General features: G+C 52.4%; 4 protein-coding genes across 13 annotated transcripts; 1 reads left to right on the forward strand and 3 right to left on the reverse strand.

The window, feature by feature from the left end:
• The first annotated feature begins 1,173 nt into the window (after positions 1-1,173).
• On the forward strand, positions 1,174-32,019 carry SLC38A8 (solute carrier family 38 member 8). 5 transcript variants are annotated; one of them, XM_037040306.1, is made up of 12 exons: positions 1,371-1,405; positions 1,589-1,630; positions 2,035-2,219; positions 5,523-5,721; positions 13,492-13,633; positions 14,512-14,613; positions 18,306-18,363; positions 20,920-21,034; positions 22,532-22,679; positions 23,104-23,312; positions 24,604-24,655; positions 26,035-26,219. In XM_037040306.1, exons 3-12 carry the CDS (start codon positions 2,037-2,039, stop codon positions 26,126-26,128), a joined length of 1,302 nt encoding a protein of 433 aa, XP_036896201.1. In that variant the 5' UTR covers positions 1,371-1,405; positions 1,589-1,630; positions 2,035-2,036; the 3' UTR covers positions 26,129-26,219. The 5 variants fall into 5 exon arrangements, with proteins under 5 accessions (XP_036896200.1, XP_036896198.1, XP_036896197.1 ...); XM_037040305.1 differs by lacking the exons at positions 1,589-1,630; positions 26,035-26,219 and adding an exon at positions 29,954-32,019 and having other exon boundaries at positions 1,174-1,447; XM_037040303.1 differs by lacking the exon at positions 1,589-1,630 and having other exon boundaries at positions 1,174-1,458.
• A 278-nt stretch (positions 32,020-32,297) lies between these two features.
• On the reverse strand, positions 32,298-61,371 carry NECAB2 (N-terminal EF-hand calcium binding protein 2). 2 transcript variants are annotated; one of them, XM_037040310.1, is made up of 13 exons: positions 61,126-61,371; positions 58,550-58,574; positions 53,705-53,813; positions 51,599-51,624; positions 51,403-51,500; positions 43,361-43,497; positions 40,856-40,974; positions 40,585-40,664; positions 37,472-37,525; positions 36,743-36,855; positions 34,016-34,093; positions 33,271-33,362; positions 32,298-32,566 (listed from the first exon to the last, which is right to left on the reverse strand). In XM_037040310.1, the coding sequence occupies exons 1-13, from the start codon at positions 61,348-61,350 to the stop codon at positions 32,538-32,540; spliced, it is 1,185 nt and encodes a 394-aa protein (XP_036896205.1). In that variant the 5' UTR covers positions 61,351-61,371; the 3' UTR covers positions 32,298-32,537. The 2 variants fall into 2 exon arrangements, with proteins under 2 accessions (XP_036896205.1, XP_036896204.1); XM_037040309.1 differs by lacking the exon at positions 32,298-32,566 and having other exon boundaries at positions 32,796-33,362.
• A 1,297-nt stretch (positions 61,372-62,668) lies between these two features.
• Positions 62,669-74,718, reverse strand: OSGIN1 (oxidative stress induced growth inhibitor 1). Of its 5 annotated transcripts, none has more exons than XM_037040296.1 (6): positions 74,701-74,718; positions 68,737-68,841; positions 67,340-67,476; positions 66,334-66,525; positions 66,010-66,101; positions 62,669-63,943 (listed from the first exon to the last, which is right to left on the reverse strand). In XM_037040296.1, exons 2-6 carry the CDS (start codon positions 68,801-68,803, stop codon positions 62,995-62,997), a joined length of 1,437 nt encoding a protein of 478 aa, XP_036896191.1. In that variant the 5' UTR covers positions 68,804-68,841; positions 74,701-74,718; the 3' UTR covers positions 62,669-62,994. The 5 variants fall into 5 exon arrangements, with proteins under 5 accessions (XP_036896191.1, XP_036896195.1, XP_036896193.1 ...); XM_037040300.1 differs by lacking the exon at positions 74,701-74,718 and adding an exon at positions 72,312-72,449; XM_037040298.1 differs by lacking the exon at positions 74,701-74,718 and adding an exon at positions 71,119-71,248.
• A 32,476-nt stretch (positions 74,719-107,194) lies between these two features.
• On the reverse strand, positions 107,195-121,582 carry MLYCD (malonyl-CoA decarboxylase). The gene is made up of 5 exons (XM_037040301.1): positions 120,990-121,582; positions 114,386-114,498; positions 113,228-113,384; positions 110,481-110,630; positions 107,195-108,426 (listed from the first exon to the last, which is right to left on the reverse strand). Exons 1-5 carry the CDS (start codon positions 121,527-121,529, stop codon positions 107,893-107,895), a joined length of 1,494 nt encoding a protein of 497 aa, XP_036896196.1. The 5' UTR covers positions 121,530-121,582; the 3' UTR covers positions 107,195-107,892.
• Between the last annotated feature and the right edge of the window lie 18,679 nt (positions 121,583-140,261).

The following is a 140,261-nucleotide window of genomic DNA, read 5'->3' on the forward strand; positions in this document are numbered from 1 at the left end:
TGCATGCTGGGAGGCCGGCCACGCTGCAGGTCAAACATTTACAGACCACAGGCAAAGATATGAAAAGGGCCAGCAGCAAGGAGGTGACACAGCCAGGAGGTTGAGAAACCACAGGGAGGAGAAGGGCGGGGCTGAGCCAGTGGCGGATGGATTAGGGCTGATCGGGCGAGACTCCGGGCATTGAATATGTTTTACACAAGGCAGCAGCTCTCAAAGCGGGGTCTCAGCCCAGCAGCATCGACACCCTCTGGGAGCTGGTTAGAAAAGGACGTTCTCAGACCCCACCTCAGACACACTGATTCAGAAATCCGAGGATGGAGCCCGAGATCTGTGTTCAAACATATTCTCAAGGGCCCTTGAGCCCTAGCTGGTGTGGCTCAGTGGATTGAGCACGGGCCTGCAAACGATAAGGTTGCTGGTTCGATTCCTGGTCCAGGCAAAAGCCTGGATTGCAGGCCAGGTCTCCAGTTGGGGGCGTGCGAGAGGCCACTGATGGATGTTTCTCTCTCTCCCTCCCTTCCCCCTCTCTAAAAATAAATAAATAAAAAAATTTAAAATGTGGGGAGCACTTTGAGCCTGGGTGCCAGGGATAAACACAGTCGCATCTGAGTTCAAGATCTGGCCTCCAGGGGCCTACATTTCCCAGAACATGACCATTTTTTTTTAATGCTGCCGTCTCAGTTGACAACGGGTGTGGTCGGATTGGTGGCCTCTATCAAAGTGTGGTCCGGGAGCAGCAGAACATTCCTCCCTGGAGCTTGTGGGAAATGTGGAGTCTCAACTTGGAGTCCCAAGGTGGAATGGATGGGAACGTGTGTTTTAACAAGAACCCCAGGTGCTTCCGCGCACGTTCAACTGGGGAGCGTCTAAATGAAGCAACTGCTGTCTTTGCTCGCCTCAGTCTGCAGCTCCCCGCAGCCCCCTTCGAGGTGGCACACAGGCCTGACAGACGCTGAGCTCCAAGCCCTTTTCCCTCAGACTGGGGGTCTCAGGAGAGCATGGAGGGAGGAGGTGTGGAGAAACACACCCCCTCTGCGCATGGGAGCAGGTGTGCTCCCTTGATCTCGCCCAGTGGAGCTCTCTCTCTCACCCCTGCCAGTCTGGGAACACCCCGCCCCCAGGGAGGGGCCTGTACTAGGGTGTGGGAGGGGAGGGAGTCTTCAGATTCCCTTTCTCAGGCCAGAAGTCTCAGAAGCTGCAAGTTCTTGGGACAGATGGCCCTGATTTCATGTCCCTGTCTCTCTAAGTTTTGGAACATGACCCAAGCACATGCTCTTTAGGGCTTTCTCAGTCCATGACTCATTAGCCATCCTAGCAGTGCTAGAATCTTCCATCTTCCACCCCGTCAGGTCCAAGAAATGCAGCTGAACCACCTGGCGTGAGCCTGAGTCCCTGTCCATCTGTGGTGGCCAAGGACGGTCTCTCACCTTGGAGTTTGCCTTTGGTGGTAAGAACTAGGTCTGTCAGGGGCGGGAGAGGGTGATGGCAGTGATGGGCAGGAAGGAGTTGGGGCTTTGGAGGAGAAGGGAGGGGAAGGGTCCGGTGGCCTTGGGTTGAGTGGGAGAGCAGGGGGACANGTCCATCTGTGGTGGCCAAGGACGGTCTCTCACCTTGGAGTTTGCCTTTGGTGGTAAGAACTAGGTCTGTCAGGGGCGGGAGAGGGTGATGGCAGTGATGGGCAGGAAGGAGTTGGGGCTTTGGAGGAGAAGGGAGGGGAGGGGTCCAGTGGCCTTGGGTTGAGTGGGAGAGAAGGGGGACAATGACAGGAAGAAAGCTAGAGGGGAAGGGGTGGGGGCGGTGTTTCTTGAGGTGAAAGGCGGTGAGGCCCAGAAGGGGTGGGCCCAGGAGTGCACAGGGTGAAGGGGGAGTGGAGGCACCGGAAGAGGCCGAGGGCAGCTTGGGGACGATGTGACAGATGCGGTAGCTCTGACAACTGCGGAGAGAGACCTGTCACAGCCAGAGAATGGTGCCGTCTGGGAACTGGGAAGAAAGTGCGAACACTGTCCCCTCTCTCCACCCCTCTGCTGCTTCTAGACATGGAGGGACTGACGCCTGCAAGCAGAGACCTTTTGGCAAAGCCAGCAACTGCCAGCCCCCGGCTGTCCTCACTGGGTGCTGTCTTTATCCTCCTGAAATCAGCACTGGGGGCTGGCCTGCTCAACTTCCCCTGGGCCTTCCACAAGGCCGGTGGATTGACCCCCGCCTTCCTGGTGGAGCTGGTAAGCCTCTGGGAAGCGTTTTTGGGGGTCTCCTGGGGCAGGATCCAGGCGGGATCCTTGGGTGTGGGTCTGCAGAGCTGCCTGTTTTAGAAACTAGACGTGTGGGGCTGGTTTTCTGCCTCCTGAGCTCACGAGGGGAGAAGATAACTATGGACCTGGGCAGAGAGTGTCCTCTATCTTCCCGGGTCTGCTGCCAGCCAGGGCTGGGAGGGTCTTGGCACAACACCTGAGTCCAATGAACCTGGCGTTTCAGCTGGGAAGGTGCCGAGAACGCAGCGTCTGAGCAGTTGCCCAGCCAAGTGGCTACTGGTCTCGGCTCTGTGGCTAGAGCTCTGGTGCACGTGCAGATGGGGCCAGGACCCAGACTGGCTCTGACAGGCCCGCACAGAGCTGGGCCAGGCCCTCTGCCATGTCGGGGGTCCTCAGCCGCTTCTGCAGGCTGCATTGCAGCCTGAATTCCCTTTCCAGAAAGTCCAGGGGCTGAGTGCCTTTAGCAGAGAACTGCTGATTGGCACAGCTTTATTTTATTTGCAAAGGTTCCTTCTGGCTGATAGGAACCCCTGTGTTTTGTGGTAAGCTCTTTGACACGCACCCCAAATCTGTTTTTATGGCAGTCAGCTGCTAATGGTCCTATTCTGTTTTAAGGCATACGGCTAGATACAAAAAGTCAAATAAGGTATTTCAGACGGTGGGGAGTGTTAGGAGGGTCATATGACAGGTGGAACGACGTGAACCGGGTGGTCAGAGAAGGCCAGTCTGAGGAGGTGCCGTGGGGCTGGGCCCCAGTGCAAATGGAAGAGCCTGTCCAGGTGTGTGAGAGGGGCAACAAAGCTGTGTTGGGATGTGTGCAGCAGGAAGGCTGCCCTATCATAGCAGTGAGGAAAGAGCTTCAGCTCCAGCCACAAGGACTACTGTAAAGCCACAGGGCTGCAGGGGAGGCGGCCAGTCCCAGCGGGGCAGGCAAAGCTGTGGGCCCCCTCACTCCTCACACTGCGTGCAGTGCAGCATCTCCTGGGCACCTTGCTGAAATGCAGATGCTGACTCTGCATTTCGGATGAGCCCAGGGGGCGAGACTGCTGCCTGCTGGTAGGGCTTGCGCATTGTGCGGTGTTGGCTAAAGAAATGCAAAACGGAAACCCTGGACAAGGGTACTGGGCGCACTGCCTTCCCACTTCTCCCCTCCTCTTAGCCAGCGAGACTTCTGCCCTGTCCCCTTTACAAGGTGCCAGCTCGGATTGGGGGTGCATTTAAAACCCCACCATCAGGAGGCCAGTGGTGCGAGGTGGTAGGTCTCTCGTGACCCCTGTAGCACTGAAGGATTACTGAAATTCATTGACCCTTGACCCTTTCTCAGAAGCTGGAGAGGCGGATCCTGGGCTTGGGGGGATGAGGGCTCTTCTTGTCCTGTGGTTCAGAGGCTCAGGGTCTCTCTGTCCCCACCTCCCTTCCCTCTGTCTGCAGATAGTGTCAGGCACTCCTCTGGGGACTAAATGGTGAGCAAAACACGACACAACCCCAGGCGTCACAGAGCTTGGAGACCCCTGTTCTACCGAGGACCACACGCCGGGTGGCTTAAAACCACAGAAATGTGTCCTCTCATGGTCCTGGGCACCAGGAGTCTGAAGTCAAGGTGCCAGCAGGGCTCAGCTCCCTCTGGGGGCTCCAGAGAGGGTCCTCCTGTCTCTTTCAGCTCCCGGTGGCCCAGGCCAACCCTTGGCTGGTGGCCAGACCCCTCCAACCCCTGTCCCACCATCACACAGCCTTCTTTATGGTCTTCTGTCTCTTATGAGGTACTTGTCATGGGTTTCAGGGTCACCCAGAAGGTCCAGGGCGACCTCATCTCGAGCTCCTTAATGACACCTGCGAAGACCCCTTTCCATTTCATTACATCTACAGAGACTGCCCAGTAAGTCCCTCCCAGGGGCTCTGGTGGTGAGACTGCAGGCCTGTCCTCTGGGGCACCTCCATGCAGCCCAGTGCAGGCGCAAGGCTCTGGCAGAGCCTCAGCTCAGGGGCAGCGGGTGTGAGAGGCCCTTGGGGTGAAGTATCAGGAGGCCTTCTGGAAGAAGTGACCTTGAGGAGGAGGGGAAAGATGAGCAAGCATTCCCTAGGTGAGGGGAGGTTGTGGAGGCTGGCAGGCGTTCCGGGAGGAGGAGCCAGGTGGACCAGGGTCGGGTGGCCGGAGGGAGCTTTGTGTCCCTTCTGACTCTGAAGGTTTAGGTTCCTTTCACACAGTTCAATTAGATGCTTCTCCTCAGCAGCTGTAGCTGTGGCTCCTGGGCTAGTACAGAACAGATCTGCTTGTCCAGGGGCATGAACTGTGTCTGGGGACAGCCATCCGAGCTTCCCCCAGGCCTCTGGGCTGAGCACATCCCCTCTCTCGCATTACTCTCTTCCCCAGCACCGAGGGAGGGGTGTTGAGGCCGGGAGACCAAGTTCAGTTTGTAGGCCAGTAGCCGTTGATGCTGGAGAGACTCAAAGCCATTGAACTCTGTGCAGCAAGTGGGGCTCCCACACATGGAGGGGGCATCCAGTGATCCAGTGACACTGACACTTTGGAAAGCAGTTGGCGATATCTTAGAGTTGGAAATACGTCTGCCCTATGACCCAGCATTTCTCCCAAGATTGTGTCCAAGAGGACAAAGGATCCTCAAAGTGACTGGTTCTGGAGGGCTCAGCGCTGTAATTACAGTGGCCAGAAACTAAAAACGACCCAGATGGCTGTCAGCAGCAGACGGACAGAGCAGCTGTGACTGTGTCCGCACAGCAGAGGGGCACGCTGCAGCAGTGGGAGCGGCATCCGATGCGTCTAGTGTGGCTGCATCTCACAGACATGGCGGAGTCGAGGAAGCCAGACACAAAAATATGGACAAATAGAAAGACACCAGATCAGTGGTTTCTTCTGGGGACAGGATGGAGGCAGAAGGTGACCGGAAGGGACAGGGGGCTCTTTAGAGGTATGGTAGAACGCTCTGTATCTCGATAGAGGTACACTTGTTGTGTCCCTTGGGGTGACACACTTTCACACAGGTAACCTGTGCGACTTGAGCATGGTCACGTAGACTCCGGGTTTCTGATGCTGAGAGTCTGCCCGATTGGGCAGAACGGTGTGTATGGATCTCAGGTAAAAACCTGACAGTCTACCTGCTCTGCTCTGGGCAGGGGCAGGCCCCCTAGGCCGTAGGCAGCCGTGACTTCTGCAGATGCAAGGCCCTGTGGAGGGAGTCATAGTGAGGTCCCCAGGGGCAGCTGGCTGCAGTGGTGGCTTGAGGGAGCACCCTGGCCCACAGCTCTGCTCTATAGGTGTCCTTGGCCTTCCTGATCAGCGGGCTGGTCATCCTGGGCTATGCCGCCTCCGTCAGTGGCCAGACCACCTACCAGGGCGTGGTTGGAGGGCTGTGTGGACCAGCCATCGGGAAGCTGTGTGAGGCCTGTTTCATCGTCAACCTGCTCATGATCTCCGTGGCCTTCCTCAAGGTGATTGGGGACCAGCTGGAAAAACGTAAGTGCCTGTGCTGCAGGTGGGGTGGCCTCGGGTTCCATGCTCTTTATGCCCCTGGAGCTCCTGGTTGACAAAGAGGACATGGACACTGAGCTGGACCCTGGGGGCACAGCAGAGACCAAGACCACCCCTTGAGCTCCTAACGTCCTGGACAAGGGAGACTGGGAATTAGTGATTATCAGCGCAGGGAGAGTCATGGTTGGCAGGGGGGTAGCTGTGGTTGGGGTGTCCAGTGGGTCAATTGCAAAGAAGCCCCTATGAGAGATAACCAATGATACCTTCAATTTGGGGATGTCAGAGACCCTAAACCCCGTGCACTTGTTGGCCTCTAGTTTACCACGAACAATTTCCCTCTAAGTGTGGTTTCGGTGCATCCCACCAATTTTGATATGTTCTCTCTTCATTTTCGTCCCGTTCAAATGTTTGCTAAATTTTGCTGTGATTTCTTCTTTGCCTCACAGGGTGTGTAGGGTTGTGTGGTTTGATTTCTAATTATTTGGGAGTTCTTTTAGATCCCTTTTGGGGTTCTACCTTAACCCCAGCACTCTGTGGTTTCAGTGTGTGGGCATTTGGAGCTTGTCCCTGGGCCCCGCAGGTTTGGTCTGGTGGGCGTTTCTGGAAGTGCGTCCTGCTGCTACTCCAGGCGGGCCGCCGCTTTGCGCAGCTCGTCCACAGCCTCGCTGATTTCATGGTCTAGTTATGCTATCAGTCTGAGAGGGGAGTGATAATATCTCCAACTGCGATTCCAGATTTATGTATTTCTCTCTTTAATTCTGTCCATTTTTTCCCTCGCGGTTTTGAAGCTCTGTCATTAGGCACACACCGATGAATTACCCTTTCATTATTATGAGATCTCCCTTTCTGTCTTTGGTAATACTTTGTCATTACATCAACCTTCTCTGCTATAAATATAGGCATTCCAGCTGTCTGAAGATTAGTGTTTATGCAGTACTTCTCTTCCTATTCATTCACGGTGAACCTGTGACCTAGGTTTTAAAATAGATTTCTTGGAGATAGCATATGGCTGGTTCTTGCTTTTTCATCTTTCTGATGATCTCGGACAGACTTTAAAAAAAAAGAATTTATTCACTGTTAGAGAGAGAGGAAGGGAGGGAGAACAAGAGGGCGAAAAACATCAATATGAAAAAGAAACAGATTGGTTGCTCTCGTATGGGCCCCAATCAGGAACTGAACCCACAGCCCAGGCAAGTGCCCTGACCGGGAGTCTAACCCATGACCCTTCCCTTTGCAGGACAATGCCCAACCCACTGAGCCACAGCCTTCAGGGCTCACACAGTCTTTTAGTTGGAATGTGGTTGTTCTTTAGTTTAATCTTTATTGTATATGTTGCATTACCATTTAGTCCCCTTATACTCCTTCGTCCCCACAATCACCAGACTGTTGTCCATGTCCATGAGTCCTTTTTCCTTTTTGCTCGATCCCTCCATCCCTACCTCCCCCCGCCTCCTTAGCTGTCATCTACTCTCCCTCTATGAGTCTGTCCCCATTTTCCTTGTTACTTCAGTTTGTCCATTAGATTCCATATATGAGTGAAATCGTATGGTATTTGTCTTTCTCTGACTGGCTTATTTCACTTAGCATGATGTTCTTCAGGTCCATCCATACTGTCACAAAGTGTAAAATTTTCTTCTTTTTTACAGCCAAGTAGTATTCCATCGTGTAAATGTCCCATAGTTGTTTTAATCCACTCATCTACTGATGGACACTTGGGCGGCTTCCATATCTTAGAGATTGTAAATAACACTGCAATGAACATAGGGGTGCTTATGTTTTTTCAAATTGGTGTTTTGGGTTCCTTCAGATACATTCTCAGAAGTGGGATCACTAGGTCACAAGGCAGATCCATTTTTAATTTTTTGCAGTATCTCCATACTGTTTTCCACAGAGGCTGCACCGGTCTGCATCCCCACCAACAGTGCACTAGGGCTCTCGTTTCTCCACATCCTCGCCAGCACTTGTTGTTTGTTGATTTATTGATGGCAGCCATTTTGACAGGTGTGAGGTGGTATCTCATTGTGGTTTTAATTTGCATTTCTCTGATGATTAGTGACATTGAACATCTTTTCATGTCTATTGGCCATCTGCATGTCCTCGTTGGAGAAATGTTTATTCAGGTCTTCACCCATTTTTTAAAATTGGGTTGTTTGCATTTTTAGTGTTGAGTTTTGTAAGTTCTTTATAAATTTTGGATATTAACCCCTATCAGATATATTGGCAAATATGGTCTCCCATTCTGTGGGTTGTCTTTTTATTTTGTTGATGATTTCCTTTGCTGTGCAAAATTTTTTTAGTTTGATGTTGTCCCATTGTTTATTTTTTTCTTTTGTTTCCCTTGCCTGGGAGATATATCCAATAAAATATTCCTACAAGCAATGTCCAAGATTTTGCTGCCTATGTTTTCTTATGATTTTTATGGTTTTGGATCTAATTAAGTCTTTGATCCATTTTGAATTCATCCTTGTGTGTGGTCTAGTTTCATTTTTCTGCATGTATCTGTTCAGTTTTCCCAACACCATTTATTGAGTTAACTATTTTTAGCTCATTGTATGCACTTGCTTCCTTTGTTGAATGTTAATTGACTATAAAGCTGTAGGTTTATTTCTGGGCTCTCTATTCTGTTTTATTGATCTATGTGTCTGTTCTTATGACTGTACCATGCTGTTTTGATTACTATGGTCTTAGAGTATAGTTTCATATTAGGCAGTGTGATTCCTCCAACTTTGTTCTTCTTTCTCATTGTTGCTAATGTTGGGCATTTCGTGGTTCCATATAAATTTTGAGGTATTCTAGTTATGTGAAGTATGCCATTGGAATCTTGATAGGAAGTGCATTGAATCTATAGATTGCTTTGGGAGTAGTATGGGCATTTTAGTGAGGTTAATTCTTCCTATCCATGAACATAGTATGTACTTCCACTTATTTATATCTTCTTCAATTTCTTTCTTGTGTCTTTTTTTTTTAAAGATTTTATTTATTTATCTTTAGAGGGGAAGGGAAGGAGAGAGGGAGAGAAACATCAATGTATGGTTGCCTTTTGTGCATCCCCTGCTGGGAGTTGGCCTGCAGGGAACTGGCCTGCAACCCAGGCATGTGCCCTGACTGAGAATCGAACCGCGATCGTCTGAGTCGCAGGCCCATGCTCAATCCACTGAGCTACACCAGCCAGGGCTCTTTCTTGTGTCTTATAATTCTCTGAGTACAGGTCTTTGACATTCTTGCTTAGATTTATTACTCGATGTTTTATTCTTTTTTGTATCAATTGTGAATGAGATTGTTTTCTTAATTACTCTTTCTGTTAGTTCATTATTGGCCTATAAATTTGCAACTGATTTCTGGGTCATTACTTTGCTGAATTCATTTATAAGTTCCAATAGTTTCTTGGTGGAATCTTTGGGGTTCTCTATGTACAGTATTATGTCATCTGCAAATAATGACAGTTTTACCTCTTCCTTTCCAATTTTGATTGTAAATAACACTGCAGTGAACATAGGGGTACTTACATTCATTTGAATAAGTATTTTGGGTTCCTTCAAATATATTCCTAGAAGTGGGATTCCCAGAAGTTGGATCAAAAGGAAGTTTTTCTCTTTCTTCTTGTCTGATTGCTGTGGCTAGGACTTCCAGCACTATGTTAAAGAAGAGACACGAAAGCGAACATCCCTGTCTAGTCCCCAATCTTATGGAGAATGCTTATAGTTTTTGCCCATTGAGTACGATGCTGCCAATGGGTTCGTCATATATGGTCTTTATTATGTTTAGGTGTATTGTCTCTAATCCTGCTTTGGTGAGAGTTTTTATCATAAATGGGTGCTGGATTTTATCAAGTGGGGTTTTTTTGCATCTATTGATATGGTCATGTGGTTTTTATCCTTCATTTTGTTTATATGTGAATCACATTTATTGATTTGCGAATGTTGTACCAACCTTACATTCCTGGAATAAATCTCACTTGATCATGGTGTATGATCTTTTTGCTGCATTGCTCTATTTGGTTTGCTAACATTTTGTTGAGGATTTTAGCATCTATGTTCATCAAGGATATTGGCCTGTAATTTTCCTTTTTTGTAGTGTCTTTATCTGGCGTTGCAATTAGGATAATGCTAGCCTTGTAAAATGAGTTTGGGAGCCTTCCCTCCTCTTGAAATTTATGAAATAGTGTGAGGAGGGGAGGTATTAGTTCTTGGAATGTTTGGTAAAATTCACCTGTGAAGTCATCCAGTCCAGGGCTTTTGTTTGTTGGGAGTTTTTTGATTACTGCTTCAATTTCACTAGGTGTAATTGGTCTATTCAGATTCTTTGATTCTTCCTGAATTACTTTGGAAGATTGTATGTACCAGTCTAGGCTGCTGTGGTGGGGGGGGGGGGTCCATGATTCTAGGAATTTATCCATTTCATTCAGGTTGTCCAGTTTGTTGGCTTATAGTTGTTCACAATACTTTCTTACAATCCTTTGTGTATCATCTTCAGTGTCTGCTGTTATTTCTCCTCTTTCATTTCTCATTTTATTTGGGTCCTTTCTCTTTTTTTCTTGATGAGTCTGGTCAATTTGTTTGTTAAAGGTTTGTCAATCTTGTCTATCTCTTCAGAGAAGTAGCTCTTGGATTCATTGATCTTTTGTATCATTTTTTAGACTCTATTGCATTTATTTCTGCTCTGATCTTTATTATTTTCTTCTATTCAATTTGGGTTTCGTTGGCTGTTATTTTTCAAGGTTTTTTAAGTGTGAAATTAGATTGTTTATTTGAGCTTCTTCTTCTTTTTTTTTTTTTTTTGAGACAGGCCTATAATGCTATGAATTTCTCTATTAGGATCACTTTCCCAATGTCCCACAGATTTTGGATTGTTTTGTCCTCATTTTCATTTGTTTCAAGGTAACTTTTGGTTTCTTCCTTGATCTTATTGTTGACCCATTCCTTTTTTAATAACCTGTCATTTAGCTTCCATGTCTCTGTGTTTTTTGTATTCTTCTTGTGATTGATTTCTAGATTCATAGCATTGTGGTCAGAGAAGATGCTTGATATGATTTCAGTCTTCTTAAATTTATTGAGACTTGTTTTGTGTCCCAACATGTGGTCTATCCGGGACAACATTCCATGTGCTCTTGAAAAGTATGTATATTCTGCTGCTCTGGGGTGACATGTTCTAACGATATCAATTAAATCTATTTGATCCAGTGTGTCATTTAAGGCCACTCTCTCCTTGTTGATTTTCTGTCTGAAAGATCTATCCATTGAAGTCAATGAGGTATTAAAATCTACAATTCTGACTGTGTTTCTATCGATCTCTCCCTTTACATACATCAAGATTTGCCTCACATACTTAGGTGTTCCTATGTTGGGTGTGTGAATGTTTACTAGGGTTGTATCTTCTTATTGGATCATTCCCTTTATCATTATAAAGTGTCCTTCTTTGTCTCTTACTATAACCTTGGTTTGAAAGTCTATTTTGTCAGATATAAGTACTGCTACCCAGCTTTTTTTTTGTCTTTCCATTTGCATGAAATATCTTTTCCATCCCTTTACTTTTAGTCTGTATGTATATTTTGATCTGAGATGGGTCTCTTGGAGGCAGCATATATGTGGATCTTGTTTTCTTATCCACTCAGCTACCCTGTGTCTCTTGATTGGAGCATTTAGGACTTACATTTTAAGCCATTTACAATTAAGGTGATTATCAATAGATGCATATTTAGTACCATTTCATTCTTGGACTATTTTCCTCTTTTTTTTCTTTCTCTTTTTCTATTTCTTGAAGCAGGCCCTTTAACTTTTGTTGCAGTACTAGTTTGGTGTTAAACAAACTCCTTTAGCTTTTCCTGTCTGTGAAGCTCCTGATTTCTCCTTCAATTTTAAATGACGGCCTTGCTGGGTAAAGTAGCCTTGGTTGTAAGTCTTTGCATTTCACCACCTTGAATATTTCATGCCACTCCCTTTTGGCCTGAAATGTTTTTGTGGAGAAATCAGATGACAGTCTAATTGATGCTCCCTTGCATGTAACTACCTGCTTTTCTCATGTGGTCTTTAGGATTCTCTCCTTGTCTTTAAGACTTGTCGTTTTAATCATGATGTATCGCAGTGTAGGCTTCTTTGAGTCCAGCTTGTCTGGGACTCTCTGAGTTTCCTGCACTTACTTTTGCATCTCTTTCCTTCACAAGATTAGGGAAGTTTTCACTCATTATTTCTTCAAATGGATTCTCGGTCCCTTGCTCGCTCTCATTTCCTCCTGGTATTCCCATGATGTGGCTATTGTTATGATTCATATTGTCCAAAATGTTTCTTCAAGTCTCCTCATTTTTAAAAATTAATTTTTCTTTTTGCTCCTCTGCCTGGGTGTTTTTTCTGCTTTGTCTTCCAAATCACTGATTTGATCCTCTGCTTTATCTAACCTACTGTTTATTCCTTCCAGTGTATTATTTATTTCAGATATTGCATTCTTTCTGACTGGCCCTTTTTTAGGGTTTCTATGTCTTTTTTCATGCTGTCGAGTATCCTTGTAATCATTACTCTAAACTCTATCTGATAAATTGCTCACCTCCACTTCATCTAGTTGCTCCTCTGGAGAATTCTCTTGTTCTTTCATTTGGGGTCTGTTTCTTTTTTCAATTTAATCTTGATTGTATTTTTTCCGATTACCATTTAGTCCCATTATACCTGGCTTCCCGCAGCAGTCACCACACTGTTGTCCATGTACATGGGGTCTATTTCTTTGTCTTCCCATTTAAGCTGCTTCTTTGTATTTTCTGCCTTAGCTGTTACATTGATGAGTTGTTAAACCAATCAAGCTTTAAGTGGCCCTGCATACACACCACAGGATGGGACAGAGTAATTCCTGTGGGCAGGACCATTGCTTCTCTCAAGTTCAGGGTGAAGAACACTCTGCCTGAGAGACATGGCTTCTGCAGTATAGGGAATGACCCAGCACAGGGATCCTGGTGGCTGTTCCTTCAGTTCTCTCCCTAGAGCCACCAACCCCAACTCCTCAAGAGTCTCTATTCCACTCCGCCCTCCCTCTGCCAGAGCCCAGGGTAGGTGGCTGCAAGTGGAATTTGGGGTGTTGGCCCTTTTAGAGGGTCTCCGCATCTCCAGCTGTAACTCCCTAGCAGGCAGACACCCTGCTGCTTTTCATAGCTGGATGTTATCTGGGTTCCCTTCTGGCTCTGGTGCTGTAGGCTGGGGAGACCAGCCTGGGGTTTAGACCTCGCACTTCTCAGGGAGAACCCCCTGGCTGCTGAAGTATCCCTCCAGAGCTTCAGCTGCCTCCCATGGGAGCCCAGCCAGCCCTCTCCCACCTTCTCTGCACTCCCTACCCCGACCAGCCACATTGTGGTGGAGTGGTTTCTTCTGTCTGTCCTTGGAAATAAGACTTCTATCCAGCTAGTAGTATTCAGTTGGTTATTCAGGATAATTTCTCCACAATTTAGGATTCTCCAGATTGGTCGAGGGAGGAGGTTAGTGTAGCCTCTACTTACTCCTCAACCATCTTAATTTTTCTGGAATGTAGCAGAGATCATCAACAAATGATCATTGGTGATCATTTGTTGAATGAATTCCTGCAGCCAGATTCCTTCCCTTGTGGTGGCATGTGACAGGGTCCCCATCACACTTGTCCCTTTAGACTCACAGGGCTGGCTTAGTGCCTGTGGTGAATCCTACCAGGGACCCTTATGGCTGGGAGCCCACGGCCAGGGCTCTGACCGCTGGGTGAGAGCCGTGCAGGGCTCACTGCAGCCCCTTCCCGCCTTCCCGCCAGTGTGTGACTTCCTCTTGCCCGGTGCTCCGCCGGCCCTGCCTCCCTGGTACGTGGACCAGCGCTTCACCTTGACCCTGCTCTCCATGCTGGTCATCCTGCCCCTGTCTGCCCCGAAGGAGATTGGGTTCCAGAAATTCACAAGGTACGTGGCTGCAGACGCTCCCTGGCCGAGCAGTGGCTTTGACTGGGTCCCCACCATGGGCAGTGTTTGTCACAGGGGTTTCTGTCCGCCTCAGACAGGGCAGCTGTTAACATTGGCCTTCCCATTCGGACAAGGAGAAAAAAATTACAAATTACACGGGTAACATCTGTGCGTGAGAGAAAACATATATAAGCGACAAAGAAAACTGCCATGATGGAATAACCTGCTGCGACATTTCATTTAATTAATACAGACTTTGTACGCACACACATGTGCGCACACGGCACAGACAGAGACATGGCACACACATCCTTTTCTTCCTTTTGTGGTCCGTGTGGCTTTATGTATGTCTTTGAAAGAGTTAAGTCTGGTGAAAGTACCCGTACAGACTTGCAGCCTGTGTTTCCCTGTTGAGTTCAGAGCAACAACGGACTTTTTACCTCGGAAACAGAGGAATGCGGGCAGAGACTTGGAGCCCGTCAGGTGCCCCGACCCTCGTCACTCTCCTTTGTCAAACCCAGCTGAGGCAGGGGTCCTCCTCCACTGCAGCCTGCGTCCTCACTTAGATGCCAAATCCAAGTGTCTGTGTGGCTGTCGCTGGAGAGATGGGGGTCCTAGGGGCCATCACAGCCTCGCGGGTGCCGGCCCGCCTGACCTCAGGGCGTGAGAGCTGTCCTGCTGGAAGTGCCTGCCGCTGGCCCCGGGATACAGATGAAGAAATCAAGGCTCAGAACAAGGAGACCTTTACAGACACCGTGCTGGTGTGGGCAGAGCTGGCATTCAGACCACACTCTGAGTGGCTCCCTGGCCCTCCCTGGTGGGGCTGGTGGCCCCTGGTGGCCCCTGGTGTTTATGGTCATGCATTGTCTGTGTGTCAGCTTCCTAGGCACCCTGGCCGCCTGCTACCTGGCCCTGGTCATCGTGGCGCAGTACTACCTTGGGGCCCAGGCCCTGGTGCGGGAGCCCCGCCCTGCCCTGAGGTGAGTTGAAGGAATGGCCTTTGGGGACCGCCCGGAGTGCTGCGGGGGATCCCTGAAAGCATGGGCACTTCTCCCCCCTCGCTCGCACAGAGCCCTGGTTCCTCTCTGTGAATCCCTTGGCGTCTCTGACGCCCTAGGGCCCAGCAAAGGCTTCAGAATGGACACAGGTGTTGTTTGTAAGGACCAGAGACTGGCCAAGGGACTCAAAACACTAAGTGGGGACTCAAAAACAGGCTATGGGGACACTTCTGCAAAAGTGTCCCCACAGCCTGGAGGCAGTAGAACTGGTCAGCAAGACGCTGGTGCTGGGGCAGAGGGCACGGGGATGTAAGAGGCCAGTGTGGCCCGACCAGCCTGAGCAAGGCCGGGGGAGGGGGCAGGGGTGTCCTGTGAGGATGCGGAGCCTCAGCAAGGACATTGGTTTTGCTGGGAAGCCACTGCAGGGTTTGGAGCACATCGGGGGCTTGAAATCAGATCTGGTGACAGGACAGCTCCGTAGATGATGACCTACGATGTCACCCAGGGCCCTGTGCTCAGAAAGGCCTCGCACTTGGTCTAATGCCCTTCGGTCACCATCCCAACATTCTTTTCCTTTTTAATCCTCATCCAAGGGGATGTTTTTATCAACTTGAGAGAGAGAGAGAGAGAGATGGATCAGTTGCCTCCTGTATGCACCCTGACCAGGGGATGAACCCACAGCTTAGGCATGTGCCCTTAATAGGAATTGAACCCGCAACCTCTTGGTGTATGGATGACGCTCCATCCCACTGAGAAACCTGGCCAGAGAAACCTGACCATCCCATTGCTGTTGAACAGGGGTCCGGCGTGTTTGTTTTGCACTGGGACCTCCAAATGATGTGTGTCCTTCAGGTGGACAGACTGGAAGTGACAGAGAGGGAGGGAGGAGCCCAGGGTGACTCTGAGCCCTGGGCCTGGCACTGGGAAGGTTTGGCGGTGCTGTTTCTGAGGCTGGACAAGACAGAGGGGCAGGTGGGGAGGGGCAACCTTGGAGTTGGCTTTGAAACTTCTAAATGAAGGTGTCGGGCAGCCAGCTTGTCAGAACGGTGTGTCTGTCTGCAATTCAGAGAGAGAGGCCTGGCCTGGAGGGAGAAAGGTGGTTGGTGTCAAGCCCAGAGATGATGTTTAAGGCCGGGTGCCTGGTGAGAACTGTACTCGGGACCCACAGGCTCTGTCCAGCCCTGGGAGGCCAGGGGAGGATGAGGAGCGGGAGGACAGAGAGGGATGGGGAGTTGAGAGAGGGGTGGGGAGTCAGGAGAGGTGCTAGCCTCCTGGAGCTGCTGTGACAACTGTCCACAAACCTGGTGGCTTCACACAACAGGAACGTGTCCTCTCAGCTCCAGAATCCAGGAGTCGAAAATCGAGGTGTGAGCAGGGCCAAGCTGCCTCCACAGGTTCTAGGGGAGGACTCTCCCTGCCTCTTTGGGCTCCTGGTAGTTGCCAGTGGCCCTTGGCTGAAGGGTGGTTGCCTCACGCAGCCTCTGCTGCCCTCACCCCACAGCCCCCACTGGGCATCTGTTTTCTCTTCCTACTGGACGTCAGTTCTTACATTAACACCCAACCTTCTCCTGCATGACATCTTGATTTAACTTATTGCATCTTCAGAGGCCATGTTCCCAGATGAGGCTTCCTTCTGAGGCTCCCAGTGAGTGTGAATTTGGGGAACATCATTCAACCAAAATAGAGGATGATGGAAGGTGGGTCTCAGATGTCAGTGAACAAAATTTCCAGAAGGTTGGCATGATTGTTGCTCCTGGGTCACAAGGGACTGAGTCCTGGGCATCGATGTGGCCGTGGAAGCCACTGGTGGTCTTACCTGGTCAGGGCAGGAGAGGGGGTGAAGGCTCAGGTGGATTGGGCTCATGAGAGAAGGAAGGAGGCAGGAAGCAGTTCTTCTGAGAAGAGGAGGAGAGGAATGGGCAGGCACCGAGTGGGACGGAGCTCCAGCCCTTGTTGGTGCCGATGGGCAACCCCTTAGAGAAGGAAAAGCTGGGGAGGAGAGGGCAAACTCACTGCTGACCCACAGCCCAGAGTCAGGGGCCCAGAGCTGGCAGGGGTGGGGGAGGTGAGTCCTGTCCTCTGGGAACTCGGCCTGAGGCTGAGGCTCAGATTTTTTTTCCCCACAGAGGCAGGAGGGGACAGCACACACAGGCCCAGAGGTCCCAGGCAGACAGAGGGTGCATCACAGCTGTGGGCTCTCTGCTCCTGGTCTGAGCAGGAAGCTGGGTGTCAGGTGGCCATGCTGCTGAGGAGGGNGCCGATGGGCAACCCCTTAGAGAAGGAAAAGCTGGGGAGGAGAGGGCAAACTCACTGCTGACCCACAGCCCAGAGTCAGGGGCCCAGAGCTGGCAGGGGTGGGGGAGGTGAGTCCTGTCCTCTGGGAACTCGGCCTGAGGCTGGGGCTCAGATTTTTTTTCCCCACAGAGGCAGGAGGGGACAGCACACACAGGCCCAGAGGTCCCAGGCAGACAGAGGGTGCATCGCAGCTGTGGGCTCTCTGCTCCTGGTCTGAGCAGGAAGCTGGGTGTCAGGTGGCCATGCTGCTGAGGAGGGTCGGGAGGCCCCGCTGCATGGGCAGGTGCCAGGCACGGCGTCCAGGGCGAAGTCAGCCAGACCCAGCACAGAACGGGAGACACCTTGGTGTCAGGGTCCCGTGGCTGCGGTAACAAGTCACCACCGACCTGGGGGGCTTAAAATGACACAGATTTCCCGTCTCAGTTCCGGAGGTCGGAAGTCCGCCGAGAGTCTCCCTGGGCTAGAGGCAAGGTGTTGGCAGGGCTGCGCACCTTTTGGAAACTCCACTGTCCTGGCCTTTTCCAGTGTCTAGGCGACACCCCCATGCCTGGCTGGTGGCCCTGCCTCCATCTTTAAAGCCAGCAACACCCCTTCTCTCTGCTGTCCCAGTAGTCACTGCTTCCTCTGACCACAGCCAGGACGGGCTCTCTGACTTCACGCATTTGTGTGACACTCTGGGCCTAGGTGACACAGGATTACCTCCCACTGCAAAGTCCTCACCTTAACCACACCTGCAGCGTTCCTTTTGTGCCGTCAGGTCAAATATGCACACGTCCCTGGGGAAGGGCATGGACCCCTTGGGGGCCGCTGTTCTAGCACAACCGGGAAGCCCGGACTCTGTAGCAGGAGTTGCTTATGGCCCACCCCACCGTATGTCCCCAAAGGTGCTAGACACTGGCACCTAAGGACGCTGGCACCTAGAGCCACTAGTCAAAGGAAGCTGGAGGGCCACCATCCTGAAAATCCCACACCGCGCACACCCCAGGCCTTTTTGGCAGCTTGGACAGAGGCCCAAGCGGCCTGCACTGCTGGGTGTTTGTCTGGTGGACACTGGCTACCTGCATGCCCAGCCCCAAACCTCCCTGGGGACAGGCAGCCTCAGAGGGATGCCAGGAGCACCTGCTCGCCCTGCCCTGTCCAAGTTCTGCCCAGGAAGAGAAGGTCAAGTTGCCAAAGTGTCAGCACAGACACATTTGGAAAGTTCAGCCATGAGCACACATTCTTTTCTATCCCCTCAACCCTGGTAGTGGATGCAATGGTTAAAAGCATATTTTAGTCATGCGTAGTCATACCTTCCTGGCATTAAAACTCATCTCCGCGTCGAAGGTTGTCTTGAGTTGAACTTTTTGTAATCACCACCTGTTCTCCTCTGTTTGCAGTCCTTCCTCCTGGGCCTCCGTGTTCAGTGTCTTCCCCACCATCTGCTTTGGATTTCAGGTAACCTTGGTGTCTGTGCCAAGTGGCCTTCGCAGGCTCTGGTGGCTGCTTGCTCCCATGGGAGAGGGTGGCCTCCCTGTCAGGAGAGCGTCAGGCGAGCGGTGTGAAGACTTGTCCTAGGCTGAGACAGGCTGTCTTCAGAGACTGGGCACGTGGGTGCAGATCTGGGCTCAGTGTGTGTGAATTGCTGTTGAACTTGAGAACCCGACCAGCAGCCGACAGCCGCAGCAGATGTGTTGGGTCCAGGATAGAATGGGGGATGGGGGTCCAGCAACTGTCCCTTCCTCCACAGCATCCTCACATGCCTGGATGCCTGGGCCTGCAGGACGCCAGGCGGATTCCGCTCCAGGGGCTTTGGGAGGAGAGAGCCTGCTGCGGGAGCCCGGGAGCCCGGAGAGCTGGGAGGTGTGCAGGTGGCTGTGTGGCAGGTCCAGGGCGGGATATACAGAAGTTTCCATAGGAAGTTGTGGAGTGAGAATGAGTTCAGTGAGTGCAGCCCAGCTGAGGGGCTTCTGATGTAGCCTTGCAGGATGGGTGGGAGGTGGCCAGGTGAAGGGAGGACCGCCCAGTTGGAGAGGGCAGCGTGGGTGACTCAGGGAGGGGAGAGTGTGCCTGGTGGGGCCGCAGAGCTGTAGAGGGCTCTGCTCGGTGGGTGCCCCATGGGCTGCCGGAGGTGAGGTCAAGAGCTCGTGCGAGCTCTGCTCCCTGCCTTCCTCCGGTCTCTCTGTCTCTGTCAGCCAGCGGCAGCTAACTCCATGCTTTCACTGTCTACTTTAGGAGGCATTTGTCCTTCTCCCAAATACCTCCCCACCACACCAGTAACAGAACCGCCCCGAAGCACAGTCAGGTTCCCAGGGGCAAGTGGTTGAGGAGTGACAATATCTCAGCTCCCTAACCTGAGTTTTTTATCTTTCCTCATCCAGCAACTAGCTCGAGTTTCTGCTCCTCATTTTCTTGGAGAAACATCTTTGAAAAAACTCCTGAAACATTTTCATTTCTCTTCCTTATAAATGAGTTGATGCTATCGCTGCTGGGGCTTAGCAAGCCGTTTACAGGAATTCCTCATGTTCTTTCCTACACACCCAATGTTTTGAAAGATCTGAGGCAGTGATTTTTCTGACAACAGTTGGGATGTGGCTTTAACCATCCCTCTCTCCAGTGCTGAGTACCATATGGTGCGGCAGGCTCGCATGGGGAGGGGGGACTGCTTTTCAGATGCTTAGCAGGGGGTGCCCCCCACCTTTGCCTTGGCTCCCCAACTCAATTCTCCTGGCAGCTGAGGCCGGGGCTGAGGTTTCCAGGGACAGGTGTGCAGTGATTGGAATCTGGGAAAAGACGTGAATCGCAGGTGCAGGTGGGGGTGGGGCTGAGGCCAGAGACTGGGCTGCAGGGATGCGGTGTAGAGAGGAGGCATCTGGGCTGGAGGAGAGGAGATGCAGAGGATGAATAGGGGGTAGACTGAGGAGTGGGGCAAGGCTGGAGGGGCTGTGTGGGGCCGGGGGATTGCTCTGTCATCTGGAGCTCTGACCTGGTTCAAATGCCACACCCACTTTTCACCATGGCCCCCCGCCCCCAGCCTGCACAGAGTGGGTCAGAGGAGTCCGGGGTGGGGGCAGAGGCGGGAGTTGGGCTCTGCTCCCAGCCACCCTGGCTGCACTTGAGACTCCTCGGTGTTGGTGTTTTAAAAACAGTCTCATTGAGATACAGCTCACGCCTCATGCACCTCACCCCTCTGAGGTGTGAAGTCCAGTGGTGTCCGTGCGGTGACAGAGCTGGGCAGCCCTCACCGTGGTCAGCTTCAGAACTCCCACCGCCCCACAGGAAACCTGCACCTGTTCATTACCAGTCCCTCCTGCCCTGCCCTGCCCACCACTTGGCAACCACGAACCTCCGCTCTGTCTCTGGATCTGCCTGTTCTGAGCAGTCCACTTACATGGACTCCTACGATTCGTGGTCCTCTATGATGGCTCCTTTTACTCGGCATCGTGTTCTTGAGGTTCATCCATATTGTAGCATGCATTGGCTGAGTCATGTGTGCGGGGACAGACCATCGTTAGCTTGCCGTTCCTCAGCTGGTGGACATCCACATTGCCTCCACTTCTTAGCCAATGTGTGCACCTCTGCCCTGCACCCATCTCCGAGAGAGTAGTGAGCCTGTGCACAGCCAGACCCTGTCCCCCAGGCTGTTCGAGCAGGGCAGCCCTGCCCTTAGGGAATGGGCTAAATTTTCCCTACAGACCCACACGCGATGCAAAGGGCGACCCTGGTCTGGCTGGTCTGGCTTGAGATTCAAACTTAGGTACATGGCAAAGTTCTTTTGTGTCTGGCTTTCTTTGCAAAACATGAGAGCTGTGAGGTTCTTGTTGAGGCATATAGTGCATTCACCCTTTTTCATTGCTATGTAATCCTCCACCCTGTGAATATCTGGCGATTTACTTAATGCCTTTTACTTAACATATTCGGGTGGCTTCCTGTATTTTTGGACACTGATCCTTTTTAGATTGTTCTCGGGGATCCTAACACCCAGCCGGCGCCACTGGCCCCTCTGTCTTGCAGTGTCATGAAGCGGCTGTCTCCATCTACTGCAGCATGGGCAGCCAGAGCCTGTCCCACTGGGCCCTGGTCTCCGTGCTGTCCCTGCTGGCCTGCTGCCTTGTCTACTCGCTGACAGGTAAGGCCCTGCCTGGAGTGCCAGGAGCTGGGTAGAGACTGGCAGGAGAAATGGGAATAATAATGAGTATTTATAGAGAGCTTATAGTGTGCTAGGTACCGCCCTGCAGAGGGTGAGTGCCTTCACTCACATAATCCTTAACACCCCGCAGGAAAGTCCCCATTTCATAGATGAGGAGACTGAGGCTCTGAGGGCTTCCGTGGGTTGGCCAAGATCTCTAGACTAGACGGGGCAAAACTGTGGCCCTCCCCCTGGCCTGGCTCTCTCCAAAGCCCCTGCTCTGTGCCCCGCCTGCTGTTGTCTGATGGGATGACAACAATAGTGGTCATCATTAGTGCTACATCTGAGTAGCAATTTACAAAGTGCTCTCATGAACTCGGGTTTGGGTGTTCACAAACGTGTGCTGTGGGCAAAAGCGTCTTCAGAGGTGATGGAAGTGTGGCTCAGAGAGGGGCTGTGATGTGTCCAAGGTCACACGCATGCCCCCAGCACAGCCCAGGTCCCAGGCTCAGGCTGACTCCTGGGCACCTTCCTCCAGCCCAGGGGGTCACTCTCTCATCTGCCTGTTGGACCCTCTGACTCGAGAGGCCCTTGGACTACAGAGAATGTGTCAGGTGACTTGGTCATCATGGTTTCAAGAAACGTGCTGGGTGACCACTCTCCAGCAGGGAAGGTCCTTGTCAGTCAGTGGCCCCTGGGTTGGAAGGCCACGACCTGGTCACTGAGAGTCATGTCGAAATGGCTCAGGTCCAGGATCAGCAGGATTAGGGGACCAAAATGAGCCATAGCTCTTAGCTAGAGATGGGTGTCTCAAGACAGGGCAGGTGACGAGAATGTGAGAGGCAGCACTGGGTGCAGGCCAGGGGCCTGGTGCGCTGGACGCGGTACTGTGGTAACTAGCTGTCTGTGTATTCTGCCAATTGCTGCCGCCCTGGGTCTTGGTTTTCCCCATCAGGAAAATGGGTGCACTGCCAGCTGCTTTCTGTTTTTAGTCCACACCAAGGATACCTTTATTGCTTTTAGAGAGAAACACCAATGTGAGAAAGAAACATTGACTCGTTTCTTCTCGTATGTACCCTGACCAGGGATCGAGCCTGCCATATATTAATGTATGGGGCAGCACTCTAACCAAATGAGCCGCCGACCAGGGCCTGCCGTTGTCTTTAGCTGTCGGAGTGGGGTGGGCCGGGTGTGGAAGACATCAATAGAGTTCTCAGAACGCTGGGTGCACAGGCCCCTGTGAGCCGTCTGAAAGATGGATTAGCAATAGCTTTGCCCAGCGTGGGTTTTGAATCAGAAGAACAGAGTGTCACATAGGCTGAGGACAGAAAAGCCTTGGGAAATGGCAGAACAGGGAACCCTTCCAGAACATTCTGTCCTCTCCTAGGGAAAGCCTCAGAGGTAGTAGGAGCTGGGTGGTGTGGGTGTGTCTGAGTTGGGAGCGGGAACAGCATGTTCTAATCAGCTCTCCGGAATTCCGCTCTTCCCACCTGCCAGGTGTTTATGGCTTTCTGACCTTTGGGACAGAAGTTTCCGCTGACATCTTGATGTCCTACCCAGGGGACGACGGACTCATCATCGTTGCCCGAGTCCTCTTTGCCGTCTCTATAGTGACCGTCTACCCCATTGTGCTCTTCCTGGGGAGGTGAGGCTGGCTGAGCGGGGCTGCCATTTGGCCCAGGGCACTGACATTCATCACGGTGCAGTGCATGCCAGGCACCGCGAACTGCTGTGTGGTGGGATGTCCATCACCTCAGTCTCACCGAGGAGTGGGCGGGGGCAGATGGTTAGGTAACTGGCCCAGCACCACCAGGTAGCAGTGCCAGGAGCCTGGTCTCCGGCCTGCCGCGACCGACCTCCCACCATCTGGCCCCTCGACGCCGGCTTCCTGACGGGGACTGACCCACCTGAGGGCTAGTGGTGCTTGGGGAAGAAGCCCCCTGTGTGGGAGGGCAGCCCTGCCAGGTGGGCAGGGCGATTGGGAGGGGACTGTTGGGTGCCCAGTGACAGGTTGTGGCAAGGGCCGGAGCCACAGGAGCCCGTTCGTGCTGTGCTGGCGTGGCCTCCAGGTCGGTGATGCAGGATTTCTGGAGGAGGAGCTGTTGCCAGGCGTGTGGGCTGAGGACCCTGGCCGACCCCTCAGGGCTGGGGGTCCGGATGCTGCTGACGGTCCTGTGGGTCACCGTGACGCTCGCCATGGCCCTGTTCCTGCCAGACCTCAGTGAGATCATCGGCATCATTGGTGGCATCAGTTCCTTCTTCATCTTCATCTTCCCGGGTGAGGCACCCGCTCCCTGGTCCTGTAACCTGCTTGTCCTCCTCTGCTCCTCCCAGCAGGGAGCCCCTGTGCTGGGGGTCAGGGGGCTCGAGGGTGGGAGCCCCGAGGAGGCAGGGTGGCTCCCAGCCCTGGTTACTGGCCAGGCATGGGCCAGGGACCTTGTGGACCTTCCCTCATTAAACATCTCCACACCCGCAATGGGCGAAGCTGAGGACATCCCTGTTACTGCCCCGCCTGCAGCCAGCGGGACACGGTGGGGAGCAGGAGGGAAGAGGGCGAGCGTGTAGCCGGCCTGAGTAAACCTCACAGCGTGGCCCACCTTCCTCGGCTGCCACTCTGCAGGACTTTGCTTTATTTTTTAAAGATGTTTTAATTGCATGGAATGTAAAAATACATCCAATTACTTGAAGTTCATATGGCTCAAAGGTAGCCCATGAAATCTTCCTTCCCCCTGTCCCTGACCTGAAAGGCAAACACCGTTTCCGACCGTTTCTTAGGAACCCTTCCCAGTGTGAGTGAATGTCAGCCTGTCCGGAGGGTTACTGGGGCTGGGAAACCGAGCAGGCCAAAGGCCTCCCAGCCATGCTTTCGGCACCTTGGAAGATCCTTCTGTCCACAAGGAGGAGCCCTGGAGGGGCTGCTGGTGCTTAGGGGGACACCCCAGCTCCTCTGTCCTGGCTCTGGGAAGTGCTTTCAAATGACAGTGCTGATTCTTATCCCCCCGCCTCAGGGCTGCTGCATTGGCCACACTCACTGGGCATCTGACACACATCAGGTTGGGCCCAGTGCCAACGTCCTGGGTGAAGTATCAGCTCCAGCTGTTTAGGTGGAAGACCGGCTGGGGCAGGTTTGGGGTGGGGGCATGCCATGGGGCTTTAGGCAGAGCCGTCTGGCTTCAAATCCCAGAAGAATTATTTTAAAAAACAGAAAAAAAGGAAAAAAGGAAAAGGTCACGATGGCAGCTGCCAGTTCCTGAACTCATGCCAGGTGTCTGGCCCTGAACACCTCATCACAGTGACCTGGGTGTGCAGGTGTGCTGTCACTGTCACCTGTGAGACTGAGGCTCAGAGAGGCCAGGGCTCCAGGGAGAGGTTGAGCTGGGACCCCACATCAGTCGGGCCCTTGGCTGCCGCACCGTGCCACCGTGCCACAAGCAAGGCCAGGGGGCCACTGAGGCGAGGCCTTGCAGGCCTTGTGGGACCCTGGAGACTGCTGAGCGTAGGCTGCGCTCTCAAGGGCTGCACCAGGTTCCACAGTGAAGAGCCACAGGCTGACCGCATCCCCTTTGCAGGTCTGTGCCTCATCTGTGCCGTCAGCACCGAGCCGGTAGAACCACGGGCGAGGTAGGTGTCTCCGAGTCAGGGTGGCAACTTGGGCCTTCAAAGGGGCTCCGACTGAGGAGCTGGTGAATGCTGTGGGGGCCAGAGAGAGCCTGTCGTCCTGCAGATGAGAGGCCTGCTGGCCACAGGCTGGGGCCACATGCACACAGTGAGAGGGAGTCTGAGCCAAGACTGGAACCCAGGCCAGCGGCACCATGGCCTGGTATCTTTCAGTCTGTGCACAGCCCTCTCTTAGGCTCTGAGCGTTGTGGCCTGTGGTTAGAGCGCCATGTGGATTTGAGTGTCTTCCTGATGGAGACCCTATTTCCAAGTAAGGTCATATTCACAGGTCCCAGGTAGATGTGAATTTGGAGGACCACCATTCAGCCCAGCACAGATGCTCCTAAATTATAGCATCCGGGGACTTGGGTCCCTCCCGCAGGTCGGGGCTTGTCTCCCACTTCCCAAGCCTGGCTTTCCCAACACAGCAGGCTCGGCTTGGTCCCCTTCTGGGCTGAGAAGGGGTTTTCTGGAGGCCTCTAAACCTGCCTTGGATTTACAGGGGCCAATTGTCTGGTGGTTCATCCCTGGAGCACTCTTTGAAGTCCTGCTGCTTTTGTTCTGTGATCCCAGCTTACAAGTTTTAGTGATGGGCTTTTAAGACATTTCTAATTCTAGAACTGCTGTGGGGCCTCCTGACCCACCTGCACTCTCAGGAGCACTGTAGCCCTGGGCCATGTTCACCTCACTCTCCCACTTCGGGTGGGTGGGTGCTGACGGTGAGCTGCCGCTCTGGGCCACTGCTAGACTAGAGATTGCCTTTCCATAACAACGGGTCCTTTCGGCCTTCGTGAATGGGGCCGGAAATACCTCTGCCGGCCCTGCCCTGATGTGGGCATCTTATTATCATTCTCGTCTCACTGTCTGCCTGCACCGTCTCTTCTGGTTACATTATGAAACTCCAGAGACGACCCTGGTGGCCATCAGTTCCGGCCACCTCTGTCTCCTGCATGCTCATCCCCTTGCCACTGTGCCGCTCGTATGTGACTTGGGGCTTCCTTCTTCTCCCTTGTTTTCCGGGGCTTCATCCTGCCCACCCCAGAAGGACCAGGGCTCTAAAAGGGAGTTTGGAATTAGTGTCTCCCTCCTCCCTCTTCTTTTGCTTTGATGAAATAGTGGATGGGAATAGGTTATGAAACAGCAGAGGTTTTCAGATCACCTCCGGCACTGTCTTTCCTGTTGTTTCAGAAACCCATCCCCACAGGTCAGGGAGGATGCCCTGAATTTTCTTCCAAATCGGTAACTCCACTGGGCTTCAAATAACACGTTCTCTGCAAGTGCTTGGCTTGTCTGTGGGAAACTCCAGGAAAGTGTGTGTTGACGTGCATTTGTTGACTTGGCAGGTGCTGCTTGGAGGTCTGGGGAGTGGTGTCCGTGCTGGTCGGCACCTTCATCTTCGGGCAGAGCACGGTGGCAGCTGTCCTGGAGCTCTTGTGAGGGGCGGCCGCGCCTGCGCAGCAGGGGCTGCCGTGGGCCGCCCAGCTGTGAAACCAGTGTAATTCCATCATAAAGATGCTGGAGAAACCAACACCTTCGCCTTCCTAGGCTGCTCATTGGGGCTTCTGCTGGTGCAAAGGGTTTCTGGTGCAATGGCAAGGAGAATGCTAACAAATGACCACAGACCGGTGGCTCGAGACAGCAGAATTTAGTCTCTCAGAGTCCTGGGGCTAGGTGTCAGCTGGCCACGCTGCCTCTGAAGGCTCTGGGGGAGGACCCATCCTGCTTCTTCTAGCTGTTGGGGTTGCTGGCACTGCTCGGTGTGCCTTGGCTTGTAGGCACGTCTCTCTGGTCTCTGCTTTCATCTCTGCATGGCCTTCCTCCCTCTGCGTCTGTGACCACTGCCCCCTCTTCTTATAAGGACACCGTGGTTGGATTCCGGCCCAGCCTAATTCTCTACGACTTCACCTTACGTTACTTAATCAGGGTATGCAAAGATCCTGTTTCCAAATAAGGTCACACTCAGGTTCTAGGGGGTAGGACTTAATATTTCTGGGGTACACAATACAACTATAGGGGCTGAGGCCCAGAGAGCCCTGCTTTGGGGCGCCAGGACCAGAGACGTGGGGTGAGGGTAGTGTGCAGTGGAGGCCTTTGGGTAGGGACTTCAGGTAGTGTCCACGGGGGGTGGAGGGGGATGCAGGCTGGTCCTTGGCCAGGGCACAGGGAACACAGAAATCCTGCCCGTGACTGTGAGGTGCCCAAGGAGATGGATGCCCAGATCTGGCCACACAAACTAGCCCCTGGCCCATGCTCCAGTGGGGGCACCCTGCAGACAGCCCCCTTTCCCTCCACTGGCTGGAGGCAAAGAGCCTGGAAGCCAAGTGGACCGTTTTTGCTGCGGACCCCCAAACAGTGTTGCAGCGAGGGGTCACACTTGCAGTGCAGGTGAGGGCACCAAGGTCCACCCCAGGGCCGGGCAGGGGAAGAGATGGGGGTGGGGAGAAGTGGTGTGGAGGTGGGCAGGGTCCAGCTGCTTCCCCGTGTTGCTGTGCTTGTCAGCACGGACCCTGCGTGGGCCTAGGGACGTCCTGGGTGTCACTGGATTCAGGCCACTCTTGCTACCTTGGGACGGCTGGCGTTCCAGGATGCCTCCCTGCAGGTAGGTTCTATGTGTTATGTTGTGTGACATGCATGTGACTGTGAGGATGGTGGTGATAGGACTGTTTTCTGTCCTCAGCTTGTCCACGTGCATTACTATTTTTTTTAGCTATAATTCACATACCAAAGAAATCACCCCTTTAAAGTATATAGGTCAGTGGGTGTTAGTTGATGCACAGAGTTGTGGAGCCATCCCCAGTACCTAATTTCAGTATCTCACCCCCAAGCAGCCCTGCACCCATTTGCAGTCACACCCCACCCCCTCCCCCAGCCCCCGCCAACCACAGAGCTGCTTCTGTCTCCACGGGCTTGCCTCTTCCAGAGGTCTCCTTACACGGACATGTACACCACATGGCCTTTTCGTTTGGCTTCTTTGCCTTAGCATGTTTTAAAACTTGTCCATTTTATAGGCAAGGCAACCGAGGCTTGGGAAAATCAAGGCCGCCTGTCCTGAGAGGTACAGAGTTAGAGACGGGACTGTTAAATTTCCTCGTCTGTTTCCTTCCCACTTCATACTCCACTCCTCCAGTGGCCAAGGGGATGGGAACTGCTGTGCCTGAGTCCCAGGGCAAGGATGGACCCCTGCCCTCCTCTACCCTGGCTGCTGGTGGAGGTGGGACACTGGTTGCAGGCATAGACGCTGACCTGGTGAGGGGGACATGGGACCCTGTGCCCTGGCCCACCCTGTGTTCAGTGTCCACGGTGTCCTCCCAGACGAGGATATGCATTGGGGCAGAATTGCTTTACCGGAGCACTTATCACCCCAGTGCGGGCAGTGAGAATGGACAGTCGTTTACTAGTTGTACCCTGGGTGCTTCCTGAAGGTGCCCTGGCGCTGGCCGGGAAGGCCGGGACTGTGCAAGGGCCGTTCGCAGGGAGCCTGAGATGAGAGCAAAGCATGATGGGGAGGGTCGTGCCGGAGGGGCAGGCAGTGTGCGAACTGGCTGTGGAGTTAGACCCCTGGCGTGAAATGCTGGCCCTGCCATTTGCTATCTGAAGATTTGAGAAGTTTGCAGGCTTATTGCGTATGATACAATGTGGGCTCCGTGTGAGAATTAAAGGTGGTAATGTATCTACAGCAACTAGCAGGGGAGCCAAACAATAGATTTATTTCTAGAAAACCTAGGTTGACATTAGCAAGTAAACACTGAGCTTCCTGGCAGCCAAGGAAAGCAGGGTCATATTCGGACACTAATCCTCACCCCAAATCAGCACACCAGGAAGGAAGTGGGATGCATGAAATGCTAATAAGAGGTGAGGTGGTGCTCTTTAAGGGGTGACAGATATCACCACTGGGGACAACAGTTTCCATCCCAGGTGACAGGTACAGATGTGATCCTCACAGGACCGAGCCTCAAATCAACCATCATAATGTAAACCATAATGCAGCCAAAGCAATGCCGGCTGGGGTGTCGCCGCAGACGTCCGATCTACTAAAAAGAGGTCGGCGCTCTGCCCTGGACTGCCCTGCCCCAGTACTAACTTGACCCTCAGGTTTTCTACAGCCATGAAATGAATGAAGGTCTGAAGTGCATCCTTGGACTTCAAGCACCGGCTCTGGGTCTGGAAGGTTGGAGCCGGCTCTGCCTGCCACTTACCAGCTGTGTGACCTTAGCCAGGCCTGTTCCCCTCTGAACAGCCCTCTGTCTTCAGGATGCCACGGCTTTCCTCAGCCTGGGCACCCTTCCTCAGTCGCCCTCTTCCTCCTTCTTCTGGGACCTTGGCTCAGGTCCTCTCCATTCTCCCGTAACGCCACGCTGAGGACAGCCCCTCCCTCCCAGGGTAGCCAAGACGATGAGCTGAGATGTACCTTCAAAGCCCGTGGTGCAGAGCCTGGCCTGGAACCAGTTCCTGGTCAGTGGCCACACCGGTGCTTGAATGGAGGGACCTCAACCTCTCATTTAATGAACGTGAACGTGGCCGAGTGACATTAGTCTTCAGTGACTTGTGCTGCTCTGAGCAGCATGGGCTACAGGGGGTTCCATGTTTGCTGAAGAAGCCCCTTTCCACTGGCTCAGGGACCCCAGGTAACTGTGCAGGGACACCAGCCGAGGAGGCTGCCGGCCCCGAGCGCCTAGAGAGTTGCCCGTCTCCTGAGGAAGGTCTGGGCTTTACCTGGACACGGCAGAGGTGTGGACCAGCCACCGCATGCAGGTGAGCTGACTGAGACTTTTGTTGTTGTTAATTGAGATTAAATTCACGTAACATCAGTGTACCATTCGGTGGCATTTAGCACATTCACAGTGTTGTGTGACCCCCACCTCCATCTGGTTCCAAAACATTCTCATTGTCCCCAAGAAACGGCACACCCATCAGCAGTCACTCCCTCCTTCCTCTTCCACCAGCCCCTGGTGACCAAGAATCTTTGTTTCTGTCAATTGAACTATTCTGGACACTTTGTATGAATGGGATCATACACATGTGGTCCATGGTGTCTGTCTTCCTTCACTTAGAACAATGTTTCCAAGGCTCACTCATGCCGTTGCCTGTGTCAGAGCTCCATTCCTTTGTATGGCTGAGTCACATTCCATTGTCCGGATAGAGCACGTTGTATTTGTCCATCAGCTGATGGACATCCGGGTCGTTCCCATCTTTGGCTGTTGGGAATAGTGCTGCTCTGAATGTCTGCACATGTGCGTCAATGCATCTTTTCCATTCTTTGAGGCTCAGCACACACAGACGTACCCAGGAGTGGACTTGCCGAGCCATGCGGTAATGCTGCCTTTCACTGTCTGAGGACCCACGTGCATGGGGATGTTTATGCATCAGTCCGCAGCTGTTTCCCCCCACGCATCCATGCTGTGTGCCGCAGCAGTTAGGGCACAGGTTTGGGGGCAGAGAGCTCCGGGTCTGGGTGTGTGGTGCCACTTGCTGTGTGACCCCTGGTGAGTGACTTGCCCTCTCTGTGTCTCCATTTCCCCACCTGCTGATCACAGGATGGCACAGGTGGCACTGAGGGAGATGGTGCCTTCCAAGTGCCTGGCCCCATGCCCGGCGCCATAGTGTAAATTAAGTGGGTGCACTCGCACCTTTTAGGGTTGAAACTTGTTCTCTTCAGAGGCTGTTTCCACCCACTCAGAACTGAGGCGGCTCTAAGTTGCCCGTGGGCTGTGATCAGCAGAGATGCTACAGTGCGGGCAAGGGGGTGTGATGTGCGGCAGGACTGCAACTCTCCCAGCTGCCGTGTCCCTCTGGGGCACCCCAAAGAGCCTCAGCCCCCCGAGAATGGTACTTTTTAAATAGCTGAGCCGATTGGGACCGCACCAGCTTCAGGGTAGGGGGTGGGGGCAACTGCCACTAGCAGGACCCGGGCAAGTGGTGTTCTCAGTTCCTGATCTTCAAAGTAGGGGTCTTCTCCCCACTTTACAGACAAGGAAGAGAGGCCCTGAGAGGCTGGGTGCAAGGAAAGTTGGCTCAGAGATGCGCCGCTGGGACTTGAATCTGCCTCTTACTCTTCCCACAAGCCCATGTAGTTTTACTGGTTTTGTGTGAGCAGCCAGCATCAAGCCTTGTGAGGAGGTGGTTGGGAGTGGCGGGACCCTGGGCAGGAAGGACCTGCCTCACAGAGCAGGGTAGGCCGGGATCCAGGCGGCCAAAGGGGGCAGGATGGGCAGAGACCTCGGCCCATGTGATGGCTTTAGTAACAACCACATTTCACAGAGTAGCTACGCCAGGCTTGGAGCAGGTGGGAAAACGCACATCCTGTGGTCCTGCCTCCCTGTACAGGGCTCCCACTGTGCCTGGCTCACTGCTGCCCATCTCAGGGCCTGTCACCTTCCTTCCTCCTCCCCACACCTGTGCTGCTCTTCGTATCTGCCCCCACCTGCTCCCTCTCCAACCCCCGTCCCAGGGAAGGGACCCATGGTTCTCTCCGTTGTCCCTTAGGATTTCTGTGTGACATCCTTCCTGTTAAACGTGACAGGGAGACAGAAGCAGGGATGTCACAAAGGTTCCAGAACAGGATTTAAACGTTATTTCCAGGCTGGGGTCTCGGTGTCCTGTCTGGTGGGAAGAGCTCACAGACAGGTGTGCAAGGAAGAGGAGCTGTGCCCAGCCTTCTGGGAGGCGAGCTCTGGGACCTTGGCCTGTCCTTCCTGATACGAGTGGCTTTGTTTACCTGGGGTCCTTGGGCCAACTGGGACCAGTCCAACCTTCAGAGGGGCTGGAAGTCAAGGTCAGCCATGTCCGCATGACCAACCAAAATGAAAACTCCGGTCGTCAAAGCTCTGGTGAGCATCCCTGGTGTGCAGTGCTCTGTGCATTGGGTTGCCCATTAGTGCCGGGAGACACGGGTGCCTCTGTAGCACTCTACAGGGAGGGGACAGCTCCAGGCTGTGAACGGGTATGTCTGGGACCTGACCCATGTCACCTCCTGCCTCTACTCCCTTCTGCTGACTCCGGTCTGCACCTTCCGCTGCCATCATCTGTGACTGCACATATGGTGGCCTTGATGAGTCCTGTGAGTCCTTCTACTGGGTTATTATTAAAACAGGGTGGTCTTGGGGACCCTGAACTTGGAAACAGGCACAAAGTTATTTGTTAAAATATGTACCTCCTGGTTATCATCTCCACTTTACAGAGAAGAAAGCTGAGGCTCTGGGCAACCTGGTCCAGGTTTCGTGGCTAATTGGGGGCCCTGGATACCCCAACAACCTCACTCCCCCAGCAGGTAGCATCTGGAAAAAGGGAAGCAAACACACAGTGTGTGGCCGTTCCCAGCCGCAGTTTATTTGGCGCTTGTTGCTGCAGTGCTGGTGTGCCTAGCACAGCACTGGCTACGTGGGCTCTGCTGCCGCAGGGGACTCGGCACAGGCCTCAACCGGTTGGGCACTACGGGGTCTTGGCTCCTATCAGGTAGAGGAATATCAACAGGAGTGGAGGAGATGGAGGGAGAGGCAGGGCCTGCAGAGGGGGTGAGTCTTGCTGAGGCCAGAGCAGGCCTGTGCAGTGGGGGGCTGGGCATGCGTGGCCATTTGGGTGAGGCGAGGGGTGAGGGTGCTGGCTCCAGGAAGCCTCCCCATCCCTGCAGGCTCTGGCTTCAGCAGGGCCCCAGCGGCTCACACAATGGGGGTTGGGGGGCACTGGGGAAAGGGGTTCGCCTTCACATCAAACAGCGGGAAAATACATTCTTGTTTGGAAGTATATTGAAAAGACAGCACATGTACCAAAGTCTCTAGAAAAGAAGGGGCGTCCTTTAGAAGGGAGGGCAGGGTGCCGGGCTCATCTGCAGGGCGTGTGTTGGGGTCCATCAGTCTCGGCCTACAGTGCACCAGGCAGCTAGTGATGAGGCAGAAGAGAGAGAAAGTTGTTGGGGACCTGCAGCACCTCCCCCTTGTCCCATGGGGGCTGAACTGAGGGGCAGGGCAGACCCTGCACACACACCCCTCCGCCAACCAGGGCCCCTGGTGTGGAGCCTGCCTGGCTGCCTGCCAGTGAAGGGGAGGCTGCGTGGAGCAAGGCTTTGGGCTCTTTTGGGGGGTGCACAGGTGCTGCAAACCCCACGCCTGTGGAGGCGACGTCGGTCGGGCTGCCCTGGCCTGTGGGCCGCTTTCTGCGCCTTTGACCCAGATGCATCACACTGGGCTCGGGGCCCCACCCGGTGCTCTAGGCCTTCAGTCTCATCTGAGGTCGTTTTTGCGGTCACCCCTTTTGTTCTGAGGTTGTAGGGCCAAGTTATGTCTCCAGCCCCGTCCTTCCACTTTGGGACCTTGGGCGTTGGCTGGCACTCCTGCTCCTGGCCTCCTCCCCTCTAGGACCCTGCACAGGCCTGCTCTGCACACCTAGCACTGACGTGGAGCAATCCCTTGTGGACTATGATTCCTGGCTGCTAAGGGAACAGAATAAAGGGTCATGGGAAGATTCAGGCCTTGGCCTTCCTCCAACTCAGCATCGGGGCCTGGAGATGGCCACTGAGCCTGTGGGAACCAGGGACTGGTGGCATCAGCAGTGCTGGTCCGGGCCCCTCCCCACCTGCCCGCTACCTGGCACTGAGATCCTGGAGAGGGCCTCAGGCTGGCTCAGCGTGTCCACCTTGACGTGCCGGAAGGCCTTGCACACGGGGCTCTGCAGGTGCCTGCAACGCAGGGGGCACCAGTGAACCCTTGGGGCTGGGCCAGGGAGCCTCTGGGACAGGCGCTGGGACTGTGGTCCAATTCTAATCCTGGCTCTGCCTGGGATGGGGGCCTAAACCCCCATCAGCCAATCTCAGGGCTCAGAGCCGTCACGTGAAGAGAAGATGGTCAGGCCCCAGGAGAATCAGGCCCCGGGAGGCCAATTGCTGGGGCCCCCCAAAGTGCACAGTAGGTTTGGGGGGAATAAGAGCTTGTTTCTTGCCTCCCCATTAGTGTCCTTCATGAGATAAATTTTCTGGTTTTTATCCTGTGCGGCAGCAGTTTTCAAACAGGAATGGCCTTAGCTTCAGATCCCAGGGCCAGGAACCTGGATTCGAAGCCCAGCTGAGTGGGAGGAGGGAGGGTGCACCCCATGCTGAGAAATGCTTCCTCACACTGGCTCAAGGGCCCGCTTCGGCCAATGAGGCCAGCATTCTGGGTCACGGATGCTGCTGGAACCTGGGCTCATCATTCCCCTCCCTCCTCTTCCCCCTTCATCCTCTCCCACACTCTCTGGGACAAGGGCCAGGGAGCCAGGCAGCCCCGCCTCCCTGTGCCCTCCTATCACCCAACCGACCGCTGCAGGCCTGGGGCTAGCACACACGGTGGGACGTACCTCTTCCACTCCTCCTCGGTCTCCCAGAACTCATAGACCACAAAGGTGAAGCCGTCTGCCAGCCTCCCAGCGGCAATGCTGCATGGGGAGAGGAGAGGTTGGATCAGTGGACTAGCCTGTGCCGCCCGGGGCCTGCCTCTCGAACTGTGAGCCTGGCAGAGGCTGGGGCACCCAGGGCTGTTCCAGGACAGGCAACCAGTTTGTCACCAGCCCAAGGCCATGGCCCGTAATGCCGCTGCCTTTCTGATGGAAGCAACCCACAGCTTCCCAGACCAGCCACAGAATCCAGTTGGTTCAGCATGTACCCCACCACCCAGAGCAAGGCCCAGCCCCAGATCATGGCCAATGTGTGTTTGTTGAATGAATTATAATGAAATGTCATTTTAAAGGCCTAATATTCATTTTCTCCTGTCACGCTCTCTTTGACAACCATCACTTCATTTACTCCTTGAAACAATCCAGGGAGTCAGAATTGGCTCACTGAGGCTGGGGGAGGGCCCTGCCCTGGGTGGGTGGTCCTGCAGGTCCCAGGTCACTCCTGTGTTACCTGTGTGACATGTCAGCGGCAGGCCACTCACCTTGATTTAAACAGGACTGGTGCTACCTGGACCCCGAGACAAGGCAAGGGGGTGTTTCCAAGAATGTGGCAGGCCTGTGGGGACTGAGGGCTGACCTCCAAGAGTAGGTCATCTGTAACACTGCCCCTCTGGCCTCTCGCCCACGCTCCCGGCCTCGGCTGCTTCTCTTTTCAGGAGCTCAGCAGAACAGAGCCCCTGAGACTACCTTGGGGGGAGAGCTCTGCCATGGGTGGGGGCTGCTCTGTGATTACAGGCAACTCCAGGTTTTGCCACCAGGCTAGAAGCAGGGAAACAAGGCTGCTAATAGCATCATTAGTTCATTACGCTCTAGATGAAATTACAGGCAGAGCTGTGGGCTGGTAATTCGATGAGAGGATGGGGGGCCGGGGCCGCGAGCCGCCCACTGATCAGATACAGCCATGGCTCTTTGCCAGAGTCAGAAGGGGCTGCTTAGGGGCCCTTCTCTGCGACAAAGGTCACTGGAGCGATTTGGTACCTCTAAGTGTGGTAACTGCAGAAGATGAAAGCAATCACGGTGATTGAATTTGCTCAGCTGATGAGGCACTGACTTTTTTTTTTTTTTGCAGCGGGTGCCTCTGGGAAAGAAGACACAGCAGACAGGCATGGGGTAGGTAGAGGGAGGACGTAGTATGAAGCCCTACTGTGTGCTGCCCGTGTGCAGAGGTGGGGTGGCAAGGCCCCTCACACTCTACCCACCCAGCCCTGCCCACCCCCACAGTGTCTACACCGCCACTGTGGCTTTCAGAGCCATCTGCATGCCCACCACTCCCAGCCCACCCTCTTCCAGGACCTCTGCACTCCTGTGTCTGTGCCTTGCCTGGTGTGCATATTTAATGTAGCCCAGACGGCCTTTGTGACTCCTGTGCACCAACATGTTTGACCGCCCCGAATCCTAGGTCAGTACACGGCACCAGCTTCTGTCCGGTTTCCCAAGCCAGGACAGCTCAGATTCCAGATGCCTTATCTCCTCCTCCCACACCCCTTCTCCCGCCACCAGCAAGTCCGGTCGGATACACACTCCAAGACAGATCTCTGCTCTAACCATGTCTCACCGAGGGTGGGCCCCTCCCCAGGTGGCGGCAGGGCCTCTCTCCCTCTGGCCACTCTGCTGCACCCGGCTCCCACCCAGCCCTCCTGCACACAAAGGAGACCAGACCCTGTCTCCCTCCTGCCTGCAGCATCTGCAGTAGGGTCCCCTGCACTCCAAACACGCAGGGCAGAGACCAGTGGGTCCAGCCCGCTGGCCCTGGCATCACCCCTGTCCTGCCCCGAAGGCCCTTACTCAGATTCTGCAGTCTGGGTCCTCAGGGCTCAGTGACAGGCAGCCTCTTCCCTCCCCACAGCCCCTTCCTTCTCTGGAAGCGCCCTGCTTCCTGGCCCCCACAGCACCTACCACCCTTCAGAATCATCCCTTTGTCTGCTCCTCTCCCACCGCCTACAGTAAAGTTTCGGCAAGAGCAGCCACCTGACTCACAGCTGGATCCTCAGGGCCCAGCCCCCAGGAAGAGGGTGAAGGCACACAAGCTCCCAAGGTGGAAAAAGCCACCTGGAGAGAGAATTGAGGCAGAGAACGGCGGGCGCAGAGGCCTCGGCTACTGTCCTGAGCACGGACGGGAGGGGAGAGGATCTGGCAGCTTGTGCCTACAGCCCTTGGAGACCACCCTCAGTGAGGGTGAGGGCTGTCATCTTTTGTGACCCGATATGGTGGGGCCAGAGCCACCTGGTTTGGCTTTTCCAAGAAGCAATGCAGGCCTCATTAGCTGGGACCAGAGGGTGAGACACCGAGGGGCAGCCGCACAGCACAGTAAGAGCAGCAGCTGATACTGAGCAAGCTCTGTGCTCCAGGCACCGGCCTACACCCTTTACATCTGTCTTCCATTTATGGCTCCGGCAACCCCTGGGAGGAGGTCCAGTCGGTGGTCCCACTCCACAGGTGGGCAACCTGGAAGACGTCACTCGCCATGTTTGCTCAGTGGGAAGAGCCTGCCCTAGTACTTGAACTCCGCTTTCCTAACTGCCCTTGCTAGGTGCTTCCCTGAGGTAGCTGGTTGTCCTTGGGGGTGGTCCTGCCCTGCCCGCCACCCCCAGGCGGAGTTCCCAACCACCATCCAGCCCCACAACTACTCACTGGAAGCAGTTCCTGGCTCCGGCGGTGCCCCGCAGGTACTGGCGCAGGGAGTCTAGGAACTCGCTCAACTGCTCAGGGCACACGGCCATCTCCTGCCGGACGAGCTGCAGATGCTGTGGGGCCATGTGGGGTGGGGGGTGGGTGAGCCCCTGCCAGTTCCCTGACAGCGCCCTCCCCTGCATGACCCCCACTCCTGTGGGTAGAGCCCAAGACTCAGGCTCCCTGAACCTCCCACCAGAGAGGACAGGACAATTTGGTCAAAATAAACAAAAGCCCGTGTGCACACATTTTTCATTCTTACACAGGAACGTTGGCTAAAGAGTAAGATGTTAAGAAGGCAAATGCAGGCAGCAGCCCTACAAATGCCGGAAAACAGACAAGGGTGTTTAAAGAGGCTGTATGGGGTCCAGAGCTGCCTGCAAGGCGTCAGGTCTGAGACGCAACAAAGCCAGTGACCAGGGAAGCTTATTTCTGATTGCATGCTGTGATGTCATCATCTTGTTGACCACTTTGTTCCAGGCCAAATCTTTTTTTTGATCAAAGCCCTGGTGTTTCAAAGAACACCCGTAGAAGGGGAGGGTGACCAATTACTGGGGCCCCATCTCCCCATATGGTGGTCCCTGGGGGTGGGGTGGCAGGGTCATTGAGCCACCTGCATTTTGAGTCCTGGGCTCAGGCAGGGATGAGGCCACAAGAGGAGAAGCGAAGCCTCAGGGGAGGAGCCCTCACCATGTTGGTGCCTTCCTCATCTGCAAGGCGCTGCTGCAGGTCAAACCAGAGGGTCTGGAACAACAAAGCAGGAAGTGATGCTGGAGACAAAGGCCGCCTCCATCTGAGAGGCCTCCAGGACCACCACAATGACCCCAGAGCACCCGGGGCCAGCACAGAGCTCCAGCCCCTCTGGGCCAGGGTCCCAGGGAGTTCCCCAAGCTAGAGGGAGCTCCCAGGGGCCAGGCCTCACTGGACAGGGCTCAGCCCACCCTCCATGCACAGTGCTGGCTCAGAGGGGACCCAGGAAGCCAGGCTGGGAGGCCAACCATATCGGAAGTGGTGGGGATCCCTTCTGGCCCTGGCATCTGGGGGCACTGGGAGCCATAGAGATCAAGCAGACCTACTGCAGAAGCCATGAAGGAAGCTCTCTGTTTTGGGGGCAGGTGACGACGGGCAGGCAGCAATTGGGACACAAGAGTCCTGAATCCAAGATGCTGGTCCTTTACTATAACGGCCGGCAACAGCCCTGTGATTGCACATCAACTTACAAATCACTTCAGTCTCAACCCCTGTGCCCTTAAATCTAATGGTCTGAATGGGGTGTCTGTTTTCCCTGGCCTTCCACAGGCCCTGGGCTAAATGCTTTACAGATACACCTTAGTTAACTTCCAAGACTCCCTGAGGTAGGTGTGTTCCGCTGTAAGCTCCAGGGAGCAGGGACCCCTGCACGATGTTTACAGCCACAGGTTGGTGTCCAGAACAGGGCCCAGGATCTCACGAATGCTAAGTGGGCACCACTTTAGCAGGGAACCCTGGGTTCCAAAGGCCACAAAAGGAGCCTGGCTTTCACCCGGGGGCTTCTCTCCTCCCGACACAGAATCCTGGTTCTTCCCACTCTAACGTGGAGAGTCCCCCTGTAAATGCCACCTCCGTGTCCAGCCCTATCTGTCTTTCCTGAGGACAGCCTGGGTCTCTGCTGCAATCACGCACCCAGGTCTTTCTGCTCCCACAGACCATGTGTATGGCCCACTGGCTTGTTTTTAAGGCAAACAGCCTGGCAGATGTGTACTGGCCTGTGATCTGTGCAATCACCCCCTTGAAATTCTTGAACAAGGGGCCCTGCATGCTCATTTTGCACTAGACCCTGTAAATTACACAGCTGGTCCTGGAGAGGATTTCTAGGACACCCAGTGTATACCTGCTTTGTCGGTAAAGAGCCAAGGTGTGTTTGCCAGAGGCAAGTCTGTTACCATTGTTTTACAACCCTGTAGGTGGTCTCCTAGAGAGCAGGGGTTGTAACTGGGTCCCTTGGCTTCTTCTGGCTGGCAGGGCCACAGGATGATGTGGATGAGGGGAAGATGGGCGAGTCACAGTCGTACCCTCGTACCTGCTCCCAGCCTGGCAGCCCCAGAACTCCATCCTCCAGCCCCAGGCAGAGCCAGGAGTGGCTCAGGTTGGCCTTTGGGGGGCGGGGCCCGGAGCCAGCCCTGGATTGGGCCAATCAAAGGCCGGCGAGTAGGGCCCCCGCCCCATCTCCAGGATGCCCAGGTGCTCACAGTTGCCAGCCAGCCGGTTGTTAGGGCGACCAGAGCGCTAAAAATAAGCTTCAAAGAGCCTCCCTCTGCAGGCTCCGGTGGAGTTGTTATGACAACCGGGCCATTGGGTCCAGGAACTGCTCCACCCAGCAGCGGCTCTCATAAGGGGCGATCCCACCTTGGCCTCAGCCCTGCAGGAGGGATCACTGCCGCTTCCCTCCAAGTACCACGCGCCCACCCCACCCGCTGCCAGGCCCCATCAAAGACCTCAGAGCCAACCCCCAAACCCATCGAAGTACTTTTTTTTTTGCCCTTTTGCAAAAGAGGTAAGAAATTCAGAAAAGTCAGAGAAGTGTGAAATTGCTGCAACTCAGGGCTCGGAGATACTTGGTTTATGGAGGGATACAGATGTGGCACATACATCTGTATAGTTTTTGGCACCAGAATGTCTAATAATACTTGCTAACATTGCCAATGTTAAATGCTTACTTCACAGCAGGCTCTGTGCTAAGCCATTAAGACATTGTTTTATTTATTCCTCACAACCACCCTTGGAGCAGTAACAGTCCCTGTTTTCCCCTCTATTGTTAACGAGAAGCATCTTGAGGCTCAGGGAGGGTAAGTCACTGGCCCAAGGTCACACAGCTGTTAACGGTATGGCCAGGATTCAAAGAGGGCAGCCTGATGGTAACTGGTTTTCTTTCTTTCAAGAAATCATCATTGTTATGGGCTGAGTTGTGTTTTCCCCCAACTGAAGGACCAACCCCCAGTACTCCAGAATACGACTACCTTTGGCCTTTGAAGAAGTATTTAAGTTAAAATGAGGTCCCAGGAGCGGGCCCTAATCCCATATGCCTGGTGGCCTTCTAAGAAGAGATTGGGACAGACACACGGAGGGAACCCCACGTGAGGACACAGGGAGAAGACGGCTGTCTGCGAGCCAAGGGGAGAGGGCTCAGAAGGAAGCGGCCCCGCCCACACCCCATCTCAGCCGGCCAGCCTGGAGCTGGGAGGGAATGGATGTCGATTAGCCCTGGCCTGTGTATGCTAAGTGGTGATGGCAGCCCTGGGAAACAGACAGGGCCTTACTGTGGGTACCTACTGAGTCACGAGCTGTCCCAGAAAACATGCTTCTGTACAGGCTGGGTCATTTTCTATTACTTGTGGATGTGCCACATCATAGTTCAAAGGTTGTGTATCACAGTTCAAAGGGTGCTGGTGACTCAGGCTGTGAGTCGCCTCTCCTGGAGGTCACCATCCCTCCTCACCACCATGCCATGTCTTAGCTCTCTAGCCCAGGCCCCTTCAAGCTTCTTGAAGCTCTGTCCCCTTGCCTCCCACAATCTTGCTGACTACCATCTGCTCCTTGAGACACCCTCCCTGGCTACTTGCCCATCTCTCCAGGGCCCCGTCTTCCCCCAGGCAGCCTATAAAAGGGATGTAGTTCCGGGGTCTGTCCAGGTCATGCCCTTTCCCACACTCCACTGTGGGATGCCTTTCCAAGGCTCCCCGACTTCTGTCCCAAACTCCTGGCCTATCGGCCCTCCCTGGGGGCTAGGACTGTGGAGGGGAGAAGGTGGGGCTCAGTGACCTTACCTTGGTCTCCAGCCGTCCTATCAGCTCTGCCAGACGGCTGATCTGGGCTTCCAGGCCCTCCTCCTTGGGCTCTGAGGTAACTGGGAAACAGGAACAGAGACCTTGATGTTGGGCAGGCCCGGGCCTCTGGGATGGGAGCTCTCAGCCTCCCCAGAGGCTGAGCCCTGCCCTCACCCTCCGTTCTAGTCCCACTTGAAGGCCCAGAATTGTCAGAATTCCCTCCAGGACCCCCACCCAATGCCCCCGAGCCCAGGCCACCACAAGCTCTTACCAGAAGGCAGGCTCTTCTCTTGTTCCGTGGCCATGAGTTTGTGGCTGGGGGCGTAGGGGGCAGTGGGGCTCCCATACCAGTTCTGCACCACACCAGGGCCGGGCTTGCTGTGGTTCTGGCTGCAGTGGGAGTAGGAGACACGCACACCATGAGGGAGGCCATAGCGCCCTCTTTGGGCAGCTCTGACCGCTGTTAAGCACCCACTCTGCACTGAAACACGCTCGGTTTACTCCATGGAGCCCATCCCTGTGAAGGCCGAGACCACACAGCCAGCGGGGCAGAGTGAGACAGGGACTCGGCCCATGTCCTGTTCCCCGGAGGTTCGGTTCCAGGCCCCTGCCCCCACCGAATGGCTCACAGCGTGCCCCCTCCCTGGCTGCCTCACTAGGAGTCAGTTTAGTGCCCTGTGGGGGTGGGGGGTGGGGAGGGCTGGGTTTGCACCCTCTCGGGAATAGGGAGTCTAAAGACATAGTCCAGAGTAGGCACATGAGAAGACAGTGAAACCTGTGATTCTGACCTCGGCCAGGTTCCAGAGAGGAGGGCCGGGCCTGATGGCCTGACCCCAACCCCACCATGCACACTGCCGTGCTCACACGTGCATGGCCCCCGACAGGCACATGCAGCTCACCGAGCACTGTGCCTGGCACAACAGCAGGGACTCAACCAATGCTCAGTGAATGTCTGAACACCTCGTGCAAAGAGATGCTGGAAAACGCACCATAAACATACAAATACACACTGACATGTGTGCCTACATACAACACACACATGCCTATGTGCACTCGGGCAGAACTGCCTTGTGTGTTCTGGAATTTGTGAACCTGAAAGCTCACAACTCCCCCCGTGCAGACGGCGAACCCAGCTGCCCTACAGTACCAGGAGGGCGTGGAGTCTTTGCGGTGTCAATCCTGGTGGCTCTACAAACCAGCAGCAAATTTAAAGTGACCATGACCTGGGGCAATGGGAGTCCCTGGGGCAGCGGGGTTGGATCCACTGCTTGTGCCTGGAAGACAATATCCTCAGGGCCTGGGGACAGAATGGCCTAAGGGGACTTGCAGCCCAGGGGAGCTGAGACAGCTGAGATTTGGGGCTGCCTGAGGTGGGAGTGAGTGTGGAGCAGACATGTCTCCCCCTGCCACCAGCCTCCCAAAGCAAGGTCCCAGTGTGGGGGTGGACACGCCATAGAACTAGGAAAGCGTAGGAAATCGGCTACGAAAATCATGCGGCCGTCTTATCTGTTCTACTGCAGGATAAAAATGGCAAGTTTTGAATCAGGATAGTGATAAAAAAGGAAGGCAATCTGCCAGCTTCCAGAGCTGTGGTGAACTTTGGGGACCCTCAGAATCACAAGACTGATCACAGATACACAGCTCTGGGCTCTACCCCCAGGGATACAATTCAGGCGGCAGAGCTGGGGGCACCCAGGGACCTGCCTTTCCCATTTCCCAGGGATTTGGCCGCAGGTGCTCAGAATGGTATCATCCAGGGGCTGTGCAGCCACATGTGACTGTGACCAAGCCCCTCAGCAACTGAAAACACACACTCCCACCCCCACCCCACTGCAACCGGCACCCTGCCATGCCTCTGCCCGGGAAACCTGTGGCCACACACGGAAACTCAAACATCAGTAATGCTTGGCCCGGACACGTGGCTCTAGCTCCTGTCTATCTTTATTTCCCTCCTGCACCAGGCACATCAGATGTTCTGGAAAGAACAGGCAAGAAGAAGTTGGTGTCATCCCAGAACAGTAAATGCGAGGGCTCGTGGCCCCCCAGAGCTGGCACTGCTGAGCCAGAATTATCCCTGCCTAGACACAAGGCTCGCCACCTCCACAGTGTCCCCACAGAGGGGGGACCCCAGAAGCTGTTCCGTGGCTTCAAGGGCACTCAAACAAGGCCTTCACACTAAATAACACCGTAAGAAAATCGCTCCAATTCACTTCTCTTCAACCTTTGGAGAAGGTCTGACTTGCTGTTGCTCTGCCTGCGATGCCTTGGTCCGGAGTCCCGTCTCTGTCCCACAAGGAGGGAGTGGCCACAGGACCCCCGCCGACAGCAGGGGCCGGGTTTTACAGTGACTTCGTTCACAGCCCATGATGCTTGTTTTCCAGTTGTGGTAACCACACACAGTTTCCAAAACTCATGGCCAGTTTTCAAAAGTAAGTCAAGCAACAGAATAGGTAAAAAATAATGTGTGTGGTGTGGGGGCGTGGCAAACTGACTAGAGTCTAGGAAATAGCGGTAACTGCTCTATGTGCTGTAGGTCGTGCCGCCTGCACCCCGCGTGTTCTTCTAAGTGGACATCACCTCGCTCAGTCCTCACAGGCACTGAGGAGGTAGGTACAGAGCTGTCTCCACTTCACAAGTGGAAGCACAGAGAGGGCAGCAGCTTGCCCACAGCCACCCAGCTCCCAGGCACAGAGATACCCCTGCCCCAAGCAGTAGGTTGGCACGTGTACGTGAGCAGCGTGCCCCCATGTGACCCTGCGAGGTGTCCCGGACGCACCGGATCTGGCTTGTCTGCTCTTCAATGGCCTCCACTGCACTCTCCACAGAGCTCAGCAGCGACTGGATCTGATTGGCTGTCTCCTTCAGGAGGAAGCGGGTCACGAACTGGTCCACGTTGCTCCCACCCTCGTACACCTGTGGGGGGGGGGGAAGAGTTGGGGAGGAAACTCGGGTGTGGGGTCAGGCAGAGTTGGGGGAACACCTGAGGTCTGTGGGAAGGGGCCCAATCTGCTACTTCCCATGGATTCAGGGACCAAGGTCTGAACCCTGACGTCACCGATTACCGCCTTGGGGACCTCTATGGCCAGACCAGCAGTCACTGCGGCGTCTACCTTTAGAAGTCACAGTGAAGATTAAATGACAAAATACCTATACAAGTAAAATGCTCAGCACAGTGCCTGTCACGTGGCAAATTAATAAACAGCAGCTGCTATGATAAAGATGATGGTGGTAATGATAGTAAAGATGGTGACGGGGTGACAGTGAAGACAGTGACATGATGGAGGTGGTGATGATGCTGACGCAGATGGTGGTGGTCACGGGGGCTATGATGAAGTGATGATGATGGTGGTGGGGGTGGCAATCAGTGGGGCTGTTCCTGAGGGGCCTGTAGCCAGGGGTAAAGTATTCAGGGGGATGCACAACCTCCCTTCCCCCTTCCTCCTCCAGGGAGGACTTCGGGCTCCTGGGCCTTCCTATCTGCTGCTCAGAAAAATGAGAGGGAAGGAAAGGCAGCTGAGAGCTTGCACTACTCCCCAAGGAAAGTGCGTGAGACCCAGCGCTCAGGGGGAGGGGCCAGAGGGGGAGCTGGGGGAAACGGGGAGAGCAGAGGCCACGAGGAGAGGACTCTGGGAAAAGATGGCTGCAGAGGGATTTCTATAAGTTTTGCTCTGGAGACCTGAGACAGAATTTCCCCTTTTGTTAAGAGACTGCAGCAAAGACATTTCTTCAGGTTTCTGGAGCTGGCGGAGTCTCTCTTGGCTGCACAAGGCTTCACAGTGGAAGAGAGAGGGCTCTGGTTCAGCCAGGGCCCTGGAGGAGGATGGCGATCAAAATGACGTGGTGTTGGGAGATGCTGGCCCCAAACCCTGCGCTGCTCTCCTGCCCCCGCCCGCCAGGCCTGACCTTCCACAGCCACCTGCCCTGGGGAATTCTGGAATTCTGCCCAGTCTCTGGCGAGGCAAGGGAACGCAGGGCTCTCAAGGAAAGCAAATTAAACAATCCATCACTCTGACTGGGAATTAATTAGAAATAATTACACTACGGGAAACATGGCTAGACAGAGAAATAGAGACAGGGGCAGGGAGCGGGGACAGAGGGGTGGGGTGCAGAGAAGTTAAAGGCGGGGAGCACACAGATGAGGCCCTGTGGAAGTGGCTGCGTTGGGCCGACCACCAGACCAGGCGTGCTGGGGAGAGAACAAATCTGTGAGTTCCTGGGAGCCCGACACACTGCCAGGTCAACTACCCTTCCCTGCAGACGAGTGAACTCACATGCAATCCGGTGGCCAATGGGCTCTGGACAAACAATGGCCAAAAATGAAGAAGATCCTTGGTGATGAAAAAAACATTAAACACAAAGAGAAAGGCTGCTGGAGGCCACCAAGCAGGAAGGTGAGCTCAAGTAAGTGGGTTAAAAGTGCCCGGGTCAGTGAGTGAGGGTATGTCTGGTCAGGGGTCAGTGAATGTAGCTGGTTAGTTAACTTCCAGAAAGACAAGTTATATTCAAAGGAGTCAAAATGCAGCTTTTACAGATTTCTCTTCCACCACCATCACTGCCTCAGCTAAAACCAGCTCCTCAGGTTCCAGAGGAAAAGGATCAGATCTAGGAATTCCGCGTCTCATGGACAAACCACCCATTTGCAGTAACTTGGAGACATTCAGAAATCTGCAAGTCTATGAAACTTTCCCAGATGAGCACCATTCCTGCAAAGGATGCCTAGGAATTTCTCCCCAACTGCCTAGGGTGAGTCAGAGGGATTCCTGAACAGGAAAGTTGTGAAGCCTCAGTGATCGATGATGGCCCATGGGAAGCACCGAGGGTGCAGAGGTCAGGAAATAAAAAACATTAATCACTAATCGTTAAATTCTAACTACACCAGATTAAATCAATAAAGAGTGTGGAAGTATGGAAAAATAACCGAAATTCTCAAAAATCTCTTTAATTCCACAAAGGGGAATAGGAAGTATTTGTATTTGCTGGGTTTAAAAACAGAATTATGAATGTTAACAACGTATGTCTTAGAAGTCACTAGTGAAATGAAAACTAGAATGTTCATCTTCGAAATTACGATCAGTGCTATAAACCAAACCGACCACCAGAGGCTAGACAGACTGTCCAAGAGAGGAAGCACGAGCCCCTGGGGAGCATGAAGGTAACACCAGCAGTCGGGCCAGACCACACAGACCATGGCAATAAGGGAACGTGGCCTGGACCCCCCATGGAGACACCCAGCCGGAGGCTCCTGCAAACCAGAGAACTGACGAAGAAGTGTCTGCAGATTCCACAGCCACATTTGACCAGACGAGCAGGGTGAGATGCGATGCCACTCTCAAGGTAGAACGTGAACGAGAAGGTGTTACGCTCGACGGGAGAGAATGTAATGACGAAAGGCACAGTGCGTCGTAACAAGGACCTGACAGTGATACATCTTCATGTGTGTGTGTGGGGGGGAGGGTATCGCTAAACACAGCTCAGAGGGTCTAGATGGGCACAGCTGATGGTAAAGTGATTCCGCTTCCTATCGGAGACCTGGCGCTGCTCATATTCTTTGACCCAGTAATTTCCCACTTTCGACAATGTCTCGTCTCTTTAAGAAATAATGCAAAATACAGACACATATTTATGACCGGGCATTGTTCAATAGCAAAAATCTGGAAATCTAATATGCCCAATGAAAGAGGAATAGGAAGTAAACTTAAACCGTATTATTTAAATTGATACTTCTGAACAGTTTTAAGGGGAAAAAGGTTAAAAATCTTAGGGGAAAAAAAGCAGAAAACAAATTTTTGGTCACAGAACAATATTGAATATATTTTAAAAAATACACATGGAAAAAAGGCTCAAAGCTGGTAAACTAAAATGCAAATAGTAGTTAGGGACAGTGGGAATTAGAAGTGATTTGAAATTTCTCTTTACACTTTTCTCTACTTCCTGAAATTTACATGTTGAATACATATCACTTAAATAATAAAAATATTATACCAAAGGTTTATAGTTATCAAGCTACATGGCTAAAAAATAAGGAAAAAACATTAAAAACATAAATTGCAAACCACAATGTAGTGTGAGAAATTAGCTCATCACTGTCCCACAGGACAGATAAATTAAACAAAAATGCGAAAGACATTGTGAGGAAAAAGTGTGGAAGTCTTTAAAACGGGCTAAGAAGATTACTGGGTTTCCTGTCTAGTACACCCTTCTGGGTTATCCACATCTTCCTCGTGTTGGAGCTCCTTTTAAAACTTGAAGACATAAAAAAATTGAAAACGATGCAAATACTTCCCATCCATAGAAATGCATCTGAACTGTGTTGGGCAGCCCACGACGGATCGCGCCCTGTGGACAGAGTGTCTGCTCACAGATGCCTGACACTCTCCTGGTTGCCTGCACGCACGGTGTGGGTACCCTGGATGCCCCTTGGCGCCAGGTGCGACATCTTACCAGTTCAGATGCAGCATCTTATGGGTTCTCACATTAATGAGTGAGTTAAAGGAGATTGCGGATATATATGCATTTTACATTTGTCCAAGAGACACGGTTTACCTTTTTGCAAAGTTGTCTTTTAATAGCATAGGTTTCACAACAATGAAATAGTATTTTTAAATTTTATATTCTGAAAATACGGTCCGCATCTTCTCAAGCATCCATGAGATACTTATAAAAATAAATCAGATAATATGTCATAAAGAAATCACAACACATTAAAAAAAAATAGAGTGGGAGCCTGACTGGGCACTCAGGTTCACCCTAGTAGCATGACCTAAGGAATGACCAAGGGCACAGAGTGTCAGAGAGTAACGTTAAAATCTGTGGTAGTAGAGAATGTATCATTCAAAGGCAAAATGTGTAAATTAAAACTTTATTATAAAAAACGTAAGCATTCTAGTTCACACGTGAAAAAAGAATAGCAACAACAACAAACCTGAGGAAACAGGAGGAAGAAAATAGTAAGGATAAAAACTAGAAATACAGAGGAAACATTGTGAAATTTAAATAAATGTATCGGGAGCTTGATATTAGAACAAGTAAAACTCTGTCAAATATAAGTTTTTAAAATATAGCAAAAGAAGTCCTGGCTGGTGTAGCTCAGTGGATTGAGCGTGGGACTGTGAATCAGAGTATTGTGGTTCAATTCCCAGTCAGGGCACATGCTGGGTTGTGGGTCAGTTCCCAGCAGGGGGCGCATGAGCAGCAACCATACATTGATATTTCTCTCCCTCTCTCCTTCCCTTCCCCTCTAAAGATAAATAAATAAAAATCTTAAAAAAATATTTTAAAAAATATAGCAAAAGAGTACAAAAATTAAAACAAGAACTGAGCTACAAGAAATGTTTTATTGAACTTAATGTGCTTTAAGTGCCTATTTTGTATTGTTTTAATTTTTAAAAAATCCTAAGACCATACAATATATAATTGATCATAAAACTGATCATGTCCATGATCGTTTTTAAAAAACTGCACTAAAATGGACAAAAAAGTAAAAAAATTTAACTAAAACTAGGATTGACCTTAAAATAACTATTAAAATAATCTCCTCCCATTTGATACCTCGACCCAACCTGCACAGATAAATTCCTTCTATTTTTGAACAGAAAAGTCATCCTGTTAGAGAAATTAATTCACGCCCAGAAAATATTCAATGCCACCTACAATTCATTCCCAAACCGTCATTGATTTTCTGCGCCTGATCTGAGACAGAGATAAATGCTCAGCCAGTGACGAGGACTCAGCAACATGATGAAAGAATAATGCCCCAGTTAGGGCTTATCACAGCGAGCTAAGGGCTGTTCAATGGGAGTGAATCTAATAATAGAATCCACCCCATCCATAGCTTCAGAAAGCTCATAGGATTGTTTTACAAAGACCCAAAAGGCATTTGGAAAAAATTCACTACCACCATCAAAGACAAAATTTAACAAAGGGAATGCAAAAATAATTTTTTGAGCAGGCTGAAGTGGATCCTAAATTAAGAGCTGGCACTAATATTGTAATTAGTGGAGAAATACTAGAGAGATGCACTTGGAAATCAGAGGCAGAACAGGGATGCCTGGCCTAGCACCACGGCAGTGTTTAGGATCTGGGGGAGGGGCAAGAGGGCCCAACGGGAACTAGGAGGAGCCCAGCAGAAACGAGGAGACAACCGCTATAGCTCACAACTGATGACCTGACTCCGCACCAACAGAAGCAAACAAGTCATCCGAAAGCAACAGGTGCAGGAGATGCATGGGAGATAATCAACGAAAGGAATTCTGCATTTCTACACCCCCAAATTGGTTAGGAAATATGCAAGAACTGCCAGTCACCATGGCAACAACCTACTGTCACCACCACTAACAATATTCCACAGGCCGCACTGAACGTCAAACATGCATGACGACTGAGAGCAGACTCTCCCAAGAGAGCCCATGCTGCACTGGCAGATGTCAAAGTCCTCTGCTGAGGGAGACTTAGAGCAACATCCAGAAGCAACTACGGATGTTATCTACAGCTCGGGACCACACTGCCGAGAAGTGGCCCTGTTCAAAGAGGAGGACACAGAGGCTCTAAGAGGTGGGTTCGGCCCCGAGGAGACCTCAGTGGGTGTATGGTGCACAGCATGGAGCGGATCTGGGGCTGACACCCTTGACGAGGTGACTCGGATTCTAGAGTCTGGGTCTTCCCCACTCCGTTGTAATCCACCGCCTGCCTTGTACTTCCAAATAGCAAACGGTCCACAGGATGAATGAGGAAAGGGAGTGTGTTTCACATGTTACTAAAAGAGACTTTAAAACACCAAGACTCAAAACAGCATGACACTGGAAATGTGGGTAGTGGAGGCTCAGGGCGCAGCTCAGCTATTTCAGGGTATGGGAAGAAAGTTCTCTAATGTACTGCAGAGCAGTAGCTGAGTAGCATTTGAAAAAATGTACAGACCTAGTCTTACCCATGCCTAGGCATACAACAGAAGCCTAATGATAAAAACTAGTGGTTGCCTTTGCTCTGTGCCAGGCCCTGTGCTAAGCAGCTCAGAGACCTTCATTCAGTCCTCGTGAGGATCCCACAGTGAATGCTCCCATTCCACAGATGGAGGAACTGAGGCTCAGAAAGGGGAGTGACTGGCTCTGGGTCTTTCAGTCAGGCCTGGCTGACTTCTATAGGGAACCTATCCACGTGGCAGTGGCCAATGTAGCCCAGCCCCTGATTCAGAAAACTGACAGGGAGCAAGGTCGGCACGCAGGAGCCAAACCCCCACAGATCGGTTTCCCCGTGGGGCATCAGGCCTACATTGTACCTAGGCTGCTATGAGGCTTGCTTTTGCTAAAACTCTCTTACCCTGGATTGAGGCAGAAAATGTTTACAGCATATCTTTAATATGGCTTCCTAAAATCTGTGCTAAACCTCCCAAGGGTGGACTGTAACCAGTTCAACCACTTTCCCCCTTGATCTGCAACATCCTTCTCTTTGAAGTAATTAGCAATTAGTAATTAGCAATTAGTAATCAGTAATTCTTTCCTTTGTTATCTGTAAAAGGTAATCACCTACAGTGAACCTGTGCATAGTAAATGAGGACCATCCTCACTGTAATGCTCCCAGAAAAACAATAAAAGCCTGTCCAGGCAGGGGTCAGGGCCCTCTCTCTCACTTAGAGAGAGGCTGTGCCGTCTCTTCACAGCACTTCTGTAGTCCATGTGAACTTGTTCATTGCAGCCACAGCACACAGATCCCGGGGGCCAGGGTCCACATCAGCTTCAACAGCCTAGCTCCCTGTCCACACCCACCAGACGGTGCTGGCCTTTTCCCACAGTGGCTGCAAGCCCTTGGCTGTCCAGGTGTCCCTCACAACATAGCCCGCTCCCATGGTGCCTTAGTCGATGCGCCCAAGAGGCTGCCCCTACTCCTGGGTGGCTGATACTCCAGTCACTCCTGGGCGGGCTTGAAGTCCTGTGCTGTGCTCTACACCTCCAGATAGGATCCTGACTCAGTTTCCCCTCTCGTTTCAGCCAGCAGGTATGGCTGTCTGGCTACAGCTCTGCAGGGTTCACCCTTCTGAGCCTCAGGAAATTCACTGCACCCCTTCTCCATGGATGCAGAGAAAGAACACAGCCTGCCTGCCCCCTGTGGGAGCCGCCAGCCCAGTGCGGGCACAGAGCCAGGGGCGGGACGTGAAGTTTGGGGTGGGCTGTTTACACTCACCTGAGCTGCAATGGAGAAGGCACAATCACCGCCCCCCCCCACCCAGCCCACTGCCAACTTGGCCTTATCTCCTGGCCTTCTGTCTTTTTCCAGGTCATCAGTGCAAATGAGGAGACAGGACTGCAGGTGGAGACCTCTCTCCAGGACACGGAGGGAGTCCCTGCACTCTTAATAGTTCCACTGCCCAGCCCATGGCTTCAGGCCTGGACAGGCGTTCTCATACCAGACACCACCCGATTCCTCAGTCCAGGTCACATGCGTGAACCTGCCCTTCCCCTTTCCATCTCATAACCCTGCTACCGCAGGGAACGAGACTGTCAGGTATGAACACCTGTCCAAGGACCCGGAGGGCCTGGCTTGCCTGCTGCTCCCTGTCCAGGACTCCGTCCCAGGACTGTGCCCAGTCTGGCAAAGGGTCTCACCCTCCAAACCGGACACCAGACACAGGGGGATGGGGCCATTCATGGAGCTGCTCCACTCACTTCACAGTTGACCTCAGCTCCCTCTCGGAGACCCAAGCAAAGCCCACCCAGAGTCAGGCCCACCCAAACACTTATCACAAATCCAGGCACCTTTGGGTGTGGATGCCCCAGAGAAAATCTGGAATCAAAGCCTGGACCCCCACAGGCCACCCACACTGCTGACCTTCTTAGTGTAGCCCATGGCCTTCAAGACAGAATGATTCAAGGTCTCCAGGGAGGCCAAGACATCCTCATAGTCCCCCATGTGGTCCACAAAGTAATCTGGGGGAAAAGGAAGCAAAGGTCAGGTGTCACAGGAGGATCCTGCCCCTCCCCTCCCCCACACCTTCAGTCCTTGCAGAGCCTAGCCGGGTACCTACCACACAGCTCCTTGGTGTCCACGTGGCTGCACAGAGAACAAAGGAGAAGGGGACTCAGAAGCTGGTCTGTCCCACCCCCCTGCCCTCCCTCGGCAGCACCCACAGCCCAAGCAGCTGGTACAACACCCATGTGCCTTCTCCCTTCATTCCATTCTGGCACCGTGAGCCCCATTTTATTGGGGAGGGGGCAGCAGGTAAACAGCTCCACCTGCTCCGAAGGATGGAGCAGGGATCCACGTCTGCACCTCTGTCCATCTGACACCCTCCCACACCACCCACCCCGTTTTCCCTCCCAACGTCTGCTGACCGCATTATGAGCAGCTGGGACCAAGGGATGAGGCTGAGGCAGGGCCCAGGAAAGGGAGGGGAAAGGGAGGAGGGGCATGGCCACTACAGGCCAGGCCAAAACAAAACCCCCCCGCAGTGACTTGCTGCTCCTGGACATTCTGCCTTCTGGGTCCTGGGCCTGGGACTGCCTCCTGGATCTCACCCTAGCCCCGGGCTCTGCATCCCCTTCCTACAGCCTACAGGGAGAAGGTCCTGTCCTTCCTCAGGAGGCTGAGCCAAAAGCCAGCTCTGCCCTTGAAGGTGCATGTATCGAAGTGGGCTCAGGACAGAGCTGTGACTGTTGCGTGTGCTTGGTGGGCGCCCAGGGTCTCCGAGCATCTGCGCAGGTTCCAAATCTTCATTTTCTGGGCCCTAGTGTCCTCACTGAGAGAGAAGGGCCTGGCCTGCAACAGTGAGCTCTGCACCACCCAGGTTCAACCAGGTGCCTCTGGGGAAAAGGCTCCTGTGGCCAATTAACGGGTTTGAAGGCTTTGCAAGCTGTTTTGGAGGTTCCCCTCATTTGCATGTCATAGTCAAAGTTCCGACAAATGTTGCAGAAAGGAAGCCTGTTTAATTGTGTTTAAACCAGCATTTCACCAATGGCTCTGATCCGTGTGCGCTGTTTTGGATGGAAAGCCTATTTAGCATCCCAGGAGCGCACGTTTACAGTTCTGATGGGGGAATGCTGCAGGAAGTATTCCTAAAGGTCTCAGAGTTTTGACCTTCCGCACATTGGTGAGCCCTCCCCACCCCCACCCCCACCCCCTACCCAAATACTGTCCTGGCTAAATTCTCAAACCAGCACCTCTTTCTCGCCCGCCCATCTGGCCCACCACAAAAGGCACCAAATGAGAATGAATAACCAATGGGCACCCGCTGGTATTAAAGCTCGGGCTGCAGGAGCCTCTCAGAAACCTCCAGACACAAAGCCTTTGGTCGCTGCAGCCGGCAGGAGGAAGCTCCTTCTTCCAAGTGGCCTTCCCTGGACCACCTGCTCCATCTGTCCCACCCTGGTCCCCAGCCCCCCGTGCCCAGAACCCTCTCAGCCCCAACCTCTGACCCAGGCCACCACTGTGCCGGGGCCCTTGCCTACAGGCCTGGTGGCAGCTCCTTGTTCGAGCCCTCTGTAGCCTGTGGCAGGGGACCCCAACCTATCACATCTGCCCCAAGTACCCTCACAGGAACCGTGGTCGTCTTCCTCCAAGGAGGCCTGAGGAAGGTGACCAGGTATCTATCCGGTGGAGAAGGGGGCCCATCCTGCTTGGGGAACCCCAAGGAAATGACAGTATGTGATTGTCAAATCACTCTTCTGTACACCTGAACCCAAAACAAAGGAATACAGAAAGTAAACTGATGTAAAGAAAACAGTAAGTAGAGTTAGGATTAGCACTGGGGTAAGGTTTGATTTCAGATGGAGTCCCCTGAGACCAAAATGACAGCATTAGTGCTGGGTCAGAGCTGGGCAGAGTTAGCAGAAGGGGGACATGACCGCCAGCTTCCCGCTTCATCATCCTGTGTACATTCTGCAGAATCGAGGGTCTCTCTGCTCGGCCACGTGCACTCAGAGAGACCAATCTGCCAACTTGGTAGCAACCAGCCCGCTCCTCAAATCACGCCAGCAGTGGGGTGGTGGGGCTCTGACTTCTGGATTAATGAGTTGGGGGACTGAAGGGCCCCTGCACCTCCAGGATGGTGGACCGTGGAGACTGGCCCCTGGAGAAGGAAGGTCCCTCCTAGACCCACTGGGCGCCCTGCTCTAGCAACCAGGGCTCAGCTCACTTGGTGTCATCGGAGTCGATGGTGTGGAAGAGGTCCTCCAGCTCTGTCTCGTCAAGGACGCCGTCTGCAAAGAAGAGCTGGAATTCCTCCAAGGACAACTTCCCATCGTCTGCAAAGGAGGAAGGAGGGAGAGCGCCTGGTGTCTGAGCACAGGATATCCCCAAACCCAGACAACTCCCGAACTACGAATGGAACAGATAAACCCCAAACCCTTGCAGCTAATCCCTGCCTGCAGGCTAATCCCCAAATTAACCAGTAAACTCCAGCTCAGAGTTAGTGACTCATTCAGCAAATTCCCAAACCAACAGACCAACACCTACTTAGAGATAATCCTCAAGCCAACAAACAAGAAGTAGCTAGCCTGCCAGGGGCCCACTGTGCAGGAATTCAACAGCCAGCACCTACTCACTGCCAGGCACTCTTCCCTCATGTGATCCACCCCATCCCCCGGGGGCAGGCACTGTTTACGGCAGCACCACGCCTGTAGGAAGTATGTCCAAAGCCGGGAAGTCTGATGATCTGTCTCTCTCTCTTCCAAATACCCAGATAATCTCCCCAACACTAGCACCCACGTCCTGATTTGGGGAGAGGGATCTGCCCCCCCTCTGTTCTGCTGCACCTACCCAGTAAACTTCAGACCCAAGCCCTTTTGTGGTCTGAGGTGTGATGGTTGTCATGGTTAGCACAGATGCAACCATCAAGATGCCAAACCACGAGGAAAGGAGGTGCCTGGCCTGGGCCCAGTGCTGGACTGCTCTTCTCGGGGCTGGGGACTATGGTTCTGCAGTGGGGAGGGGTGGGGCTCTGTAGGAGGTCACTGCAGCTGATTCGTGCCACCTGCCCTTCCCTCATTCCCCTCCCCCATCTCGCCTCTTCTCCCTCCACCTGCAGTCACCGGGCACAGCTGCTGAAGCTCTCACGTTTGGGGGTGGAAGGGCCATTGAGGGAGGGGCTCACCGAAGAACTCCAAGGCCTCCAGGAGAAACAGTCCTCAAGTTTCCACCCTTGGCTCCTCCCACCTGAGCACACCTGTGGACCAACCTTGGGCAAGCTGATCTCCAGCCCCCTGCAGCCATCACCCCCTCCTCCAGGATGGGTCCTGCTCCTTAAAGGAGCCGTGTCTGTGGGAGGCAGTGGAGGTTAGGGAGAATGGCAAGCCTACGGAACTGCACTGCACTGCCCAGTCCCTCTACGAAGACCCCCTTCCATGACCTCCAGCTAGGCTGCAATCAAAGCCCCAGCAAGCCCACAAGGGACCTCTGTGTGGGGGTGCCCTTTTCTGATGGGGGGTGGAGGACGGGTTGGAGTGCAGGCTGGACCTGAGGCCCTCAAATCCTTCAGGGAGATGCCCTGGAGCAGGGCACAGCCTGCCCCAATGTACCTGGCAGACCTCCTTGAGCTCAGACTCCTTGAACGAGCTCCTTCTCACATTTCAAAGGCTCTGGAGCTTCTACCTCTGCTCCCAGCAGCTCTGTGTGAGCTCAGAGTAGGGCAGAAGGACAAGCTCAGGGCACGGAGACCCTCACCCTGTGGAGACTTCCCTCCACCTGTCACACAGTATTGGGGCTGGGGGAGAGTGGGGATACTGATGTGCATGCAGGTGCGTGCATGTGGGGCTGGGGGTGCGGTCCCAGGACGCCTTCACCCTCGAAGTTCAGGTTTCAGTGACAGAGAGGGAGAAGGAGTTTGTAACTTCTAAACGCAAGAGCACCCCACCCCAATACACCCACATAGAGGATCCTACCTACCATGAATAGTATGAGATACTTGTGAAAAACAAAAACTCTAAGCTGTGGCTCTGTAGTCCGGGCAGGAGGAGACTTTCCAAGTTCCCTTTGGCAAGATTGGTGATGAAAAGCAGGAACCACAGTGTAGAATCAGGGCAGACACATGGGGCTCTTACTGTGTATTCACTCATGTAGGCTCCAGCGCACCCCATGGCATGGGAGCACCCCGCCCCCCGAGTTTTACAGGTCCCTAAACTGAGGCAGAGCAGTTAGCGACTGGCTCCCAAGTCCACACTCTCAACCCAACATGGCGCAGGGTCCTGTGGGGAGACCTCCAGCCCCAGGGCCCCATGGAAGTCTGAAGCCAAGTCCGGGCACATGTGCTACGACCGATCACTCGTGTCTGCCCGGCCTTGGCTGGGAGTCTCCCTGCCCGCACCCACATCCGCCTGCCTCTCTGTACCTCTGTCCAGTCTGCAGTCAGGAGGGCACCCAGGAGAGGCCGCAAGGCCTCCAGAGCACAAAGCCTTCCCAGCTGACATGTACCATGAATGTCCCACCACAGCCCTAATGGACCCAGATCAGCTAATGAGGGAAGTGACCTCTCCTGCCCAACCAGGCCCTGCCCAACCAGGCCAGCAGCCCCGGCACCCCCACCCCAGTGGGCCACTTGCAGGTGTCTTCCCTAATTAGTGTGAGCTCAGCCTCTTCTGACAGTGACCTTTCAAATGCCAGGAGTCTGTATCCCTGGAGAGAAACTCGGTCTCTGTGGAGAAGTCTGGGTTCAGAGAGGACGGCCTCTGGCCCCCCGTGCCCCTGTAACCCTGCAGGCCTGTCTCCTTCCTACCCTCCGACCAGGGCCCAGCTTGAGACCACACTCCTGTCATCCTTGTGCCCTGCCCCCACCCCCCGTCTTACACTCCCAAGGATGCCTGGGGAGGGCAGCAAATGTTTGTGTTCAATAAGTGTGTGCACATACCTCTGTGAGTCTCCACCTGCGTCTACACCCGCTCTTACCCGCACGTGGGCACTACCTCCAGCCCCCCCCCCCCAACACGTTTTCAAACCGAGCTGGGTTGAATCCGAATGTCCGGCCCTCCCCAGCTGAGGGGCTCAGTGGTTCCCCACAGGAGGCCAGGGCTCCACTCTCCACCCCCAAGACAGCCCTCTGAGCTGTGTACCAGTTTCAGTACCCCCACTTACAGATGGGGAAACTGAGGCCTGAGAGTTTGATAACTGGCCTGAAGTCATAAAGCTGGGAAGCAGCTTTGACCCAGGCAGCCTCTGTGACAGAGGAGGAGCCCCGCCTCCCTCCCACAGGCCCCCCCCCCCCACATTAACCCTGGTGACAACCCCATGGCCACTCAGTGGCAGCTGGGAAGACTGGAGACCCCATGAAGAGTGGGCTGGGCCTCGGGGGGGGGGATGCAGGAATGAAACTGAGAGCCCCGCAGCTGTGCTCAGGGCAGAGCCATTGCCTCTGACTGGGAACAAGTAATGAAGACGAAAGCCCACCGGTGCCTGGATGGAGACCGGGGTGCTGCCCCCATGCACACACGCACACACGCATGCACACACAGCCCCCCACCCACCTGGGTGCATACGCTCCTGGCAGCATGTATAGAAACCACAGCCAGACACACCGCTGCACCCCAGGGCCACACTCAAATCCATGAATAAACCCACCACCTAAATCTACAGGCATTTACTGAGCCCCTACTGTGTGCTGGGTGGGAGGCCCATGATGGGGACAAGCCCCTTCACCTCCTTGTCTAATCTTGACGCCACCACCATTACTTGAGCCCCAGTGAAGCTCCCCCATCCCTTTCTCCTTGCTCCATATGGAACTGCTCGATGGTCCTTTGTCCCAAGAGGCCTGGGAGGGGCTGATACTCCCGGGGATGGGGGCAAGAGATGGAGACCCCTGGGCACTGCCTTCCAGCCCAGGCCTGTGCATGTCCTCCCATCCCCCAGGCCTCATGTTCACCAACACTACGGGGTGGGGGGGGCAGGTCAACAGTAACTCCCAGGGACAGGGAGGGAGGGAGTGCTGGGACCCAGGCTGGAGCAGGAGAGGGACTGGGACCTGATGCTTTGGGGGCCCTGAGGGCCCTGAGGGGCAGGTGCCATCTGTTCCCCACTTTCTTCCCAGCACAAACCTCAACCAACACTCAATCAGCTTTTTTTTTCAATAAATAGGCAAATAAACACTGAGCCCTGCTTAATTCTCCCTAAAAACATTTATCCTCATATCTCCCGTATTTTCCCAACAGCCTAGGGAAGTAGACAGGTGTTGTCATCCAGCTTTACAGATGGGGAAACTGAGGCCCAGAGAGGGAACGTGCCTTGGTTAGAGCCGTGTAGAGTCCTTACAAGCCCGAGAATACCAGCTACGGTGTGTACAGGAAGTTGTACAGCTCTTTGTCACACCTGCGGGGCCCGGGCAGGCCTTGGTAAGCTCGGCTATCCTGGTGCGGGGCTGGCTCGAGGCTCGTCAGAGTGCACACTGCCTTTCCCAGCGGTCAGAAGTGGGGCGACGTGCCCTCTCTGGCAGAACAATGCACCACCGCTCATGCTGTTAGGGAGGCTGTGTGATGTGCAGAGGCGGGCCAGAGTCTGCCACAGCGCCTCGCCTGCCTTCACGAGCTGGGCTAGCCTGGGCAGGTCGAATAACCTCTCGGCCAGTACGGAGCTGACAGGGCAGAGGACACAGCACTGACTGCAGCGGGCTGCTGTGAGGAGGGAAGTGTGCTGGGGCACGTGAGGGGCCTCCCGTGAGGCCGGGGGCTTCCTTAAACGGCGGTTTCTAGGCCTCCGCCTGGGCCACCCTGGTGCAGCCCAGGTACATAAGGGCTGATGCACCGAGCATTTACTGTGGTCATCCTGGCACCACGGACATCAACTCACAGAACCCTCCTGGCATCCCTGCTCCTCAGGAACTATGGAAGTCCCACTGTACGTAGGGGAAACTGAGGCACAGAGCAGAACCAGGATTTGGCCTCCAGACTCCAGAGACCTGCACTCTTCACCTTTAGGTTCAAGGTTGTCCAGTCCCCACCCCTGATCCCTGAAAAAGAGCAGGTCCTCATTCAGGGGCCAGCCTGGGAGGGAAACTCACCATTTTTGTCTGCGCGTCGGAAAATCTGCAGAGAAGAGAGGTTGACTGAGTCAGCCCTGGGCCAGGGCCACAGGCGTCCTCCAATGGCTCCTGACCTGACACAGATATCCCACTCCTCCCCAAGTGGCTTGGGAGGCAGAGCCCCCACTTTCTCCCTCCCCAGGAGGAGCCCCCACTGGCCGGGATCCTGGGTGGGGCAGGGGAAGGATGCTGCAGGCAGAGGCCCTCCCAGCCACCCTAGCGGAAGCAGCCGCCCACCCTCCCTTCTGTGCCGCCAGCCTGCCCACAGCCACACTGACAGACACACGCACAGGCATGTGGAGACTCTGGCTCATGCTGTCCACACACATGCTTGGGGGTGCACTCCCAGAGCCATCGATCCACATGGCTTCACCCCTGTTGCACGCTCAGTCGGACCCTCAGAATTTGTGTTCCATGTTCGCAGCCACAGGCTTTACCTCCTCACTCCCTTCCCAGGAACCCCTGGGGCCCCAGTTTTTTTCAGGGAGGCTGGGGTAACCCTGAACAGGGGGTCTGCTAAGGGAACCCTGAGGCTTGGCACCTGGACCAGCCACGGCAGGATGGGATTTTTCTGGGTGGGTAAGTGCACTGGGAGCTCAGAAAATGGGGAGGGATGGCCCATGCCCCCACCCCCAACCACAGCTTGAGCTTGGAGACCAGATTCCTCCTCCTGGTATTTTGGGACCAGATGAACCATGATGGAGGGAGGAGGAGGAGGCACAGGCCCCTCTGGCCATCCCAACTTTGGTCCTTCCCTGGGATAAAGGACAGCTGCCCCCGACCCCCTCCAAGCGGTGGGGCAGGCATCCATTACCAGGCACCTGGGGCTGTGACAAACTGAAGCAGCAGCTCAGGAGGGCTTCTCAGACATCAACCCCCCTCCTTAGTTGAACCTGATTCCAGGGTACTGGGCAGGGGCTTCCGTGGCTGGGGCAGAAAGGGGAGCAGACATGAGAGCACCCTAGACCCTCCTCAAAGATTCAACCTGGGCACCCCACACCCATGCTCCTGGTGACAAGGTTCCTCGAGGCTGGGGTCTCACCCTCAGGTGCCTGCTCTAGGGCCTGGGCATTAAGTGAATGACACGTCACATGATGTGGCTCTGGGAGGCTGCATGAGCCCTGAGCCCCTACCTCTGCTTATCACCCCAATTCACAGACGAGGAAAGGGAGGCTCAGAGCCCTCACTGGGCACTCCGGGGCTGGGAGCCCCACTCCTGCACCGTTAGAGTTGGGAACCAATAGTCTGGACTGGCTTCCCTGCACGTGTGGGCCCAGGGCTTTCGGCTGCAAACTCTGCTGGGGTCTTGGGAGGGAGGGCTCCCCGTGTGTCCAGCTGTGCACATGTATGTGTGTGTGTGTGGGGGGGTGGCAGGAGGACGCAAGCACTCCCAGCAAAGCTCCACCTTCCCTGCCCTGCCCAGACCTCTCTGCTCTGAGCCAGCTGTGGGTTCCAGAAAAGGGAGAAAATCCACGCTCCCCCACACTCACAGGGATGTGCAGAACACACACACACACACACCCCAGACACCCACCACGCACACGTGAAACATCCCTGGGGCCATCCCTGGGGCCACCCACCAGGCAGGACCCTCACTGGGATTTGCACATCCATTGTCCTGCAGTCTGTCTGTCACCGAGGGCATGGGGTGGGCAGGATGAAGCCCCTCCACCTTCCCCTAGCCCTCCACAGGGCAGGGCCTCCATCCCTTGCCACCCACCCTGCAGGGTCTCCCCCCCACTGTGGACGGGGAGGCTCCCCAGAGGTGGGCAGTCTGAGGTCCCGGGAGGATGGGGGTGGCGAGTAGGGATGGAGGGTGGGGTGGGGTGGGGTGGGGGGAACGGAGGTCAGAGGAGACTCAGAGTGGGTGGGGTGGTAAGGGGGGAGCCAGGGGTCCAGACTCAGGGCCCATGGGGGTGGTTCAGGCTCTCTGGAAAGGAGAGGCAAAGCCAGAGGGGTGGGAGGCAGGCTTCGCTTTGAAACAGGGTGGCAGGGCGAAAGGGTCTTTGATTGAAGATGAGAACGCAAGGGCTCAGGAAGAGAAAGGTGGTCTTAGGAAAGTAGAAACTCAAGCGGGGACGCAGGATGGAAGGGAGGAGGGGGCTAGGGGCGTCAGGGGCTCCAGTCCTGGGAAGGAGCGAGGGTAGAGCTTGATGTGCAGGACTGGAAAAACACGGGAATTTGGCCAGGACAAAAGTAAGGGGGCGGTGGCCGGGTCGAAGGGGCTCCAGGATCCCGGCTCCGAGAGAAGGAAATCCCGAGAAGCTGAGGGAGGGGCCCGGAGGAAGGGGTTCGTTCGGGTCAAGAGATGAGAATGGACCGGGATCCGGACGGATCGGAACGTGGAAGGGCTGGGGGCTCGAGCTCTGGAATGCAGAGGGACCGGGTGCGGGTCCTGCTCCGAGCTGCCGAGGGGGATGGGCCAGGGGTCCCCTGCTCAGGGAGGAGGGGGCCTCGTGGGTCCAGGCGAGGACGAAGGAGGACGGCGTCGGGGCGGGGGGGGTGGGTTTCCCATGGGAGGAGGGGTCTTGGGGTCCCGGCCGGAGCGTACTCACGTCCAGGATGACAGCGGTGCCCCCACGCAGCGAGGCGGGGCCCGGGCAGGGGCCGGGGTCTGTGGCGGGGGCGTCAGGGGCGGCGGGGACCAACGGCACCCGGGGCTCGCCCATCCTGGCGCCCACCCAGCGCAGCAGCCCGCCCAGCGCCCGGCCCTGCTGCGGCGGCTCCCGCAGCAGCCTGTGCGCGCCGGCCCTGCACAGGCGCGCCGCCCGCTCGCACATCGCGCCGTGCCCGCCGCCGCCCGGAAGCCCGCCGACCCCCGCCCGCCAGCCCGCGGCCCGCCCCCGCGCGACCCCTCCCCGGCGCTGCCGCCGGCGCCGCCCCGCCCTCCCTCCTTCTGCCCCCACGGCCGCGGCCACGGTGGGGACGGGCCGGCGCCGGGGGACCAGGCGGGGAGGGGTGTGCGCTCCGCCCGGACCCCGAGCCACGTGCCTGGCCTCCACCGCCCCACCTCCCTAGGCGACCGTGCGGGGCGGCTGAGGACTGCCCGCGGGGGTGCTGATCTGGGGGCTGAACCAGGATTCAGCCTGGGAGGGGGCTGCCCAGTAGGCGCTGAGTTGGCGGGGGTCTGGCTGCGCGAGGGCAGAGGCGCCCCTGGGAGTTTCCCCCTTCCTCTGAAAGTCTCCCACTCCTCCTCACCAAGGCCCCCCCGCCCCACCCCACCCCACCCCGCCCCGCCCCGCCCGTGGCGCCTCCGCAGGGGCCGGAGCGCGGTGTCCGGCGAGTACGGAGCGCCCTCTGCCGAGTAGGGAGTGCCCCAGCTCCAGGCAGAGGTGCCCACTCGCTGGGCTTCCACCGCCACTCCCGCGGGCACCCATCCTTCCCTCCTACCGATGTGAGGCCCCCTCAGACCTCCCCTCCCAGAACCAATCCTCACCCCTGATCACCCTCTTTCCCTCGCACTCCAGCGGATGCGATAAGGAGCAAAGCTAGGTGCTAGGCCCTGGGTCCCAATAATGGGCAAAAGGGATACTTCGCCTCCTGGAGCTTACATCCGAGTGGGCAGAGCCAGAAACTGGACAGATTCCACAAATGAATGAACCTTTAAAACGGAACTGCTATGAGGAGGTGGCACCTTGGGCCATGAGCGGGGAAGCGGGGAATTTGCCCTGATGCTCCTGGAGGGGTTTGTATCAGAAGGAGCTTCCTTGAGCAAGTGATTCTTCCGCTGAGAGAGTGGAAAGAGGAGGAAGGGGTAAAGAAAGGAGGGGAAATGGGCTTGAGGCTGCTGTGCAAAGGCCCTGGGCCAGGTGAAGGAAGTAGGGTGTTCCTGAGGGTTGAAAGGCAAAATGCGCTGCAAGGGAGAGTGGGAGGGGCCTTGGGAAGCCTCCCTGGCGTTCCATTCCTCACCCTCCCTTCACTCCTCTGACAGCTGCCTTATCTGCCACACCTGGAGCACTGTCCCTCGTTTCCCAACCCCCAGCCCAAGGCCCTCCTCCCATACGGCCCTATGCTGCTCCCTCCCCTCACCCCCAGCTCCTAGAGCAGCCTCCTGGACACTGGGCCTTCCCCCAAGTACAGAGTTCTCAGACAGGTGAGTAGAGGCAGGTGCTGGCTTTATTTGGAACCCGACTCTGGAAGGAGTGGGCCTGGAATGCTGGCTCAGCGCCCACCTGGCCCTGGTGGCCCCACTCACACTGGCACCCCCCGCCCCCCAACCGAAGGTCTGGGCCTCCCCAGAGCTGCAGCCACCACTCCCAGCCCAAGCGCTGCCTGAGCCCAGGCATCCGGGGCTCTCACTCCTCTTCATCCGAGAAAACTTCGGCAGGAGCCAGGAAAGGCCCCCTCCTTCAATGTGTGTCAGCAGGGCTGTGGTGACCTCCCCTCCTCTTTAGGGCCTAGGTATGAGGGTGCTGGGCAGAGTGCTAGGGCGGCTTCCTGGCCTCCCTTCTCAGCAGGGAGCTGGCCACTGCCAGCGCCCCACCCTGCACAAACCGCACGAAGTTGTCCCCGGCCAGCGGCCCCATAGCATACAGGCCCTGCTGCTGTGTGCTCTGGTAGGTGAAGGGGTCCACGTCGATGGGGTTCCTCTTGGCGCTCAGTGGCTGCTCAGGGTCCACGGCAAGGTCAGCGCCTGCCCCAGGGAGGAAGGACAGGTTGGGGTGGGAGCCAATGAGGACCAGCACCAGGGAGATGCAGAAGACCTTCTGGAAGCCGCTGGGGTCCTGGAACACGGCCTGAAGGTCCTCCTTGAAGAGCAGCAGCCGGTGCTCTGGGAGGCTGCGGTAGCCCTCGTAGGGGCTGGGCGACAGGATGGACTGCTCCCGCATCATCTGGTGCACCTTGTGGTACTCAGGGTACAGCATCTTGGGCAGCTGGTTGAAGACCAGGCCGGGGTCATCCACGGGCCGGCGGAAGGCATGGATCACGGGGATGTTGTAGTGACGGGCGTAGAGGACCGCGTCGGCCGCGGACAGCCCTGCGCCGACAATGAGGATGGGGTCCGAGGCTGGAGTCAGCACGCCTGCCCGGATGGCCAGCTCCAGGGCTGACAGTTCATAGTGGACAAAGGGCAGGGTCTCCCCGGGGATGCCCAGCCGGGCCGGGCTGTCCGACGTGCCTGTGGCCAGGACCACATTGCGGGCGCAGAGGGAGAAGGGCTGCTGGCTCTGGTCCTCGGCAGTCAGGAAGCCGCTCACCTGGAAGAGGGGTCTGGGGTCTCGGGCCCCAGCGTCACCGGGCTCCGGCCTCCCCCATGCCACAGCTGTGACCACAGCACCAGACACGAAGTTGTGGCCCAGGCCCTTCTTGCTCACATAGTCCATGTAATAGTGAGCAATGTCCCCGGCAGTGGCTCGGCTGTTGCGAAGACCTCTGCAGGAGAGGACACGGAAGGGTGAGTGACAGAGAGTGGACGGGGTGGGGGGTGAGATCACGGGGAACAGGGAATGACCAGGCTGGCTCCAGGCCCTGGAGCTGGCTATGGCTGCGCGCCCAGCAGCCTGAACACTTGGCCAGTGGTTTCGAGCGCCCTGGGTTTGTGCCCTGCCCCTGCCTCAGTGAGCTGTTTCCTGAAACTCTGCCTCAGTTTCCTCATTGCAAAGTGAGGATGATGATGGTGATATAAATGAAGAGCTTAGAAGAGAACCTGACATTCAGTAAGTGACGTGAAAGGGTCGGCCACCATTAATATTACCTCTAAGGATGAAACAGTATCAACCATAAATATGGTAGGATTCCATTTTCACAAATTTAGAAACGGCAAAACTAATCCATGGAGTCAGAGGTCAAGACTGTGGTTGCCTCTGGGGAGGAGAGGGGGTGGGCACCGGGAGGGGCCTGGGGAGTGCTGGGGAAGGGGGTCTATTTCTTGAGTCCAGGTGGCTGGACCCAGGTGCGTCCACTCTGAGGAATTTCATCCACCTGTACACATGGGAGCTGTGGACTTGTCTATTTGCATGATGTAGTTCGGGGAAAAGGCCGACTACAAAAGTAACCCCTGTAAAGCACCCGATAGCCCAGCCCCCAGCACACTCAGGACCAGCCAGGACTCCTGATCTCGATCCCCACTGTCACCACGGTCTCGGGCAGCAGGCCAGTGTGGCTGGTGTCGGGGTCTGGGCTGCAGCACCCTCCCGCCCCTCCCTGTGTCTGCCCGGGTGCCCTCAGGGAAGGCACTGTCCCTGGTTGTGGACATATTGTTAGAGATGAACTCACTTAACGAGAATCCTAAGTAACGCACAGACACATCCCCCAAGGCCACCGCAGTCAGCCCACCTCGTCAGTCTGCTACTGAAACTGGAACTCGGGAAACCATTCTGGGGTTTCTCACCCCACTTTTCTCTTTTAAAGGCCTGTGCTAAGATGTCACCTTGGTATCACTTATAGAAATGGCTGGTTAGAAAGGATGAAAGCTCCATGACGGGGCAGTGACTTAGGACCCGAGGCAGCACCTCAAGGGCAGGGAATGGGTCTGCCAGGTTTCTGGCTCCAGCGTCTGAGCGCAGGGCGCTGGACACAGGAAGTGGGCTGTGGAGTCACTCGCCCTCCCCAGGGAATATTATGTGGCCCCGAAAAAGGTGGTTGTAAATGCTGCCACTGCCCTGTGAAACGCTGGAACATAATGGTCAATTTTAGAAGTTGGATGTAGAAGGGTGACGTCTATGTGTGAGATTTGAGCTCCTGCCTGTTAATACACCGCGGTGTGTCAGGCATTTTCCTACCAAGCCTGCGGGGAGGAGCGTCAGAGAGATGGACAGTGAACCCTAGAGAGGCGGAGTGCCTGCTGGGTGGGGGTGGCATGTCCCTGTCATGGCCCCTGAGGGTGGAGGAAACAGGGCAGACGACCCCGCAGGGGGTGACCCTCTGCCTGGACTACTGGGCGACTCCAGGCCTCGCGCCCCAGGGTGGGCAGGGGCTGGGACACATTTGCTCAGTGATCTCTTTCTCCAGGGCAGCTGGTGATGCACAGTGAGGTCGTTAAGGGACAGGAAACAGCGGGGGGAGAAAACACCCCAGGTGGGTGAGTAGTGTCTCCTTTCTCAATTTTCAATTTTCTGTAGTGTGGTTGTGTTTCTAATGCAAGAGCATTAGCAATAAATAAGGGAAGGAAGGAAGTGGGTCCTTTTAGCTGACCTAGAAGGAAAGAGATTGTAGGAAGCCAGGCTCAGATTGGGGGTGGGGCAGCAGGGAGGCCAGAGGACGGGGGAGCAGGGAGAGGGCACACTGGACGAGAGACCTGGGTCAGCCCAGCTCTGCTGAGTGCTTCTTGCGTGGGCCCGTGCAAGTCCCTTCCCCACTGGAGCCTCCCCCCCCCTCAGGGTCCGAGAAAGGCCCACCAGATGAGCCCTGGAGCCCCTTTGCCTCTGGCTCCTGGGCTCAGGGTAGGGAGTGGGCCCGGGTCCTCCCTGCCCACCCCGGGCTTCCCGGGGCTGCCTCACCTTCGCTTCCTGCGCATCCAGTCCTTGACCTGCAGGTCCGGCAGCCCCATCCACTCGCCTTGGCTCAGGGTCACCATGGAGCCTTCGATGGACTGTGTGGAAAGGCGTCCTTCAGTTCAGGCCTCTGCTAGCCCTCAACCCACTTAGGTAGGAGGGCGCAGGAAGCCTGAGCTCACAGAGAAATGGGGGGGCGGAGTGGTGGGGGCAGTGAATAGGGGAAGGTAGGGAACAGAACAGTCTGAACCCTGAGTTAGGGAGGAAGTCTCCCCAAGACTTCACGTAGGCTCGGCCCAAATCCCCTTGCACCCCTTCGGGCCCACTTACGTGCCAAGCCCCCCCAGGCAGGTTCCGGCCCAGGACCACGTGGGGGATGGCTTGCTCTTTCTGGAACTTCCAGGTGAGGACGGACTCCGTGTCTCCCCCAGAGTCCGTGTCTGGGCGCAGAAGGGCGTCAAAGAGCAGAGCCACAGGGCTTTGGCTCCGGCCTTCAAGGCCTTCGGACAGGTAGTCCAGGTCCTGGGGTGGGGGCACAGGTCAGAGGGGCCACCAGGGGCAGGCTGCCAGGTCCTGCTTTCCCATCCTAATATGGGGCGGTCAGAGAGGCGGGGAAAGGCTGCCTCTCTGAAGACACAGCATACAGTGGCGTGTTAAAGGCTCCAACAAGGCAGCAGTTTAACCTGCCGACCTCGAGTTGCTCAGATAGACTGGACAGGAGCACCTTCTCAGTGTGTTAACTGAGCAACTAGTGTTCTGTGGAAAGCGTTTTGAAAAATGCTGATCGGGACCAAACGTGGCTTACTTCCTCATCCGCCAATTCGAGGGGGGCGGTTGGTGGCCCAGAGGATGGAGGCTGCCTGGAGGGGAGGGGCATGATGGGTGGCCTCTGGGGAGGCGAGGGGCATGGGGCCGGGGACTCTGTGAGCCCAGTTGGGCAGGAGGCTCAGCCTGGGCGCCCCGACCTCTGGGCGGGGTGCTCTCTGTGGCTGGCGCCGTCTGGTGCATAACAGGACGTTGGACAGCACCCCTGGCCACCACCCTCTTGGCCAGTGGCAGCACCTCTCCAGTTGTGACAACTGACATGGTCTACAGGTGCTGCCAAGGGTCCCCAGTTTAGAGCCACTGGTCCAGGGGGGTCGGACAAGCTGATGTGGCACTTGTAGATCTCAAGAAAGAGTCCCGGTTTCTCTTTCAGTTCCCATGGCTGATTCTGTGACCTCTCTGACCCGTGTTTGGTCCTGCTTCTAACAGACGCAGGCTTTGGTTTCTGCATGGCGAAAGCTGGGAGAGCCCCCCAGAGGGGTATGCCCCCCCCTCCAGAGCTTTGGCCCACCTGGTCCAGGATGGAGACCCCTGGGGCCTCCAGGAGCTTCCTCTGCAGCAGGGGGTGTGGGTGGACGGCGTCCGGCTTCATGTAGGGGGTGTAGCCAGAGAGCAGGTAGGACAGGCAGATGCCCGAAGGACCGTTGCCTGGGGAGAGAAGGCAGGGTCAGAGGACAGCACTTTGACATGCTGGAGGTCACAGCTGCCTAGGGCTTTGTTTGTGACCTGACTCGGTCATGGAATTACTCTTCATTCATAAAAAGAAAACATCTATTAAAAGCCTTTAGCATGTGCCAGGCACGGTCTATACTAACGATCACTAAAAGTAGCTGAGAGCTTGCTAGGTGCCAGGAGCTGTACTACTGAAACGACAACTTTGTGGTAGTAACTGCTGACCTTTATTGAATGCTTACTGTGTGCCAAGCTTTGTGTCAAGCATGTTGATAACAAATTAATCATAAGCCGACAGCTGTGACTGCCACGCCAGGCCCCCCGAGTGCCTGAGTTTTCCCACTGGCTCCTCCAGTGGCTGCAGCGAGCACCTGCTTTGCTTTTCCTCCTTTTATACTGGATGGAAACCGGGGCACAGAGATGCTAATTAACTTGCCAGTGGTCACACAGCTACTTGGAGAGTATGAGCTAACTCAGAACGAGTCCAGTCCTTCTAGAGCTGACAGCCTGGTTGGTCAGATGGAGGAGTGAAATACCGTGGCACAGATTGCTGTGTGTTCGGCTGTGGGGGGGGTGCGGTGAGCCTCAGGGCCTCGGGAGATGTGCTCAGGAAGGGTGCTGAACCACCTGTGGGTGTCCTGCCCCCACATCTGAGTGAGTCACAGCTTATCTGTGTCATTTCTTGGGCAATTAACCTCATGACATTGCTTCTATTCTTATTATCCCCTCTTTCTTTATCTTGTGCCATTTAGAATATTACACATTGTACAGCATTATAAAAGAATGAACCACATAAAACTGCTGATGTTCAACCATTTGGACTTACAAAAACAAACCACATGTCATGTGGTCCAACCTGATGCTTGCATGGAGGAGGGGCCGTCTGTCCCCATCTCGGCAGACCTGAGGACAGGACCACAAGCAGCAGCCGCGCACTCTGACCCTCGGGCGGGGAGCCAGGCACAGGGAGTGCCCGGGGCCACATAGACTCTGGACCGGGCCTTCCCCTGGCTGCTCTTGCCTTGCGGGTTATCGGAAGGGTTACATAAAATAATGTTTCATACATGGTAAACATACCCCTGAGCACACAGTGAACACTCAGTGGAGTATTTTAAAGATAATGGTTGTAAAAAAACAGAAAGGCCAGGTCGGGCCTGGCCCAGGCCCTGACCTCTTGATCCCAGGGGCACCCTGGAGAGCTCGGCGCAGCCTTCCCCCGTGCAGGGCGGCACTCACCGATGATGACGACCTCCAGGGGCTCCGGGCTGCCGGTGCCAAGGTGGTCCTTTGTCCACTTGCTCATGGCTGCAGCTGGCGGGGGATTTGGTGCTGGTAGCCGGCCTGGAGGCACAGGGAAAGAAGGGCCACTGGGTGAGACTTGGGTTTCATTTTGTTCCTTACCTCGTATAAGATGTCCTCCTGTGGCCCTTGGGGTCAAGTCCAAGGTCCTCCCTGAGGCATATAAGGAGGCCTGACCTCTCCCTTCTTGCTTCCTCATACCTGCTCTATTCCAGCCAAGCCCTCCCCCCCCCCCAATCATGCAGGGTTCCCAGCCTGGTCTCCTCTGTCTCTCTGAGCCTGGGTCATTCTCCCCATCTCACCAGTGGGGCAGTAGTAATACCCCAAGCCTATTAGCCACCTTTCATGGGGCCTCCTCTGCCCAGCCCCAAGAACAAGCCCTGCTCAGCACAGCTGTGCCCGCCAGCCCTTAGATCTGGGTGTAGCCTGGTGGACTTAGGAGCCATTACCTGGCCCCAGTGAGGTGCTTCCCAGCTGATGACCGTGGGCCCGTTCCTGGACGTCCCTGGGTCTCTGTTTCCTCATCTGTAAGTGGGAATAATGTCCCTAACCCCATAGGGCTGCTGGGGATAGTGAGGTCATATATGTGAAGCACCTGCCTGGAGCCGGAGGGAAAGACCTGAGCTCACTGCCTGCCCTAGGAGCTGGGCAGGAACACATGGACTTAGGGAACTTTGGAAACCTGGAGTAATTTGATTTGGGGTGAATGCCTGGAAACCTGCTCATTTCTGGAGCATCTGCGCCCCCTGCTGGCCATAGGCCAAAATCACTTGAAGGGACCCAAACCCTGTTAGGGCATAGCTGCTGCTGGAGAGTCCAGACCCACATTCTCCACAGCCCCAACCCCGCTAACAGGGCCTGGCCTTACCCAGTGGGCAGCAGCCCTGCCATCCTGAGCCCCACAAAGCAACACCCTCGTGAGTGTGTGAGGAATGGGTAGGCCTTCAGCACTCGCTATCTACTGGGTATCTAACACATTTTTCTCAAGTCCTCCTCACACTGACTGGGTGCAGAAAGCACTGTTAATGCTGCTGTCCCATTTAACAACGTGTAAACCAGGGCTCAGAGAGGCCCCACAAGCTTCTCCGTGTGAATCAGCAGGCTGTTAAGCGCAGGGCTAGCTGGTGCCAAGGCCTTGCCTGGGGCCATGCCACTTGGCAGGCAGGGCTCCTCGCTTCAGTGGGGCCTAGTCCCTGCGACAGCCCCCTTCTCCTGTTGGGGTGAGCCTGTGACCTCCAGCATCTCCCCGAGGAAGCAAAAGGCGGCATCCTGCTGACATCAGGGTGCATGGTCTCAGGTCTGGCTCTCTGCAGGGGCCTGTGCTGTGTGCCTGAGGAGAGGATTTTGGGGTTCACCACCACCACTCATTACAACCAGCTAACATTTCTGGTCTTCTGTGGACTTGGCTGGTTACCAAGTATGTCCTAAACACTCCATGTACATTAGCTAATTTAATTTTATTCAACCGGGTTGTTACAGGTAGTCTTACAATCATTGCCATGTTGCAGATGGGGAAACTGAGGCCCAGCAAGCTTCCTACAGCTCTGCATGGTGTGTGAGGAGTTTTGCCCTGGCTCGCACGGGCTGAGCTCGAGTGAGCTCAGGCCACTTTCCGGAGTGCAGTGTGTCAGGCTGCAAGAGCTCCCTGCCAGCGGCCCTCCCTGGCCAGCTGAGTGCAGCACGTGCGTCCGTCCCAGCTCACCCGCTCACCCTAGGCTCTCTCCCAGCACTGGGGGCTGGGGAGGGGGTGCGTCCAGGGGGCGGACATCCCAGCTGGGATGGGACAGTTTCTCAGTAACCACCAGCGGCTCTTGCAAATAGGACTGCAGCTTCCAGAACTCTTCCTCTCATTCTCCTGGTCCCTTCAAACAGCCCCGGGGCACCCATTCCCTGTCTTCACTGTCCCCAGGAGTAACAGCAAAGGGGACATGTGTGATGTCCTTGCTAAATGCCCCCTGAGCATTAGCTCCTTTAAACCTCACAGTAACCCACTTTACAGATGAGAACCCTGAGGCTGGGGGAGGCGAGGCCACGCCCCCGGAACTAGCATTTGATCTCTGTGGGCTGAGACCACTGAGACATCCTTGTCCTCCCAGGTGAGCATGCCAACTTGCTCCAAGTTGGCTTGGCACACCTTCCCCTAGGCCACCCGCCACCTCCTGCTGCTCTCACCCCTCTCATCCCACAGTGAAGAGGGCACAGGCAGGCACCCTCGCTGACAGGTGGGGGACCAGAACTGGTGGCCCTTGTCATGCTGCACAGGGGGCCTAGGGGCCCCGTTTACCACCGGGACTTTTGGACTCCAGGTCCAGTGCTCACTCCCAGAAGCTTCTGGATGCCGTGTACAGGAGGTTACCACCCAGGACCGACTGGAGAGGTCATTTCCTGCGCAGCGATATGGCCACTGGAAACCTTGAGCAGCTCAGGGCTCACAGGGCCTGAGAGGAAGGCCCACTGCCAGGCTGCAACAGGCACTTCGACAGTTTTTCTGTTCCCATTTCTTTTACACTTCTTAGCTTCGTGGAGCCAAAGCAGTCCATTTTCAGTGATAACTTTTTGGTTAAGCCCCTCTGGTTGAAGATGGGAAATGTCATCTCAGGAAAGTTAACATTAAAAACGGATTCAAATTCGCAAAAGCAGATAAGCGTAAGCAAAACTGAAATGATCGCACTTCCAACCATGTTCCCTCTGCGTGCGCCGCATTGGTGCCTCTGAGGCCATCGGGCTTCAAATTGCTCTAAGTCTCTGGGACGCCTGCGTGGCTGCAGGGTTCAGCACCTCTGGTGGCCCTTTGCTCATGGGCTTTCCTCACCAGAGGGAGGACCAGAGGTCAGGAGGAAGGAGGTGACTTGCTGGTTGCCCAGGACGGTGAGACCACACACAAGCAAAAATCCTTCCCCCGATGCCTGTCAGTCCACCAAGAAAGTGACACGAGGCTGTGGCAGGGGGAGGATGAAGAGGCACTCTGCCAACCAAGTCGCCCCCACCGGGAGCCCCGAGACTCCGAGGTTTCCAGGGCTCCCTGATCTCTGCACCTGGCCTTCGGTGAGAGGCCAAGTCCCTGGGACCCATGGTGCAGGCCATGCTGGGCACTGGGTGAGGCGAGTTCTGCCCCACTTGAACAGGAGAGGTGGGGGGCCCAGAGGGAAGCACTTAGTCTGGCTTTGGAGCCTGGTGGCCTAGAGACACTGGGCAGCATGCCCGGGGTGGCCACACCTCTCTCTCTCCTGCCAAGAGCCGTGTCACATGGCCAGGGTGTGTCCCGACGGTGGGCAGCAGGACAGCTGTCCAGCTGGGGTTGCCAGGCACCTAGAGATAGTCATGGCTGGGAGGGGAAACCTGGCAGGGGTGGGGGTGAGGAGAATCATGCCAGCCTGGGAAGTCAGGGTGGGCCTCCTCCCAGGACCACCTGGGGATTCCCTTGCCCTGGTTCCAGGATCCTGCCTGCCACCCCTATTCAGGACGTACCACCGTCCCACTCCCAGTCTCTGTGTCGTGCCGAGGCCACTCACCTGATGAGCAGGGAATGAAGGAGACCAGGGAGCTTCGCCTGGTCAGACACTGTGAGGACCAGGAGGTTGGGGTGCCCGCCGAGGGAGGTCCACCATTACCCCTTGGGGATCTCAGAGATTGTGAAAGGCCCGGGCAAGCGAGAGTATTTCAAGGGTTGGAAAGAGGCGGGTGGTGGGCGGGGCCAGGAAAATCACTTTCATAAGCATGAGTCAGCAGGGGCCCCTGGATGAATGAACTTGGCAGTCATCCTGCCTGCCCCAGGGCCAGCCTTAAAGGGGTCTACTCATGGGGCAGTCTGTGTGGCAGAGGGACTAGGGACGACCAGGCTGGCCCTACCCTTGGGGCTCAGTCAGTGAATGGAGGACTAGGGTCCCCTGAACAAGCCAACCTGGACTTTCCCCTTAGGGAGGAGGAGACAGACCTGCCCAATGGAGAGCAGCACCTTAAAGTGGACAGTTCCGTTCCTTCGTCCTACCTGGTTCCACTGGTGCCCACAGCTGCTCCCCCTCCCACAAAACGCCCTCTGGCACCGTGTGGTCCGAGCTGAGAGCCCAGCTCTGCCACATCCTGGGCAAGTTGGCTCAGTTTCCTCATCTGAAAAATGGGACAGCCTTTTTTACTTGGGGTGGGAGTGGCATTGAAGTGACCTCACCCGTGGTTACCTGGCCTGAACCGTGAAGCCTGCTCTCTGGTTCTATCTTTTTTCTTTGTTTCTTTTCCTCAGCACGGAGCAGTGCGCACTTCACATTTTGCTGATTCTTGCTTATTTTATTGTGTCTCTCCTCAAACCAGGATGTGGGTTCTGTGTGGGTAGGGAAGTGTAACGCTGCCTGTTTTATCCTGAGTCTCGAATACTGCTCAGCACATAGTAGGCACTTGAGGAGGAGGGAAAGGAGGGAGGGAGGGAGTTGGGTAGCATTTGGCCCGTAGACCTCCGTGTGCACATTAGCTGTCATTTTCATTGTCCATGTGATTGTCCCCTGTGTGTCGTCCTCTTATCTGGGAACGTTCTGGCCAGCCCTGCCCCAGGGATGGGGCCCCATGGGTGGCAAGTGAAGCGCTCACTTTGCATGCAAAACTCAAGGAGGTGCCCCAAACACCCACAGATCAAGAAAATATCTTAATGCAAATTTTAAAAAATCACAATTAATGCAATAAAGTTCATGGTTAACAAAATATTAGAAGTCCAAATAAAGATGGGGTCTGAAGCAGGACTGTGCTGAGCCACATGGAAGCCGCGGCAAGAAGTCAGAACACTGACGATATCTTTGCAGCCTCGCTATTCCATTCACCCTGGACTGGGCATTACTTTTGATTTTTGGAAATATTGCATGGACGCACTATGTTTCTTGGTTTTTGGAGTGCCCCTTGCATCCTGTGCCAGAGGTGATATTTCTCTCCTTGTCCTGGTGCTGGTGATGACAGGGGACCAGGAGTGACTGCAGCATTCTTTCGGGGATGGGGGTGGGGCACCTCTGAAGATGCACAGATCTATTGGGACCTGGAGAGGGAGAGAGAGAGGGAGAGAGACAGAGAGGGGGCAAGGGAGGGAGAGAGGGAGAGAGAGAGGGAAGAGGAGGGCAAAGGCAGCTGGGCATGAGCACACTGCGAACAGAGGGCGGGGGGCAGCACCGGCAGCTGGAGCAACAAGTGTGGCCCTGGGCTTAGGGAACATGTCAGGCCCAGTTGGGCCCACGGCCAAGGGTCTCACTGGCTGGGGAGATGAGTGGGAGGGCGGCTGGCACAGAGCCAGGCCTGCTTCGGGCCACACCCTTCTGCCTGCCCTGTCCCCTGGGGGCCCTGGGTATATATGCCTTGTGTCCAGGACCTCACTCTCAGAAGGACCCTGCACTTGGTTTAATGCACTGTTGTCATCACCTGAAAATCCTTAACAATTTTTGAGCAAGCAGTCCCGCATTGTCATTCTGCTCTGGGCCCCACACGCCTCATGACTGGTCCAGGCTGAGCAGCACCTGCCATTGTGTCGGGTGTGTGTGTGGGGGTGGTGAGGGCTGGTCTCTGGGCTCAGCCCTATGGGCTGGGTGAGCTCAGGGAGGTCCTCGGAGCCTCATGTCATCCAGGGGAGAATGGCACTCATAGTCCTTTCCCCCTGGGGTCCTTGGTAGCAGTGACCCCTGGGGTCACATAGCATGTGTGTCTGTGTGGGGGGCAGTTAGAGGGAAGCCCCCTGCTCCAGCCTCAGCTATGCAGCAGGTGTTCTGTATGGCCTTGGGCCAGAGGTCCACCTCTCTGGGCCTCTGTTCCAGCCATGGCCTCGTTACCAACCGCCACTCTGAACCCATGCCCCACATGCAGACCAGGACCCAGTGGGGGTCTGACCACACGGGGAGCCCAGGAGAGGGGGGCTGTCCAGCTTTGGTGACATACCTCTGGTGCAGGCTGCATCTTCCCCCAGCAGCCACCTCTCCGGCTCCACTTCCCCATCCCAGGGCTCTGGTCTGCAGCTGCCCAGTGCTTTGGGTGTGTAAACTGAGGCAGAGAGAGACACCCCAGGGTCAGAGACTGCCATGACAGTGGGGGGACAAGGCTTGGGGAATCCCAGGAAGGAGGGGCTCTGGCCTGTTCCTCCCCGACCTGCCCTGCCACCCACGCTGGCCCTGACCAGTCGTCTGGATTTTGAAAATTTGCTGATATAGAGAATTGTGGACAAGATGTGGACTTTCTCCCCTGCCACCTGTTTATTGGCCAGGAGATTATTGGAAATAGAAAGCATTGGATTGCTTCCAGAAAGGTCGACTAAGACAAAGACAGATCATGTCACGGACAGACAAAGGGGTGGTGGCTGAAGAGGGGCCACAGAAAGGGGAGGAGCAGGTTGGCCCCAGGGGACTTGTGCTCCCAGACCGCACCGGGCACCCCAGTTCCGCCAGGCCTGCTCCATCCCCTTCTGCACCAGGAGTTCAGGGGACTGTGAAACTCCTGAAGTGTGAGCCTCTGAATTCAGACGGAAAGGAAATAGGGTGGCAGATGTAGCAAATAAAAACACAGGGGCCCAGGTAACATGGAGCTGCAGAAAAACAAGAAATACACTTTTAGCATGGATATGTCTCATGCCGTATTTGGAATATACTTACACTAATTTTTTCATACCTTATTGGGAATTAAAAGTTACCTGGGCGGCCTGTATTTTATTTGGCAAATCCAGTTGTAAGTGTTAACTACACACTAGATTTCAAAGAGGGAGTACTGTAAAAAAAGTATAAATGTCTCATTAATAATTTTTACATGGATTACATGTTGAAGTGAAAATATTTTGGACATTTGGGCTTAAAAAAGATATACTATTCAATTTTGATGTCACCCAATTTTTTAAATTTGTTTAACGTGGCTCCTGGGACCTTTAGTCACACATCTCCTCTCACCAGGTTTCCTCCGGTGCTGGCACGGGCCTCGGGCTGCCTACGCCAAGCGGGGCACCCCCAGGGCTGGCACTGAAAGGCTCCCCGTGGTCCTGGAACTCACTCAGTCCTAAGCGGCCTGGACAGTCCCCTGGGAGCATGACAAGGGGCTGGTCAGTGTGACACTGCCCTTGTGAGCCTCAGTTTCCCCATCTGTGCACTGGTATTGCCAATGTGGAGCTTGCAAGGTGCGGCCCAGGGAAGGGACCTGGTGTGTGTGGAGAGCTCAGACTCAGCAGTCTGCCCTGCTCAGTAATGGCGGCCCCCTCCCTGCAGCCTCCAGGCTTCCCCCAGCCTTCCTGCAACAGCTTGGGAGCTGGGGAGCCAGTGGAAGGGAAGGTAGAGTGGCCTCAGGGAGCTTGTCTGGGGCTCCTGGTACTGAAATGGCTCTCCCCTGCCCCTGTGTACAAACCACCATTCCTCACTCCCTAAGAAATCCTAGAAGCACTCCAGGCCCCTCCTCCCATCTGCCTTCCTCATCTCCTCTCCCTTTGGTGGTTCCTCTAGCTCTATCACTTGCTAGGCACCTCCAGGAGTTGGGCACTGTGCACAGAAATTTCTTTATACACAGGTGAGGCCCAGAAGCCAACCTTGAGCCTGAGGTCACACAGCACAAGCAGCAGAGCTGGGGCTGAAATCCAGGATGCTACTGCAGAGTCTAGGGACCTTCAAGAAAAAGGAAGGCAAGAAACTAACTAGGGAACAATGCTTCTCTTGTTTCGGGTGCAGTGTCAGGCCCAGGGACTCTCCTGAAGCACCTGCCTATCCCCGCAGCCACCCCCTTATGAGGTGACCACACTGTAAGGCATTTCATGGACCCCTGCATTTGATCCATACACTAGTCCAGTAAAAATGTGATGGGTTATTATTCTCTTATTCTACAAGTGAGGAAACTGAGGCCCCGAGAGTGTGAGACGTGGCCTCAGATCATGGCGTGTGGCTGAGCTGGGCCTGTGACCAGTTTTTGCTCAGTGCCCTGGTATGATAAGAGCAGGCCCTTCTAGTACATGACAGGAAGACTAATATTTGCCCTGTGTCTCATTGTTTATAGTCTTGTTGTTTCACTTTTCCAACAACCAGAGAGGTAGGCAAATATTCTCAATAACAAGTTTAGTTTGCAGATGAAGAAACTCAGAGCACCTTGCCCAAGGTCACATAGCCATGAAGTGGAGGAGGAAACTCAGACTACGGTTCGCCTGTGCTGAGCCCATGCATGCCACTTCAAGATGATGGTGTGTGGCCAGGCTCAGTCCAGGTTCATGACTGTGGAGTTACTGTTAGACCCCTGGGGAGACAGTGTCAATGCTAGGAAAGGCCCATACCCTGGACCCCATGGAGAGAGAAGCAAGGTCAGGAGCTAAACAGGAAGTGTGGGCTGGGCCCTGGGAGGGCCATCTGCACAGGGGTAAATTTGAAGATGTTCCAGCCACATTCTCTGTTTCTGGATTCCGTTTTTTTCTTGAAACTACAAGGAAAGTTTCTGCTGAGAGTGAATGTGCCTGTCCCACAGTCAGGGTGGACAGGGAGTTTTGCCTGGGGGTGTGAAAGGCTACCACTTTAACATCAGACAAAGCAAGATTCTTCTCCATTATCTTCAGCTGTGTGACTCTGGGCAGGTGACTTAACCTCTCAGCTTCTAGGATTTTCTTCTATGTGAGGTATGGATAATGGCAGAGCAGTGCTTCTCTTCCCTGCTGCACAGCAGCATCACTTGGGGGAGTATCTGAAGATACACTAACATACAGGCCCCAGTCCCAGAGATTTTTACATCACTGGCTGCAGTGTATCTAGATGTGGGGAGTTTCACTGGCTGGGTATGTATGCTCTTAAGGCTATCGAAAGGATGAACTGAAATGTAGTGTGGAAACCACATAGCTCATGGAGATGCCCAGTACATTAGACCCTTTCCATTGCAGCAGCCTGTCTTTTTGTGAACCACATTCTTGATGCTGTTGCAAGATAGTCATGAAGTCTAACAGACAAAGATGTCTTCAGAAAAGGAGCAAGGAATAGAAAACCTATTCGAAAAAATAATGACAGAAAACTTCCCTAACTTGGTGAGGAAAAATATCACCAAGCCCAAGAAGCACAGAAGTTCCCAATTAAGATGAACCCAAATAGGCCTACTCCAAGACACATTACAATAAAAATGGCCACATTTAAAGACAAAGAGAGAATCTTAAAGGCAGAAAGAGAGAAACAGCTAGTAACATACAAGGGAGCCTCAATAAGACTAGCAGCTGATTTCTCAACAGAAATACTACAAACCAGAAAGGAATGGCAAGAAATACTCCAAGTAACAAAAAGCAAAGGCCTGCAACCTAGACTACTCTCTCCAGCAAGGCTCTTAATTAAAATGGAAGGTGAAATAAGGAGCTTCCCAGATAAAAGAAGGCTAAAAGAATACACCTCCACCAAGTCAGCACTGCAAAACATGCTAAAGGGACTGCTTTAAGAATGGGAAGAAAAAGAGTTAGAGAGAGGAACATAGGTACAAAGGGGAAAATGGCACTGAATAAGTACCTTTCAATAATAACTTTAATGTAAATGGATTAAATGCTCCAATCAAAAGACATAGGGTAGCTAAGTGGATAAGAAAAGATGACCCACATATAGGCTGTCGATAAGAGAGCCTTCTGAACTTCTGAACAAAAGACTTACATAGGCTGAAAGTGAAGGGATGGAAAAAATATTCCATGCAAATGGACATGCAAAAAAAGCAGAGGTAGCAATGCTTCTATCAGACAAAATGGACTTCAAAACAAAGGTCATAATAAGAGACAAAGAGACTACATAATACTAGTACTCTAGTATTATGAAAGTACTCCAACAAGAGGTTATGACTCTTGTAAGCATATGAACCCAATATAGGTGCACCTAAATATATAAAGAAAATCTTGGAGGACTTTAAGAAAAAGATAGGCAGCAATACAGTCATTGTAGGGGATGTTAACACCCCACTGTCAACAATGGATAGATCTTCCAAACAAAAAATCAATAAAAATATTGAAGTATTGGATGACACTCTAGATCAAATGGACATAAGTGATATTTATAGAACATTTCACTCCAAAAAGAAAAAATACACATTCTTCTCAAATGCACATGGATCATTCTCAAAGGTAGATCATAGGGTAGGACACAAAACAAATCAACAAACTCAAGAAAGCTGAATTCATATCAAACATCTCAGATGATCTAGTATGGCTTTATACTAGAGACTGATCTCGGGGCGGGGACCCAAACATTCAAATACATGGAGGCTGAATAATATGTTATTAAATAATGAATGGGTTAACAATGAGATCAAGAAAGAAATCAAAAAGTATCTGAAAACAAATGAAACTGAATATACAACAACCCCAAACCTATGGGACACAGAGAAGGCAGTCCTGAGAGGGAAGTGCATAGCAATTCAGGCTTAGCTTAAGAAGATAGATAAATCTCAAACAACGTAACCCTACATCTATAAGAATAAGAGAAACAGCAACAAACAAAGCCCAGAGCAAGCAGAAGAAAGGAAATAATCAAGATCAGAGATGAATTAAACAACATAGAGACTGAAAAAACAATACGAAGAATGATGATGAAACAATTGATGAATGCAGGAGCTGGTTTTTTGAAAAAAATAAACAAAATCAGCAAACTGTTAACCAGACTTGTCAAGAAAAAAGAGAGAGGAGCCAAATAAATAAAATCAGAAATGAAGGAGAAGTAACAGCTGAAACCACAGAAATAAAAAGGATTGTAAGAAATTACTATGAACAACTATGGTATATGCCAAGAAATTGGACAACCTGGGTGAAATGGATAAATTTCTAGAAACATACAATCTTCCAAAACTGAACCAGGAAGAAGCAGAAAACCTTAATAGACCAATAAAAACTAGCAAAATTGAAACAGTAATAAAAAATCTCCTGGCACACAAAGCCCTGGTCCAGATGGCTTCACAGGTGAATTTTACCAAATATTCAAAGAATAACTGACAACTCTCCTTCTTAAACTATTTCATAAAATTCAAGAGGAGGGAAGACTCTCAAACTCTTTTTACTAGGCCAGTATTATCCTAACCCCTAAACAAGGTAAAGACACAAGAAAGAAAACTACAGACCAATATCTCTGATGACACAGATGCTAAAATTCTCAACAAAATACTAGTAAACTAAACCCAACAATGCATTAAAAAGATCATACACCATGATCAAGTAGGATTTATTCCAGGAATTCAAGGATGGTATAATATTTGCAAATCAGTAAATGTGATACATCACATAAACAAAATGAAAGGCAAAAATCGCATAATCATATCAATAGATGCAGAAAAAGCATTTGATAAGTCAATGCACCCACTTATGATAAAAACACTTAGCAAAGTGGGAACAGAGGGAGCATACCTCAACATAATAAAGGCCATATAGGAAAATCCTACTGCCAACATCATACTCAATGGGCAAAAACTAAAAGCATTTCCCTTAAGGTCAGGAACAAGACAAGGATGTCTGCTTTCACCTCTCTTACTCAACATAGTACTGGAAATCCTAGTCACAGGGATCAGACAAGAAGAAGAAATAAGAGGCATCAAAATTGGAAAGGAGGAAGTAAAACTGTCATTATTTGCAGGGGACATGATAGTGTATATAGAAAACCCTGTAGGCTCCACCAAAAAACTACTTGACCTAATAAGTAAATTCGGCAAAGTAGCAGGATACAAAGTCAATATTCAGAAATTGATGGCATTTTTGCATACCAACAATGAATTATTAGAAAGAGAAACTAAGAAAAAAATTCCATTTAAGTATAGCAGCAAAAAATAAAAAAGTACCTAGGAATAAATTTAACCAAGGATATAAAAGACCTGTACTCACAAAACTATAGAACACTGAAGAAAGAAATGGAGAAAGATACAAATAAATGGAAGCACATACTCTGTTCATGGTTTGGAAGAACTGACATCATTAATATGTCCATACTACTCAAAGTAATCTATGGATTCAACACAATTACTATTAAAATACCCAGGGCATGTTTCACAGATCTAGAACAAATACTTCAAAAACTTACGTGGCACCAGACTTCTGGCCAAGATGGAGGTGTAGGTAGATACACTTTGCCTCCTTGCACAACCAAAAGAAGGACAATAACAAATTTAAAAACAAAAAATAACCAGAACTGCTAAGAAATTGAACTGTATGGAAGTCTGACAACCAAGGAGTTAAAGAAGAAATATTCATCCAGACCAGGGGTGTCAAATTCATTTTCACCAGGGGCTACATGAGCCTTGCAGTTGCTTTCAAAGGGCTGAATGTAACTGTAGGACTGTATAAATGTAACTACTCCTTAACAGTTAAGTGAGAGCATGGTGCTGCTGCAGGCTGGATTCAGCCCGCAGGCCTTGTGTTTGCCACCTGTGATCCATATCATTAGGAGGGGTGGAGACAGGCAGCTGGGGGCAGAGAGGACTCACGGCAAGGTGGTGGCTGGAGGACCAGGGTGAGGGAGGCAGCAGCTGGAAGACTGGGTGATCCCACATTTGTGTGTGGATAAACTGAGAGGAACAACTGGAGAGTGAGTCAGTCCTCTCATCTCACAGTCCCAGTGCAGGGAAATGAAGTCTGAAAACCTCTGACTGGAAAAATCTGTAGGTGTTGAGGCAGCAGGAGAAACTCACAGCCTTACAGGAGAGTTCATTGGAGAAACCCACAGTGCCTAGAATGTACACATAACCACCCACTGGGGAATCAGCACCAGAAGGGCCCGATTTGCTTGTGAGTAGTGGAGAAAGTGACTGAAAGCTGAGCAAGCAGCATTGTTCCCTCTTGGACCCCTCCCCCACATATGGTGTCACAACGCAGTGACATGGGCTGCCCCACCCTGGTGAATACCTATGGGTTTGCCCCTTACTACGTAACATGCATGCTGAGACCAAAAAAAAAAAAAAGGCCCAAGTAAAAGAACAGATCAAAGCTCCAGAAAAAATACAACTAGGTGATGAAGAGATAGACCACCTACCAGATGCAGAGCTCAAAACACTGGTAATCAGTATACTCACAGAAATGGTTGAGTATGGTCACAAAATAGAAGAAAAAGTGAAGGCTACGAAACGTGAAATAAAGGAAAATGTACAGGGAACCAATAGTGAAGGGAAGGAAACCGGGACTCAAATCAAGGGTTTGGAGCAGAATAAAGAAATAAATATTCAACCAGAGCAGAATGAAGAAACAAGAATTCAAAAAAGTGAGAAGAGGCTTGGGAACCTCTGGGACAACTTTAAATGTCCCAACATCTGAATCACATGGGTGCCAGAAGGAGAACTTCCCTAATCCAGCAAAGAAAATAGACTTCTAGGAAGTCCAGGAAGCTCAGAGAGTACCAAAGAAGTTGGACCCAAGGAAGCACACACCAAGACACATCATGATTGTATTTGTCAAGATTAAAGATGAGAGAATTTTAAAAGCAGCAAGAGAAAAGGAGACAGTTACCTACAAAGGAGTTCCCATTTCTCCCCAATAGAAACCTTAGTGGTAAGAAGGGGCTGAAAAGAAGTATTCAAAGGCATGAAAGGCAAGGACCTACATCCAAGATTGCTCTATCCAGCAAAGCTATCATTCAGAATAGAAGGGCAGATAAAGTGATTCCCAGATAAGGTCAAGTTAAAGGAGTTCATCATCACCAAGCCCTTGTTATATAAAATGTTAAGGAATTTATCTAAGAAAAAGAAGATCAAAACCATGAACAGTAAAATGATAGCAAACTCACAAGTATCAACAACTGAACCTAAAAAATAAAAATCAAAACTCAGCAAACAACTAGAATAGGAACAGAATCACAGAAATGGAGATCATGTGGAGGGTTATCAGCTGGAAGGGGGAGGAGGGAGAATGGGGGAAAAGGTAGTGGGAATAAGAAGCATAAATGGTAGGTACAAAATAGACGGGGGGAGCTCAAGAATAGTATAGGAGATGGAGAAGCCAAAGAACTTATATGTATGACCCATAGACATGAACTAAGGTGGGGGAATGTTGGTGGGAGCGGGGGCACAAGGAGGAGGGGAATAATGGGAAAAAATGGGACAACTGTAATAGCATAACCAATAAAGTATATTAAAATTTTTGTATGGAACCAAAAAAAACCTCATAAGCCACAGCAATCTTGGAGAAGAAGAACATAGGAGGGATCACAATACCAGATATCAGACTATACTACAAGGCCACTGTAATCAAAATAGTCTGGTACTGGCATAAGAACAGACACATAGATCAATGGAAAAAAATAGGGAGCCCAGAAATAAACCCATGACTGTATGGTCAGTTAATATTTGACAAAGGGGCACATATGCAAAATGGAATAAAAATAGCCTCTTCAATAAATGGTGTTGGGAGAACTGGACTGGTACATGCAAAAAGAAAAAAAAAAGAAGAGAAAGGAAGAAACTAGACCACCAACTTATACCATAGAGCAGAATAAGCCCAAAATGGATAAAAGACAAATATAAGTCATGATACCATAAAAGTCTTAGTGAATAACATAGGCAGTAAAATTTCAGATATCATATAGCAATGTTTTTTGCTGGTATATTTCCTAGGGCAAGGGAAATAAAGGGAAAAATAAATAAATAACAGCATATCAAATTAAAAAACATCTGCATAGCTAAAGAAACCAGCATCCAAAGGAAAAATGGACTGGCTGTATGGGAGAACATGTTTGCCAATGCTACACTGGACAAGGGTTTGATCTTCACAATGTGTAAAGAACTCATACAACTCAAGACTTAAAAAATGGACAAAGGACCTGAATAGACACTTCTCCAAGGAGGATGTACAGCTGGCCCACAGGCATATGAAAAATCACTAGCCATCAGAGAGATGCAAATTACAACCACAATGAGATACCACCTCACACCTGTCACGATGGCTGTCATCAATAAATCAACAAACAACAAGTGCCGGCGAGGATGTGGAGAAATGGGAACCCTAGTGCACTGTTGGTGGGGATGCAGACTGGTGCAGCCTCTGTGGAAAACAGTGTGGAATTTCCCCCCAAAATTAAAAATGGAAATGCCCTTTGACCCAGTGACTCCACGGCTGGGAATATATCCTAAGAATCGTGAAACACCAATTCAAAAAAACTTATGCACCCCTGTGTTCATAGCAGCATGATATACAATAGCCAAGTGTTGGAAACAGCTTAAGTGCCCATCAGTAGATGAATGGATCAAAAAAACTCGTTCATTTACACAATGAAATACTACACAGCAAAAAGAGGAAGAAATTCCTACCTTTTGTGACAACATGGATGGAGCTGGAGACTATTATGGTGAGTGAAATAAGCCAGACAGTGAAAGACAAAGACCAAGTGATCTCACCTATAAGAGGAATCTAATGAATGAAATAAACTAATGAGCAAAATTGAACCATGAAACCATTTACTGACTAGGTTTCCCCGACTCAGCTCTATAAGCGCTGCGACTTCTGTGCCCGACTACTGAGAACTGTTCAGTAAAGGATGGCGAATGCTGTGCAGGACCACTCTGCAGCCTTTGGAAATGGCGGTGGTGGAGCCAGGTGGCAAGGTGGCACCTCTTTAGGGCAGAAATGAGGGAAGCAGACTATGAGATTATGGGGATGCATGCTTGATGAGTGGGCCTGTGGGCGGGAACTGAAAGGGGATGGGGGGGGGGGAAGGAAAGGAAGCTGAAATGATTGCCAGGGTCCAGAAATATTTTTAAGTTGGATTTCTAAAATTCTAACCTTCATATCTTCATATAATAAACAAAAGTAATGATCATGAGTAAAAACAATTTGAGACCAGGATTTTTCCATGTTCTGCTCACTGATGTACTGCAAATGCCCATCCCAGTGCCTGGGACACAGTAGTGGCTCAATAAATATTAATTGAATGAGTGAATCACTCCTGCTGCTTTCGAACTTCCTTGATAGACTCTTAAGACATCATTGATCATGAGTGGCCCCCTTTTGCTCTATATTTCATGCATATGGATTGGCATGCCTCCCATATATTTAAATCTTGGATAACAGTTTTGAAGTGGTCAAGGCTGAAGACAGAGCCCTGCAGCACAGCATGGGGAGACCTTTCCTGGAGCTGTGGTTCCCCTGAGGGCTTGTCCCAGGTCCCTCAACACTCAGAGGTAGTTTTGCAGCAAGAGGAGGCCTGCAGACTCTAGGCTGCTAGGGTGTCCGATCAGCCCCTGCTTCCAGGCCCTTCTTAAGAGGTACGTGGTCCAATCTACTCTAAGTTCATTGCCCTCAAGAGAGAGGCCAGGAGCACCCCTGGGGCTGCTGAGCTACTTCCTGACATCGGAGGTGTTATTTCTTGGCCCTGGGAGCAGGGGCATTCCTTTCTTTATTTGCCCTACATTCTGCTTGTTAAAAAGGCTATTTGCTCCTTGGCTGGTATAGCTCAGTGGATTGAGTGCGGGCCTGGGAACCAAAGGTTCATGGTTCAATTCCCAGTCAGGGCTTATCCCTGGGTTGCAGGCCAGTTCCCTGCAAAGGACACACAAGAGGCAACCATACATTGATATTTCTCTCCCTCTCTCCTTCCCTTCCCCTCAAAAGATAAATAAGTAAAATATTTTTTTAAAAAGGCCATTTGCCACTGTTATCTAGTTTTATAAACCTTCCAGGCCTTGACTTTTGGGGCAGATGGGGTCAGGGCCCCGGTGAGCTAATCCAGTGTCATGTGAGCTGCGCCTCTCCCCAGCAACAGGATGAGCACATGTGCCGGGCATTGAAGTCCCAGGAAGAGGCCTTCGAAAGGCTCTGGGTCCTGTCGTCATGAGCAGCAGGACTCCAGAGCCCTCTCCTTTTCTACCGAGGCCCCACATGCCTCCAGAGTCCCTTCCAAACATGTAGACTGCAACGTAGCCCCTGCACTCCCTGCTGGCCCACCTCCAGGGACTCCCTGCTGCCCTCAGGTCCCCGACGGCCCTGCAGGAGCTGACCTGAAGGGCATCTCCCATCGGCCTCTCATCAGCCTCCTCCAGGCGCCTGAGCACACAAAGCCATCCTTACCTGCCGCCTCCCTGCTCTGCCTGCAACACCCTGCCTTGCTTTCCTGTTTCTGGGCAGAACTCTCTAGATCCGGCTCCGATTCTCTGTTGTTCAGATGTGGAGCTTGCATTTCCCAAGCCCAATTGTGTGCTGGGCTTATATTAAGGGCTTTATAAGCATGTTCTTGGTTAATAAACAGGGCCCCTGTCTCCACAAACCAGACCAGACAAGCCAACAAGTGCTTAACACCCAAGTGTCTTGAGTTAGAGTGAAAAAAATCAGAGGGGGCTGGGATGATGGGTGTCATGGAAGCCCTTCCAGAGGGGTGGCACTTCAGCTCAGGTGGGTTTGATCCCCTGAGAGTTGGGGTGGAGAGGTGAGGGGGAACAGGGCAGACGCTCACAGTGCTGGGTAGAAGGCCCCAGCCAGGGTAGGAACATGGGGCTGTTTCCTTGAGAAGTGGAGGAAGGAGGGAAGGGGTGTGGACAGATCTCCGAGGGGCTGGCCCAGGCTGGGCCATGCAGAGCCCTGGAGGCCAGGAGACAACCTTGGGTATTATTGGGCTACGGTGGGAGCCCTGCAGGTCTTAATTATAGGAGTGGGGGTGGGCAGAGTGGAGTAGAGAGAGGTGGCAGGCCTGGTGGCTGTTCAGCAGGAGTTGGCAGCGCCTCGGACCAAGATGGTTTAGGCAGAGAGTGAAGAGGTGTTCTCGTCCCATTTTGGGGCTGGCATCAATAGGACTTGGTGAGACATTGGAATTGGAGAGTGAGCAGTGGCGTCCTGCTAAATGTGAAACAAATGACTGCCTCCCCCAAAACAAGAGCCCTGATTTGTACCATCCACCAATTCCTGAGGTGTAAATATTCCTTCCATGATAGATTTCAAGCTGCCAGTGTCAAAAGATGCCTGTGAATCTCTCTAGCTGGGCACGGAGATTGGGGTGTGGGGACCAAGTTGTCCTGGCTGGGATATAAGTGTGAGGATTGCTGGCAAAGAGATGATGTTGAAAGCCTGGTGATCAGAGGCGGAGGAGGAAGAGGAGGAGAAGGAGGAAGAGGAGAAGGAGGGAGAAGAGGAGGAGAAAGAGGAGGGAAGAGGCCAGGACGGAGCCGAGAAATGGCTCGAGCCCAACAGCCTGTTCAGGTGCTCACACCGCGGGATCTGGGAGGCGGTCCTGCTCCCTGTTGGAGCCCAGCACGGCGGAGCTGCTGCATTTTCACCGGGTGGCCATCTCCCCGTTTTGGTTTTGACTCTGGAGCCACCTGGACCACAGGCAGACCCAATGAGGACCTTGCAAAGCAGTTCAGGGGCCCCACGGGCTTGGGGCCAAGGTGAGATGGGACAGGCAGCCAGGGAAGGAGGGAGGACTGGGGCCTCCGCAGACAGCGGGGGAGCCAGGGAGAGTGGAGAGGCGGGAACAAAAATGATAATGACGGAAGTAATGACTTACTACATCCTAAGTGAAGGCCAGGCCTGTGCTCAGCACTTAGTGTAAAATTGATGTTCACATCTTTCTCAGAGGCAGGCAGTACTATCAGCACGTTTACAGATGAGCAAACGAAGGGACAGCGAGGGGCCCGGTCAGGCAGTACGCTGGCAGCAGCTGCTGCAGCCTCTCTTACCGGTTTTCCCAAATTTCTTCCCTAACATGAGACAGAGCCACCTTTGTGAGAGGTTTTGGTTTCTGAGGAAATGGCACCCAGTCGATTCCCTTGATTCTGCCCTGGGTTGAGACCAGCCTGAACCACAGCGGTGTGGTGGTTTACAGAGGTGCTGCCCTTGGTGGTGCGTTGTCGTCATCACATCATCGTCATCTTCATCATCATCTTTACCACCGTTGTCTTCGTCAGCAGCATGAGTGGATAGCAGGACAACAGGGGCCTGTTCCTGGTCTGTATTTCCAAGTTTTCCACCACGACCAAACACCGCTTGTGCATTTGCAGAGCCGGGCAGTCCGATGCCAGTGTGGAGGCACTGTGCCGAGTGCCAGGCGAGGGCCGGCCAGGACCAGGGGGTGCCTGTCTGACCAGAGAGGGGCCCGCCTGGCTCACTGGGCTGCACCGCGGGGCCTGACGGCCCAGGGCCCTTGGGCTGACTCCTCTCTGACATGCTGGGCAGCCGGCCGGTGGACCCCCGCTGCTGCCTGCCCTCCGCGGTGCTGGGGTGCTGCCAGCTCGCACAGTCAGGCCCGGGCAGGAGTTTGGCAGCGCTGCGTGTTTTGGGCGTGAGTGCAGGTGGAGGAACAGCCTGGCTGGATCTGGAGGGAAGAGTTGCTGAGACAGCTGCCGCAAGGGCAGGGGTCCCCGGCCATCCCCATCTCAGGGCAGTTCCTACACTGCAGGAGATGACACTTGGATGGTGGCATCCGAGGCCACACATCATCGGACTGGGCCTGGCTCTGCTGTCCTCAAAAATCCGTGCAAGGGTAGGCTGGTCTGCCGCTGGCCGCCGAGGGTTCCAGACCTGACACCAGGCCACCGTGGCTTTCTTCCTCCTTCTGGCACGTGTTCAGGGTGGGCCGGCTCTGTCTCCCCAGCCAGGGGGCAGGGGCAGACCTTCACCTACTCCCGTGCTCTTCTTATCCTGGGATCTCTGCGGTCTACTTGGAACGTAGACCTTCCCAGAATGCTCAGGCACAGAATCCTGGGCATGAGGCCATCTGCGCTGGCAGGGAGGTGTCTCAGCAGCCCAGTGCCCCATTTCCTAGGTGGAGAAGCTGAGGTCCAGCAACAGGAAGTGGTTCATCCAGGGTCACGCGTAGAAACACAGCTTGGAATCCAGCCTCCTGCTGCCCCCCTTGAAACGGCTGTGATCTGTGTGGAGGGGGCTCAGAACTCCCCTCTTCTGTACCTCAGGCAGCAGGAATCGATGCCCTGGCACTGTGCTAGGAGGTGGGCCTACGACGGTGGAGAACAAGACACAGGTCTTCCCCTCAAGATGATGATTGGGGACAGATGAACGAACAAGCACGAGGATCACATCCTGTCACTAACTGACCCGTGTGGTCATGTTGGGGACATTCCATCCTGAGAGAGACAACTGGCTGGGAATGGACAGCAGGTGGGGATTGACTACAAGAAAAGGCCTTTCAGGTGAGGCCAATTGCAGGGGCGCAGGCCCTGAAGTTGGTGGGAGTCTGAGAAACGGGAAGGGGCGTGGGCCTGAGCCAGGGCTCCGGCTGAGGCTGGAGAGGCTGACAGAAGCTGGATCCCCAAGACTCGGTGGCTGTGGAAGGAGTTGGGCCTTTTCTCCCAAGAGCAAAGGGAAGACACCAGAGGAGGGTGACATGGTCAGACCTGCATCTTGAAAGGTGGGGGGTAGGATGTGGGCAAGCCTGGGTCAGGGGCTGTGACAGCCATCCCAAGAAAGCATCAAGGCCATGGCCACTCCTTGTCCCCAGAAAGATGCTCCATTTGGGACAGGCCAGATTCCAGGACGTTCCATGTGTATGTGTGTGTATTGGGTTGCGTGACGGGCTCACAGGAGAGCTGCACACGGCGAAGCCGGTCCTGGCTGGAGCCCATTTGGAGGCATCTGCCAGGAAGTCATTTTTAGGGCAAGAAGTGCAACATAGCCAGAGAAGATGACCCTGACCTCCTCCTTTCATTCATTCATTTGCTCATTCATTCATTCATGGTCTGAGCTCCTGCTAGGCACTATAGCCCTCTGAGGCCGGGACACTGGAGACACACTGGTCCTGACTCTGTGCCGGCCTTGGCCGAGATTTCCATGGCCTCTCCTCAGCAGCCTCCCAACCCACCCCCCCGCCCAGCCCAGGGTGTTCACTGGGCATCTTCCCAAGCACAGTGTGGTTTGGGTGCCTGGGACTCCATGGATGAACGCTCTGCTCCCAGGCGGCCCTCCCGCGGTGGGCCATGAAGTCCTGTTGCTTCCTTAGCCCCCATCTGTCTGCTCCCTGAGGACCCTTCATCTCTTGCCTGCATTAACATCACCATTGAATAAAGGAGGCATAATTTGTAACTTATGTCGAGTATAGGGCAAACCTCTTCTTAAAAGATTTTATTTTTATTTTTTTAGAGGGGGAAAGGGAGGGAGAAAGGAAGGGAGAGAAACATCGATGTGACAGAGAAACATCGGTTGGTTGCCTCTGCATGTGCCCTGACTGGGGACCAAACCCCCAACCCAGGCCTGTGCCCTGACAGGGAATCGAACTGGTGACCTTTTGCTTTGCGGGAAGATGCCCAACCTACTGAGCCACACTGGTCAGGGTTACAGTGCATACCTCCTAAGTGTATGGATGTGCACGCCACGTGAACACACCCAAGTGGAGACACAGAACGAACACACCATCTCCCCAGCCACCCCTTATCCTGACTTTTGTCCCCATACTAACGTTGCTTGCTCTTGATCTTGAGGTCAATGGAATTGACAGAATACTCTCTCGTGTCAGGATCTTTTGCTCGACATCGTGGCCCTGGGGTCCCCCGTGTTGCGGTGTGGGGCGCTTCCCTCCCTCTCCTTACTGAACAGAGTGTACTGTCCGCCAGCACCACAGCGTGTTTATCCGTTTCCTGGACTTTTGGCTGCTTCCATCTTGTTGTTTTATGTGGACATCTGCTATTATTTACTCCAAGTAAATGCCTAGAGGTACGACTGCCAGGTCACGGGAAGGCAAGTGTGTGTTTACCAGAAACTGCACACGGCCTTCCAGAGGCGTGCGCCCTGCCCCGCTCTGGGTTTCTACAGCCTTCCCCTCCTGGCTGGCCCCTCCAGGCTTCCCTGGCCAGGAGGGGGAAGGCTACAGAAGCCTCTGCCCTTAGGGGCAATGTTCAAACCCACCAGCACCACCAGGCCCTCTACTCCAGTCCTGCTATCTCCCAACCATACCTCTGGCTTTCTTCCTCTTTGAACCTCACGTTCCAGCCATGCTGAATGTTCACAACTGAACACACGTCAATTCTGTCCTTCTGCATGAACTGCCCTTTCTGCCTGGAGCACACATCATTCCGTCCCCCTCCTGGGGATGGCCTCCTGTTACATCTTGGTGACCTGCTGACATCTCCCAGGCCCTGACCCGTGTCCTCGGACCCATATGCATCCATCTCCTCCAAGATGTCTTTGCTAGGGCTCTCCAGAGCACACCTGGTCTGCACTATGGCGGAGAGGTCTGTAGTCTGGGCAGGGATGGGGGCTCTTTCTCCCAGCCTTGTCTGCACAGCCTAGCAGATGCCCGGCCAGCAGGAGGCCTTGGTGGATGTGTGAGACGTGAATTAGTGAGGCCGAGTGCAGGGGACACATATGGAGGGGTGACCCCCGCATGGCAGGGCCCAGGCATCTTAGGTATGCAGTCTGGTGAGGCTGTGCAGATGCACATGCTGGCGTGACCGCCACCAGGTCCAGACATGAGAATGTCCAGCTCTGGCTCTGATCTTTGTCCCTGATTAGTGCTGCCTGCTCTTGAACTTGCTCTGAAAGGCATTGCACAGGTGCTCGCTGCTCATTTCAGACTCCTGCTTCGAGAGGCACATCCTGGGCCTGGCACCTCTGCCTCCGTGGCTGGTGTCCCTGACCACTCCTAAGCGAGCATTTCCCTCTCTCTGCCAAGGCTTCTCTTCCCACTTCTTGTTTCCGCCCTTAGCCCAGCTGCAGGCTAACCCTCTTCCTGTCATCAGCAGGTTATTCTTGAAATGCAGGGGGTCTGAGCTGTGGCACTGCCCTGGTCCTGCTGCCAGACGGCCCGCACTGGGTCGGGATGGCCTTGTTCCCTGTGCCTCCCCGTGTCTCCTCTTTGCAACTGCTTAGCCTTTCTGTCACCCTGGTCTGCCTGCCCTCACGTCCAGGCCTGTTGGTGTGACAACACAGGGAGGCACTTCATGTTCGCTGCAGGGGTTGGGGGTTACAGGCCAGCACGCTCTGAGCACTGAGTTCTCCAAGTGGGGCCCCCGGACCAGCAGCATCGGCACCGCCTGGGAACTTAGAAACGCAAGTTCTTGAGTTCCACCCCAGACTCACTGTCTAGAAAAAAATCAGTGTTTTTTTTTCCATTTACGTTCATGCTCACAGTTCTCCTGAAATCCGAGGTGTGCCTGTTTTCCCACGCCGACCAAGTCTCAGACACCAGCTGGGTGTCCTACAAACCAATTCTGACCCCAACTGGAGTTGGCCCAGGCCTTGCAGGTGTTTCACAGCTGTCTCCACTTCACATGCCCATCACAAGCAGTGGGTCCCCAGGTTACCCACACTTCCGTCCAACTTGGCTTAAAGTCAGAGGTTCCCACGATCCTGGCCTCAGGATCACTAATTAGCTATAGAGTCGCCCACAGAAGGGAAGAAAACCGTTTAGTTGCTATTGTTGATGTACAACAAAGGGTATTTTAAAGGATACACATGAGCGGCTGGACACAGATACACAGGGCGAGGGCCTGAGCACAGGAGCTTCTGTCCCCGTGGGCGGACTTGGTGTGCACCACCGCCTGTCACTTCCGCCTGCTCCCCAGCCTGGACGCTTTCCCAAGCTCGGGCATCAGGGATGTTTACTTAGGCTTCAGCCCGCAGGCGTGACTGGCCACTGCTCAGTCTCCAGACTCCCTCCCTGGAGGTTGGGGGAGGGGGCTTAAAGTCCTACATTTCTAGTCCCGGTCTGGGAGCCACCTCATTAGAACAAAAGACACGGTCACCAGGAAATTCTAAGGGATTTAGGAGCTGTGTGTCAGGAACTGGGGTCTGATATCAACTATTTCAATAAAAGATGCTCCAAGCACCTTTCTCATTTAGGAAATTACAAAGATTTTCGGAGCTCTGGCCAGGAGCTGGGGATGGTGACCAAAATTCGTATTCTCCTTACAGGACAGTATCACACTCACTGAATCAGAAACTCGGGGGTGGGACCCGGCAGATGGGCTCCACAAAACCCCCAGGGGTCTGACGCAGCGCAAGTGTGAGAACCGCTGACTCGGAGTACGGGAAGGACCAGGATGGCGATGGATCGATCAAAATGGGAACGTCCCTTTCTCTAGCTACAAGGGCACTGTCCTTGTTCTCGGGAACGTGGAGCAGCTCCGGTACATGGGACTGACGTGGTCTGGTACGTGAGCTGAGCACCCGTTCGGGCCTCGGAGGGGGCCCAGCTGGGTCCTGGCTGACCACCTGGGCCAGGGCCGATGCCGCCCGGCACACACACCTGCTCCATACAAAGGGACGTCCTACTGTCCCAGCCCCATTCCGAGCTCAGGGAGGCTGGTGCCCTGGCCAGCTGGCTTCCGGCTGGGTTTGATCAATGGGAGGCAGTGGCAGGGGTCAGAGGGCAGGAGGACAGGGTGGCCAGTGCAGTGGCGTGCCCGAAAACTAAACAATCAGGTTCGAGGGAGGGTTGTGGAAAGTCCTGGCTTGCAGTGTTTGCCCAGTTCTGTGGTGTGAATAGATGCCCAGAAGTATTTCTACCACACGGATGCATAGATATGTATAGTTTCATGACCATAGCCAGTGGAAAATTAGCAAAATCACTGAGTGATGACTTTGGAATATAATTTGAATTTGTTTGTTTTGAATACGATTTATTAGTTGTAAGTTTATATAATTTGATTTTTAATAAAGGGTGTGTTTAATAACTGGCTCGCAAAACTCCCGAAATGCCAACAGTCAGCTTTTGCAAGCAGGCCCAAGCCTGTCTGGGCACCCCACCAGGCCAGGTGCCCCAGGCCATCCTGTCCGGGGGACCTCTGTGCCTGCTCTAGCCCTGTGATTCCTCTTACCCAGGGCTGCCTCACACCGGCTCTGCTGGCACGCTCCCCCCTTGTCCCTCCAGCCTGGGCAGAACTGGCTTGCCGCTGTGCCATCCCCAGTGCGCTTCAGGGGCACTCCTTGTTCCTTTGTTGGGTAACCCAAAGCTGGCACCCCAGGGGCGGGGGACAGCAGAGCAGATGCCCGATCCCACTCTCTTAGCTTATCAACCTTCTGCAGAAAATGTCATTGGAAGGAACGATTCTGAGACTGGAAACCCATGGGGGCATGGTGGATTCTGGAGGACAAAGGCACTCAGCAAAGGTGACTGCACCCCAGGCATGGCCAGCAGGGGTGGCTGTGTTGGGTGTCGCTGTGGCCTCATCTGTCATGATCATAATGCAAATGGCCTTGGGCCTGGCAATGCCTTGTGAGTTCTTTGTCTAAGAGACCGACTCACAGGTGTGAAATGATGTCTGCCTGAAGTTATTCATTACAGTCCTATTTAGAATAGCTGAAAACAAATACAACCCAATGTCAATCACGAAGAGACTCATTAAATAGGTTCTGGCACATTCTGAAACGGAACATTGTGTAGCCGTTCTTTACATAAGGACATGAGAGGTGGTCCGTGGTCATGAGTGAAGGCAGGGCGTCAGGATAGGGGTGGAGTTTGCTTCCCTGAACAGGCTGGATGAGGGGGCCCCTCTCCTGCTTTCTGTTGCATTCCTAGCTCCTGGAGGGGAGCTTCCCAGAATGCCTGGCGTGTGGGAGAAGTGGAAGAGGTCTGGGTTTGGGCCTAGGGTGGTCAGGGAAGGCTGCTCTGAAGAAGTGACCTTTCCACTGAGACCGGAAGAAAGGGTGAGAAGCCAGTCATGGGAAGAGCATTCAGACAGAGAGAACAGCATGGGCAAAGGCCCTGGGGTTGGAAGGGCAGGTGTGTGAGATGGCAGTGGGGCCCAGGGTTCCAAACCCGGGGGATGAGGATGTAGGGGGAGTTGAAAAGGGGGACAGAGGGCCGACCACACAGGGCTTTGATAGGCAGTGTGGTAAAGAACTTGCCTCAGAGGCCACTTCCCAGCTGTGTGACCTCAGACAAATGACTTCACTGATCTGGGCTTTAGTTTGCTTAAGGATGAAATGGGGATGAAAGTAGGACCACTGCACAGGATTGGGAATGATGCATCACACTGAGAACTGTGCCTGGTGCATGGTAGGCTCTGCAGAAATGCCAGCTGCCATTGTTGTTATTATGTTTATTATTATTATTATTATTATTATTATTATTACTACTACTACTATCAATGGAGGACCCCAGGAGACAGAGCCAGGCCTAGAAACCAAGTCGCCTGGCTCAGGGTTCTATGTTTTTTCCATTCTGACTGCTCCTTTCCACCTCTCCCTGCACACACCCTGATTTGGACTAGTGTGCAGCTGGCTGAGGTCCAGGGTCTGGATGCTGTCCAAGCCCCTAATTGGGAGCTTCTGTGTCTCTGATACTATGACCACATTCCTGGAAAGAGGGCTTGGTGCGCCTGCCCGTCAGTGCCCCGGCAGGCGCTGCCTCCGGCTCCAAGTGGGAAAGAGCTGGAGAGTGGCCCCAGGCTGTATGCTGATGGCGTGATGGATAAGGGGCCCTGGGGGCCTTGCACGCAGGCTCTGGGGCAGTGGGGAGGCCTCTGCTCAGGAACAGGGTGCCCCTTTGCATGATCCTCTGAGCTCCTGCAGGCACTGGGTGGGGCTGAGTGCTGGGTGGGTGCCTGACTCCCTGGCTTGACCTGTTGGCCCGGGGCAGGCAGCGACTGGCAGAGGGAAATTGTGGCCAGGAGGAGAGGGGAGGCTCGGAGGCAGGACCTGCCAGGTGCCTCCACTCCTTGCCCCGGGAAGTCCGCTTCTGTCTGAGTGCCAAAGCCAGCCCTGAATCGCTCTTCCTTTCTCCCAGCTGCTCAGAGAACCAGCTGTGACTCTTCTTCACTCACACCCCAGCCCAGCAGCAGGCCCCACCGACCACCTGCGCGTGTGTCTGGAATTTGACCCTCTGCACCACGCCTGCTGCTGCCATGGTCGGCCCTGGATTGCTGCAAAGCCTCCTAACCTCAGCCCACCCTCCACACAGCTGCTGGGGTGACCACGGGGAGCCCGTGGTGTCCCTGGTCCTGCAGTGACTGACTGCAGGACCAGGATGGTCCTTCTCACCCAGGATGTAAACCTGACTGGCCTGACCCCTCCCACCTTGGCCTTGCTGGGCCCCTCACTGCGCCCAAACACTCCTCCACAGGGCCATGGCCTGTGCTGTTCCCTGGGCCTAGACTGCCGCGCGACTCAGTCCTCAGTTCATTCAGGTCTGTGCCCAAATGAATTCTCAGTGGCCAGAGCACCCTCCTGAGCCAGCTGTGTTCCTCACGGCCCTTACCCTCACTTTGCAGACTGCGTGCTTACTTGTTCAGTGTTTGAATCCCCACACTGTGGTGCAAGTTCCCAGAGGGCAGGCTATATTCAATTCTGTTCCCTGGTCCATCTCAAGCCTAGTATAGGGCCTGACACATAGTAGCTGCTCAACAAATATTACTCCATGACTTGAGCCGCTGGCATTCCTTAGCAAGACACCACTAGGACCACGTTCCCTGAGCTCCTTCCTCTGGGACGGGCCTTTCTGTCCCTGGTGACACAGTATCAGAGGGTGCCTTCCAAGCCCTGGCTCTCCCTCCAGCAGAGGCCCAGGAGACCACTACAGTGGGAGCCCAGAGTGGGGAGCTGGGCTTCTTTCCGGCCACCGGTTGGGCAGGTCCCATGTCATCCAGCCAGCCAGCAAGCCCAGTGCTCTCTGCTGAGGCAGAGCCAGGGATAAAACAGGGAGCAGTGCCAGGGGAGCTCACAGATGGGGGAGGGCCCTGCGACCAGTAAAAGGCAAATGCAAAACAGATGAGGAAGATTCTGACCCAGCTAGCAGAGTTGAGACACTTTTTGCACGAGTGAAGAGTGAAGACTGGGAGGCGCAAGCCAAAGAGAGTTGGAGGAGAAGGAGGCCACCTCTTGGGAGGGGCGGGGACGGCAGAGCCGGCCTGGGTTCTGTCCATGGGACTTTCCGCCTCAGATATCCCGGAACTCTGCCCTTCCCACTCTCTGCCCCTTTCTGGTATCAAGTGGCTAGGGGAGTGGTGGGAATATGTAATCGGAATTATTGGTTGAGAGTGCAAGCTTAGCCATGGGAACTGTCACAGTGCGAACCCCACTCGGCTCCCGGCTGCTGTTCAGACACGGTCACATATTGGAGAGGAGACGGTCAGCGCTGGGCTGAATGGTGGCCGCCAAAAGATATGTGGAAGCCCTAACCCCAGGGACCTGTGAGCCTGACCTTATTGGGAAAGAGGGTCTTTGCAGACATAGTCGAGTTAAGGGTCCTTATCAGAGAGAGGGAGACTGGAGGTGCAGGGAAAGCTACAGAGACCGGAGAGAGGCAGTCACAAGCCAGAAAGCCTGGGCCACCAGGAGCAGGAAGGGGCAGGGAGGCTCCCCCTAGAGCCTCTGGAGGGCACACAGCCCTGCCCACACCTCGATTTAGGAAGTTCTGGCCTCTCCAAGGGAGAGAGAATAAGTGTTGTTTAAGCTCCGTTTGCAGCCGTTTGTGACAGAAGCCCCAGGACCCCCCCTTCCAGGAAGGATTGCGGGGGGATTAAAGCCAGACTGAAAGGTGATCTCGTTTGGGGTTACCTTTCCTTCCAAGTTTCAGGTTTGGGCTTAAGTGCGGTTGCCGCCCAGCTGTGTACCCTGCTCCCCTCCCGGGAGTCGAGGAGGCGTGGTGCACCCACAGGCAGAGGATGTTTCCTCCTGAGGTTCCCTGCAGCGAGGTGCCCCTTCCCGCCCAGAGCCCGGCTTTGAGTTTGCCCAAGGAGGAGTCGCGCGGGGCCAGGACACGCAGGGAAGCTGGGGAGGGGCCGCCTGGCTCTGCTTGGCCTTGTCTGACCGTAGCTGTGGCCCAGCAGTTCTGCTGTCAGCCCTGGAGGCCATTTAAAGCAGGAAAACAGATCACAGGGGAGTGTGGTCCTACTGATCGTGGGAGAGTCACCAGGCTCCCGCTGAACCCGAGCATTCCAGGGGGGGTGCTGCTCCCTGGGAAGGTGGTGGGAGGGTGCTGCGAGGCCAGGAGTGAGAAATGGGGTGCCATTTATGTACAGAGCATTCACTCTGCCCACAGAGCTGAGCACGTCACATGCATTACAAGACAGGGCATCTCAGCTTCCTTCCCAAGGTGCATGAGTGGCAGGGCTGGGCTCAGAACCCAGAGGAACCCAATCTTGGCAGTGCAGCTGAGAGGGCATGAAAAGGGCTCTTGACCAAGCCCAGGGCCTGGGGAGGGACAGCAGAGGCCAAGAGTTCAGGAGGCGCAGTGGCCAAGGCTGGGAGGGGTGGAAGTGGGGCTGGAGTGACCCAATGGGGACAGGGCTACTGTGTGTTCTCCTGGGGGAGACTGGGGTGACAAGGCTAGGTGGGACTGTGACTTGGGTCTGGGGGTGGCAGCTGAGTTCCAGGTGGTTCTCATGAGCAGCCTGGGGTTGTGGAGGACCCAGAGAAACCAGGGTTCAAACTAGCCCTGCCCTCATTCGAGGATGGGGGAAGTGGGGACTGGGCTGAGCCTTGAATGGGGTTAGAGGAGCCTGGGATGGGGGAACAGCGTGAGCAAGGGTTAGGTGTGGGACTTTGAGAACTAGAAGCTCAGCGTGGCTGCAGTGAGGCGGGGCGGGGAGGTGGGCTGGGGCCTTGGGCATCTCTGCCAGGTCTGCTGCCCCTGTGCAGGACTAGAGGCCCACACTGAAGCACAGGTTGCAGGTGGGGTGGGGTGGGGGGCTTGTGAAGAGGAGCTGGGGGCGGCTCCTTCGCTATTCACCATCCGTCAGGTTCTGGCCCCACCCTAGAGGCTCCCAATGGAGTCAGAAAACCTAAGGCCTATCTTGGTCAGCCTAACCCAGGGCAAAGGGGAGCACCCCCCTCTCTCGCTGGCCTCAGGGTGGCAGGTGGGTGGGGCCCTGGGGAGGGCTGCTCCCCAGGCAGGCTGTGGTGCTGGGCCCGGGGCTCTGAAAGCCTCCACCCTGAGCTGCAATGGGAGTGAGTGGAGTCACTTATGTGGCCTGATGACAATGGCCGATGGCAGGTTTTCAGCACCTTCCAAATGGGATACATGCTGGGGCCTCCCAGGGAGGGGTGCCCTTTGCCCTTCAGGCAGCGCTTTGAAGGGGCACCAGAGTTAGCCCAGAGTCTCCCCAGTGTACCCCTGGGGGGACTGAGGCTCAGGGGTCACGGCACTCTCCCAAGATTGCAGGATGGCAAGTGTGGTGCTAGGGTTCCCTCCCAGGCTCCCTGACCCCACGGCCCACATGCTTAACCCTCCTCGCTCCCGGGCCAGAGACCCTCCTCCTCTGCCCTGCCAGGCCCCCTCACCAGGCCCCACGGCTCCCCTGGAGAAGCCCTGCCCCTCCACACCTCCAGCTCCCTCCTTACCTGGTAACAAACAGGCCGGTGCTGTGGGGCTGACAGGTGACCAGCGCCAGATGGACAGGAGCAGGCACAGTGGAGCTGGCTGGCCCCCAGGCGACCCCCCCAGTTGGATGTGGCAACAGGGAAGGGGGTGGTGGTGAGGGGGTGGAGGGTAAGGGGGTGGGGAACTGGAGGCCAGGGTGGCTTGTTTGTCGCATCACAAAGTCCTGCCCTGGTCTGGCTGGGGGTCAGTGGGGGAAGGGTCAGTGGGGGAAGGGTCAGTGGGGGAAGGGTCAGTGGGGGAAGGGTCAGAGAGGCTCTGCCCTAGGGGCCTGGCCACCAGCTCCCACTGGCAGTGGCTCCACAGGAGCACTCACAGCCTCCGTGGGGGGGCCTTGAAAGTGGGCATACCATGCCAAGTTGAGCCCAAGGCAAGAGGTTGCCTGGTGAGAGGCCCTGCAACTGGGTGCCCAGAACTCTGGCCTGGGGGCAGGCATTACTAGAGGCAGCCAGCTCCACTGCCACCTTGTGATGTGGCCTGGGGTCAAGGTCTGAACCTGTGCAAGGTGCAGTTTCCTCATCTGACCCATGGGACTGTACCCAGGACGCCAGGCCTATGCACCCACTACACCTGCAACAGGGCAGGTTCCATTCTTTATTTACTGGAGTTTTCTGGACAGAGGTGTGACAGAGAACAAGATCACAGAGCATTCCAAAAGCAGGTGGGAGCCAGCAGCTGCCCCGAGGGCAGAAGTGAGAACAGACGGGGTGTGGGGAGGAGGAGCCCAGAGGGCAGGGTTGCTGCTACCATTCAGAAGGGCCTGCAAAGCGTCTCGTCCAGCATTTCCAGACTTGTTCCCCCAGCAGCTGCGGAGGCTTTAAATTTTTTTATTTACTTCTTTTTTAAAGATTTTATTTATTTTTAGAGAAAAAAAGGGAGGGAGAAAGAGAGGGAGAGAAACATCAATGTGTGGTTGTCTGTTGAGCGCCCCCTACTGGGGACTTGGCCCACAACCCAGACATGAGCCCTGACCAGGAATCGAACTTGCGATCTTTTGGTTCATAGGATGGCACTCAATCCACTGAGCCACACCAGCCAGGGCTGCAGAGGCTTTTAATAAACAAAAAAAATCTCACTTGGGAATGCCAATATGAAGAATTCTAAATGAAAAAATTATTTTATTCATTTATATTAATTTTATAAATTAAAATAAATACAATTACTTATTGTAAATCCAGTAATGGCCACACAGCACTTAAGTAATGATGTTATAATTAGAATCCATATCTGGGTTTAAATAAAATATGTCCGAGCCTCTATCATAACAAGTATTCCTAAGCCAGCCCCAGCCCCTGTACCTCTTGTTAAGTGGCCCCAGGCCCAGCACTAGCAGCAGCCAGCTTAAATTCACAGCTTGGCTTCACCTGGGAACCTCTAAGCCCAGCACAGATTGCTTTATAGCTCATGCAGGGTGGCCCCAGGCAACCACAGGTGGGAGATGACCTTGGCCCACACCTCCCTGGAAACCCGCATGGTCTGGACAGCTACAGACCATGTTGGAGCACCACCACCCTGCTCCTGCACAGCTGATCTACCACGGAGGGCGGAGGTTGGTGGTCAGTGGTCACAGCCAGTCCTTGCAGCTGACTGGCCTGAGTAAATCCCTCCCATTGATCTGCCAACAGCGACCAAGGCTCAACTACAGAAAAAGAGTGTACTCAGCCCACACGAAGGGTGCACCTTGAGTACCCAGCTTGGGTGACAGGGGAGGCTGTACACTGGCCCCTCCAGGACACCTACTACATTAGGCCATGCTATGACGATGGAGAGTATAGCAACTCTACCTAAGACACAGAAACAAACACAGGGAGGCTGCCAACACGAGGAGACAAAGAAACACGGCCCGAATGAAAGAACAGGTCAAAACCCCAGAAAAATAACTAAACAAGATGGAAATAAGAAATTTATCAGATGCAGAGTTCAAAACACTGTTTATAAGGATGCTCAAGGAACTGAGTGAGGACCTTAGCAGCATAAAAAAGATCCAGTCAGAAATGAAGGATACACTAATTAAAATAAAGGACAATTGACAGGGAAACTCTACTGTTGTTTCAGTTAGTAGGTAACAAACTGATTTGGAACATTAGAAAGCAAAAAACAACAAATCAGAACAATAAGAAAAGAATCCCCCCCCAAAAATGAGGATAGTGTAAGCAGCCTCTGGGACAACGTCAAGTGTTCCAACATTTACATCGTAGGGCTGCCACATGGGGAAGACCAAGAGCAAGATATTGGAAACCTATCTGAGAAAATAATGAAAGAAAATTCCCCTTATTTGGTGAAGGAAAGTCCACAAAGCACAGAGAGTCCCAAACATGACGGATGCAAAGAGACCCACTCCAAGACACATCATAATGAAAATATCAAAGGTTAAAGAAAAATAAAGAACTTAAAAGCAGGAAGAAAAAAGCAATTACCTACAGGGGTATTCCCATAAGATTGTCATCTGATTTCTCAAAAGAAACTTTGCAGGCCAGAAGAGATTGACAAGAACTAGTCAAAGTCATGAAAAGCAGGGACCTACAACCAAGACTGCTTTACCCAGCAAAGCTATCCTTTGGAATTGAAGGGCAGATAAAGAGCTTCCCAGACAAGAAAAAACTAAAGGCATTCACCATCACCAAACCATTATTATATGAAATGCTAAAGGGACTTACTTAAGAAAAAGAAGAAAATCAAAACTATGAACAATAAAATGGCAATAAATACAAATCTACCAACAATTGAATCTAAAAAACAAACTAAGCAAACAAGAACAGAGACAGAATCATGGATAGAGAGCATTTTGATGGTTGCCAGATGGGAGTGGGGTGTGGGGGACTGAGTGAAGAGGTGAGGGGATTAGGAAGTACCAATAGGTGGTTACAGAATAGCCATGGGGATGTAAAGTACAGCATAGGAAATGGAGTAGCCAAAGAACCTATACACATGACCCATGGACATGAACAATGGTGTGGGGATTGCCTGAGGGAGTGGGGGGGAGCTGGGGGGAGGGGGGCAAAGGGGAAAACATTGGGACAACTGTAATATAATCAATAAAATAGAATAAAAAAACTAGTCCTTTATAATGACAAAATTGAAAACAACAGCTGTGTGAAAGCTCCGGTTTCTGTATGTCAGATGGTCATCAATACAGCGAAGATGACTGACGAGTGTCAGGTCTGGTGGTCCTGTGGCTGGGCCGGGGCGTCTGGGCAAGTAATAAAGCACAGGGGTTCCTAGTTCATCCACTGTACTGGCTACAGGGGACGCTATGCTTTGTCTTACCAGAATTCCTCAGTTTACCTCTCACAGAAAGGAAGGAACTGACCACTGAATGGACATGACTTCCTGCTCACCTAACCTCTTCTGACATTCAAATCCCGCCTCGGCCCTGAAGCACTGTCCCTGTCTCCTGGTGTCTGATGGCGGCACATGACCTCCCAACCTCCCCCACGTTTGGGCACCCGGGCCTTTGATTCAAGGACATAAAGCAAGAGATGTGGAGAGTGTTCTTTGGTCCTGACTGACGGTGGTGCCTGAGTGGAGGGCGACTCTGCAAGGACAAAGGCGTGACATGCATGTCAATCAGCTTCTCTTGTGTGTGTCTGGTGGTGTGGAAGCGCCCCCTGCCCAGGTCGAAGGCCAGGACTCTGATCCCAGTGTTTTTAACACATCGCACTCCTCCTTGGAGGTTCAGCGCTCAGCTGCTTCACGGCAGGTGGAGGTGGCATGATCCTGAGATCTTGGGTAAAAATTTTAACTTTCAGCAAAGAAGCTGTTTTGAAAATAGCAAAGGTTGGAACTGAGGGGTCGGGGATGTCCAGTACTTGTTTGGACAAGCTGATCACACTGTGACCGCATAGGCCAGAGAGGGAGCTCTGAGTCATGCCCCGTGTCACAGTCTTATACAATCTCTCGGTGTGCGTCGACTCAACGATTTTGGGAGAAGCCGGGGTAGTCTGATGGCAGAAATTGAGATCAGCTTAAGATCAGCTGACAGGTTGGTGGTACCAATGTACTGATATTTTGATTAATCACACTGATTGTTTTTGCTGTAGTCAAATAGTTACAAATACAATTTTTATAGGAAAGCTTAGTGAAGTATTTGGGGAGCTCTGGAAGGCCCACGAGCCCAGCCAGGCTCCCAACATCACCGTGCCAAGCAGTTACCAGGTCACAAGGGGAAGCTGCCACCTCCTGGCCACTGAGGGCAGCTCCCCGGGCCAGGACACTGGGTCCTGAGCTCTGCCTGCAAGTGGCTGTCCTGCTGGTTCTCGGACTAACTGCTGGGCTCTTGAGAACATATGTGAAGAGCCTGCCTCAGAAGCCCAGGGAAAAATTCACTTTGTGTGCCCAGAGACAGAACCCTTCAAAGCATTTCCCGTGAGATGTGTGCTAGTCTGCTGGTTCTTGGACAAACTGATCATCTCATTTCATCTTTTTCCAGTTCTTGTTCTTTCAAAGGTCTATTGAGGACCTTTTGAATTTGTGGCTCTGGCTAGGGAATCCCCCAGGAACATGTGGGGAAGTTATGTGAAAGCCAGGCTTGGGTCAGCAGCTCAGATCCCTGCCCTTGTGAGAGAACCAGGAGCCTGAAGTGTGGGATCTGGGCAACGGGTTTAATACCAAGGTCGCTTTGTTACCTGTTAAGAACTTAGGTTAACCTTCAAGGTGAGGAAGAGACAACACTGCCATCTAGTGGCAAATGGGTTGGACAGCACCCATGATGGCAGTTTCAGATCCAGTTCCTACTCAGAAACATTTTTAGCACCAGAATGAGGCTCTGACCCCGGCAACAGGGGGATTTGCAAGTTCCTGGTCTCTCCAGCCAAGGTACCATCACCACCCAAGGAGCCACCTGCTGTGCAGCCGGCACCATGAGAGGCTTCAGTCCTGCATCCACAGCCCCCGGTAACCTGGGGAGGAGCTGGGGACACTGTCTAGCTTGGGAGAAGTGTGAGACTGGAAGTGTGGCTTTTTAACTTCCCCTTTGTTGTGTTTGAAGGGGACTTCCCTGAGAGGCCTCAGGCCACGCAGCAGCTCAGTGAGGGCAGGAGCTCCAGAGCCAGCCCCGCAGGCCCCCTGGTTGGGAGGCAGGTCCCCGGGGTGGGAAAGCCTGCCCAGGTGCTGGTCCGCCCTCTCGGGCTGCTTAGCCCTCTCTGAGCCTCAGTCTCTTCACCTGTCAATGAGAAACACTCCTCAGACGTCGGGGTGGAAAACACTCAGCCCAGAGCAGAGATACATGCTGGTCCTTTGTTTTTTCCTTGATCATTAAATATTAGGTATTTGAGAAATGCAAATGTAATTCAGAAAAAAGAAAGAAAGAAAAGCAAAGGCAAGAAAGAGACTCTGGTTCACCTCTATCAGTTTTGCTGAATTGAAGATAATGCATAAATTTCCGTGGCAAACAGAAACCACAGGGAGGCTTTTGTTTCTGTCCAAGAACAGATATGAATGGATTTCATATTCCAATGAATGTCTTAGAATCCAATTAAAAATCAGAAAGAGATGTTCAGTCCATTGAAGTCTTACGTGCACCTTGTGCTTAATTTCAGACAGAGCTCAGAATAAGCCAATGTTTGCAAGATGTTAGAGACACCCCATTCTCTTTTAAACCTCATACAGAACAAGGAGAAAGTGGCCCGATTGCAGGACTGTAATGCCCTCAGATGACCAAGAGAGGGCAGAGCTACACAACCCTTAGCTACCATGCATGTGGCTGCAGGGAAGATCTTGCCATCCACCTTCAGAGAGAAGGAGGGGAGAGATGGAGGAAGGCGGGCAGGAAGGCAGGTGTGGGAATGACTCCAACCAGGGAGGCAGAGCTGGTTGGGTGCCTGTTAGACAAGGTGCCAACCAGCTGGGAGAGCTTGGGCCACGCTGTTTAATCTGCCGCTCCTCAATGGGAAGTGGGGTGCTGATTTGTTATCAGGGGGTGGTGAGCCTGCCTCAAGCACTCACACAGCGCACAGAGTAGAAATTCCTGGGAATGAATTACTCCACTTAGTCACCCTGTAGAAACTGTGAACAGAGGCCAGGAAACTGCCAAGCACTCGAACTGCCAAGGAAGGGGATGACAGGTTCCAGAACCTACATTAAGGTAAGGGCAGCATAGTCTGCAGTCAAAAGCCCAGATGTAGGAACATTTGTAATGGGCGCAATAACTGGTGCGATGTACATGACTTATGTATGTTGTCTCCTTTGCGCCTCTCAGCAGCCCCTGAGGTAGGTGCTGCGGTCCACCCACATTTAGAGGTGGGAAAACTCAGGCAAAGCGAGAACAGGTGGCTTGCCACTGGCCACCCTACTGGAAAGTGGTGGGGCCGGGGTTTGGCTTCAGCACTGGCTGCAGCCAAAGCTGGTGGCCTCAACCACTGTGCCATTATGCCATGCATTGCCTTTCTGAACAAAAGGGGCCCCTTAACTGGTCAGAGCAGGTCGACCCCAAGTCCACTAGCACCTCCTGAATCAGAATTATTCTGCATTCCATCCAGCAGAGTCGAGGACTCAGCCTCCAGTGCAACTCCCTGGAAGGGATAAAGATCTGGGTCTGTCTGAATGACAGACACCAAAGCAGTGAGAGACGAGGACAGTTGTGGTGGTAGGTGGGAGACTTCGAGAAAAAAACGGGCTCCATGGGTCCATGTGGGGGTGGTGGTAATGGACCAGGCTTCAGCCTTGAACCTGGGGAGCTATGGAAACCACTAATGACAACAATTTATTGAGCACCTACTGTGAGCCCACCACACTGCGGAGCATTTTCCAGAGGACTCTACTGTGGTCGGAGTGATTCCCAGGGTCCCCTAAGAGCAAGTGGGATGGAAACCAGGCCTGGGAGACAGTACCTGCACACACAGCTACTGGGTCCGCCCTGTGAGGGTGTCACCTGGGCAGTGGGTAGGGCTCTCCTGTAGGATGAAGATTCTCAACACTGAGATCCTGTGAGGAAATTTTCTTGCTGCCTCCAGACCCGGCCGATGCCTGATACTGACTCCTGCTCTGCAGTGACCACTGTGCAAAGGATGACGTCATCCCTCAGAGGGGTGGGAGCCAGGCCATTCAACCACATTCCGCCTTCTACCAGCTGGAGGCTGAGCGTGGGAAGCGAGCAACAGAAGGCCCCCGAAACACCCGTGAATAGGAATTCCCTCTCAGTGCAGTGTGAGGGAGGCATCATAGAGAGCTCTTTCCCTTCAGTGACGGGGCTGAGGCACGGGGGAGGGAGACCCACTCATCCTCACCCACCGGTCTCAGTCCATTCAGGCTGCTGTACAACACCCAGACTGGGGTGCTTATAAGGAGCAGATTCATTGCTCACAGTTCTGGAGGCTGGAGGTTAGAGATCCAGGTGCCACCATGGTTGGGTGAGGGCCCTCTCCTGGACTGCAGACTTCTTGCTGTACCCTCACATGGTTGGGGCGGGGAGGGGACTCTGCAGGGTCTCTTACACAAGGACACTACTCCCATTCATGACGGTTCCACCCTCATGACCTATCACTTCTCAAAGCTCCTTCCCATTGATGCCATTGTCTCTGGGGGTTAGGATTTCAACGTATAAACTTTTGGGGGAGCACGAACATTCAGACCACCCACTCACTCTCTCTAAGGCATGCCTACCGCAAGAGGCAGGTGGTCCTGGAGCTGGGGGTGGGGGGTGCCTGGCACAGGTGGAGGCTCTGGCACGGGAGTGGTCAGAGACCCAAAGGGCCTGGGACATTAGCAGGCCCCGTCACCCACCAGGAGGAATTCTGTCTGTAAAAGGGCCCAACAGGAGGCCAGGGCTGCTGACCGGGGTCCTACAGTAACTGCAGAGCCCAAGGGCTATCAGAATTAGCTCAACACACTGCGAAGAAGCATGAGACAGCTCTGACCAGGATTCAGAAGAAGCAGAAGTTCTACTAGTGACCGCTGCTGTGCTGACTGTTATCAGGCCACGAGTCACACGCAGGAGACGACGGAGAAGGACCAGGAGATGAGTGTGGAGGATGAAAAGGATGCAAGGCGACCTGTCTGCAGAACTGAGGGCAGTGCAAGCACGGCAAACAGACAGGCAGAGACATATTGTGGATGCCCCTCCTTCCCCTAACCGCAGCATCGCTCCTCCCCTCATCTTTGAGGAAGGCAGCACACTCCCGGCCTTCTCTATGGGGCCCCCAAACGTGCGCACAGGCGAGCTGGGAGCCCAAGGTACAGCTGGCATTTCAGAGCGCGTTCCAGCTTGTGAGGTCTCAGGTCTCAAAGACAACCACCACGCCATCTTAAATAACCATGAGTTTAATGCTTCGCAGAGCAGACTTGTTCTTTACTATTAAGGTCATTATGAACTTGAATCACTAAAAACTTAAAAGTCCGTAACTGAATCGAAGCCCTAAGCAACTTTCTGTGTGCAGTGACTTTGTTTGGAAAGCTGTGTGTAAAGTCACGAACCATTCCATACATTTGCGATCTCCGAAACATGACCAGTAAAATGGAGCTGAGCCCTCTGTCCCTTTGCAGTGGCTGGAGAGCAACAGTGAGTTGCCACGGCTGAATTATGTTCTAGGCTCGAAGGGAAATCCATCTGCACCTGGGCCATCTGCCTGGGTCCCTGTAAGGCTGCTTGACCCACCTGGGATGACAGCCGGCCGCGGCTTTGGGGCTTTCTGAAGACAGAGGCACCATAGCTCCGACCCTGGGCAGGCAGCCAGGCGGAAGGCAAGGACAGAATCTTCTGGAGAGAGCGCTGCCTCCCCACCCAGTCTGTGTCCACCTCACCTGCCCCCGCCCTATGGCCAGGCATTGCACCTTTCTGTGCATAAGGAACTCTGCGGCCTGCCTGCTCGCGTGGCCCTGCTGTGGCTGAGAGCACAGCGTGACCGCCTTACTCAGAGAGCTCCTTCTGACCCGTCACCCCCTGACCCATCCAGAAAGTTCTGTTTTTCAAGCTAGGGACATTTCCGTCTGCTTCAGGGAAGGGTTAGAGTTTGCTGTTCTTCTGGAACTGGGCCACCAGGCTTAGGACCTGCTCCGAGGCTTTGATGTTCTTTAAGCTAAGGTAGGCGGTGCTGTTGGTGGCCGTCTCCTCCAGATAGTACCGGTAGTTAACCATCAGGCCGCACGAGCTGGTGATGCCCTTGAGGCTGAGGTCAGCCATCCAGTTGATGCGCCACATCACAGCCCCATTCTGTAGGTGGAAGTTCGCCACGGGGTTCAGGGCGTAGCCCCGGTGCTTCTCTCCGTACAGGTACCAGGCACAGAGGCGCATCAGGGGGGCCTGGAGTGCCCTGACCAGCTTTTCAGACTTCACCCATTCGTTGCTGCTGAGAAAGACCTTGAGGGTCTCATTAGTAGGACCCCCTGTGATCTCAGAGATTTCTTTACACTCAGAATCCGTAAATAATTCATTCCTCCCATGATCCTTTGCTTGTGATTTCAGGAGCCCCAAGAGCCACTTGGTGAAGCCGGGTATAGGAGACAGACTGGAAAATGTCCCAAGGTGAGGAAACTCTTTCTGTAAGGTACGGTTGGGTGGGGAAAGGAAGGTGGAGAGAACACACACACACAAAGACAATTCAGCAGGTGTGTCATGGACACAGAATACCTCTCCATTTATCATGTGTGTCATTAAACTGTGTGTGCTGCTTCACAAAGTGATATCTGAGGAGCATTAATTTTTCTTTTTTCAAGGAACCTTTATCAAGAATCTGATGTGTGCCAGGCCCTGGAGGCACCCTGAGGCCCCGAGCAAGCCCTTCCGGCGGAGTCTCCACCCTCTCAGGCACCACTGAGTAGAGGCGTTGGAGCGCTCCGCTGCCGGCGGGGCTCGACGTGCCATCTTTGGATGACAGATCTTGTCTTTCTGGCACACCAGTCCCCTCCCATGGACATCTCTGCAGCCACACAGTCTGGTTTGGCGCCGGGCACACAAGTGCCCAGTGGCTATTTGTTGAATGAATAACTGACTGCCCAGCTATAAAGCAGTGGGTGCAGAGGACGGGATAGAAGGGGAGGCAATGGCTCTTTCTCCACATCAGCTCAATCATTATTATTCAAATTACAGAGCTCTCAGTGATAATTTTAAAAAATCTGGGGTTTTTGGTTTATATATGTAATGCATATGCTCATTTAGAAACAATTTAAAAAAATTTAGGACAGAAGCAAAGAAAACTCTAACACTCCTCTACTCTAACTGCTCCGAATAGTTTGCTAAAATATAATTCCTTCTCTAGGCAGTTTTTACATGGGTGAAACATTTATTTTATATCCTGCTTCAGGAACTTGACTCATGACCATTTCCTCATTATCACTAAAACTCAGAAACAACTTTAACAGAGTAATGTCTAAAATGAGACTACACCACCGTTTTCCTAATCATGCTCTTTGTATCGGACACTGAACGTGGCTGTGAGCGTTGGCTACAAACCCCCACGGGCGCTTTGTGCAGGAGAGGACTCCGCGCCCTCTGAGTTCCTGCTGTTGGCCTCCCGGCTCGCAGCCCAGCCGTCCGATGCCCACCGGGCCCAGGGGCCACTCTGACTGAGAAACGGAGCCTGTGGGTGGGTGACCCAGTTGTGCTCCCCTGTGATAACCTGTCATACAGTCACCCTCTCTCTGCCCAGTTCATCTGCACCTTCAGCAAAGGAGGAGGAAATAAGGAGAAACTGGTACTAATTAGTTGTGGCTTCTTATCACCTCTGGGGAAAAGGTACAGAGAGTGATTCTAATGAAGCTGATATCCAATTGACTCTCGAGTTCTTAGATTGAAAATTGATTATGCATTTAATACAAAGCACATACACATCTCAATTTCATTCTGTCGCTCTAAGGAAGAATTTTGGCTGCAGCTCTGTCGAAACTACTCAAAGCAGAGAACACCAGTCTCAGAGCCAATTATTAACAATCAATTACTTTACTTAATAATTAGATCCTACTTATTACAGTTTAGCCTAGCCCCTTATGAGATGATTTCAAAGAGTCTAGACCCAGAGTGAACCTCAACATTGTGGCCACAGAGTGGTTAAAGTGTCCTTCCCAGGGCAATGAGGAGAAGAAAGTTGTATACGCGTTTTAAAAAGCCAGTCTTTAAAGCTGCCTGGTCCACCCTCGACACTCCCTTAAACACTGAGAAAGCCCAAGTTGATGAACCGTAGGGGCCAGAAACCTGGAGGGGGGGGCAAGGGTGGATGGGGGTGGGTGTGCCTGGAATGACACCCAGTTATCATCCAAACTGGGACAGCTGAGGATGAAAAGCTGCTCTCCTCACAATTATGCTGCGACAACACATGCAGATCAGAGAGCAAGGCCCTCGGGGGAAGATGAAGGCCTCCAAACCCCTGCATTTGCGCCCCAGAAGCTGGTTTCGTGGTGCCCTTTTCTCCTCCCTTGAGTGGTCTCAGGGACCCTGGAACTGCCTCTGGCACTTTCTCTCCCCTCCTTCTTCCTCCCAGCTCAAACCGTCATCCCTTGCCCAGCGCCAATCCTAAGCCCTGGCACGGCCGGCCGGCACTGCCACGGCGGGGTGAGCGGGGCTCGGACCCAGTGGTCCCACAGCGGCGCCTCACTCACCTGTAGCTCCTTCACCGCCCGCTTTATGAGGAAGGTCCCCAGCTCCACCCCCTGCAGGCCTTGCTGGGTCAGGCTGACGGAGTAAAAGATGGCAGCGGCAATTTTGTTCTTCTCCTCTGTTTCTGACGGAGGATAATCCTTCACTATCGCCTGTAAAACATGAAAGCTGGTGGTGAGCAGGCTGGGGTGCTCTGGTCCCCGCACCGCACCCTTCACTTCAGGCCACAAGAGAATGCTCCCAGGGTGGGGGCTGGAAGACCTCAGCGCCCCCTCTGCTCCAGGACCAGGCTAGGACGACCAAACACGGCCTGGCTGCTCCGAGAGCTCCCGGAGGCGGTTCCCTCACTGCTGTGTCACTGCTACCTCTTTGAAAGTCCCCGCAAACTTGGCGAGTGGTGATCTATGTCCTTTCATTCTTTTCCAGGCCTTTGTGCAAACCGAAACCTGATTAATCCTCTCCCTCCCGCCCCAGAGAGAACCCCCCTCCCTTGCCCAGGACACGGGGCTCCACTCTGCAAAGGCCTGTGTGCTCCCCACTTTGGTTATTTTCAGTCCTTTTCTCTGAACCCTACTCTTAGGTTTCTCAAGAGACCTGGGAACCCTATATAATTTTTCTTCGAGGGAATTTACCTTTTCCTGACTTTTCTGTGTACCTTTTTGATTTTGTGCCACATTCTTGTTTTTCCTCAGTGAAAATGCACACCCCCAAAGCAACCTAAGATAGGACTTGCCCTGGAAGTCCCTCAGTCAAGTCTGATTTGATTAGCTCTCAGGTTTGACTGCAGGGTGTTTGAACCTTAATACTTCGCAGGTCACTGGCCAATAGTGGAGCAGCAGGTGGTTACCTTTCAGTTCGCTTTGATGTGGGCACGCCAGCGTGCTTCTGAAGAGCACATTTACACTACTCTTAACTCCCCCCAGCTACATGGGGTTCTGGTGGTGTTGGCCCAGAACCCACGATGAGGTCTGGGAGCCCACACACTTTCTGAAACTGTGGACGGAACGTGCGGCTCTGCACACATCCCCTGGGGAAACTCCCTCAGCTTTCATCCTCTGCAGACGCTCAAAGGGTCTTTTCTGTGACTCCTGAAACGTTAGGCAGTGCTGCCCTAAGGTAGTGGGCTGGCCGGTGAGACACACCGTCTCAGCTGAGCAACACCTGCCGGGCCAGGCCCCGCCCCCACACCGGCAGTGGTGGAACAACTCTGAGCCTCAGAGAGCAGGGCTCAGGTGCCATCATTACCGTCTTCATCTTGGTGAATTATCACCTTTGTTTTTCAAGAAGTCTTCAGGTTACCTTGTGGTTCCTTATTAAAAAATTTCCAGCAAATCTTTTTTTTTTAGGTTTTCAAAAACAAAAATGAATCTTTCTTTGGTTATGCAAATGAGATATGCATCATGTGTGAGGCAAAAATAATTGCATGAAGAAGAAATGACAGATTATTCCAAAACCTAACCCCAAGTCCTGCTGTTAGCCATCTGACAAACACCTTTTGGGTGTGTCCCACTGGCTATGACAATGAGCAGTAATACATGGAACATGATTTGCAGGCTAATGGACAGAGAGCAAATGCTTAATTGATATTACTAACATTATCAATAAGATCATACCATACATGCTATCCTATAACCTAATTTTTTATGCATTAGTTTGTCAAGGTTGGCTTTCCATGTCAAAAATATAAAACTAAATCAACACTTAAATACATTCACAGAAATCTAATGCATGTACCAACCGTACCCGCCACCGTTTCTTTAACACCTCCCCTCCTGACGGACGCCTAGGTTGTCATTTCTAGCCTTCCAAAACCTTAGACAATGCTGCGACCACCTGAACTCTTAGGTCTGAGTATCTCTCTAGGGTAAATTCCCGAGAGCGACATTTCTAGGTTGGAGGAATGCACGTTTAATAGTTTAATAGATAGGAGCAAACTATCTTCAGAGAGGCTGTAATAATTCTGGTGCGACAGTGTGCTGGCTCTTTCAGACACAAGATCGTAAGGGGTTTCTCCCTGGTTATCCAGAGCAGCTGTTCTTCTGCCTGCCCGGTTTCTCTCCCTTCCAATACCAGGCACACTGCCCAGAGGGCCCGTCCTGTGACCTGCTATCCTCTCTCCAGCAGCCACTCAGGCCGTTCCCAGGCCAAAGTCCTGGTGCACATCGGCCTCCCGGTTTGAGCAAACCCACTGTGACCTAGGTGTTCCTGTGCCCCCTCGCCTGTCTTACCCTTCATTGTGACCTGCTCTCCTACTCCCAGTACCTGCCCTGGTTCTTCCGCCTCCCGTGAGCCTGCAGGAGTGTCTCAGACGTTCTCGCCAACTCCTCCAGGAGCAGCGCATATGCCACGGGCAGGCCTGCCGCATGGCTCCCATCGCTTCCACTCACCAGGCAGCGGCCACAGCATCCAGTCTGTTTCTCAGTCACGTGCCATTTGAAACTGCCCACGGGCACTTCACAAATACGGAAAAGCTGAACCATGCGCCCTTCCCCACAAAAACATTCTCTAACAGACTTCAGCCCTGACTCAACTCAAAGTCAGTAACCCAGATGAACATTCTCCTCGTTTCAAAACTGCCTGTGTACTACACCTCTACGTTGTGTAGCTATAACATTAGAGATCTTATACAGCCAATTCAAAAATCCACAAAAGCCTAAAGCTTTTGAAAAGGGGGCACAAAACCAAGTTTAAAAAACCTTGAGGGGCTTTGCAGGAGCCCGCCTTGTCCTTGACCAGCACCGGTAGGTACCTGGATGTTGCTGGAGACGTCACTGGTCAGCGCCACATGCAGGACCACCAGGGGCTCCCCAGGGTTCGCGCAGTGGGAGAAGAAGTAACACCTTCGGTACGGCCCGACACGCCGTTTTATGTCCATCCAATTTTTTATAGGATGCACAGCCTCACACCTGACGAGAAGAGTGTAAAGAGGTAAGACACGTGTTCAATTTACACGTTAAATAGCCATCGCTGATTCTGATTCATATTATTCACTCAAGTCAAATAAGTCCTTTAAATACAGCTTCAATTGCCTCCTCAGGAAAATTTAAAGAAAATCATCTTAATGTGAAATGGTATTGCCTGAAAGGAACTACAATTAATGGCCATTTTATACACAAAACTGTGCTCTAATTTTTAATACCTGGTCTTAAGACTAGTTTGTGAGGCCCTGGGGAAGCAGTTATGCAGTGGGCCGTAACGCAGAAGCCTAACCAGATGCTTAGTGGTTGAACAGTCTATGTCTTTTATTTCCTTTAAACCCCTGCAGTTTGAAGTCAATGTCGCAGACACACATCACTTGGTTCCATTTGGCTAGCAGCCTCGGCCACCACTATTTGGTTTCCAGCACGCACAATGGCAGCAGGCTCTGTCAGCCCCTCAAATCAGTTACACTGCAGATATCGCCACTTTTCCCAACCTCCCACTGAGTAAGACAATGGACTGTGAAGACCCTGAGGTGGAAAGGGCTCCCCCTACTGGTTAGAACAACTGCGGCGTGCTGGCCTGCATTTTACTGTGTGTGGGACATGCTGGAATTATGCACAATATTGGTAATTCGGAGATTATATCCAAGGGAGATATTCTAACAACTAGATGAGACAGGTGCTGTTTGGATCACTAATGCAAACACTCGCTCCGGTGAATTCATACAACTCCAATAATGGGATCCTGGGAAAAGGGGGGCCATGAGCTTTAAATACGAGTATGTAAACGAGACCCTGCCTGTGCAGGTGTGCCGGCAGAATGACCAGTTTCTGTCTGTGACCTTTCTGCCCCCACGATCTCGACATCACCTTCTAGGGCAGCCACAGTGTTCGTGGATGCTGTGTGGGCTTGGAACGGAACGGACGTGTAAAGGGAGACTGGCCTGCAGCTAAAAGATCAGGCACCTGAAAACCCGAGTACTTACTCACTGACTTTCTGCAGCACTTCACACGGTGAATGCCAGGTCACTCGTTCCAGGTTCAGGAACCCTGAGGAAAACCACTCGGTGAGCATGCCCTTCAGCACTCCGTTCATTTCCTGGGAGCGAGAGGAGAAAGCGTCAACTTGTCCAAGCCCATCTCTGCATCCTCGGGACACTGAGTTAAAGCACCAAGGGGTGAGATCAAAGGGGGCTGTGCAAGGTGCTTCCCTAAATGACCTTCTCCGAGATATTGCTACTGAGCTTGTATCTCAATCAAGTTACACTGGATTCAGCGCTCCATTCGGACTTCACTACTTCAGTCTGTAAGATACCTGAGTGGGAGCGGCCAACGTGAATTAAGACTCCCACATCAAATCATACCGTCCAATTCTTCCCCCGTAGCGAACACGGCCGAACACCCACAGTGAACACGACCATGACTGGTGCACGGGAAGCACCGGCATGGATGGCACAGAGCTCAAGCCCTCACCCTGCAGGAATCATTTTGGATATGCCACAACGTCACTCCTGGTTTCCCAGGAGAAGCAAGTACTGGGGCCAGGTACCGCACTTCATCCACTCCAAGGTGCCCATTTTTGCATTTTAACATCTCTGAAGACAAGAGGCATCTTTCAAATGATGGCAGGTCACAATTTACATGGCGGGTTTTTTTTCCCTTAACAGGACACAAAAGAATATTGTATCTGGCGATCAATGTGCTCAGACTTGATAAAATTATTCTAATTTCACTTCATTTACTTGTATCTAGTCTGTTTCTGAAAATTGAGTAAACTTTACCATCAAAGATACACTTGCACTGAAACCTTTTGAGCAGGGAGAGCTTGGAAGAGCCCAAGGAAAGGACAAGAGCAGAACCCCTGGGTCTAGCTTGCTGTGGCCATGCCGCACCTGTAACAGTGGTAACTCTTTCATGGCCAGAGTGGTGGTGGGGGGGGTGACACTAGGACTAACTGGGGGACACGGAGGCAGCTGGACTGAGCTTAGAGAGCCTTTGAATGGCCGGATGTCATCCTGGGAGAGTGTGAACCTCCCCATGGGAGGAGACCGAGCACAGGGTCAACAAGGACTTGGTGAGGCTGTTTTAAAGGGATTTAAGTACCTGATAGTGGTTGCACAGAATTACCTTTGCAATTCCTTTGAACTCTTGGTGAAAGAGTTCAAAGGAACTCTTAATCTAGTCTCCTTTACTCAGCTCTAAGCTCTGTAAGGGCAGAGGTCATTTCTACTTTATTTCTCTAGTTTCCAAAGCATTCAGTGGGACCTTCCATGTGGAAGATGGCTAACAGATTCACAGCTAACAAAAAAGAGAAGCAAACAAAAACCAGAATGATAGAAAATGAAACAGACTGATAGCAAAAACCCTGGCTGGTGTGGCTCAGTGGATTGAATGCTGGCCTGTGAACCAAAGGGGGCTGCGGGTTCAATTTCCAGTCAAGGCACACGCCTGGGTTGCAGGCCAGATCCCCAGTAGGAGGCGCACAAGAGGCAACCACACATTGATGTTTCTCTCTTTCCCTTTCTCCCTTCTCCTCTTTGTAAAAATAAATAAGAAAAATCTTAAAAAAAGAAAAAGAGAAGAAAAACTGGAGAATGGGGGTTAGGAAGTAGCAGAAAGGGAGGATACGAGATGTTATTTGCTAGGAAATGCAGAATGGCCCCTTACAAAATTATTGACTGCATTCGACTACTATGGTTCTTAATCTTCCTAAGGTCTGCACATCCTCTTGAGTAGGTGCTAAATACATTCATTAATTTTTTCATGCAACTGCCTGGGGTTCACAGAGCCTTTGAAATACATCGTTGGGTCATCCCCAGGGGTTCGTGGACCATGGGTTTAGGAACCTCTGCACTAAATGGCTAGAAATAGATTAGTCCAGTTCCATGTAAGGTGTACTGGCATCTCTATTACATTCATAATAGAAAGGCTGGAACTATCTAGTTTCAGTATTAATTCAGTATTAATTATTAAAGAAACGGTTTGGCTGATGAAAGCTCCCCGTCTAAAAGTCTCATCATTCTATTCTGGGCTATTGACAGCTACAAAATGTGACCCTGGTCACAAGAACTGGGAATCTGGGTTAAAGTTCATGAGCCTTCACAGCTGTTCAGGCTGGAACTAGCCACCAGTGTAGCAAGGTTACTGGATCACAGAGAAGAGGAGGGAAAGCAGGCACTTCTGCTTTCTGCTCAGTAATCCTGCAGTCATTCATCAACCATCCAAGGCTCCTAAATACATCTGCCGGGGACACGGTGGTGGCGCCAAGGTTGGTGTTGGGTCTGTTTTCCCCCGAACTGCCGATTCTAGTGACCCTGGCTGACACTGCCAAGGAGGCCATTCGACTCTCTCCCTCAGCAGGCAAGAGGCTGTCCCCCACACTCTCCTTGGGAGTTTTTGGCTATCAAGATCTTCCCAGTTTGGGCATGTGACGAATTCCTTTTCATCACCCAGAAGCCCCGGGGAAGGGTGATGAAAACTATCAGAAAGGTTCCCAGGTTACCTTTTAGGTGCAGTCCCAACTCAAGCAAGCTGCTACCTGCCAGGTGGTTGGGGGCACACTTTCCTACCTGCAGATCAGACCTTTTTAAGTCTAGCTAAGCATAGACTTTAGAACCAAGAATGACCGCTATACCAACTTAAAAGCAGGACAAGCCACCAAAAAAGGTTGTGTGACAGGGTCTGCCAGGGCTGTGCATGCAACAATGGGGATGCTGACCATGTCTGACACCTACTTAGTCTCTTCTCTTATGCTCTAGCTACGCTCCTTGAAGGCCTGCACCCCTCTCATCCCACCGTAATTTCTGTGCTTAAATTGCCCATCAAGAAACCCTTCCATTTTCTAAATGCTGACTTCCCTCTGGTGCCCACCAATCACTGAACAGTGCTCAGACCTGCTGCTATAATGGGGGTCAGTTCAGTCCCATTGGGCGTTTTATATAAGAAACTGAACTGTGCAACCTAAGTGGGCCTTTGGGGATTTCTCAGGAGAAAAAAAAAAGCCTATAAACCAACACACACAGAAACCACACACCCTCCCCGGACCACCCCATAAGCAGAGCTGGGACACACCTACAAGTTCACAGGGCAGTTTGTTCAGGAAGCATCTGCGTGTTGCATCTGCTCTCTCAAAACCCAGCCCAGGTATTTGACCTTTGCAAGCTGTAAAAACTTTCTTCGAGGTGGCACTTGTGTGTTCCCAGCAGAGACTGGAAACTGACTCTGAACTTCTTATCAAAAAGAAAACTGTCCGACTATCCCAGGAGAGAGACACCCACTTAGCCTTTGGTCTTCACGCAGGGCTACACTTGAAATGGAGGTGCCAGCCTTCCGGATTCTTCCCACAGTTCCAAATAATCACAACCCTCTGTCAGAGCCAAGGTCTTGACAAACCTGCCCTCATTTGTAAGAAAATTTTTAGCAAAGCTCCACCACATCCCTCAGGGCATTTCTTAGGAGAGCAGCAGGCTGACCTTAAGCAGACCAACCACCAACTGACTTTCTCACCTCAGTGCAGAGCCAACTGGTCCAGGGAGAGTGACTTGGCTAAGGTCACCTAAAATCATGTCTCTAACCAGGGGATGGCAAAGCCAGGCCTGGGAACCTGCCTCCTGTCTCCCCACCCAGTGCCTCTTCTGCTCTACTCACTGTCTGCTCAAAGGCCCTGAATCAGCACGTCGGGCCTCCCATTCCTGGTTATTCTTAAGTGCCTTTGCACCCTACCAACTCCGGAAAACAAGAACCCTTGTCACACACACAGCGGACCAGATCCATCCTGAGGTGAACGCTCAGGACCAAGCCCACAGCAGCTCCTGTAAACCAGGGCATCTTCACCTGAATGTACCTACCGAGTCCTAAGGTCAGTGGGGCTCAGGCAAGTAGCATGTCTGTGACGGGGCGCCTGCTGCGTGCACACAGTAAGCGGTACTGACGCCTGGGACAAATGCAGAGTTCCCCACTCCCCCAGCATCACGGGGCATCACAGGCCCCAGGGGATCTGGGACTCCTGCCCTAAAGCTTCACACGCCAAACTTCTGGTGGTTTCTAATACTGATTTCCTAAAAGCAAAAAGTTCTGGCTGCGTCATCTCTTTAACTTGGATGCAAAATCCAGAATGAAGTAGAAAAGAATCAAGATGGATACTAAGTGACTCTGGTGATAGAGTACAATATCAGATCCCAGTGACAATGTCTATGGATTTAAAAGAGCTATTCTCTGAGTGAGTTCAGTGACAGGAATTTTTTAAAAGGTGATGCAACTATGCAGACCAAAAGAGAAGGGAATCATCAACCACTAACAGATACACTAAATACAAGGAAAAATTTTCTAGGGAGAGGAAACGGAAGAGGTGTGCTAGACACTAAAAAAGGCTTTTGGACCTACTGTATCCAGACGACGTGCAGAGGCAAAGGCCAGGCTAGGGTTATTTATTCAAATAACACCTTCAAAAAATACCTTTATTCCATGTGGCTTTTTGCCTGTAGGTATACAACCTTTTTTTCCCTCATGTGTGTGAACAGTTGGTTAAAAGAACAAGGGAACCCTAAACATCTGAGGACCTGGTTTGCTGGCAGCTCTGAATTTCCCTGGGGCGAGCTCTTCTCTTCCAAGTCTCAATGTCACAGCTTTCAGCTGCCACAATATTCCTTTTCCATTGCCCGAGAACCACATGTTTTCTCATGTGGGCAATAGCAAGGGGACACAGTCAGTAACATGTCAGAGAATCAGAGGATTTTGAACTGGTCTAGGCATTAGAAATCACCCAGGGCCAGCTCTCGCTGAAATCCGCCACAGGCAGTCTGAATGTCTGATATGATGTCTCTCTTGGCTGTGCAGCAATCTCCCAGACCCTCTGGGCTTCCTTCCAGGCTCAGAGCTCTGAGAGTGGAGCAATCTGACATCAAGACAAATGGGAATGATTAGTGTGCTGACTTTGTCTTATAGCCAGGGCACCCAGGAGTCTGTCTTAATGTGTCATTCATCATTTTGCTATGCAAGAAATTTAAGACAAGGTTCCCAGTTTTCAAGGAGCTGATCATCTATTTGGGGGTAGGGGAAATATACATTTCAAACACTAAATTCTGTGGTTGATGTATAAAATCTAAGTGAGGGGTGCAGATAAAAATGTATGCCATGAGGCTCAAAACTGAGTGAGATGACTTTGAGCTGGAGTGCCTGGAACAGCTGAGTGAATGAGCTAAGGGTGGACGCAGCTCTCATTCTACCAGGCCTCCCACATGGAAGGGGTGTGGGTTCCGGGACTTTCCATCCAAGAGCCAGCTCAGCTGGAGGTGAGTCTACGGGGAGGAGCAAGTAGTGGAGACGAAAGATGGGAATGTTGTCCGGGATGGTTTGATGTGCATCACAAATGACAAAGGAAAGACACTAAGTGCGATCCTTCTGGCATGTGAGGCTTGATGAGTTTTCAAAAGGGAGTAAAGACTGACCCGTGGTTTTAGAGAAAGGTTGGCACTGAGAAAGGTTGGCACGGAAAGTAAATACAGTCACAACTAGAGAATACTGAACTCCTGATTCAGTAAAACTACATAAAACAAAGCCACCAATTAACTGGATTGTTTTGTCTGCCCTCCACTCTAGAGAAAAAGGCAAATGCTAAGAGAACAAATCCATTTTAGATCTAGTAAAATAGTCAACTTCAAGAGCCACTGTGTAGTACTGAAGTACTCAGCTGTGGAATCATGGAGACTGGTTTGAGTTGTGGCCCTCTGACCAGCTCTCTACTCTGGGCATTGCACTTAACCTCAGCAAGTTTTAATCACATCTATAAAACAGTTCCCTGTGGCTTGCTGAGGATGAAACGAGCAAATGTATGAAAAGCACTTACCAACCAACATGCTTCTACTTAACTCTTCTCAGTCTAGATCAGAAGCCCCTGGACACAGTGACCTGGGAGCCTAGAGCATTCCCCATAGAAGATAAACACTGGATGGGTGCATGTCGAAGGATGGATGGACAGGTGGATGATTTCATTCTGAGACAGGTGACATTCTACCTAATTCTCTAGATTCCCATGCATTAAGAGTCAAGTTCCAGAAGACACCCAGGATCTGAGACAAGTTCTAGTCAGTTCTGTACATTTGACAGGATTTCTTATGACAATGGCTTACACCCTAGAGGGTGCAGACACAATCCAGATTCTTTTAGAAAGGCTGTCCTGATGCTGAGTTTGATACTCGTTCAAGTACACCACATAGGGGAACCTTTCAGCTAAAATAGTAAGTCTTTGTCTTTGTGAAGTATACTAATCACGAATGGGGCATGACGATCATCTTAAAGGTAGGCGATTGCCTTATCTAATAAACACTACATGGTATGGACTAGAGCAAGATATGACTAGACCGAGGTAAGGATTCAGAAAACCCTGAAAGGATGGAGACAGGGTTTGGGGATCTGTAACTCATGGTGAAGTGTGAACGGCTTCAGGCAGAGATCGAGGAGTGTTTGGGGCTTGAGAGGCAGTGAGGGCTATATAGGGACTGCCAAGGGCCCACGGATCTGGGCGCAAAGCGGGGGCGCGACCCGGGCTTTCCCTGTTCCCAGGGGTTCGGGGAGGCCCGGGCGGGGCCTTACCCGGACGTGCGGCCCCTCCACCAGCTTGAGGGCCTGCGCCTCAAGCAGGTCGGCCCGCAGCTGCACCAGGAAGCGCACGCCGCCATCCAGCTTGCTGATGTGGTGGAAGAGGCCGCGGTAGCGCGGAACCAGGGCGTAGCGCAGCCGGTCCTCCGCCTGCAGTAGCACGGCCGCCTCCCGCGGCTGCTGGCGCAGCTGGAGCACACTGGCGCTCTGTTCGGCCACCTGGCCGTGGTCCACGCCAAAGCTCTGCGCCAGCCGGCCCAACAACTCGGCGCGCTCGGCCACCTCGCTCAGGCCGCCGTAGAAGCTCACAAAGTCCGCGCACTGGCCCTCGGCTGGGGCCGGCGTCTTCTCGCGAAGCTCGTAGGCCGGCACTGAGGGCACGGCGCGCCGCAGCAGCTCGTCCATGGCCCGCTCCAGGACGCCCGCCGCTGCCGGCCCGCCTGACAGCTGGGGACCAGGCAGCCGCCACGGCTGCCGGGTCAGCCGCAGCGGGAGGAGTCGCCGCGCCGCCAGACCTGGCCCAAAGCCTCGCATGGCGACAGGTGGCAACTATCCAGAAGATGCCTCCATCACTGCTGTGGTGCTTCCGTCTTCCGGCGCGTGCCGGCCCCATTGGCTGAGGCCCGGGGACTGGGGGCGGGAGCGGCCAATCGGAAGGCGTAGCGGTGGGGCTGGCGCGGGCGGGGCGCGGCGGGGTAGGGCGTGGCCGGAGGCCAAGTGCGACCAAAGGTCTTAGTAGTGCAGCGGAGCTGGCTACAGCTTCAGACTCATCCCTTGTGACCTGTCACCTGGTCACTAGATGTCACCTGATCCCTTCTGTGCCTCCCGTTCTCTAGAGCCAAACTCTCCAACCTCAAGGTGCATCAAAGTCACCTGTGGAACGTGTTACGCATGCAGATTCCTGTAACCAGTCCCAGAGGTTCTGATCCAGGGTGGCTGGAGTGGAGCCCAGGAATCTGCGTGCTTAAAGAATTTTCTTGGTGGTTATTCTCTGACAAGGTAGCCTAGGCACTCAATTTGTTCTCTGTCTGTACAGGTAACTCCCAGAGCTGCAGCCCTTCTCTCTCCTGATCGCTGGACTCAGCTTCCTGCTGCCTGCTGGAGAGCTTTTCATGGACGAGGCAAATGGGGCTTAGCTGAGCACCTTGTTCCCAATCTGTTCCTCCTCCCTTAGTATTCGTTCATTCGTTCGTTCATTCATTCATTCATTCATTCACTTACTCAACAGAATGTTTATTAACCACCTGGCATGTGCCAGGTCCTATATTAGGCAGGGGTTCACCAGACGGGTCTGTCTGGTTCATTAATAAAATAGTGAACCAGACAGACCTGATCGTGCTCCATGGAGTTTACAGTCTAATGAAGGAGACAGACAATAACTAAAAGTTGTAACAAGTGCTATGAAGGAAATAAACACGGCGGAATGTTATAATATTGCAGGGCCAGGGTGCGTTTCCTGCTGTGGACAGGGCATCAGGAAGGCCTCTCTGAAAAGGTGACATTTAATGTAGGACCTAATAATAATAATAATGATAATAATAATACATTCTTAAAAAGGGAAGTAAGTGTTGGTAAGAATGTTGAGAAAGTGGAACTTTCATACACTGTTGATGGGAAGGCAAAATGGTGCAGCCCTCCTGGAAATCATTTCAACAGTACCTGGAGAAGTTACACATAGAGTTACCGAATGACCCAGAAATTCCACTCCTAGGTACACAAGAGAATTATAAACATACAGTCACAGAAATCCTTGTACATGAATTTTCATAGCAGCATTATTTGTAATAGCCAAGAAACAGAAAAAACCCAAACATCAATGAACTGATAAATGGGATAAGCCAAATACCGCATATCTATACAATGATATACTATTTCATTGTATAGATAAAAAAACAATGAAATACCTATACATGTTACAACATGGATGAACCTTGAAAACATTATGCCAAGTGAAAGAAGCCGGGTAACAAAGGACCACATATTGTATGATTCCATTTATATAAAATATCCAGAACGGGCAAATCCATAGAGACGAAATCGGTTAATGGTTGCCTAGCACTTGCAAAGGGGAGAATTGGGAATGAACGATAATGGCTGTGGGGTTTCTTTTCAGTGATGAAACTGTTCTGGAATTAGTGCTGAAGATTGCACCACATTGTGAATGTACTAAAAACCACTGAACTACAGGCTTTTAAATGGCTAAAATGGTGAATTTTATTATGTAAACTTTATCTAAAAAAAAACCCCAGACTTCTCTAGAGGGATTGGCATTGCTCTAGTTGGTCAGCAGAATCTAGTTGGTGTGGCTTGGATCAGGTACCCAGGCTGGGGTACAAGATCGCCTGGACCAAACAGGGCCAAGGGAAAGTCACCCCTCTGGGTAGAGATACAGGATTCAGAGAGAGGGGAGTAGGCCAGACAGTTGTTCCGATACATGTCTAAGTAGAAAAAAATAGCATGAAAGGAAATATTGGAAAAAAATCACCCATAATGCTAGATCTTATTTACAACAGTTTTTATTCCTGCAAATCGTTCCAGTATTTGTACACAGGCCAACATATTTTTTTGAGTTGTAATCACTGTTTGTCTGTTTATTTCCTGTTGTTTTCACTTCCCATCGTATGACAGACATTTCTCATGTTTCTAAATCACTTTCAAATTCCCTTTCTTAATGGCTGCATACTATTCAACTGAGTTGATGTACTATAATCTTTTAATCACTTTGCCATTTATAGACATTAACATGACTTAAAAATTTTGTTGGATATATGTGTGTGTGTACATATATTCATACCACAAAAAAAACTTTCACATATACTCGTTTTATTCTTTACTGGAGTTGCCTAAATTTCTTTAAAAGACAAAATGCGATACATTTTCCCATGAAATGTCAAACTAACAAGAAACCTGGAAAGAAAAGAGACTCATGAACTCCCAAGCTAGCTGGGAATGTAGTCACAATTCCTGGGGACTTCCTCCTACCCCCAGGAAGGTCTTTGTTCTCACTGGTGTGTTTAAGCCTCTCTCCCCACCAATGGTTCAATGAAGTCATCTCTGCTCTGAATATACTAATGCAGATTATCTCTTAGTTTGGGTTGATCAGGTCGACTGGTTTTTGCTGTTACAGTGCTACTTTAAACATCCTTAGATAGGTCTTTCAGTCCTGGGGCACACTTGCAAGGATCTCTCTAGACCAGTTTCTCAATGTTAACACACTAGACATTTGGGGATAGGTCATTCCTAGTGAGAGGTGCTGTCCTGTGCACTGTGAGATGTTTAGCAGCCTCCCTAGCCTCTACTTAGATGCTAGCAGCATATCCCACTTGCAACAACGAAAAATATCTCCAGACATTGCCAGGTGTCCTTTGGGGGACAAAGCAGCCCTCCCACCATTGAGAGCCACTGCTGTAGGCCCTGCCATCCCTGAGCTCTGTGCTGGAAGCAGGAGCGGGGGAGGAAGGCAGGCAACAATGGTTCTCGAGCTTTGCTGCACTTTAGAATCACATGATGGTAGCCTTGGGAGCTTTTAAAATCTTCCATGCCCAGACTGCAGCCAGTCCAATTAAATCAGGACCCTGGGGCCACACTGCGCCACTGGTTCTCACGTTGCCTGAACATTGGAATCACCTGGGAGCTTTAAGAAAGTCTGATGCCTGGGCCACAACCCAGAAGTTCTGACTGAATTGGTCTGGAACGGGGCCCGGGCACTGGGATTTTTAAAAGTGAAGACTTAGGTGAGTTTAATGTGCAGTTACATTTAAATATTGGGGTAATTGCCTATGAGGAGAACTGCTGGGCTTCAGGGCCCCACTTTACTAAGAAATGGAAAGCTGTTTCCCACCACTTCGTCTTTCACTTATGTCTGCCTTCCTCTCCCACAACTGCCTCCAGCACTGAGCTCAGTGAGGGCAGGGTCCACCTCATTTGTCTTCGCATAGCTGTTGCCTAATGCAGTAGCTGGCACACAGTAGCTGCTTAATGTATATTTGTTGTTGAATGATTGGGAATGAATTATAATTGTGCTGCGATTGAAAATCACCTTGTCGTTGGAGCCAACAGGCAGAGAAGCAGAATTAAGTGCTGGACATGGGAGTCAGCACCCGCATGGAGTCTCTAACACACTCCGCAGTGTCGCGCTAAGAAAGGTGGTCAATGTCCCCAAGTGTGAGGACTTGCAGAAGCTTCATTCTGATGACTCTGAGGACTCCCTGCTGTCTGAAGCAGGGTGGGGGGTGGGTGCCAGGAATGAGGGACTGCGACCTAGGTGCTGGTAAAAAGGAGTCAAGACTGGGATGGGGAGGTGTGAGCAAAGAGAAGTTGAATGGAGACTGGGGTGAAGGGACTCCTCGGTACTATTCTGTGATCAGCAAAATGCTGTCCTCCCAAATATGTCTATATCTTCATCCCTGGGACCTGCAGGTGTTACATGGCAAAAAGGAGTTGAGGTCGAAGGTGGAGTGAGGTCGCAGCTCATTTAGTTGCTAATGAGCTGACCTTGAGATGGGGAGGTCATCTGGGTTATCCAGGTGGAAGAGGGAGGCAGAAGCATTAGAATCAGAGAGAGATTTGAAGATGAAGGAGCCACAGGCCAACGAATGCAAGTGGCCTCTAGAAGCTGAAAAAGGCAGGGAAAAAATCTCCCCTGGAACCTCCAGAAGGAACCAGCCTTGTGTGACTTTAGCCCCATGAGACTCAGGGTGGACTTCCGACCTCCAAACTGTAAGAGAACAAATCTGTGTTGTTTTAAGCCACTAAGTTTGTGGTCACTTGTTACAGCAGCCATAGGAAACTTACACATGTTCCAGGGTTTGCTACAAAGGGAAGTGAAATGGGAAAAGTGTGTTTTGTATCAAACTCTGGTCTTTATGAATAAGAATAGCAAATGCTTGCTATTGAACATGCTAGGAGCCAGACATTACCCTGTGCGAGTCACACGAACTCATTGGTTTAACCCACGTGACAACTCTGAGAGCTAGGTTCTGTTCGTATCTGCACTTACTGATAAGGCGGACGGAGGCACGGAGAGGTGAAGTGCCTCGTTTAAGGCTGCCCACGCAGTCTAACTACAGAGTCCATGGAACACACTGCCATGTGTGACTGGTTACTCCAAGGTCAGTTTCTTTCTGGTTAGGACCACGGCCCTCCTTGACTCGTGGTGGGGGATAACCATGGGGGCAACTGTGTTGAGGAGCCAGCCTGCGTTACTGCAGAGCAAACAAGCTTCTGTATCAGGCCAGTGAGAGTTGAAATCATGGTTCTGTGGCTTAATCTCTGTGAGACTCCTGGCCAGTTACTCAACCTCTACCTTACAGGACTGGCCTTTTGGTGACATGAGGAAAAGTATGAGAAATCACTCAGCCATGTATTTCCATTTCTTGCCCCTCCTTGGTTCTAAAATGCAGGATGGTAGTTGGTGAGTGGTTAAGGGAGAGACACTGAGTTTGAGTTCCTGTGTTCAGGGTGTAGGGCCACCATTTGCTTCCTATAACAGTATTCAAGTTACAGCCTCCCTGGCCTCAACTCCCTCATCTGTAAAGTGGGTGCAGTCGTGGCAGTCCCTGCTCATAGAACGGTTACGGAACCTGATCAGGACATTGTGTGTGAAGCCTTGGCACAGTGCTGGGGACTCAAGAAACTCAGGGGGTGTCAGTCCTTCTTTTTGCCCCAGACAAGAGGGAGGATCTCGGGGATGCTGGTGGGTGTGGAGGGGGCAAGAAGAGCCCCTGTGAGAAGCACTGGCTGACAGGGACCCAGAGGGAAGGGCTGAGTAGGACAGGGGTGGGTCTGTGGCCAGAAAACCAGGCATCTCTGTTTAGGACAGAGGATGCGCAGCGGGAGCTTGGACCAATCCTGCAAGGCCCTAGCACGGTTTACACAGAGGTGGGCATGCAAAGGGCGAGAGAAAGAGAAGAATGGCCGCTCAAAGTCCACACACTGTTCCTGTCCCCCCCGCCCCGCTTCAGTTCCCTGGGGGTGCACAAGGCGGTCCCTGCCCGTCTGCTGCATTTCACGGGAAAATATCCAGGTACCAAAAACACCATTATGCTATGATTCGATTATTTATTAAAAAAAGAAGCATTCTGGAAAAGATCACCAACATGTTCATAGTAGTTATTTTTGGATGATGGCATTTCTTTTTTTAAAAAACTGCCTTTTAGATATATATTTTGAGTTGCCTGAATTTTTTATTACAATGAGCACGTTGGATTTTTAATAATATGAAAAAGCCATACTTCCCCCATTTCTATATTGAATGGGGAGAAAAGAATCTATATTTATCCAGCTTCATAACTGGTGCCTCCTCCAGAAAGCTATGCTTCATCCTTTACTGGATGTTATCGGATGCCGTGAACACTTGGAGAGTGTCCGCTCGGAGCCGGCTCTGGGCCCTCGGGCGACAGAGACGCCACAGAGTCAGATAAATCTCTCTCCCTGCTTCTGCTCCCTGCTTCTGCGCAGGCCGCCTCGGCAGGTGTTGGCCAACGTGTCATGTTCTCTGCCGTGATAACCTCATTAAATACAGCTCCATCTCTTCCTGATAACTCAGTGTTCTCACTGAGTTAGCCCAGGCTATCGGGAAGTGCTTTGTGAGGGTAAATTCATTTTTTATGGTGCTTTCGTCATGTTCCTGGGGGCTTCTGTAACACATGGGGTCGCCTACTCCTCACACAGCCTAAGTGGCCTTAGGCTGTTAAGGTTTTCTTGCCCCTTAGTAATAGTAATGAGGACATGTGCATCCTCGGGGCACTAACCACATGCTAAGCCTCTCATGTGTTTGATCTCATTTAATTCTCAGATGACCCCGACAGATTATATAACTTGCCCAAGGTCACACAGCCAGAAGGGCCAAGATCTGAACCCACGGTGGGCTGATTTCCAGGCATTAGATGTTCACCCGGACACCACACCACTTGCCTATGCGCATCGTATGTTTTATGGGCTGCGGCGGCCTATCCGTCCTAAAGATGGCTGCAGTGGTAATTCCCGTTCCCCATATTCTTCTAGCACCTTACTGATTCTCCATTTGGGGGTAAAGCCTAATTCTCCTCTCCCTGAGTCTGAGTGGGCTTGCAGCAGCCAGGTCGTTCGCTTCTCGGCTCTCCCTTCAAGAAAGCACTTAGCGCTTGCTGCAAGGAACGCGGGTAGCTGCTACCTGCCACATAGCACCTGCAGCACGCGCCTCAGCGCTCGTGCCAAGGCGCGCCCCTCCCGGGTGGCCCCGCCATGACTCAGCAGGGCCAGGGTCCAAGGCTCAGCCACTTCTGCCCCACATGGGCAGGCTTCAGTGGACAGTCTTTGCTCCGGAGTGTGAGGTTGGTTGGGCCACAGCTGTCCAGTCTGCATTGCCATCTGAGGCCCTTTCTACCCCTTCTTGTACTTGCCCTTCCCTTCACAGCTGTCAGACCCACACTGTCCCCGCCCCACCCTGCTTCCTCTCCCTGCTCCTTCTCAGGCATCACCCCCAACGAACCTCTCGTACTCCCAGCTCTGCCTGAGCATCTGCTTCCCAGGGACTCCGCCGGCACCACCTAGTGCTGTCTCATAACGAATAGAAAGTGGCGGAAGCGTCACGGCATGACTCCCGGGACTGGGGCGTAAAAAGGTGAGGCGGCAACCACATTTCACCACTGAAACGCTTGCTCTTGAAGCCTTGTAAGCAGGTTAAAAATGAGGCCATCACGTTGTGAGGAAGCCCAAACTAGCCCCCTGGGAGAGGTCCTAAGACTACACCAAAGGAGATAGATATGTATCTGGTCAACCACCATTTACTCCAGTGCCCTCCCTTTCCAGCTCTGTCAGGGCCTGAAGCCACACGAGAGACCCGCAGTTAGAACTGCCCAAATTCCGGGCCCACAGGGATTGCGAGGGCAGTTTTTGTTGGTTGTTTCAAGTCACAACATTTTGGGCTGATTTACTCAGCAATAAATAAGTGGTACCACCACCCTGTGGAGAGAGGGAAATGAGCCTGGGGCCTGTCATTTTTCATAATACTAAAGCATCTTTGCTGCTGTCTGAGAGAGTCTGGCACATAGTAGGTGTTTGATACACATTTGGTTACTGCTTTGTATACTCAGTAAGATGATCAATATGGATGAGTTCTGAGCTGCCTAGAAATAACAGTGTAGCAATTAAAAACACTTTATAATTAAATTCTGATGAGGATCCATTCTAAGACATCTTTCAAAGAGAAATAGAAGGTACTTCTAAGACCTGAATTAAAATTATGAGCTGTGAACCTCAAAATTAGGAAATCCCCAATGTCAAATAAGCAGAAATAATTATCACAAGGAATTGTCTCCTGACCAGTGTCTGCACAGCTATGAAGATGTATGCAATTGATACTAAGGAGGGAAAAGTTGTTCTTGCATCTCCTAGGCCCACTCCAAACTCTGACTCAGGCTGTGATGTCCTTAAGAAGGAAGAAACAGCCCTGGCTGGTGTAGCTCAGTGGATTGAGCGCAGGCCTGCAAACCACACGATCACGGTTCGATTCTCAGTCAGGGCACATGCCTGGGTTGCAGGCCAGTTCCCAGCAGGGGACACATGAGAGGCAACCATACATTGATGTTTCTCTCCCACTCTTTCTCCTTCCCTTCCCCTCTAAAGATAAGTAAATAAAATCTTAAAAAAAAATAAAAATCTGTTTAAAAAAAAGAAGGAAGAAACAAAAAGAAAGAACAGAGAAAGGAAGGGAAAGGAAAAAGGAGGCCGAGGGCAGTCATAAGTTCTGAATCCGGGAGCACAGAGATCTACTGGCAGCTTCCGACACTTGTGGGCTGTCTGGTCTCGGGGAAAGTCTTTAATCTTTGCTGAGTTTCCTCATCTGTAAATGGAGGATAATCACAATAGTGCCTCTTCTAAGGGCTTATTGTGGGAATTCAATGAGATGTGTAGATAAGAGAGGTTTTTTTTTCTTTTTAAAAATGTTATATACCTATTTTTAAAAATGATTTTATTTATTTATTTTTAGATGGGAAGGGAAGGAGAGAGGGAGAAATATCATTGTATGGTTGCCTCTCATGTGTCCTCTGCTGGGAACTGGCCTGCAACCCAGGCATGTGCCCTGACTGGGAATCAAACCGTGATCCTTTGGTTCAAAGGCCTGAGCTCAATCCACTGAGCTACACCAGCCAGGGCTTAGATGAGAGAGTTTTATTGCCCTAAAGTACATACACAAGCTTTGCTCACTTAAAACTACTAAGAAGCAGCGCATTTGTTTTCTTGTTGTAAGGGTCACATCATATAGCTTAGGAAGTAAATACAATCACTGAAAACACAAAGATTTTTGAGCTGGGCACACCTGGGTTGGCCTCCATCTTTACCAAAGGAAATATAGTTTAGTTTGTAAAACTGTGAGCAGAATGTACTAAAGCTGGACACATACATTCCCTATGACCCAGCACTTTCCTTCTAGGTACAGACCACTCTGAAGGGCTCACCAAAAGGTATGAACTAGAATGCTCAGAGAAGCCCAGGGCTTCGAAAACCCAGCCCTGGACACTACCCAAATGATCATTGCATTCGTTTTCTGTCACTGCATAACACACTGCCACAAAGCGAGTGGCTTCAATTTTAGTTAATTCACAGTTTCTGTGAGTCAAGAGTCTGGACGTGGATTTTGCTTCAGAATCCCAAAAAGGTGCAATACAGGTGTCTGCCAGGCAGTGGTCTCATTTCATGGTTTGCCTGGGGAAGGGTCCTTTCCAAGCTCATGTGATTGCTGGCAGAATTTCAGTCTCTGTGGCCCTAACACTCAGGACCCCCACTTCCTCCTGGCTGTCAGCTGGGGGCTGCCCTTAGTTCCTCGCCACAGGGGACTCCTCAAAGCCAGCAAGGGAGAGAGTCTCCTTGCAAGATGGAGGTTGCAATGCTGCCCAACGTAATCATGGATGTGACATCCATTCCCCTTGCAGAATACTATTGGCTGGAATCAAGTCACGTGCCTTACCCACTATCACAGGCTGGACCACACAGAGACAACCAGGAGGTGGGCATCACGGGAGCCACCTCAGACACTGTTCACTACACCCATCCACAGCAGCATGGGTAAACACGGTGTGGACTATTCTACAGCAGTGAGAATGAGCATTCTCAACCTCGCAACAATATGGGTGAACCTCCAAACAGCATGAGGCGAAAGAAGCCAGACACAAAGTGTACATGTGACTGCTGTGTGACTCCGTTACGAGCTCAGGAATCGTGAAAACCAGTCTCTGCTGTTAGAAGTCAGGATGCTGGTTACTCAAGGGTGGGGGGTGAGACATGAGGGGGCTTCGGGGAGGGTGGTAATGTTGTGTTTCTTGATCTGGAACTCATCATGATAGGTTCACCTCTTTGTATACATTTGACACCAAAAATTTTTAGCAAGCTGACCCAAGACAAAGCAGAAAACCTGAGTAACCACAGATGACCTTTCCCTAACGCCTCCTCCCACAAGGCACAAATCTTCATGAGACACATGATTCTTTGCCAGCTTAATGCTGGCTGCATTCAAAGCGAAACCTGCTCTCCAAGCTGTGTTCTGACCCCTGTCCAGTTCCACAACCACATCTCCTGCTGCTTCCCTGGTGTCCGGGGCCCTTGTCACACGTGGCATCTCTCTGGCTCCATCCCAGCTCTGGGCCTTTGTGCACACGGCGGCTCTCCCCGCCTGGAACGTGTGTCCGCCTCGTTCTCCCGCCGGCCAGCTGCATTGCACTGCTGCCTCTCAGAGAGGCTGAGCCTCACCCGACTCTCTCCCCACACTCACCAATCTCTCGTTCTTTCTTTCCTCTGTCGAGACTTTTGTTTCCATCACAGCACCTATCACAACTATGTACTTATGCCATTGATTTATTTTTAATTTGATTTTTGTTTCTTTCTTCCCTACTAAGACATACTCCACAAAAGTGGCAACCCCTGTGCCTTGCTCTGGCACTGGTGGGGTGGACAGCAGCACCTGGTCCTCTCACATCTCCCAGTTGACAGGCCCTGGGAGATTCCAGATTCCCAAGTGGATGTGCAGCCCTGATGCAACCAGCGTTGGCCTGAGAGCTGAGCCCTGAGGCGGTTTCTTCTGAAGGCAGGGGGAGTGGCTGTCGAAAGGGCTCCAGTGATGTCTCCCAGAGCTTCCCAAGACACACTTCTTCACCCTCCCTGCCTAAGCCATCTCCTTGCCTACCCTTTCAGCTTGGGTTTGTTTGGTGAAACCAGTGTTGCTCATTACATCTTCTCTTCCCAGGGGGCAGCGTCAGGTGGCTGATCCCCGAGTCATCTGCCCAGGCTGCAGGCAGCAAGAGCTCTCTGCTCTCCCCTGCGCCTGGCTGTGGAGCTGGAGGGAAAGGACTGTCACCATGGGACAGGACGTTAGCCAGTTGAATCAATGTCATTTCTGACAGACACAGGGCAGAGAGAAGCAGATCTGCCTCTTGAGATGAAGGCTGCAGACTTTTCCAAAACGGAATGAGAAATGGCAGGAGTAAAAAGCAAAACAAGCAAATGCACAGTCGCGGGCATTGTCCTTCCTTGATTACGCCCTCTGTGGTTTCAAGGGCCAAGCACAGGGCTGCCTTCAACAGGGCCATCGGTTCAGTCCCAGGAATGGCAGTGTCCGCCACCAAAGGCACCATGCTAAAACCCTAAACCATGCACCACTCGCCTGCTTGAAGCCTGTCAGCACTGCCGGCCACTCAAAGCTGACTTTCCAGCACTGGTTTGGGGTGACAGCATTTTGGTCTTGAAGCAGCTGTGAGTCGTGCCCCCAATAACGTGTTACTCTCAATAGTTAAAATACGGCTGCTTGCAGAGGACTTCAAACTTTTTAAATTAGAAGTTTCTGATTTCTTAATTAGAAATTAAAAAACGAGAAATCCATATGTTTATACTAGCCAAACTGTGAACAGCCCAAATGCCCACGCCACCAGGAGAATGAGGAACAACTGTGGTGCAGTCATGCAACAGAGTGGACCACTCGGCACTAGAAAAGAAGTTACCAACACACACAGCAGCACTGATGAGTCCAAGAAACAGAATAACGAGCAAAAGAAAGCAGACACAACGACTGTGCGTTGTATGTTCCATTTATGTGAAATGAAAGGTCAGAGAAAACTCATCTATGGCAGCGAAAGAAGAGTGGTCACGTCTGGGGTGGGGGGTGTATTCACTGGGAAGGGGCCCCTCTGGGGTGTCGGGGAAGTTCCATATTTTTATCTGAGGGCCTCACACGGATGTCTAAGACCCGTGAACTGCAGCCCTGTAAACGCTGTGGGTCTGAGGTTATCCGCGTGGTAAGCACCACAATGCTCTCACCTGTGTTCTGACGAACTTCTAGGGAGTAGGAAGCCGTGAAGCTAGCGTGGTGCGTGTGGAATTGCACGGAAGCGGAGTGTCCACGGGGGCTGTGCTGACTGCGGGATCGCTGTCCTTCCCTCTGGGAAACAATGGGAACCCTAGACCCAGAGAAGTCGTGGCTCTTCACAGGGCCCCATGTAATGACGACCCTTCATACCCAGCCCCCACCCCGGCAACCCTGCAATCCCCACCCCTGAAACCCCCGCAACCCCCGCAACTCCGTCACTTCAGCTCCCTGAATACCCCCTGCAGTTTCTGACCTCCAGAACTGTAGGAATACATTTCTGTTGTTTTAAGCCACTCAATTTGTGGTAATTTGTTACAGCAGTCATAGGGAACTAGTACAATTATTATGATCATTCCTGTTATTATTTTCCCTATTTCTTCCCTTTTTTATCTACCTTCAAGAAGAAGGTAGATAAAAATGTCTGATAAGGGGTTAATATCTAAAATATACGAGAAACTCCTACAACTCAATAGCAAAACACCCCAAATAACCTGATTAAAGAATGATCACAGAACTTGAATGGAGATTTCTCCAAAAGAGATATATGAGTGACCAACAGATATATATATGAAAAAGGGCTCAATATCACCAACCATCAGAGACACAAATCAAGGCCACAATGAGATGCTGCCTCACCCCAGTCACATGGCCGTTGTAGAAAAGACGAGAGACAAGTGCCGGGGAGAACACAGAGAAGCTGGAACCCTTTGCGCTGTTGGTGGGAACGCAACTGCTGTGGAAAAGAGGGAAGTTCCTCAAAAAGTTAGAAAAAGAAACACTCTGTGATCTAGCAATCTCACCTCTGGGTGTGCTTCCAAAAAAGTGGAAATCAGGATCTCAGAGAGAGGCCCGCACCCCCATGTTCACTGCAGCGTTGTTCACGACAGCCAAGGTGGGGAGACCATCCCTCGTCCACTGTGGTGTTCACAGACAATGAAATTTCAACCTTAAAAGAGAAGGACATCCTGTCATTTGCAACAACACGGATGGGCCTGGAGAACGTTCCGCTAAGTTAAACAAACAATGCAGAAGGACAGATACTTCGTGATTCTACTATCTGGGCTAGTCAATAATCAATCCAACTCGCAGAAGCAGGTAGCAAACAGGCTGATGGCTGCCAAGAACTGAGAGGAGGAAACGGGGAGCTGACTGAAAGTTTCCACTGTGCAAGGTGAGCAAGTTCTAACTAAGACCTGCTGTGCAACGCAGAGCCCACAGTTAACAAGGGCGTATCGTTGTTCTTCAACGCTTGTTGGGACAGCACACCTTGTGTTAGGTGTTCTTACCACAAAAAGCAGACAATGAAAAAGAGAAACAAACCAACGAAGCAAGCAAACAAGCAAAAAACCCAAAGGGACACAAGGAAATACTTGAGACGATGAGCGTGTTTATTACCTTGACCTTGGCGATGGTTTCACCGGTATAGGCCTACGTTCCATCTCATCCAACCGTGTGCATTGCCCATGGACAGTCTTTGTGTGTATCAGTTTTGCCTCAAAAACACTGAGGAAAGAATGAGAAGATACAGATTTTTATTTCATTTCATTTCTTTTCTTTTCTTTTTGTTCAAGTACAGCTGTCTTCATTCCCCCCCCCCCACCATTCTCCCCTGCCCCACCCACCTCCCAGAGGTGGGACCTCCCAGAAGATACAGATTTCTTGAGCTTGAAAACCTTACCCCTTTTCCTGCTGAATCTCCTTAGAGGGAGAACTGTGATACCTGTACCTCCATGTCCCCACCACCCGCCCTGCTTCATTTTAGATTCAGCACAATTCTCCTGGGAAGTCCACATGTACCAGAATCACTGGGACAGGTAGGGGTGAGGGCTGAGGGGGCTTTGAATGCACATCTGTGCCCTACTTTAGACTTACTCATGCTAAATCTTGGGAGGTGGGCACAGGGTATAATCACCTCAGAAAGGGGGGTGGGGGAATTAGGAGAGGGTATGGGGGGACAAATGCTGATGGAAGGAGACCGGGCTCGAGGTGGTGAACACGCAAAGCGGCATACAGATGACAGGTGACAGAGCTGCACACCTGCAACCTGTGTAACTCCATTAACCACCGTCACCCCAATTAATTCAATGAAAAACAACAAAAATGTAGCACTTTGGAAGGTTCCTAACACAGGTGAAAATTTAAGAACCACCCAATTTGGATGCAAAATGCACCTCATAGTCAATTTTAGTTAATACATACCGTAGCAAAACCTACAAGATCCAGCAGAGGAGGATGTTACTGCATGAAAGAAAAGGGCTGGGGCGGAAACCTGCGACTTGACAAGCCCCACTGGCCAGAACAAGGGAACAATGGAAATGTTTCCTGGGAAAGGCCGTCAGCCTGTGGAAGGGCTTCCCCACCACCAACCCACCGTCGCAAGTGCAGATCTCGGGAGAGGACGGAGGCACTTTGCAGGACGAGTGCCGGCCGATCTTGTCCCCGTTCCGAGAATGTGCAAAATGGTCACAGCACAGTGCTGTTGACTTAGGAAGCTCTTTGTTCCCTAAGGAACTTATTTTGACTCCCTTTGCCACGCCAAATGTGAGTTTCATTTGGAGCTGATTGCCTTTCATCGTCATGCCTGGCACTGTTTTTGAGGAGTTTTGAATGATAGAAGCTGTATGTTTCTTTTTTTGAAATTTACTGGGGTGGCATTGGTTTACAAAACCATACAGGTTTCCAGTGTACAGCTTGAGAAAACATCATTTGCACAACGCACGTGCACCCATCACCCCAAGCAAAGGTTTTCTGTCTCTGTTCCCCACCTCCTCCTTTGCCCTCCACCACCCGCCCCACCCCCTTCCCTCTGGGTATCACCAGGCCCTTGTCTGTATCTACCTGTTGTGTATGTATGGGTTTTTTTTGCATAATCCCTTCACCTTTTTTCATCCAGCCCACCCTCCCCTCTGACAGCTGTCAGTCTGGTCCATGCCTCTGTTTCTATTTTGTTTGTCAGTTTATTTTGTTCATTAGGTTCCACATATAAGTGAGATCATACGGTATTTTTCTTTCTCTGACTGGCTTATTTCACTTAGCATAATAATCTCCAGGTCCATCCATGCTGTCGCAAAAGGTAAGATTCCCTTTCATTCTTTTTTCATTTTTTTTTACATTTCTTAATCCCCAGATGAAACGAGAAATCGAGAAATCATTGCAAAGTGGCATTCACTCTGGGACTCAATTTGCTCTCGCTTTCCTGCATCTTTATGGATGAGGCTTGTTCCCTGCATGAAGAATCGCACGGACAGAAATTCTGACTGGAAGAGGGAGTGAAACTGAAATTTTGTCAGCAGCAGCCTTGTGCAAGCAATTTCTGCATTGTAGCCTTTTGTCCTCCTGGCACTCTGCAAAGTCTGGCTTGTTTTCTGTCTTGCAGAGAGGGGAGCTCAGGGTCGGGGCCCCGGGAAAATTGCCCCCATCCTTCCGGGAGTGAGGAAGTGCCTGAATCACGAGCTGAAACTTGGTCTCTCTGACCCAGGAGAGAGCAAAAGAAATAATCATCCCAACCTCACCTAGCAAAAGGGGGTTTATTACTTTTAGCCAAAAGGGCAGCAATGTGAGAAAAATATCATGTGCATTAGCAGAAGATGTGGTCCGGCACCCCTCAAAGGGTGACCCAGAAAGTAAGCTCGAGGGGACTGCCCTACTGGGGGTTTTCACACCCTGTCTGACCCTGGCTACCAGGGTTTCTCTCTGCCTTGGGTCAGTCTTTCAGTCTCTGCCCAAGCTCTTTGTGGCTACGGTATGGGGGCCTCTACCAATGTCCACACGCTAATCCTTACATAGCAGAGGGGACTCTGCAGACGGGGTTGGATTAAGGACCTTGAGATGGGGAGATGACCCTGGGTTTTCCTGGGGGCCCAGGTCATCACAAAGTTCTTGTAAAAGGGAGGTGAGAGGGTCAGAGCCCCAGAAGGAGATGTGATGATGGAATAGAGTCGAGGCCATGGGATGTGGTCACCTGTAGATGCTGAAGAAGGGGGGTGGGGCAGTGAGTGACTCTCCCCTGGAGCCCCCAGAAGGACCAGCCCCGCTGATGCCTTGGTTTTAGCCTAGTGAGACCCCTTTGGACCTCTGACCCCAGACTGTGAAACTGTCACTGTGTGCTGTGTTTAGGCGCCGAGCTTACAGTAATTTGTTTCAGCAGCCATGGGAAATGGACGTGGTCTCCAAATTATTTTGATTGTACAAACCCATAAGTAAAAAAATTGTACTGCATGGATATATCATGTATGTTACAAAGCAAACACATAGAAGTTAAAAGGGATAAAATAAAAAATATTTCAAAATGCATCTTTAAGTTTAAATGTACCAATAGAAAATTCTTTTGGTTGTCACTAAATTATTTATATTATGATATTTGTATTTTTAGTTAGAGTGAAGGATGGAATATGCTTTATTGCATTTAAACTTTTCAATAAATACTCCCTTGCAGACATGTTTCCATTGACTTTACAGAGCAAGGGGGCAGGAGGGAGAGAAAGCAACATCAATGGATTGCCTCCCATAAGCACCTCAACCGGGGATCGAACTGTTGATGGGAGAGACCTGGTTCTTCTTGCTGAAGCATGTAAAGAACTGCAGATCAGCAAATCTGTTAGTGTGCAATCAGTTTATTAGTGATCCATTCCATGGAAGAGAATGGGACTTGCTAGGGTCAGGGGTGAAAGGCAAAGGTCCAGGGCAATGCAGGGTGGCAAAAGTAGGAGCGGCTGAAGATCAGGGAGGCAAGCCCCCAGGTGGCCTGAGGCCCAGTGTCCCCAGAGCCAAGAGCTCCAAGATAGAGAGCAAGTCCTCTGTTCTGAGGACTTAGTCAGTGGGCGAGGAGAAAAAAGTTACATATTGATTGATGGGCAAATGTGGTGCCAGTTTTCCGAGGGGGACGTGACTACCCAAATGTAGGTGTGTGCAGGGGTCTGTTAGCCCGAATCCTTATCTTGCTCCAGACTCCATTTCTTCATCTTGTTGTAAGACAGATACATGACAGGAGGCAGTTAATTAAAGTTGGAGCACTTTCCCAAGTTATTCTGTAAGCATTAGGGACTCTTTTGTAAAATAGTGACCAGAGGTAGACAATTAACCAAAGCTGTTTTATGGGCCTTCTCTTTGGGCGCTGGGGACACTCCCCTGCATTCCAGGTCTTGGAAGGAAAGCACAGTTTCAAGGCTTTCTTCGCCGGATAGTGGAAACGCCACACAGGATTTCAGGGACTGCCCTTCTCCCGTGCTAACACAGTGTTTCTTGTGATGTTGGAACACCTGGCAATATTATCAGACCAGGCTCAGGACTACTGAGTTAGTGGGTGAGACAAGCCTCTGTCTTCTTCCTCCCTGCCTCAGTTTACTATTTAATCTACCTACGTGCTAAAAGGCATTGCCAGGAAGTCAGGACGCTAGATGCTGGCCAGTGACCGCAGCACAGCCTCAGAGTCCTTCCTGTGCCGTCTCCTGCCTCAGAACAGCAACCTTCCGGTGCGCAGAACAACGCCCCGACCAACAGAGCCACGTGGCCGGGGCCACTTTAAACTCTTTAACACTTTTTGATGTGACAATTTAAGAACCTGATTCTAAGGTTCAGTAGATTTTAATAGAAAATTTGAAGGACTATCATAACCGAAAAATGTCTCACACAAAGCTTTGTGGCTCTGTGTGTAAGAAGATAATGATGCCTACTTTTCAATCCCAACTACCAATTACACAAACATTTTTGTTGGCATCTGCCTAGTAAATTTTCATGCTTCCTGGTTTTGAAGTTGTTTTTGCAAACTAATTGAAAGGTACTTACTTCTTCTGATATTTTAAACAAGTGAGTTCAAAACCCAGTAACATTTTCTGAGAAATTTTGTAACTAGAATGATCTGTTTCCAAGCTCTTCTGACACACAGCCATGAGCAATTTTATAGGTGATGTACTTACGTAGTTTTTTTTTCTGCAAGGAAAATGACATAATGCAAAAGTTTTCCATAGCAAAAATTTCTCTAGAAAAGCAACCCCTTTCTCACCTGTATTAATAATGGGATCTTAATTTTGTTCCGTTGGTTTGTGGTATTGGTTTTTCTGCCAAAATCATGTTGTTTTAATTATTGTTGCTTTGTAGCACAATTTGAAGTCAGGGGGTGTGATACCTTCAGCTTTGTTTGATTTCCCCCTTAGGATTGCTGTGGCTATTTGGGGTTTTCTGTGGTTCCTTACAAATCTGGTAACTTGTTGTTCTATTTCTTTAAAAAATGCCATTAGGATTTTGATGGGGACAGCATTAGATCAGTATATTGCTTTGGGTAATATAGTTTTAACTATATTGATTCTTCCAATCCATGAACACAAAATACCCATTCATTTGTGTCTTCTTCAGTTTCTTTTAACAATGCCTCGTAGCTACCAGTGTGTAGGTCCTTTACATCTTTGTTAAATTGAACACGGATGAGTCATGAGAGTATCAGGCTAAGCGAAATGAGTCAGACAGGAAAAGTCAAGAACCATACGATTTCACTCATACGTGATATATGAAACTGAAGCAACACGTAAACCAGCAAGACAAAGAAAAACTCAGACACAAGTAACAGTGTGGTGGTTACCAGGGGAAAGGGAGGCAGTAAAGGGGAAGAGGGTCAAATGCATGGTGAAGAAGGAGATTTGGCTTTGGGTGGTGGGCACGCAGTGCAATACACAGATGAGGAATGTTAGGAACACACACTGGAAACCTATCTAATTTTGTTAACCAATAAGCCAATAATTTTTTTAAATGTTAAAAAAGAATGGAATCTTTAGGTGCCAGATGGATACATCTATTCTTTTGAAATTATTCGTTGCACTATCTATTCTTCAGAAGTACCAATCAAGACAGAAAATGCCAGATAATTTAAACATTTGCCATTTTGTTTTTAAAACACTGTAACACTTTAAGTTCAACAGATCTTCTATGGCCTTTGC

This window comes from Sturnira hondurensis, unplaced genomic scaffold (assembly GCF_014824575.4).
Source record: "Sturnira hondurensis isolate 20B ecotype Veracruz unplaced genomic scaffold, ASM1482457v3 Scaffold0002597, whole genome shotgun sequence".
In the NCBI taxonomy this organism is placed as follows: Eukaryota; Metazoa; Chordata; class Mammalia; order Chiroptera; family Phyllostomidae; genus Sturnira; species Sturnira hondurensis.

Bases quoted from the DNA above. Each gene is read 5' to 3' on its own strand.
- MLYCD (XM_037040301.1), bottom strand. From the start codon at position 121,529: ATGCGAGGCTTTGGGCCAGGTCTGGCGGCGCGGCGACTCCTCCCGCTG. The intron at 113,385-114,385 runs GTAAGTACTCGG...TCTTCTCGTCAG, and splicing joins GTGCTGCAGAAAGTCAGTGA to GTGTGAGGCTGTGCATCCTA. The intron at 108,427-110,480 runs GTGAGTGAGGCG...CGTACCTTACAG, and splicing joins GGGCGGTGAAGGAGCTACAG to AAAGAGTTTCCTCACCTTGG.
- OSGIN1 (XM_037040297.1), bottom strand. From the start codon at position 69,040: ATGATTGGGGGGGGGGGAGGGCTTGGCTGGAATAGAGCAGGTATGAGG. The intron at 67,477-68,736 runs GTGAGTGCCGCC...TTCTCTCCCCAG, and splicing joins CCTGGAGGTCGTCATCATCG to GCAACGGTCCTTCGGGCATC. The intron at 63,944-66,009 runs GTGAGGCAGCCC...CCTCTCCTGCAG, and splicing joins TGGATGCGCAGGAAGCGAAG to AGGTCTTCGCAACAGCCGAG.
- SLC38A8 (XM_037040303.1), top strand. From the start codon at position 2,037: ATGGAGGGACTGACGCCTGCAAGCAGAGACCTTTTGGCAAAGCCAGCA. The intron at 2,220-5,522 runs GTAAGCCTCTGG...TCTGCTCTATAG, and splicing joins CCGCCTTCCTGGTGGAGCTG to GTGTCCTTGGCCTTCCTGAT. The intron at 22,680-23,103 runs GTGAGGCTGGCT...CGTGGCCTCCAG, and splicing joins ATTGTGCTCTTCCTGGGGAG to GTCGGTGATGCAGGATTTCT.
- NECAB2 (XM_037040309.1), bottom strand. From the start codon at position 61,350: ATGTGCGAGCGGGCGGCGCGCCTGTGCAGGGCCGGCGCGCACAGGCTG. The intron at 53,814-58,549 runs GTGAGTTTCCCT...CCTCCTTTGCAG, and splicing joins CCGACGCGCAGACAAAAATG to ACGATGGGAAGTTGTCCTTG. The intron at 37,526-40,584 runs GTAAGGTCACTG...TTGTTGTTCCAG, and splicing joins TAGGACGGCTGGAGACCAAG to ACCCTCTGGTTTGACCTGCA.